The 144,179-nt window shown below is 40.8% G+C and overlaps 1 protein-coding gene across 2 annotated transcripts; it reads right to left on the bottom strand.

Annotated features, from left to right (window-relative positions):
- Positions 1-68,336: 68,336 nt before the first annotated feature.
- On the bottom strand, positions 68,337-134,226 carry LOC146985564 (copine-8-like). Of its 2 annotated transcripts, XM_085778635.1 has the most exons (21): positions 133,900-134,208; positions 118,859-118,899; positions 111,752-111,798; positions 109,029-109,132; positions 102,356-102,395; positions 97,381-97,457; positions 91,951-92,014; positions 90,528-90,631; positions 89,645-89,749; positions 88,513-88,554; positions 87,528-87,603; positions 86,468-86,524; positions 85,071-85,132; positions 84,754-84,800; positions 82,769-82,950; positions 78,992-79,119; positions 77,254-77,356; positions 75,376-75,433; positions 74,586-74,659; positions 74,041-74,247; positions 68,337-68,820 (listed from the first exon to the last, which is right to left on the bottom strand). In XM_085778635.1, the coding sequence occupies exons 1-21, from the start codon at positions 133,980-133,982 to the stop codon at positions 68,767-68,769; spliced, it is 1,755 nt and encodes a 584-aa protein (XP_085634761.1). In that variant the 5' UTR covers positions 133,983-134,208; the 3' UTR covers positions 68,337-68,766. The 2 variants fall into 2 exon arrangements, with proteins under 2 accessions (XP_085634761.1, XP_085634760.1); XM_085778634.1 differs by lacking the exon at positions 68,337-68,820 and having other exon boundaries at positions 70,392-74,247; positions 133,900-134,226.
- Between the last annotated feature and the right edge of the window lie 9,953 nt (positions 134,227-144,179).

Genomic DNA, 144,179 nt, shown 5'->3' with positions numbered 1-144,179 from the left:
ATGCGCCCTCAGAGGGGTTTCTTAATAGCTGTTCCTGGGAGCAGTTAGCGCAGATAGCTGAGCATTATGAGATGGATTTTACAGGGAATGAGTATAAAAGTGAGTTGAAGGAAATTGTTTTGTCCACGTTAGTAGGTAAAGGAATTGTGGGGAAGGAAGAGTCTCTTGCAGACTTGGCTGCGCCAGATGCGCCAAGTTCTGTGCCGGTGTCTGAGTCTGGGCTGACGTTTGAGCAGCGCAGGGAGTTAATGGCTTTGCAGTTAGAGCAGGAAAAAGTGAGATTTGAAGTTGAGAAAATGAGGCTCGAGCAGCAGAGATTGAGTTTGGTCCGAGATGGGAAGTTTCCGGGTTCCGCGTCACCTGAAGAGGGACAGTGTTTTTTTGATCTGGGCGCAAATTTGAGACTGATGCCTAGGTTTACTGAGAAGGATCCCGATACATTTTTTGCTTTGTTCGAGCGTGTTGCGGACGCGAGGCGGTGGCCAGATGCGGATAGAACTTTAATGCTCCAGTGCGTCTTGACTGGGGGGCCCAGGAGGCGTACTCCGCATTAAGTGCCGCTGATTGTTTGTCGTATGCAAAAGTGAAGTCGGCTGTTTTGAAAGCATACGAATTAGTTCCGGAAGCGTATCGCCAAAAATTCAGGAATTGGGTAAAGGGTGAAAAACAAACGCACATGGAGTTTGCGCGTGAGTTGTTGTCCCACTTTAACCGTTGGTGTTCTGCTGCCTGTGTGGGTGATTTTGAGAGCCTTTTTGAGTTAGTTGTACTGGAACAGTTGAAGAATTCGATTCCGCAGCGCATTGCAACGTATTTGAGTGAACAGAAAGCGGCTACTGTGTTGAAAGCGGCAGAGCTTGCCGATGATTTTGTTCTGACGCATCAAAGCAGCCTGGGTGATGCGCAGCGTCGGGCAAGTAGTTATGGTAATTCCCGCTATAGCGCACAGCATTCCACATCTGGCCCGTCACAGGCCTTTAATGCCTCGAGGGGCAGAGATGAGGGGGGCAGGGTGTGTAATTATTGCCAAGGCGCTGGGCATTGGAAGGATCAGTGTCCCGTTTGGAGGTCTAGAAGTAAACACACGTCGTTCTCACCTGCTCTTGCGTGTTCCGTTGTCCCGAGGTTGAAGCCTGGGAGTGTTGATCCGGGTGGTAGTAATGGTTTTGAGCCTTTTATCGCTGATGCAGTTTGTGTCTTTGGTTGGCGGTAAGGAACGTGTGCCAATAAAGATTTTGCGTGACACTGGTGCCAAACACTCGTTTATTGTGGAGTCAGTTTTGCCTTTCTCATCTAAGACGGAGACAGGAGACTTTATTTTGATGCGAGGCTTGGGTTTGGAGCTGACGCGGGTTCCACGCCATAACATGGTGGTGGAGTGTGGTCTGGTGCGTGGCGCTGTGGCTGTCGGGGTGCGTCCTGCGCTGCCGATTGAGGGTGTAGCCATGATAGTGGGCAACGATCTGGCTGGTGGTGTTGTGTGGGCGGATGGCCTGCCGCCTCCGGTGGTTACTTCGAAGCCACTTGCGTCTGGGGAGCTGGATGAAAGTGGTCAGAGGTACCTGGAGGTTTTTCCAGCCTGTGCCGTGACGCGCGCGCAGAGCCGTGTTCTGGCTGCACCTGATTTGTCTAGCCCAGTGCGTAAACCAGAGTCTGTGGTCTCCATTCCCGATTTGCCTCCATCAGTTTCTCGAGATGAGTGGATTAAAGGCCAGGGTACTGATCCATCTTTGTCCGGGTTGGTTGCGAGTGTCATTGCAGGGTCTGAGTTGGAAAATGTTGCGCACAGATACTTTGTACAGAATGAGTTGCTTGTGAGGAAATGGGTGCCGTGTGATGGTGATTTTGTGGGCGAACCAGTGTTCCAGATTGTTGTGCCTGAATTGTTTCGGGACGCAGTGTTGAAAATCGCACATGATGAGTCTGGGCATTTGGGCATAAGGAAAACGTATGACCGGGTACTGCGTTTTTTTTCTGGCCAAGGTTGAAGCGCGATGTTGCCAAGTATGTGAAAACGTGCCACAAATGTCAGTTGAGGAGTAAGCCGAACCATTTGTCATAGACAGCGGCGCCGTTCAGCCCTGGAGATCAAGTTTTGGCGTTGACTCCAGTAGTGCATTCCCCGTGTCAAGCCAAGTTTACAGGTCCTTATGTTGTGGAGCGACAGGTCTTGGAGCAGAATTATTACATTGCGACTCCGATGCGACGAAAATCCTCTCGTCTTTGTCATGTTGATTTATTAAAACCTTATTATAGACGTGACACTGTTGAATCTGTTTCCTGTTGGTCCTGAGTGTGGGTTGAATGCAAGTCCTGTTCTTACGGTTGAGTCTGTGTCGTCAGGTTGGGGGGTCCTGTGATCGGATTGGACAGGGAGACAGATGTCCGCGGCCCAGATGATCCTGTCGTTTGTGGAACACATTTGGTGGAACATGACATTGATGTTGAGTATAGTGTGCCAAGTAAGCAGCGTTGGTATAGGTGTGCACCACACAAGCAGAAAGTGATGGAGTCGGCCAGAGTTTTGAAGTGCATGTAGGTTCTGGTGGGAGTTCTCTGATTGTGTACACGGATCATGCTAATTGCCTAGACATTAGACATATTAAAGGCAAGGATAATGTGTTGGCCGATGCCCTTTCTCGTGCCCCAGTGGGTTAGGGGGGTATTGGGATTTTGGGTATTGTGTGTTATCGTATGTATTATATGGTGTAAATGTATTCAGTTTTCATGTCGCCTGTCGTCCCATGTTTCCTCCCCTACCTTCCTCTGAGTTTGTTTGCAGGTACCGGGTTGCAGAGGTTGGCAGGGTGGAAGGTGTGGGGTCTTCAGGTGTTTTTCAGTGATCCCGTTGGGTCCCTGTCTTGAGGGGGGGGGTGTGGCGTCCCCAGTGGTGGGCTGGTGCCATACCGCTGGTCACGCCCTCCTGATTAAGGCCTGCCGGTGACACCTGGGCCCGGTGTCACCAGGTTATAAAGCCAGGCCTGCTGATTGCTCTCACTCTCTCTCCTTCTCTCTCTCCTGCAGGTACCGGTGACGGCGATGCAGCCTCCTTAGTTTACTTTGTTGCTCCTTTGTGTTATGCACCTTACAACACCCCACACACACATATGTCTCACATTCACACAACATGCTCTACATACCTATGTACTGACACTCACACCCCATGATCTGGTCTTTTGTTGCAGTATCTTATTATTTATTATTAAATAAACATTTGTTAATTGTTGCCACGGTGGTCTCTCCCTCTTTGTCATGGCTGTAAGAGCCAGGCTGTGACAATATCAACTTTATTTTAAGAAAACACGCTTTGTTTCCAATGTCATATCACGGAGAAGCACTACATTACCCATAATCCTCATATTTATCAGCGACGTGTCTGATTGGTTGAGCTTGCTGTTACCAGCAAATGAAAAAATAAAACAAATTGAGCTTATATTATTTTCTTAGTAACTAAAAGGTCTTAACATCTTTTTTGTTTTCAACATTGAATAAAAAAAAGGGTGCTATATTGTTAAAATTCAACAATAAAGTGCATAAAAGTTGGCTTGACTTCTTTCTTTTTTTCTTTTTTTTCATAATTTTCACCAGCATCTTTCTGGTCCACATCACATCATATTTATTGTAATTTTTAATTCAATGAGTGACATTTTATTTTTTATCTGAAAAACATTATTATGAATTCAAGGGTCAGAGGTCACTGATTAGTGTTAAATTTAACCTTTTTGACCCTGTTTCCTTGAATAAATCACTAAGACTTTGATGCGGGAAGCTGAGATTTTGATTTGATTTTGTTCAGAGCACTAGGGACAAAGTTTCTATAGAATTTCAGACCTGTCGGACGTCCAGAAGGGTCACAGCTGACCGTCCAGGCTCGTTTCTCGGCCTTCAAAGCCTAGATTTAGAAGCCTTTTGTCTAATAACGTCTACATCCTTGGGGTTATAAGGCTGAAAGTTTCATGCATTTGTCCGGGGCCTAAGGCCATCCACCATGTGCAATTTTTCAAACCCGTGCGACCTTCACAAGTGTCAAAGGTCACTGATTTGTGACCTTTTTTGACCCCGTTTCCTTGAATAAAACACCAAGACTTTGATGCAGGAAGATGAGCTTTTAAAATGTGGTCCAGAATGTCTAGTAGATTGTGTGTGCAAAAGATTCAGAGCTCTGTGACATTCAGAAGGGTCACAAATAGCCAAAAAGCAATGCTCCTTTCTCTGACCTCATATTAAAGGAGAAATGCAATTCTTTAATAGCTTCCAGATGCTTTGGCCTATCAGGCTGAATTTTTAGTTAAAGGAGCTGGTGTTACGATCAGGAAGTAGGGGAGCTGTGCATAAAGCCAATTGGTAAGTGTCAAAGGTCACAGGGGTCAAACATCAAAGTGAATCCAGCCATTCCTGCTTTTTCTCAACAAAACATACACGCTTTAAGTTATCATCATGAAATATTAATAGGTTGTATATCAGAGAGTCCTCTATCAGAATATTTTGGTCCCGTTGCTCTAGGGGCCCCAGGGGGCCCCGGGGGGCCACTTGGCTTTCCCATGCTCCCACAGAGTTGGGTCTCGGGGTGATGGATAAGGGCCTCACCATGAGTCCACAGGCCAAGTTTCAAGTGATTTGGTCGGTTTCTATGGAAACGGCGGCCTCAAGGATACAGAGGAATGCGACTGTTTGAAGCCCCGCCTCTCGAAAAGTAATGGCTCAATCAGGACCAAACACACATCTACGCGTTCGTCTTGGGCCCCCGAACCATATATTACGAAATCAGAACTGTACGACTTTTGGAAATGTGTTTTGTCTATTTCGGCTTTTCAGACTCAGAGTCTGTCAGACTTAAAGCTTGAGAGACCAAAGTCCTTCTAGGCAAGTCAGGCCACTCGGCGGCCATATTGGCGACGCTTCGAAAAGCCCAAGAAGACCAGACCCCTATCTAATTGAATGGAGGGGTGGTCAAATCCACCCTTTAACGTGATAGCAGGACGGAAAAAACATACAGACGTGCTAGCCAGTGAAATAAGATACAAATAAAAACCAAAAAAACATAGACTTTACCGCAGAATGACGTTTAAATCGCTATTTTTCCACAGGGAGTACTCAACTGCGCATGCGCGCGGATTTACGACACAGCCGTTACTGTACGGCTGTAACGGCTAAATCCGTGATCTAGCAGCAGCCCGAGCATACCTACACCGGTCTGCCCCTGGTCTGCCCTGCTCTACCTGGAGACATATCGGCTTGAGTCTGGAGATTTTTGCTAAAAAATAAACGCTAGACTTACATGAAATCCGTCTTAATAATCACCTATGGGCTCCTAGTTCTGTGTGTGGTGACTGTGTCTGCTCCCCCTCCCACGATCCCCACAAACGTTAGCTGTCTCGGATGCTATCGAATGCTAGCATGGATGTATTAGTGCTAGCATGTCGTCTCAGCAGCAGCAGCAGTCAGTTAAAAATAAATAAATACAGTCCGAGTGAACCGCTGGAGCCACGGACTGATTACCGACCATCACTAACAACTAAAGCCTCGACCGGTAACAAGTATGAGGGGCGTTCGTTGTGCTGAGCTAGCTCGATGCTAACTTCGACTAGCGGTAGCGTTAGCATCCGCCGCTAGCTTCGGTTAGCATCCGCCGCTAACAGCAGCTTCTCAGCTCACAACAAGCCTCTCGTACTCGGTACAATAAAACGAGAGGCTCTCGTTAATGGTGACGGTGTCTATCGGTCCACGGCTCCAGTGCTTCACCCGGACTGTGTGTGTGTTGTTGTTTTTTTTTGGAGTGGACTGCTGCTGCTGCTATCATGGACAGGAGGCTAACGCCCCCAGGGGAAGGGGCCCAGTTTGAATGTTTAGGTTAAAAAATGAAACGAACAAAACTAAATTACAAAAGTTAAATGAAAGAAAAGGTGGACTGATCGGTTCATTGTAAAACACTTATTGATGTGAATGTGGTGAATTCTGTATACGTAGCGAGGTAGCTCTTTCGTTCAGCAGCACAGACCTGAAGCTTCACTTTTCATTAAGACCAACCAATGTGGCTGCCAAATTAACAAGCCGGCAGTAAACCTCTCTAAAACTCCACGGGTAAATGTAACAGCTTTCCTCCAGGATGAGGAGCCGCTCCCGGTCGCCGGTGGCTTTTCCGAAAACCTTAGAGTAAATGTTCAACCTGACCAGTGACCACATACAGTACACACGGTGCTAAAGCCGTGTTGTTGTTGCCACCAGGTAGGTTTGTCTGTCGTAAATCTACTTGTGCGCATGCGCTGGTGCAACAACATGATTGGCCTAGTTCAGCTCTGGCAAAGCAGGTGATTGGCTGCTGGTGAAAAGGGGCGGGACATGCGCCATCTTTGGCGTCGCAGCTTTCCCCATTCAAAACGGGCAGAGTGGTCTGTCTCCTCATATTAGAACGTCTCTGGAGAGACCCTCTTAGTCAGAAAAGCCGAAATAGACAAAACACATTTCCAAAAGTCGTACAGTTCTGATTTCGTAATATATGGTTCGGGGGCCCAAGACGAACGCGTAGATGTGTGTTTGGTCCTGATCGAGCCATTACTTTTCGAGAGGCGGGGCTTCAAACAGTCGCATTCCTCTGTATCCTTGAGGCCGCCGTTTCCATAGAAACCGACCAAATCACTTGAAACTTGGCCTGTGGACTCATGGTGAGGCCCTTATCCATCCCCCAACACTGTGGGAGCATGGAAAGCCAAGTGGCCCCCCGGGGCCCCCTGGGGCCCCTAGAGCAACGGGACCAAAATATTCTGATAGAGGACTCTCTGATATACAACCTATTAATATTTCATGATGATAACTTAAAGGTAATGTTTTGTTGAGAAAAAGCAGGAATGGCTGGATTCACTTTGATGTTTGACCCCTGTGACCTTTGACACTTACCAATTGGCTTTATGCACAGCTCCCCTACTTCCTGATCGTACACCAGCTCCTTTAGCTAAAAATTCAGCCTGATAGGCCAAAGCACCTGTAAGCTATTAAAGAATTGCATTTCTCCTTTAATATGAGGTCAGAGAAATGAGCATTGCTTTTTGGCTATTTGTGACCCTTCTGAATGTCACAGAGCTCTGAATCTTTTGCACACACAATCTACTAGACATTCTGGACAACCTATCAAAATCTCAGCTTCCCGCATCAAAGTCTTGGTGTTTTATTCAAGGAAACGGGGTCAAAAAGGTCACAAATCAGTGACCTTTGACACTTGTGAAGGTCGCACGGGTTTGAAAAATTGCACATGGTGGATGGCCTTAGCCCCCGGACAAATGCATGAAACTTTCAGCCTTATAACCCCAAGAGGTAGACGTTATTAGACAAAAGGCTTCTAAATCTAGCTTTTAAGGCCGAGAAACGAGCTGGTGACCCCTTCTGTCCGACAGGTCTGAAATTCTACAGAAACTTTGTCCCTAGTGCTCTGAACAAAATCAAATCAAAATCTCAGCTTCCCGCATCAAGTTTAGTGATTTATTCAAGGAAACAGGGTCAAAAAGGTTAAATTTAACACTAATCAGTGACCTCTGACCCTTGAATTCATAATAATGTTTTTCAGATAAAAAATAAAATGTCACTCATTGAATTAAAAATTACAATAAATATGATGTGATGTGGACCAGAAAGATGCTGGTGAAAATTATGAAAAAAAAGAAAAAAAGAAAGAAGTCAAGCCAACTTTTATGCACTTTATTGTTGAATTTTAACAATATAGCACCCTTTTTTTATTCAATGTTGAAAACAAAAAAGATGTTAAGACCTTTTAGTTACTAAGAAAATAATATAAGCTCAATTTGTTTTATTTTTTCATTTGCTGGTAACAGCAAGCTCAACCAATCAGTCACGTCGCTGATAAATATGAGGATTATGGGTAATGTAGTGCTTCTCCGTGATATGACATTGGAAACAAAGCGTGTTTTCTTAAAATAAAGTTGATATTACAAAGGGCTTTTGGACTCAGCAGAAGCACATAATATTGTTACACAGTCTTCCTTGGATGGTTACAGCGTTATGGCTAATAATCAGATCTTTCTTTCTTCAGAATATTGATTTAAACAGAGCAGCTTTTTGAACGCGGAAGTGGTCTTCACCTGTAGAATCCACCAGTCCCTCCAGGAATTCGCGATGTTGCGATCGCAACAATTAACGCAAATTCAGCCAATCCCCGCGAATTTTTGCGATCTTGCAATTTTGTACAATCACCGCAACTTTTTCCGCAAATTGGACCAATTGTCGGTGCTTTCCGCGAGTTACACAGCAGAGAGTGCGAGTCTGGACGGAGCGGTGGTTGAAAGTGAGTCCACGGAGGAAGGCCGTGGCTGGGCTGACAGCAAGAAACTTGATACAATGTGCACAAAGTGATAAGTAAAGGAACACAAGCTGAGTTGAACGTATTGAGTGTGTGAGTTGTCCTGGTTGACCACCCGAGGCTGTGTCAACCCCGCAGCACTCGCCGAGGGGGAATCCAGTGAGTGCGCCACTGCAGGGCCGGAGCGGAGCAGCCGGCGGCCAGGTGCCCCTTCCCCCATCCTAAAGCCCTGGCCCTGGACTTGAGTAGCCACCCTCCCCTTTTTATTCAAAAACTGGACTGTTTTAATAAAACAGTTCTTTTACCACGATTTTTAAACAAACATTTTAATTAAAAGTAAAACAACTTTCAACTCTATATAATTTTCCTGTGCCTTTCTTAACAAGTGGAAAATTGCTGGTATAACATGACATCACATTTATTTGTGACATTTCAAAATTTTCAATTTTCCTTTGATTTTTAATTATTCAGAACAAAACTGCAACTTTTTTTTGCAACTTTCGCTGTCTCCCGCAATTTAATCGCAACAAAAGGGCTTAAAACATCGCAACATGCACCGCAATTTTTTCAAAATGTGGCCGCAAATTCAGGCATTTTAGGCCGCAACAATCACAAAAAAAGCCCGCGAAATCCTGGAGGGACTGATCCACAACCCCCCCCTCCTGGTCTGACGCAGCTTCCGACAAGGACGTAATTTATTTATTTATTTCTTTATTGATTATTCTGCACCAAACACCATGATCACTAAATAAATAAATAAATAAATAAATAACCGAAAGGACGTCCTTGCCGAAAGCTACGTCAGACACAGCAGCATCAGGTTCAATAAAGCTTTAAGGAAAAGTTAAAAAAAAAAAAAAAAAAAAAAGTTATTCTCTCCTCACAGCGTCTGTCAGTGCCGCAGCCGGGTCGGCTGGATCACTTGCTCTGAGCGTCACATATCGCCGCGAAGGGAACTGCATTGGAATCAACTGAAAGCCGAGCGCGTCAAAACCTGACGAAAAACGGGCACCTAATGAGTCAGGCATGTGACGATGAGGGACAGTGACCGTTCGTCAGGCTGTTGACGCACTGGGAGTGAGGGAGAAACGGTCCCGCCCCCCTTCGTCAAAATCCGACGATGAGGGATTTGCATTCAAGTCTATGAGTGGCCCTATTCGTCGAGAAACGACCTCGAGGGTACCCCCTCCACGTCAGTATATTGACGTAAGGGGCCTTGACCAAGCGTCAACCGTTTGACGCAAAGGGGTGAGACTGTGTTGCTTGGCGAAGAGGTTAGCATTGTCGCCTCCGGTGCGGGAGGTCGTGGGATCGAACCCCACCTAGGGCAGGCCGTGAGAAACACAACGCAGAGGGCCAGATATGACATCGGCTACAGTGGTGCCGTGACCCGGATGCCCTGGGTGGAGTGGGTTAAGCGGGGGTGAGTGTAACGGATGTGCACTCACTCCACCCATAAAAGACGTGCTAACCAACTCGCCAAGTGGTTGTCAACCTCTTGGCGAAGAGGTTAGCATTGTCGCCTCCGGTGCGGGAGGTTGTGGGATCGAACCCCACCTAGGGCAGGCCGTGAGAAACACAACGCAGAGGGCCAGATATGACATCGGCTACAGTGGTGCCGTGACCCGGATGCCCTGGGTGGAGTGAATTCAGCGGGGGTGAGTGTAACGGATGTGCACTCACTCCACCCATAAAAGACGTGCTAACCAACCCGCCAAGTGGTTGTCAACCTCTTGGCGAAGAGGTTAGCATTGTCGCCTCCGGTGCGGGAGGTCGTGGGATCGAACCCCACCTAGGGCAGGCCGTGAGAAACACAACGCAGAGGGCCAGATATGACATCGGCTACACCTACATTATAGTTTCATGTTGTTACAAATTGGTAACCCCCTTTTTATTTACAATTACTATTCTGGTTTCACAGGTAAATTACGAGCCAGTTGCTGAGCGCCAGTCCCAGGAGGGGAAAGGGAAAAAGGGACCTGGAAGACCTCGGGGACCTGGAAAATCTTGACCCTGAGGGGTAAAACTGCACGGCAGGGGCACGAGGATGACCAGCGGATAGAGGCTCTCCGTCAAACCCAGAGAGATGAGACAGAGGTTTGTTCTAATAAACTGTTGTTAATTGATAAATTATTTTGTATGTTTTACATACAAAAGTGAGTGCACATCTCACATTTCAGCAACCATTTTATTACGTCTTCTCATGGGACAATACTATATAAAGTAAAACTTCAATATAACTTATAGTCAGTATACATCTTGGATAGCAGTATAGCTTTACTATCCACTGAAAATAATAAAAATGGACTACATAAATGAATATCATTAACTAAACTCCCTTTTTCTTTTGAGTAACTCTGTAAAATCAACAGATAAAAAATGCATACAGAGTTAAAGTCATTACAGTACTTTAAAGCAGTATAAAAATCTTTATTCTATATTTTAACATCAACAAAGTATTTGGTTTGACTAATGTCATTTACTGTATGTTTCGGTGCATGGCGTTCATGGACTGCAGTGCCTGGCTTCAGGGCCTGAGGCTCTTTTAGACCTGAAACGCAGAATGGAAATCAAAATGTAGACACCAACTTTTGACAAGGCAGTAAAATGCTTGCAATAAAAAAGATGAGCTCCGATGATCTCTGGTTGTGCACCATCGACTTTGCCCCCCCCCCCCCCCCCCCATGAACGATCCATTGTTAGTCTGACAGTGTCATAGAAGAGCAGTGTCAATGGAGCACTCTGTAAATGCTCACATCTGATAAGTAGCCACGCTTTTTGATTTCACAGTTGTCTGGCCTCGACCACGGTTCACAACCGCGGTGACTTGTTTTGAGTCGACATTTCCACTGCTGTTGAAAAGTGAAATTTTACACATTGCATTGTCATGTGGAAGCCTGAACTGAAACATAAAAACTGTATAGGTTAGAAAGAAACTTGTCAGATACAGTAGTGGTGAGTTAAATATAAGACGGTTTACCGTCCTTGTGAAGTGCGCTGCTGGTTGATGGATTTCATAGTGTGTTCTTGTCCTTGTACACCGAATCCTCCTATTTCTAAATTCCCCTGCGTCAGCAATTAGCTGTCAGTTGTGCAGTGGCTAATGGCCTTCTAATTGAGTCTCCACAGGTAGCGTACCTGTTGGTGGAGGTTAAGCGGAAACGATGTGTGCAGGAGTCACAGATCGTCCACCATGCTGTTTTTTTTTTTTTTTTTCGTTATCTCGCAGTGAGCAGCAGGAAGCTTTGTCCTCAGTCTGTCTCATCCTTTGTCTCTCTCTGGTTCTCACCCCACTACCCCTCATCCAACATGCTGTTGTGTCACGCTGTTCAGCTCTGACATCTGACATCATTGCTCCAAATCTCCCCCTATATTTGTATAATTGTACATATTAGGCTTGGGCGATAGGTTAAAAATTTCCAATCGGCCACCGTACCCCTTTAAATCGGCGATTGACGATATATTCGGCAGTTATGACACGTGTGCGGAGCGCAGGTGTGTATGTAGATAAATAATTTCAACAGAATAATTATATTTTATTGCATAAAACATTTTATTTGAACGGAATGTGCACATATCAAATCGAAAATTATGAAAGTATGAAATTAAAAGGCATGGTAAAGTTATGTATGGACTGTGCACATATGCTGACCACTGAGCCAACTGCGCAGAGGGCAGAGGCCTGTACCACGAAGCAAGCTCAACCTACCCGGTTTACTCCAAGCCTATATCCACAACACTGTCACTCCGGATCAGCGGTAGGCTACCACGACGCTGGTTATCAACTCGGTAACTCAACCCCGGCTTGTCTTATTGTGAATCGGTGAACGCGCACGTATAAAGGGCAGATTCAAGGCAGCAGATCAATCACAACCAGAGCACCGACGCATCAGAGAGAAGCGAGGTGAGAGCAGCGTACACCTTATTTCTCCTGTGAGGAAGAAAAGAAAAAAGAAGCCTCTGGTCCGACCTGACCCGAGTTATTAAATGTTTACGTTTATTATAAGTTTAATTGGTGCTGATTAAACTTGTAAATGAATGCTGCTCTGGATCCAAACAACAGAACCATTTTATTATATTAGACTATATATTTTCCATCTTTGCTGAGCATAAGGTTTGTTCTAAATTAAATAAAAGCCTGTCCCATAGACGCGTGTCCGCTCGGCACACACACACACACACACCCTCAAAAAAAAAAAAAAAAAACTATTGGCAGAAGTCCGGGCCGTGAGAACCGGCAGCCTACCTTTCGTATGGATAATCAGCTTGATAATCTAACGGATGAATCCATTGTTGTGATAGACACATGTGTTTTCATAACGCAACTCTGTCTGGAGCTTCGCAACTTTTATTTCCGTATCCTTGGTAACAGTAACCCCCGGTACAAGGATTTCAAAATAAGGGCACACTGAATATCATAAAACATAACACTCTTCTAAAAATAATTCAGACTCGTCGGAAATCAGTGTGAACCACATACATATTACATAACTATAGCTGCCAGATCCAATTTACGCACGCTTTGAATTGTGCTCCATGTAAATTAGAGTTGAATTCTGTGGAGGCAGACCATTAATTTGGCGAAATAAAATGCAAAAAAAATCGCCCAGACAATCGCCAAAAATTAAATCGACCGTGACGGACTCAGCCGGTGGTCGATTGGCGATACATTCGTCCTATCACCCAAGCCTAGTACATATGTTTGGCTTCCAACAGCACACAGCTTTTATGGAGCTCGTATTGTTGAAACTTTACATTAAACCCTGAATTCTTCACTTACGAATTCTGACACTTTTTGAAAAACTCCACATTAAGCAAAAAGAAAATGAAAAGGAGAGTATCATTGTATTTCTGAGGTGTATGGGTACATTTCATGTTGCAGAACTGCATTGGCGCATCAGAACTCTTTTTGCTATTGCACCACCACACCCCCTCCTCTCATTTTTCTTAAAGCCTCTCATTCCACCCCAGCACACATTTCTCTACACCCTGCATTTTGCCCAGCCTCTTACCCAAGCCTCAATCTTCTTTCCATTATCCGTCTTCTAAGGTCCATTTTCCACTTTCCATTATCATTCCCTGGCAGTGCTCTCTTTTTAGAGTCCATCTCAACATGCTCTTTAAAAAGCCTTTCTTTTTTTATGGCCACACTGGAGGAGAGCAGCAAAATCACTAATATCATTTATTGAATGATTCTAATATTTCTGTTGTATAGTATTTGTGTAAAAATAACTGGCTGTGTGATTCTGACCGTGTTCGCTTGAGGTGAAATGGTATTGCTACAAAAATAGAGATATCACATCATCCTCTCAAATTTATCCAAATCAGCAGCTCTCTGTATTGATCCGAGCAAGGGAGTACATTAGTGCCTAAACATGGACTCTCGCTCTCAGACAGCCAGAGCAATAAAGTTCTATTGATCATGCTGCTCATCCGACAGCTGCCTTTTTTCCTTTTTTGTATGTGTATGTGTTCCTGTGTGAGGTGACGTGTTGTTTCAATAATACTTTAATGACTGGTGCAGCTGCAGCACGTTGCTTATTGTGTTAAAATTGAATCATGAATTAATAACTGTTTTCTTTCACCGAGGAATTCCACTGGGCGACAGGGTGATGTAGCACTATTACAAGCCAGCATGACAAACAGCACAGCACTGCAGAAGTGTCCCTGTTGTGCACCTGATCTTAACCTTTGACCCGTTTGAGAAGATGAAGAGCTAAAAGAAACAGGATTGATCGAACTCTGCCCCATGTTGTACATTTGGCAGCACCAGCTTTTAGAGAGCACGCAAACCTGATGACGTTTAATTTTAGCATACGGTACTGTAGGTTACTGACAGACAGTGTTAGTATAGGTACTTTGGAAAGTAACCTATTACATTACAACGTTATTGTCAATTAAAAGTAATTTGTCATGTTACTGCGTCACCTATGAATAAAAACACGTTAGAATACTCATCCGCTACCAAAACTGTAAAGCCCTGTGCAACGCCTTCAGATTAATTGACCACAAGACACACACCCTCCTTTAGATGTACTGAGAACAGTCCCAACATTGAATGATGATAATGCTCTACGAACAGGAATGACGGACAGCATATTACAGAGCGGTGTTAAGCTTGGAGCTGCTTCTTTGAATTTGAAGTTGAGCTCTTTGCAGCTGACAGAAACGAATCACCCATAGTTTGCATTTCACTGTGATTTCCTTGTCCTTTTCACCATCAAATTCAAAATAATGCGAGTAGCTACTTCCACCATGTAAACGCTGTTAAAGAGGAACAGTATGCAAGATTTTTACCTTAATCAAACAGCTTCGGAGAAATTGTGATGGTTAAATGACTTGTTACAGGGAGAATGGAGGCTCTGCCTTCTACGTAGCGTCTCTTGGCCCAAAACCAGCCTTGCAAGATCAGCGCCTCCGACCTGGTGTCCCAGCTTTCGTATTGGTGGCACCACAACACAAACATGCCCCGTAATCTGTAATGTCTTGTTAATCACAGAAAAAAATGCAAAAATATTTTATACAGTATCAGCTGCACATAACTGCTCATTTGATATAAGTCAAGATCAGCTTACGATTAGGAATAATTCTGTACAAATTTTCAGGGAGAGGACAAAGTATTATTCAGCCTCATTTACATTCCTGTCTTGAGTCTATGTTTCCATGTTGTTCATGTTATCCTCATGTCATGGCTTCACGCCAGGGTTAACACAGCTAATTGTGTGACACAGAGTTATTTATCTCTTGCTGTAACATCTATTAATTATGAATAAAATCTGATCTCATACTGTCGCTGCTCTGATTGTGTGTCCTTTTCACACAAGTCTATCCTTTGGTCTGCTGGCACCTTTGTGTGTGAAACTAATGAACCTGAACCTCTCTGGAACATGGAGCATTTACTGCACAGGTCTTTGACCATTATGTGTGTTTTGTTTCTCTTCAAGTGGTTTTTCAAATGGAATTCGCAGATCTAACTCTGTGCTACTACTGTGTCTCTTTCCCACTCATTTTGCTCAGAGCAGTGGAGCAGAAAATGGGAGTGCACTGCATTGTAGTGTGTGTGTGTGTGTGTGTGTGTGTGTGTGTGTGTGTGTGTGTGTCGCTGTGCGTGGGAGTGTCGCTGTGCGTGGGAGTGTGTGTGGGCGTATGTACTTGTGCATGTTAGAAGTGGGTGTGTAAGAGATATGTGCGATTACGTGCATGTGAATTATGCAGTATTTTCTGGTATGGCGCAGAGGCATCTACTTTGTCTATTAGTATCGCACAGCTTAATTACATTCATTTGAAAATCTCAGGCTTTTCAAGTTGAGTGACGTCTAAATTTTACAGTTGGTGTTAATGATGTTGCACATGATGGCGAAGAGGCTGTGTTTTTGTGTGTGTGTGTGTGTGTGTGTTTGGAGGGAGGTGAGAGTGAAGGAGGAGGGATGTGAATCCATGATTAATGCAGCATTGCCCTTGTATGTTTCAGAGAGGAGAGAGGACGGAGGTGAGTCTAACAGCATTAGCATTCAGGCTGTGCTCCAGGAGGAGTCTGCTTTGCCCCCGTACAGATGCTCCACTGCCTTTCAGATTACTGAGTAGACACTTCACAGACAATTCGTCTGGATGCACACCAACCAGCTGTTGTCCAAAAACCAGTGCTAAGTCCATTGCGTCCTTGTGGATCCACTTCTTGCTCATCTGGTCTCAGCTGTGTCGTCTTGTCCCAGCTCCATCAGTGAATTTGTAAACAATTGTGTTTTGCGAGGGTTTGATTTTTGAGCCGACTTCAAAAGTCATCACGTATTTAAATCCTTTACGCTGTGCTGCCAAAACACTTTGGGGTGTTATTTTGGAGCAGTGACAGCAGGCACTGTGGGGTTAGTAGTATGCATGCAGAGCAAGGCGCTTCAGCACGTAGAAGAGCTACTAGCCTGACAATGCAACTTTTGACATTTCTGGTACTGTGCTGCATTATAATTTAAAATATGAGCTCAGCTATCCCAACAGCACACTCCATCACGAATTAAACTTTTGTTCTGTGCAGCTCTGAGCTGGCCCAGCTGTACATTCAGATAAAGGTGTCCCAATTTTCATTAGTTTCCCCTCACTCGTGTGACATAGATCTAAGTTTGAGCAGCGAAAACCTGAGAGCAGCATTTTTCAGTTTAATTTGGGACAAGTTTTGTGAGAACTTCAACAGGAGATTCATCTACTTCAGCTTGTTATTTAGGCTAGACCCAGATTTGAAACCATTATTCAGCAAACGTCAGTTTATATGAATATTTAAAGTTAATATTTGTTCTGTCTGTGTTTATATGACATTATTCTTTTGCTTAGATCCCTCAGACAGAAATTATATTGTCATTCCAGACACTACCATTCTGGGGTTTTTAATCTGTCCATTACTAAAATGTTGGATCTTGAGCAACTTAGTTTTTACTTTATGAAAATGAAAAGAGTCAAATATCACAGTGAATCTTGATATTTAGTAATGCTATACCTGACAACTGTGCACCTATTAGTGACTTCTGTTTAAAGCTGCATCTCAGATCTCAGAAAAGACAATTGGCTGCTGATAGGCATCACATTCGCGGACATGGACATTATGACTTTGACAACTCCTTGTCCTGAATCAATATGGACTGAATCAGTATCTCTGAATGAATCAGACTTTTGATAAACAACGGCAGGAGGTGAATCATCCTGAAAGATAAAAGAAATCATCAGCAGTAGCGATTGACATTCACTAATGAGAAGCTAAACAGGACGGTGGATGTAAAAATGGATTTTATGTTTTATGGTGGCTCAGGGTGTGAACATCTCCCAGAAGTAAGATTTGTGTCAAAAGAAGTGATTGTTGTGTGCACTGGTGGTAGCGCAGCTCTTTAAGAATCCCTTTTTGATGTGTAGTGCTGAGATGATCACAGCTGCTACTGTACCGATCGATTGAGGCATTTGTCCCCCGGTGCTAGTCGTCTTCCTCCCGTGACTCCTCCACCGGGCTGAGGAAATGTTTGAGTAGTTATTCCTGCTACTGCCTCAGGTCACATATCGAGCTGAACCAGGCAGTAATAACTTTCTCTAGTGTGTCTGACACAGGTGCTGCTGATTGTCTCCGGCTTAGTTTTTGTGCTGCTGGGGGTTTTGGGCATATTCTGCCATTCATAACTTATAATAAAGGCATTTTAAGGATATTTTTTGTTATATAGCTTGAATTGGTTACCCAAGATCACCTGAGTTTCTATCATTGGTGACAATGCAGTTCTTTAATAACCAGATTGAACAGATCATTATGTAAAATGATCATGTTTAATTTCTGTCATATATGGAAATTGGTATTAGCCTCAAAATCGTATCTGTTAGCTCTATTATCAAAGGATCAATCTATGTGTTTTCATCATGAGAATCACATGTATCGTATAACATAGTTTAAATAAAGGACTATCTATGTAATCCAACACATTTAACGTATTGGCTATTGTGATGTGTTTACATTGCAGTGATGCAGCACAAACTTTGCATGTGCTGTTACCTCTAAAACTTAGGGTTAGGGGTTAGGGTTAGTTTTGTTTTGTGTGTTTTATGTGCATTGTCAAATAGATGTTTTATGGATTTGCTTGTACTTGCTCGTATTCCCTGAAGTCACAGTGCATTGAGCTACCGGGGCTTTTATAGAAATCAGTAAAAGTAAAAAAAGAAAAGAAAAAACCTTTGAAAACAAAAGCCACATTCAGGACAGCTCCTGACAATTTAAAAGCTCCAACAATAAACACATCCTGCTGTGCCTCCTGCAGACCTTAGGTATCATGCACTCTTTGTATAGTGATTCATTTGGTTAGTTATGCAGGAATCTTGTGTTCGGCGACATGTAAATCAGAGTCTGCATTCGGTCATCAAACCTCATTCATCTGTTTGCATCTCATATCTTTGATACCATCATCCATATTTATCTAGCATATTTTAAATCTGCATAATACCATGGAGAGCTTTGCCTTATGAACAATGTCAGCCAAAACAGTGCGTCAGCTTGCTCAAGACATGACCATATGTTAAGCAAGGTAATTTCCATAAGTTATTTTTATCTTGCCGCACTATAGTAATTCGATTTCATTTGGAGCGATATTCAGACCTTGACACATCATTTGGTGTTTTTGTCTTTGACAATTACCAAACCTAGAAGTTGTTCATTAAAAGAAGGGATTTAATTTATCAACACATTGTTCAGTCTACAAGTTGAATAAAACATGTGTGGAGAAATGCCTTCAAAAGTGCAAAAACAGCCTTCAGCCTCTGCTTGTGTCAGACTGTCGGTCTGAGTTTTCTATCGACCTTTTTTGCACACAGACCAAGTATTTTTCGCTTTCCTCTGCTTCATTGCACAGTGGAAATGGATGACAGTATCTTTATCAACACTGTGAAGTTATGCACCACAGACTCAAGAAAAGTTCTTTTTTCTTCTTTGCTCAGCTTTGATTTGTGCTTTAAATATCTTTTTTTGCAGTGTGGAGGCTATTTGAGTACAATGGCCACTGGCTTTGCTTTACTGTTTGAACTTCTAGAAGAGAAATTGTTGAGATTTAAATTATTTTTTTAATGGCTCAATGTGCTATTTTTGTCAGATAAAAATGCCTCTCAAATAAATATTTCATGCATCACAGTTATGGGGGAAAGCAGGTCTCCTCTGGACGCTGCATGTAACATGACATGAACACAAGTGTTTCTTGGCAGTGAAGACAAGGGCATCTTTGTGATGAAAGAAAAAAAGATAAAAGCAAGTAGAAATGTCGCTGGGGTCAGCCATTAGCGGATGAGATTCTTTGGGGGTGTGACATGTTATTGGTCCTCCCATGACTCCCAGCGTTTCCCAGCACCTCGACCCTACATGGAGTAGATGTGTGATGCAGGAATTTGATGCAGCTTTAATTACGTTTCCTGTGGTGTAGACGTCCAGTCCTCCATACGTCTTTGGTGCACGTCATGTTGCTCTTGATGTGTCACAACATTTCCATTTCATTCTCTCCCCACCAGGCTCATAGTTTGGTGTTTGTTAAATGACTTCCTTCCCCTCACCTTCACACACACACACACACACACACACACACACACACACACACACACAGGACCGTTGCTTTCTCTGCACACCTGTGCTCCTTTATATATCCAGCTGTGTTTTGCTGCAATGAAAGGTGAAATTCTTTTCTAGCTTGAATTTGTGTTTTGTGGTAAATTTGATGCAATTAAAGCTGCGTAAAACTGTAATTAATCCTTAAAAGGGACATAATTTAAACGATGAGCAATGATCTCAATCCTCCTGACTCTCCAAAATTTTGCCATTTCATCTCATCACACTCGATTACACCCAGATAGATACTGGAATTTTGTGACTGATATGAGATTTGTGAAAATTATATATCAGCATATTTCTTTAATAGAGGCATATCATAAACATAAACAACATAAGGCCCTCAATTTGCTTAGTAACTCCTTTTAGCTACTTGGAGCTGATGACATTTGTTGAATGTGGTAAGAAAAAGAAACATGAGGAACACTGGCAGAGTCAGACACAGAATGGTTGTATATAATATACATCTGTACAGAACTATATCTTGCCCTCCTCTATTTCCACTCAAGGGCTCCACTGTGGAGTCTCTGAAGCTTACCCTGAGAAAACCAAGATAGACATCATTTAGTGGTGTCATGGTTTGGTGAATCATTTTGTGCTAAAGTTGATATATGACCAGTTGTCTCCTGATCTAACATTTTGTCTGCAGTTTCAAATTTGCTGAATTCCCATTGGGTAAATTTAAGGCTCATAAGCTATTGATGTAAGTAAGAATCTTTTCAGTGCCATCTGTCTTGTTCATCGTACATTATCATGTTACCCATTCGTGTGACATGATGGATACTTAAGGCTTTGGTGCCATCTGACTTTTCTTTTGTGCCAGTTTTATTTTAAACCTTCCCTTAATCCAAATTGATTACAGCTTCACATGGTGATATACACATTAGTTTTACTGCAAAAACAATGCAGTCTGCAGACTCTTTTCATTTTCCTTATTTTAACATTTGTTTCATCATGTAAAAAATGTAAAATCCCATTGTCCACAGATGCAACCGCACTGTGTTTACTGGTTGTTGGCCACAGCCACAGCCAAGCTTGGGCCACTCTTTCATTCCTCTCCTCCTGCATCTTGGACTCTAAATGATTTTCTCTCCTGTCAAAGTGTTAAATGATCGTATGTTGCAAAAGATTCATTTTCTCTGTGGGTAAGGACAGAACACATAAAATGATGTTGTTAGTGCTCCATCCATCACGTGTGAATGTGTGCACAGATGTGCTAAACTGCAAGTGCACTGCAGATATAAATAGCCCATAAGCTGTGTTTAGGTTTTCTGCTGGGATGTTTATGCTGAGCTCAATAATGTACTTTTTCTTCTGTTGACAATTAGTAGTGTCCCCACTTCAGGGTGTGACATGGCACTTCCTGGTTATCTGATTAACGCCGGCCATTTCTGCATTTCTGTGAACGCTGTTTGAACTCTGTTCCCCTAATCACGTCTATGGGGGTACTTAATGATATCTATATTTCTCAGGGCTCACGGCTATAAAACTGCCATCTATAGTAATGTAAATACATTACAGTCCCGGTCTTCTCAATGGGATTTCATTTCTCCTGGATGCACATTGTGTTAGTCCTGTTGGACCCAGATCTACTCGGAGGCAGGTTCTCCACGCCATATTTTTCATGGAGCAAACAGTGCATTATGTTCGTCTTACTGTGCCCGAGGTTTGAGCTTGCTGTCATCATTAATTCTGGCCTCGGTGTAGTGTTGCTACGACCTATTCCAAACCCACACCTCCATCTCAGCTTTATGGTGATGCATTGCTCCACGGCTCTCATTAATAACTCCTGCTGCATACAGCTAGGTGAGCTTGGTAGAGTAAGTGACAGGGGAAAGTGTGCCACAGCGGTTGCTGGTTCACTCAGGCACAGGGATGCCACAGCATTGGAGGGAGTGTTTGTTAGACCACCTGCATAGGCATAGATCCCTGTGATAACCCAACCGTTGACATAAATCGACATCCATCTTCCAGCAGCTATTTCCCTCGATGCTTCTGGGAAGTGGTTTGCTAGTTTTTAGCAACCGTAAGAGGTTCTGAGCTGTGGCTGTACATTAAACTTTTAGGAGATAGCACTGGCACAAGTTGAAAGTCTGTGGTATAAATAAAAAAGAGCATCAGGGTCTCATTGTTTTTCACAGACTACACTGCTCTCTTCTCCTTGTTACTTTTGTGTGGGAGTTTCTCCAAGTATTAAAAAACAAAAATAGTAAACTTTATAGAACCAAAGTACCCTTGTTAAAAACTTATTTTGTTTAGTGATACAGTAAGTGACACTGCAGAGACAGTCAACATTTTATTTCTTAAATTAGTGACCCACGGGTTTCTACAAGACTTTAGCAAAATTACATCAACAATCAATGATGGTTCTGACTTATTAGAGAGGATAAAAACGTTTATTGCTATAATGATTGTTTTATTCGGCTGTGTTTTATTTGTTTTAGTCAGTAAAGACATTGATGCCTTGACATTTTGTGGCACTGCCCTTAAAATCTTCGGCTGGCCTTTTCATCCAGCCTCTCTCACACAGCGGTAGCTCATCAGGACATCAACAGCTGCCAGTATGTCTGCTCTTAACATTTATGCTCAGTTAAAAAAAACGGAGAGCAATGATGTGTCCATGAATCATTCATCCCACCAGATCTCAGCGCTTTGAAAAATCCCAGTTCAATATCATAGGTTTCTGTAACATGTCACTTGAATTTTTTTAACAAGCTGTTAAAAAGTGTCTGGTGTTTTTCAAGAGGCTGTGTACTGTAATACACCAAAATGTCCTCTGTGGATAGTTGCTGAGTGGAACATTTTTTACCGCATCAAAATATTTTATTTTATGTTCATTTCTCCTTGATTTTTTGGGATAAATCAATATTTGGATTACTGCAGGGCTTTTGCATCATATATTAGTGTAGTTTGTATAAATTGTGGATTATAGCTTATATTTAAATGTGTACATCTAACAGTTGAATGCATAAAATCCTCAATCTTATTATGTATCTTTACTAGCCTAAATGGCATTAACTGTAATTGAAGCCTCTATAACGCAACTGCTCCTGCAGTTATGTTTGAATGTTCCCAGTGTTTGTCATCAGCACAGACCTGTAGTCAAGTGTCTCCTGCCTGTGAACTTGTCGTTGTTTCAGGTTTCTCCCTCTGCAAGCCTGTGTGCAGCTATTTGTATTGTGATTAATCTCATGAAAAGGCTGAGTTAATTGTTCTTTTGTGTTGTGTTGTTGGCACACAGGCTGCCATGCTTTACGCTGTTGGTATAATTAGTATATTCTTCATATCATAATTAGATCTAAACAGCTGAGGTGGGTCATTGCCTAGATGTAGGCGCCAAAATGTGAAACCTCTGTTCTGTTAATACATAATGCATAAATCCAGTGCATGTTCCTCTCACTGCAGTCAGAGGACATCGCTATACCCCAGCATATAGGAGGGAATGTGTTGGATATAATGCAAAATCTTTCTATATTTGACAGTTGGCATTTGAGATTTGGCTCTCATAAATAGTAAATCCCTCTGACCCATTGCTGACTGCTTTGTTGTTTTTGTTCAAGATGCTAAACAGAAAAGTGCTATTTAAATTGTCCTCTCTTTTTTTTTGGTTCATAATTACAAACCCAAAATACAACATCAGGATTGGATTCATTTTAGACAGCTAGAAGAGGTAAATTGCCTCAGTATTTTTGAATATTGAATTCTGTTTGGTCATTTACTGTTCAAGCTAAAAGGGTAAAACGAGCTGCAGTCCAAACCTGTGTCTGCAGCAACGTGGTTCTGCCCATATCACAGTTTTTGTCCTTGGCACTGATTTTCAGTACTGTTTAAACTTGCAGTGAATATGGCAGCACTGTGTTCATGCCATAAAGAGTTAGATTCACATGTGCCATGAAGCATAAACCTGTATCTGTCTTGTCTGTGAAGACAGAGACGAAGGAAGAGACATGATATTATCCCGTCGTCTTCAGTGAAATGCATGAATCACTTAGGAGGGCCTGACCTGTTTCAGCCTTTTCTGTATTTGTTCAAATGCAGCCTTGTCAGTTATTCTGAATGTAGCTTAGTTTTCTTTGTGCTAATCAAGACCATGTGTCGTGTGACTCCAGGGTGACAGGGAACCACAGCTCCTCGAATTAACGGTGTGTTGAGTAGCACTGCCGCAGCTGGTGACTTCATCACGCACACACACAGGGTCCCTCATTAATTCAGTTTCTTTCGACAAGTCCAGCTATATGACTTTTCTCTTGGTGTTCGGCTCTCAGCAACACGTAAGAACCGCTGCTCATTATCACCTCCTCTTACATCTCCTAGTAATTTTCGAAACAGTGGCTTTCTGATTTCACACTGAGACAAATGCTGGTGTCTTTGTTTCTAGCTGATGACAGTTTTGACGACTGAAATAACATCGGCTGCTGATTGAATTTATCTATCTGCTTCATCTAGCTAATACAAACAGGATGAAAATTGCGTTTGCAAATGACACTTGAAAAATCAGTTCAAAAACTGGAAACATTAAAGTGATACACCAACATTTTTTTTCGTGTCTTGCCTCACTCCCGAGTCGATTACAAGCAGATAGACATCATCCTTTCGACTGTGCGTGCAGTAACAAGGGAGATAGAGCCGTATCGGCCGTAATTAGCTTAGCTCAAATGCTGGAAGTGTATAGGTAGTGTTAGCCTGCCTCCTACCCAAGCCGAAATCAGCATGCAGTCAGAAGCTGATTTCATTTTAGCTCTAAACTCTGTAAATATATCACTTTATCAACATTTCAAACATTTTTAGGCGAGAAAGTAGCTGTTTAGATCAGCAGTGTGTCGTTAATTTGTCTAAATAGCAGCTGTTTATAATTTTGTTCGGACAAATTCGGTGCTACTCAAGCTAGCCGTTGTGACCAACGCACTTCCAGTTACTTTCACAAAATAAAACACCCGTTGCCCTTTACATACAGAAGTGCTTTTACTTTGAAATAGGAAGCTAACCTACCCTCGATGTAGCTAGCTTGAACCAAAATAAACTTGCTTTGCTTGAACCCTCCGTTTTGACCGATCTCGTCCGGTTACCGGCATTTGACCACTCAAGATGCCTTACCGGAGAGTTTTCTCAGCTCTGAGACGAAGATCGGTCCGTTTAGAGTTACTGAAGACTTTCTCTGATGACATGTCGGAGGCAGGCTACCATTACCGATATAGCCTACTTCCAACGTTTGAGCTAAGCTAATTATGGGCGATATGGGCTCTCCCTCGTTACTGCACGCACAGTCGACAGGATGGTGTCTATCTGCTTGTCATGGACTCGGGAGTGAGGCAAGACGCGTTAAAAAAAATGTTGGTGTATCCCTTTAAAGGGAGTCTCGAGGCTAAAGCTGCATGCCCCAGGCAAAAACATGTCGTCTAGTAGTTGGCTTGTGATCCATGTAAAAGACGTCAGCTGTTTTTGTACAGTACAGAGTGTGGATCTGAATTTCAGACTCCCAGAGATAGAATTATAATTAATTTCCTCCTTTTACCGGGTAGCATTAAACTATGAACCACCAGGAGGACACTCCATCAGCTGTCTGTAATGATTACCTTCTGAAGTGCAGACATCTGGGGAGACTTCCTCAGCAATTCTGATGAGAGCTGGTTGCTTTTTGACCACACATTGCAAACACTTGTCGGTCTTAAACTAGAGAGTTTTTGAAGTGCCACTTATTATGCTGATCACCACCTATTGTAAGTGTGAAAGTCCAGACATGTCGCTCCATCTGTTGGGAGGGAGCGACGATTATTATTTAGCGCCGCTTAAAGCTGTGTGAGGTGAAAGCAGAGGACTGAGGACTATTTGTGCCTTTCAGAAACAGCAGTCATATCATAATCCCCCCCAAAAAAGCATCACACACCTGTTGTTCGGCAAATAAAAATGGCATATTTGTTTGGTAGTGATAATGGTACCGGTAAGAATCAGATAACAAGCAGGAGGCGCCAATACACCCTCCTCTGTCTGTCTCCTTCTAACTTTTCCCGTCATGTTCATCCCCAGGGTGAAACCCTTGTGTTGCACAGACTCAGTTTTCTTGGCTTTGAAGATCTTCTTTCCCCAAGCGCAGCCTGTGCTGTTGTTTCATCTTTCACTCACCTCCTGCACAGAACTGGAGAAAAAAAACTCTAAGAGGAACAGTGGTTTGATTTGACCTGTCCCTGCTTGGTAAGCAGACACAGTCACGTGTGGTTTACTCTATGGACCTCCATGAGTAATAACGGTATTCTACTTCCCTCTTTTTCTCTTATGTTATGCTTAGTTGCCTGGAAAATCCTCAGGGAGCATTACACTCATTCTTAGCAGGTGGTAATGAGCATAAGAAGAGACATTTGCTTACTGACAGCTCTTACTGGTTCTGTTTGGCCTCAGTCCTCAAGGTTGAACCCAAAATTGTCCGCCTTTTGAACAGCATTTATTTTTACCATTTCCCTTTCTGCATGGAAATATTTCAGATTGTGCCTATTGTGTCCACGGCTGAAGGAGGACAGACCAGTCCAACAGATCCTGGCATAACATCCCTCCCTCATTTACATAATGAAATACACCAGAGAGGAAAAAGGAATGGAGCACATTGAGTCATTTGCAACCCTGGATGATGTTAATGTTGAGACCATTTCGTGCTGCAGAGCGTTTCTTGACCTTGAATGACCTTGTTCAGCTGCATGTGGATATACCTCCTTTTTGTGAAATGTACTGTATCTAATTCTGACACCATTAGATAGGGTAATATTATATTAGGGAAATAATATGGTATATAGTAACAGCTATCATGCATCGGCTTGGCAGAATGAGGGAAGAGCTGTGTGGGCCACAGCTTTACATCAAATGAGTGAATGACAGTAAAATGAATATATAAATGCCAGAATCAGTTTTCCTCAGCAGTGTTTGTGTCACAGAGTTCATTCTGCTCTCTGAGAGCTCAAAGTGAGCCCTTATACCTCTTTAAGTTCACAGCTCCTCCTCTTAAAACAATGAACACACCCAGGATGTCTTGTTCTTAATGATCACTTTGTGTACAGTCACTTAATGTTTTTTCCAGTCACACTTTTGAACATTTTGAAGCACACGACGACAGCACACAGTCTTCTAGAGAAGTCCTGTGAATGTCAGTAAAGGTTAATGACTGCGGTAACGATTTTACTTTCAGCAGGTGGCGGAGGTACTTCAGTTTTACGTCATCATTAGATTAAAAAAAAGTACATAAAATAGTTTCCAAATCCTATGGCCATTCAGGCTGGTAGCTTTGTGTAGAGCCTGGACTGAGATTTTATCGGGAGCCGTCACAGTGCAAAGTAAAACCTGATCCCCATGCTGGTTTTTTTTTTTCTTTTTTGTCAATGCAGCCGGGAGTTGCTTTGTCTGCATTTTTAGGTCACTTCAAGGAGGCAGGTCAATTCCTCTTTTATCCTGCCGGCCGCTTGTCATGATAGCAGAGCTCCCAGCCACCTTTGGTGAACTTGCACTTTGTCTGTATAGAGTGACAGATCTGTGTCTGAAGACATGCTGCTGATGGGCAACAGTGATAAATAGGCCAATTTAAATCGCTAAGCAGCTCAGTAAGTGGATCACGGCACATCTGGTTTGTAATAATATAGTAACAATGGCGCCGCAGAGTGATAATGGCATGCAGTACATGCTGTGGTAAACAGTGCTATAATTTCATGGTATTATTAAATTAACAGGGATGCCATCTTTATTAGGCTGCAAGTGTCTTCGGGGAGCGTTGAAACCTGCTCCACCAAGAACAAAACCACCCTGGAAGTGTTGATAGTACAAGCAGCATCTCTAAATGGTCTCTGGCAGAAACCTGCAGAGGCCGCATGTCAAGCCGTATCTCTGACACTAAGAGCAACAGATCTCTTGGTATTCCCTTCTCACTTTCACATTTTCCTTATGTGCTGAATCTGTTAAGAGAAAAAAAAAACTAGGCTAGTCTCCCAGTGCACGGTGCTCCAGAAATATCTGCAGGTGATAACTAGCTGAGGTTTTATAGCAGGTGTCCTGTCACCGTCCCTATTATCTATCATCATACCTGTGGGTGGAGGTGGTAATTAACTGTTGCTCTGCCATTTTTAGAACTTTGCCATGACAGCTTTCTCACTATCTCTTTTCTCACCTTTATTTTCACAATTACTGTCACCTACTTCCATGTGTCTTTCCGCTCCTTTGTCCCTAGAGCTATGTGTTACTGCATGTTTTCTCCTTCTGTTGCCTTTATATTTAGTGTTTTGTGTACTTTCCATGACATATCACAGGAATGCAGTCAACATAGCTTCCTCTCACCTCACATTCTGGTGTGTTTGTGTGTGTGTGTGTGTTCATGAGTTCGGGGTGGTCCTGACCAGTTGTCACTGCCATCCATCATGCTCAGATCAGGTCACAGGCTCTGCCCAGTGGGCTGCTGCCTGCAGGTAGCAGCAGCTACAGTGCAGCATCGCAGCTGTCATCCATCTACAAGACATCAATATAACAGTTGTCGTCTTTTCAGTCTTCTGAAGTTTACATCGAGTTTTGGCCATTTTCAGCAAAATTATTGTGATTTTCTACTCTATTGTATCATAACTACAATGTAATTAGCACCTGTAGCTACCTCACAACAAGATGCAATTAGATACAACCACACCACCTCAGACATTAACCTGCAGCGTATCTCCCTGACACGGTCTGTATTAATTTTAGTGCAATAATATGAGATGGGATCACAGTGTACAGGGTGCAGAGCTTCGTGTCCATCCCCTCGCATGTAGCGAGTATAATTTGTCACATTAAAATGATGAGTCCCCTCCCTGCACCACTGCCACCGTCGCCTGACAAATTAAGTAATAAAATGAAATATCTGCTCGTGTTGAAATATTTAATAACTGGGATAGCAAATATTAATGTTTGACAGCAGAAGCGCGATATTATCAAAAGGTTAGCGCTAGTTTAAGAGAGAGATGACGTTTGAGTGATGATATCTGAGGTCTGCGAAAGCTCTTCTCTGTGTCTGTTTCAACTACAGAGATAGAGAACAGAGGGGATGAAGACCAGGCATGCCAACACTAGCATGCTCAGGGCCATTCAATTATGGGCCATTTTGGGATTTTCAGCTTATTAAAATAAAATAATTAAAATACCAGATTGTACCTTACCATTCTTGCTTATACAGATTACTATGTTGTGATCAAGTACACATCCATGTGGTTTCCATTGCTACTGTACAGTAACCTCTGTGATTCCAAGAAGTTGATAATCCATCAACTCCTCAGTTTGAAGCAGACTAGTATGTTAGCTAAATGTAAACTCAAGTTATGTGAGAAATATTGCATGTCATAATTTATTTTCTTACTGAAACATTGATTCGACAAACATTGTGGAAAGTGCACACTTCACTTTTCAATACAATTGCCCTCAACATCACAGTGTTTTTTTTTTGTGATCAACTTTTTATTTATTTATTTGTTAAAGGGATAGTTCAACATTTTGGCAAATTGGCCCATTGCCATAATCGCTATAGTCATAGCAGTAGGTTTGTTACCTTTAATTGTCGGTGTAAGCTATTTCTAGAACGGTGGAGCAGAGCAGCAGGCTGCTCAGGGCTACGCTATGGAGGCTAAGGGAATTTCTTGGTTTTCCTCATCAAACTCATCAAATACACAACCCAACAACTCCAACAGGCTGTCGTGGACAAGTTGTGAGCTGCACAATCACCACGCTATGAGATAATAACGGAACGTTACGAGACGGAGCTGTTTTAGAGGTAAATTCATGCAAAACCGCTGATGCGCGTTGCGTTCAGGGACAGTTTTTCAGCAAGCAGACTCTGTATTTACCTCGAAAACGGCTCAGTTTCGTAACGTTCCATTATTATCTCATAGCGTGGTGATTGTGCAGGTCACAACTTGTCCACGAAAGCGTTTTGGAGTTTGGGGATTTTGTATTTGATGAGTTTGATGAGGGAAACCAAGAAATTCCTTTAGCCTCCATAGCACAGCCCTGAGCAGCCTGCCGCCCCGCTCCTCCGTTCTAAAAATTGCTTACACCGACAATTAATGGTAACGAACCTACTGCTATGACTATAGCGATTATGGCAATGGGCCAATTTGCCAAAATGTTGAACTATCCCTTTAACATCACAGTGGGGAAAAAAAAGCTCTTGCAAGAGAAACATCACAGTGTTTCTCTTGCAAGAGCTTTTTTTGTTTTGCAGTGTTAAATTGCAAATGGAAAAAAAAACCTAGCTATTTAAATGAGAAGAGACAGTACTTGGACTCGGACTGTACTTAGTGTAACATACACACATGATAGGGAGGCCAGATAGTGGGGATTTGTCCATACCAGAGGCAGGCTTAGAGCAGCAGCCCATTAGGTTTTCATTGATGTCTCTGAGAATTCAATGAAAGATAAGGCACCCACATCCGAAGCAGTGGTTGCTTCCCTTCCTTTGTCCTTGGCACAGGACAGACCTCAGTCATGGTGGCATATTTACAGTATGAAGCACAAATTGACTGCCAGGTTACCATGTTCACCTTTGGCTTTTGGGACTGTGCATGTGTTTGAGGTTGACACAAAGCAAAATTCATACAAGACATACAAGAGGATATTTTGCAAAGCAAGACTGCAACTGTTCAGACCCTGGCAGCTATCTTTCCATGGATTAGGTCATCGTGGGCAATGTTACAAATCAATAATGATAATATTGGGTTATGAGCCCTGCCGGTGATATGGATCAGTAGCTCCACCACTTCCCCTTCGACTGTGTTCTTCTCTCGGCTGGATTAACTATATGGGTAAGGGACAGTTGCCAAGGGGCCCAGCACCTGTACAGGGCCCTCAATACCCCACCTGGTGGTCAAAACCCAAAACTGGCAAAATGGCTCCAACAGTTGAGTGTTTTCAAAAAAGGCATTTCAATCCACGTTGGATTGTAATGCTGGTTACTGATCTACAAGGGCTTTTTAATGTGACTTGACTATGCAACTGTCACATGAATTGCAAGTTCATGTTCATTTCTACTCACCAAGGATTTCTGTTCTGCGTTTCAGGTCTAAAAGAACCTCAGGCACTGCAGTCCATCAACGCCATGCACCGAAACATGAATGACATTAGTCAGTGAAACCAAATACTTTGTTGATGTTAAAATATAGAATAAAGATTTTTATACTGCTATACACAAAGCTTGTTTTTTAACTCTGTAGGCATGTTATTTTTTTTGTCTGTTGATTTTACAGTTACTCAAATGAAAAAGGGAGTTTATTTATGGTGCGTTCCAGGCAGGCTTTTGAACTCGTAAGTCACAACTTCAAGTCAACACTTACGACTTTGTGACTTACAAGTTACAGCTGAACTGTCTGAATGCAAGGAATTCTGTGTGTCAGATACTACAACCGGCAAAGGTGCTTGCTGAACGTTCATTTGAGCAAATCGGCTAACAGCAAACACTATTTGTTTCTGGTTGGCCACATATTTGGGCACCGCTTCAAACACATAACAGGTTGTAGTACAAAATCATATGTTGAATATTATGATTGTAACGTGAATTGTCCTAAAGTCTATTTCTCACCGTGTGTCACACGAAGAAACACCTCCTCCACAGGGCTTGCCATTTTGTTGCGTGACGTCACTTGTTGTAAGTGGGAGTACATCGATCTAGTACGAGTTCACAGGTGGGAGGCTACGAGTTTAACTGACGTTCCAACGGGTAACCATGGGAACAAGTCGGAGAAACACAAGTTGCGGGTTGCCTGGAACGCACCATTACAGTATGTAGTCCATTTTGATAAATGTCCCTGATTGAAATGGGATTGAAATGGAGGCAGATTAGATGGAGTGGGTGACTAGTGACTGAGCCCTACCTGACAGTTTTTCAAATGCAACGTTTTAATTATAGAAATACATCAGACAACTCCATAGAACTGAATAAAATTTTAATTGAACATAGACACAGTTAAATGTTTTGGAAATTAAAATGCAACATTAAAGGAGAATCTAAATCGTTGTCCAGATGGTCACCCAGTGTTGGGGGGAGCAAAAAACGTGACTAAAATGCGAATGCAATGCCTCCGCTGGTGATTTTCAAGTGCGTCAAAGACCAGGCCACGTTGCCGTATGAAAAGCTCCCTGCCCAGATCCCTCCACTCCTCCAGGGTGAACTCTTGAAGAAGCCTCTAAAAGTTGAATAGCAAACAAAGGACAGATCAGTACCTTTTCATAACCATGTAGATTTGCACATAAAAGCTCACGTGACGCTAGCCTACTAAAACCCTACTCCGGATTCATGAAAGCTGGGTTATGAAAGGAAAGAGGGTTACCAAATTATAACAACATGAAACTACAATGTAGGCATGACTTTGTTTATTACAATAAATACCTAAGCCTAAAATATATTTGCTGTTGTAATGCAAACTTGTGGCTTTTTAGAAGTGTCCCAGTCCATGATCTCACTATATCACTGCTGGCTTCAGAGATTACTAGGAATTGCTTTGGTAGAGGAGAATAAAAGTACAAAGACACAAGTAATGTTTCTTATACTGAGGACCACATAATAGCCTTTGTGTACTGTAGGCCAGTGGTTCCCAACCTGGGGGGCCCGACCCCCCAAGGGGGGCGCCAAAGATCCAGGGGGGGTTGCGAAGCCCTCTTGATTTTAAGGCCTATATCAATAGATGATTGAATATCAACAGTTTTAAAACATTAAATACATAATATACAGCAGGGCAATATCAGTCACAACAAATACTACTGATAATAGTATTTTTGGTTACAGAAGTTAATACATTTATAATTGATCAAAAAGCTAAGTTAGCAGCAAAAAAAAAAGAATAAAACTGCTGATCATCCTATAAAGTTATGCAGGGAATGTCATCATCTGTAGCGAGTATGAGCTGAGTGATCGAATTAATAAAAAATACAAACACAATATTTCAGTTTAGCATTGGCTGATACATCAACTTGTTTAATCAAATACTGGCTAGCATGCTACAGTATGTTCAGCATGCTTCTTTACAAGTTACCAAAACCAGCATCTCACTCATCACCCCATCACTGTCACGCTTTTTACTGCCATGTGATATCGAGGAAACATGACCATAGCCGATTATCGAAATCGATCATCCCGAGATCGTTTTATCGCCCAGCCCTGCTTTGTAATGAACATTGTTTTGCAACTAGCCTAACTAGCACCAAAACCAGGCCGGAACTCTGCTCACAGTACACAGTAGGGGGAAAGTCACTGTTGAAGCTGTATGACATTAAATTAGCAGTGTCGTGCATCATGTCAAAAGATCCTAAATATCCCTTTAAATCAAAACATATTTGCAACCGCTGCCTTTTTTGAAAAGAATGACAAGATAGCTGAAGATAATTAGTGTGTGTGCGCTGCAGACAGTTGATAATTGATAAGCTCCAAGGCCAATGATGTTGATGTTCCATCCCGAGCAGCGAAGCAAGCAGGGCAGATGAGTAGTGGCCATCCCTCCTCCTGCAGCCTAGGTAATGTCAGACTATAAGACAAAACAGAGAAGGAGGGAGAGAGGGGAGATAGGTTACAATATGTTTTTATGTTTCCTCATATAAGATTTTTTTACTCATTTAATTACAGACGAGCCCGCTACCTGGCCTACAGGCAGTTTGTGAGCTGGTGCTGGGGCTATCTAGGAAGAAGGAATAGGGTGGTTATACCTTCCTGTGTGGTGCTCAGAATCCAACGCGAGTACCCAGATGAAGAGGGTGACTATGTTGGCTTTAGGCCACCCCTTGCCGAACCGGGACACATAGTTCTCTATAACTTCTGCCTTCTCCGGTCTCTCGTACTGGCTGCACAGGGGTTCTGGGACTGACACTGCCTTCAGTTGTTCCACGAAGGGAGCAGGGTCATGGAGGACGTCATTGAACAGGAGGTTCAGGAGTTCATCAACGTAGCCTAAATAAAATAATGTTTGTAACATAATGTTCATGGTTGTTATTTGTAAACTTTAATTGTATCTTGTTATATTACCTTTAACAATGTAATGAAAGAGATACTAATATTTTCTACTCACGACAAGTTGGTGGTGTTTTGACTTGCTCAACGGAAGGTGCACCCTTCTTGGCCTTGGGAAAGCTCACTCTGTATTTCAACTCCCCATCAGCAGTCCTCAGCTGGCAGCGGCCAGCGTTTTCGTTGAAATGCAGTGCAGTCAGGTACAGTCTGAAATTAAGGCATTTTATTGAGAGTAGCTCACACAGCAGTGCAGTGACTCCCAACTCTTATCCTTTTTGGACCCACTGTCCCGCACGTTTTACAGTAAATGTGTACGGACGGGTTGATTGCTGTAATTTCGCTGTACTTCTGTATAGTGACAATAAAAGGCTGATTCTGAATTCTTTCTCTTCCAACACACCTGATTCATCCTTCTGCCTTTTAGCTGCAGCTGCTGCTGCTGCAGCTCAAACAAACTCTACAGTACATGCTCACGACAGTAGATGGAGTATCAGACGGCAGAGTGACAAGCTGCTGTCACGCTTTTTACTACCATGTGATATCGAGGAAACATGACCATAGCCGATTATCGAAATCGATCATCCCGAGATCATTTTATCGCCCAGCCCTGCTTTGTAACGAACATTGTTTTGATAAGCTAACACTTCATTTTTGTGACCCCAGCCAACTAGCCGAACTAGCACCAAAACCAGGCCGGAACTCCGCTCACAGTACACAGTAGGGGGAAAGTCACTGTTGATCCACGAAAGTGCTAATAGGAATGTCATACAGCTTCATGTCAAAAGATCCAAAATATCCCTTTAATGACTAAATAATTACATTAGCAAGATGAACATGAAGTATATTAGACTAACATTAGCTGAGCAGGGCAGTGAACTCCAGCAGTAACAAACGATATGAGACCGACTGACGAATACATACTGCAGCACTGAAACCAACTCCTAGGTGAAGCAAGAAGTACTCAGTGGTCAATCTGTTTCACCTCAGAAACCCTGAGCCTGTTCAGCATCTAGTACAGTACAACAATGTAGCAATGAGGTTGTTCTCCACTACTATATAACATTGATATCACAGCGGAGCTACTCCTCCTCCCCCTCAGTTTGGTAATGTCATGCAGACAGAAGACTATAAGATTTCAAATCTATTAATAAACGCAGTCACCTTTTGGCTGCGGACCATTTATCTTATTTATCACTTATGTTTAGTATTTTCATCGGCATGCAAGGCCGTTGATTAATAGTGGAGATAATGAAACAGTTGACTTGACACTCAAAACCTGTGTACGGTAGGTCTACTTTTTTTCCACACAGGAAATTGATCAGGAATTGTTTAGGGAATCGATAAATAATCAGACTGGCAAGCAGAATTAATAATAGCATTGATATCAATGACATATCAATTCCCATCCATATTTTCTGCTTAGTTGACATAGATGTATTTATTATCATTTTGCCAGATGGCAGCAGGATGAAGGAGTTGTTGTCCCTCCAGCAATACAAACATTCAAATACTGCCATCTTCTGGGCAAATTGATTAAGCTGTAAACTGTAGAGCAATTTCAGATCGCACAGAACACAGCGGCCAGACTTTTAACCAGAATAAACATCATACTGGTTTTAGGTTCTTTACACTGACGTCTATCTGTTGCGGACTCTCTTACACTGTTTATAACATATTATGGAAACTTTATGAAAAAGTTTTGAAAACTCATTGGTAAAAATGTATGGGAACCCTGTTAATGCTGTGTGTGTTTGGGCACGCAAGATAAAAGCAGTATTTGCATTACTCAAAGTTTTTAAAAGAGTTACTGTATGAACAAGGTGAATGGAGTATTGATTCTTGTATTATATAATGCCAGACATTGAATTATCTATTACTTACGCTGCTCTCTCTCTAGCGGGTGGGGGTCCATAATCTGCCCTATACTGTACTGTATATTCAGGGCATTTTGTAGGGCGTAGGGATTGAGGCACACAGGTTCGAGCCCTGGATGAAGGGTCATGCACCTTGGGGGCTCTGGAAGCTCCTCACACCTGTTCCTGACCTTTATTTGTTTTGGTATGAACGACAGGCAGAACTACATGCTTAAATTTAAAAACATTTTAAGAAACATTTCAGTCAAAGAAAAGCAGTGTTGGGGAAATTTTGTAGGAAGCTACCAATTACTTCACACTGGAAGAACACTGTATAAATGTTTTGTCCCTCTGCCCAAGTTATAGTTAGTCATAACAGAAAAGTGAGTATGAGATTTGACAAAGAATGAATTAAATAAGAATTGGTTAATGTTTTTATTGTATTATTATGCTACACACCGCTGTAACCACCTGGCAGCAAATGTTTTCAGCCATTGTTGGCATTGTCTGGCACTCTCCACAGGAACACCTGTAAGTACAAAGTATGGTTAAATTAGGCAGTATTGACTTAACAATATTCACCAAAACACAGGAAGTTAGTATATTGTATATTTTTTCATACAGATCCCCATTAGTCTCCACCATAATGAAGACTATTCTTCCTGGCGTCTGCTGTCCTCCATTCTCTATACCGTATAGAGAATGAGACAGAAATAAGTGCTCTGAACTGCGCGTGTCCATGTGTGAGTGATATGAGGGCTGATAAAGAAAAACAGATAAACTGCGGAGCAGGAAAAACGGGAACGTTCAAACAAATCCTCATCGAGGATAAAACATCCAATTGAGGTCTAATAATAGGCTACTCCAGACGGGGTTCAGATAAAGAGGAGAAACTCAGGGTCAGCTGAAGAAAACCTGCTCCTGACCAGGTGAGGTTCACAGAGTATGCCATGGTGACTGACTCAGAGTCGAGCTGAACCGGCTTTGTGAAACCGAAAACCCAGAGTCTCCTCTAACTCTTGTTTTCACGGGGCCATGGACTGGCCGTTCTGTGACTCTCAACAACACAGAGACGGCCAGTCAAGCCGGGAAAATGTTTCTAAAGATCGGAGCATAATCATCTTTTCGATGACAAATATCTCAATGAATAAAGGCAAAGCGCTAACGTTAGCCTCCCGTTGTCATTCGTCTCAGCTAGCATTGCATGTAAAGGTTATGCTAAATATTCTACTAAGTAATATGCTACTAATATGAATCACAAATATTTTAAAACTTACCATTCAGTGACCACATCACATGAATTGTCTTGAACGGGCAGGGCTTCTGCTTCTTCCTCCGAGTCAGAGGGCTCAAACATATGTGGCTTGATTTTGTTTATAGTCGCCATTACTGTGTTGTTGCTATGAGACTGTTTGACATGGGCGGAGCCAGGGAGATATCAATCAAAACGAAGGAGCTGTTCTTTCAAACCAGGTTTTTTAATAGTTATGAACAGTTATTTTCACTCAGACTTTTGTGGATGCTTAATGAGACACTCAACTTTGATATAATATAAGCATTTTTGATATTACAAGCCCGGTTTCCACAGGCTTTAAGTTATGTTATATGAATATAACCCCAGATCTGACTTCACTGTGAGGTCAAAGTGAAGAATGTCCTGAAAGCTCATCAACTCTGATAAGCCTATATCAATAGATGATTGAATATCAACAGTTTTAAAACATTAAATACATAATATACAGCAGGGCAATATCAGCACCAAAGTTTACAATGGTAAAAATATGGGTCCTTTAAGAAAAAGGTTGGGAACCACTGCTGTAGGCTACATCTTGCATGCCTATGGTAGCCACTTAGTATACATCAGTTGAAATGGCACACAAGGTGTCCCAGGCAGGCCCCCCCTCTCTCTCTCACCAACAAGCCTGTATACACCACAGTATACACTTTCTTTGCTTCATTACACAGTCTATGAAAAGATGCAATTACGTAATTTCGGCCAAAAGTAGTCTGCAAGTGTTTCTTTGCTTCGGTGTAACAGGTCTGAGTTTCCTGTGACAGCAGGTTATCCCACACTGTGACCAGATTTCCGAAATGAAAATCGGGGACATTTTCAGCGTGTGGTCAAAATTCAAATGTTATCATTATGAAATGAATAACAGGGGCAATTACATGTTAATGTATTTTGACAAAGCAAATGAGTAGCCAATAAGAAGTTACCCTTAACCCTTCCAACCTCGCAGTCACTTCTGGCTACCAGTTCAACAGCATCAGCAATAAACAACATCATCAAATGCTACTGTATTATAATTAGAGAATAGCCACCTCTGTTCGGGCCGCAGGAGCTGTTTATTCTATCGTATGTCTCCAGCATTTAACATTAGAGCTGTAACAATCAAAACCAGAAAAACAACCAGGACAAAAACAACAACAACAAAACAGAATTTATTCTGACTCAGTAATGGTCATTGCTAAGGCCAGGTCATTGTACAGGCCACACCCATTGACATAAAAGAGTCCCATTTTATTAGCCAACTCTGCCAGACAGTCAGGCTATTGCAGACACAGATGCTTAACTCATTGAGTGCCAGACCTTTTATAAAATGGTCAGTGCCAGGTGCCAGCGTTTTGGGACATTTTGAGTAATATGTCAAGACCCAGAGAGTATTTTGTACTATGACTCTGAAAACACCAAACAACTCAAAGGAAAGAGGAGACTCTCTATATAACTAGGGAAAAAAACATTTGTTTGTACCTTGTTCCTTGATTTATCTTAAAGCAGAAGTAAGTGATATATTTGTGTTAATATAAGTCTTAAATAGTTATATCTTCCGACAGCAATCACTTACATAGAGTGTTTGAACTGAAACACGGGTCTCTCAGTCACTCTGCTCTGCTCTGAGCCGAAGAGAAAACATTTATCGTATCCTACAGTTTTTATCCAATGAGGAGAGAGAACGGCATGCAGGGCTGTGTGTGCAGCCAAGGAACGCCGTGAATGTGGCGACGTAGGGACGAGGACTGTTATGGTGCGTTCAAGGAAACTCGTATTTTTCCGACCGTGAAGTGGTACCAGTTCGATCTGGTACGAGTTCACCGGTCGGAAGTTACGAGTGGCCGTTATAGTGACTTTCACCGGTAAAACAGGTCGGAAAAACACGAGTGGGTTGCCTGAAACGCTACAAAGTCGTAAGTTGTGACTTGAAGCTGTAATTTACGATTTCAAAAGCCTACCTGGAACGCAGCATTAGCGAAAACGACCGGACCACTTACTTCTGCTTTAAGTTGAATAGACCCTGGTTGCACCAAAAAGACCACTTTTTTTCTAGAAAGCTGAGAAAAATGCATTTTTGTGAAAGAGAGTCTCTCAAGAAAAATAGTGATTTATCCGTTTTAATTTTGGCTTCAAAAACATGTAAGACATCTGAAAATTTCATTTTACATGTTTTTTTCACCCCCCCCCCCCCAAAAAAAAAAAAAGACTAAACAAAAAACAAAACAACAACAACAACAACAACAACAACTAAAATACAACAAGTACGAGCAGTTGCTGCCTCTCCTACGCCCCCCTCCCCCTCCACTCCCTCTCCTCTCCTCCTTCTCCTCCTGCTGCATCCCCTCGTCTCTGCAGTAGGGAGGGAGACGTCGTGGCGTCTTCAGCCTCTCTGCTGGACGCGGCCGCGCGGCAGCGACGCACCGCGCTGATCTCTCGGTTCGTCGTCACGTCGGTTAGACAACAACTGGTGAAACTAGGCTCGTTCGAGATGAACTGCGCCTCGCCTGGACGGTCGGCGAGAGCAGGCGGCAGCAGCAGGGGGTGGTGACAGAAAGCTGCAGTCAAGTCGGACAGTTTCCAGCCGCCGTCAATACAAACAGGAAGTCACCAAAGTATATATTTCTTATGCTGTACTGCAATTGTCCAATAAATAACCAATATATTTCTCAGGATATAAGTTTGATTCAGTGTGAATATTTTTTTAAGCAGTATAGGCCTACAACATGAAATTCATATAATCTAGCATTATACAACAACACGTAGTGTTTGCAGTCCTAACTAAGAGCCAATCAGCTCGTGATCCGGTGCGTTTCCCATCATGCCCTGAGGCTTGCAGGCGGTTGCAGTCGGTGGAGAGCAACTGCGGCGCCTGGCTCTAAAAACTGCGGCCGCCTTGATCTCGTGAGGTTATCGTTGCAGGCGCGTGCATGACGTCAGAGCAAGTCGGGATCAAGTCGGACACAAATCTAACCGGCATGCATTGTGCGCTGGTCACCGGCGATCGATTCTGCGCACGCCTGGCTCATCTCGAACGCACCTACTGACTCCGCGATCCGCCTCCGCTTCGGCATTTCGGTGCTGATCATCTAGATCAGTTTACCTTTCCTGCCTCCTCCGATCACTTCATGCTGGAGCTATGCTAATAGCACCGTAGCTAAGCTTTCCTCCAGCTCCACGTTACACTTGTTCCAGGCTCTGTCCGTCGTTTTTCTCCAGAAATAGAAACTTTTTCCAACGTTGTTATCTCTGTACCGATCGCGCTCGTCTTCTCCTCCTTCTTCACTTCTTGCTCTGATCTACAGTCTCCTTCGTTCTACACATCCCAGAAGCCCCAAAATTGCTCACAGTGCGCGAGAGCGCCCCCATTTACCAGCCGCAGAAAACTGCATTTGACGTCTATGGACGTCAATGGCACTCAAGCGTTGGATTTTGATTGACGTCCATAGACGTCAATGGCACTCAATGAGTTAACAAAGCCAAATTATTTTTTGGAGCTAAATAATATTTGTTTGGATACAAACTGTTAAAGGGATAGTTCAACATTTTGGCAAATTGGCCCATTGCCATAATCCCTATAGTCATAGCAGTAGGTTCATTACCTTTAATTGTAGGTGTAAGCTATTTTCAGTACGGCGGAGCGCAGCTGGCTGCTCAGAGCTACGCTATGGAGGCTAACGGAATTTCTTGGTTTCCCTCATTAAACTCATCAAATTCAACATCCCAAAACTCCACAGCGCTTTTGTAGACAAGTTGTGACCTGCACAACCACCACGCTATGAGATAATGACGGAACGATACGAAACGGAGCCGTTTTCGAGGTAAATACAGGGTAAATACGGAGACTGCTTGCTGAAAAACTGTCCCTGAACGCAACGCGCATCAGCGGTTTTGTATGAATTTACCTCGAAAACGGCTCCGTTTCGTATCGTTCCGTCATTATCTCATAGCGTGGTGGTTGTGCAGCTCACAACTTGTCTACAAAAGCGCTGTGGAGTTTTGGGATGTTGAATTTGATGAGTTTAATGAGGGAAACCAAGAAATTCCGTTAGCCTCCATAGCGTAGCTCTGAGCAGCCAGCTGCTGCGCTCCGCCGTACTGAAAATAGCTTACACCTACAATTAAAGGTAATGAACCTACTGCTATGACTATAGCGATTATGGCAATGGGCCAATTTGCCAAAATGTTGAACTATCCCTTTAACTGATATGAAGAACTTGGATTCTGATTGGACTCTGATTCTTCTTATTATGTTTTTTTTTCTTCTGTCAATCAACTCATGGGAGTTCGTCAACACTTGCACACTTCCACTCGTGACTTCAGCCATATTTCACAGCAAAGCGTTACATGAGGAGATTTACAATGCTGTGCATAGAAAGTCAGAAGAGTTAACCTGCAACGCGTGCTTCACCCTGTAAGGATGGTGCCTCTAAAATAAAAAAAAAGGAGGGGCTCTCCTCTCCAGCCAGCTCCCCCGTCACTCACCTGCAGCTGCACACAGTGCACAGACAAGCAGACAAGCAGAGTAGCGCTCAGCTGTTCTGGCGTGGATGTGCCGCAGCACAGCGGGAGCAGCGCGCGTGTGTTATTTAAAAAAAAAAGCAAACAAAAAGAGACCAGCCGGTCGACACAAGCCATTTACCGCGCACGTAACGTGAGCACGTTAGTTAAACCGGTTTAACCCTATGGTTTAACCATAATAACCGCGGTAAAGTGAGCCGCTGTTTGCGAGATAGTGGTAAAGTGAGCCGCTGTTTGATTTTCGTTGGGCGCGTGCTACAGTAAATACGGTAGGCACGGTTCTCGAGCAAAGTGAAGGTCCTGAAAGATACATAAAGCCAGATGTGCTTTTACTGGAGAAATGTGGAGGAAAATCACTTACAAGATTAATCAACTTTTTAGTTATATTTCACTGCAGTAAAGGGGAGAAAAATCACCTTTCATCGACATTTTACTGTAGAAATGTGGAGAAAAATTAATTTAAAACGACCCCTATAATAAAAGCCATTTACAGTATGCTGACCTTTGACCTTACCTCACATCAATTCCTTCATAGGTGTGTTCCTCATTTCTTTTGCATACTGTTCCTGGGGTCTTATTCTACTTCTGATATCATTTTGGTGGCATTCTACTGTAGAAATGTGGAGAAAAATAACCTTAAAGTCACCCCTATAATAAAACCCATTTACAGTATGCTGACCTTTGACCTTACCTCACACCATTTCCTTCATAGGTGTGTTCCTCATTTCTTTTGCATACTGTTCCTGGGGTCTTATTCTACTTCTGATATCATTTTGGTGGCATTCTACTGTAGAAATGTGGAGAAAAATCATTTTAAAAATCCCACCCATAATGACTTAACCCCATTTACTGTATGCTGACCTTTGACCTTACGTCAGATCAATTCCTTCATATGTGTGTTCCTCATTTCTTTTGAATATTGTTCCTGACATCTCACTCTACTTCTGGTATCATTTTGGTGGCATTTTACTGTAGAAATTTGGAGAAAAATCATTTTAAAAATCCCACCCATAATGACTTAACCCCATTTACAGTATGCTGACCTTTGACCTTACCTCACACCAATTCCTTCATAGGTGTCTTCCTCATCTCTTTTGCATACTGTTCCTGGGGTCTTATTCTACTTCTGATATCATTTTGGTGGCATTCTACTGTAGAAATGTGGAGAAAAATAACCTTAAAGTCACCCCTATAATAAAACCCATTTACAGTATGCTGACCTTTGACCTTACCTCACACCAATTCCTTCATAGGTGTCTTCCTCATCTCTTTTGCATACTGTTCCTGGGGTCTTATTCTACTTCTGATATCATTTTGGTGGCATTCTACAGTAGAAATGTGGAGAAAAATAACCTTAAAGTCACCCCTATAATAAAACCCATTTACAGTATGCTGACCTTTGACCTTACCTCACACCAATTCCTTCATAGGTGTCTTCCTCATCTCTTTTGCATACTGTTCCTGGGGTCTTATTCTACTTCTGATATCATTTTGGTGGCATTCTACTGTAGAAATGTGGAGAAAAATAACCTTAAAGTCACACCTATAATAAAACCCATTTACTGTATGCTGACCTTTGACCTTACCTCACACCAATTCCTTCATAGGTGTGTTCCTCATTTCTTTTGAATATTGTTCCTGACATCTGACTCTACTTCTGGTATCATTTTGGTGGCATTCTACTGCAGAAATGTGGAGAAAAATAACCTTAAAGTCACCCCTATAATAAAAGCCATTTACTGTATGCTGACCTTTGACCTTACGTCACATCAATTCCTTCATAGGTGTGTTCCTCATTTCTTTTGAATATTGTTCCTGACATCTCACTCTACTTCTGGTATCATTTTGGTGGCATTCTACTGTAGAAATGTGGAGAAAAATAACCTTAAAGTCACCCCTATAATAAAACCCATTTACTGTATGCTGACCTTTGACCTTACCTCACACCGATTCCTTCATAGATGTCTTCCTCATTTCTTTTGCATACTGTTCCTGGGGTCTTATTCTACTTCTGATATCATTTTGGTGGCATTCTACTGTAGAAATGTGGAGAAAAATAACCTTAAAGTCACCCCTATAATAAAACCCATTTACTGTATGCTGACCTTTGACCTTACCTCACACCAATTCCTTCATAGATGTCTTCCTCATTTCTTTTGCATACTGTTCCTGGGGTCTTATTCTACTTCTGATATCATTTTGGTGGCATTCTACTGTAGAAATGTGGAGAAAAATAACCTAAAGTCACCCCTATAATAAAACCCATTTACTGTATGCTGACCTTTGACCTTACCTCACACCAATTCCTTCATAGGTGTCTTCCTCATTTCTTTTGCATACTGTTGCTGGGGTCTTATTCTACTTCTGATATCATTTTGGTGGCATTCTACAGTAGAAATGTGGAGAAAAATAACCATAAGGCACCCCTATAATAAAACCCATTTACAGTATGCTGACCTTTGACCTTACGTCACATCAATTCCTTCATAGGTGTGTTCCTCATTTCTTTTGAATATTGTTCCTGACATCTAACTCTACTTCTGATTTCATTTTGGTGGCATTCTACTGTAGAAATGTGGAGAAAAATAACCTTAAATTCACCCCTATAATAAAACCCAGTTACAGTATGCTGACCTTTGACCTTACCTCACACCAATTCCTTCATAGGTGTGTTCCTCATCTCTTTTGCATACTGTTCCTGGGGTATTATTCTACTTCTGATATCATTTTGGTGGCATTCTACTGTAGAAATGTGGAGAAAAATAACCTTAAAGTCACCCCTATAATAAAACCCATTTACAGTATGCTGACCTTTGACCTTACGTCAGATAAATTCCTTCATAGGTGTGCTCCTCATTTCTTTTGCATACTGTTCCTGGGGTCTTATTCTACTTCTGATATCATTTTGGTGGTATTCTACTGTAGAAATGTGGAGAAAAATAACCTTAAAGTCACCCCTATAATAAAACCCAGTTACAGTATGCTGACCTTTGACCTTACGTCAGATCAATTCCTTCATATGTGTGTTCCTCATTTCTTTTGAATATTGTTCCTGACATCTCACTCTACTTCTGGTATCATTTTGGTGGCATTCTACTGTAGAAATGTGGAGAAAAATCATTTTAAAAATCCCACCCATAATGATTTATTATTATAGGGGTGACTTTAAGGTTATTTTTCTCCACATTTCTACAGTAGAATGCCACCAAAATGATATCAGAAGTAGAATAAGACCCCAGGAACAGTATGCAAAAGAGATGAGGAAGACACCTATGAAGGAATTGATGTGACGTAAGGTCAAAGGTCAGCAAACAGTAAATGGCTTTTATTATAGGGGTGACTTTAAGGTTATTTTTCTCCACATTTCTACAGTAGAATGCCACCAAAATGATATCAGAAGTAGAATAATACCCCAGGAACAGTATGCAAAAGAGATGAGGAAGACACCTATGAAGGAATTGGTGTGAGGTAAGGTCAAAGGTCAGCATACTGTAAATGGGTTTTATTATAGGGGTGACTTTAAGGTTATTTTTCTCCACATTTCTACAGTAGAATGCCACCAAAATGATATCAGAAGTAGAATAAGACCCCAGGAAAAGTATGCAAAAGAGATGAGGAAGACACCTATGAAGGAATTGGTGTGAGGTAAGGTCAAAGGTCAGCATACAGTAAATGGGTTTTATTATAGGGGTGACTTTAAGGTTATTTTTCTCCAAATTTCTACAGTAGAATGCCACCAAAATGATATCAGAAGTAGAATAAGACCCCAGGAACAGTATGCAAAAGAGATGAGGAAGACACCTATGAAGAAATTGGTGTGAGGTAAGGTCAAAGGTCAGCATACTGTAAATGGGGTTAAGTCATTATGGGTGGGATTTTTAAAATGATTTTTCTCCAAATTTCTACAGTAGAATGCCACCAAAAGTATACCAGAAGTAGAGTGAGATGTCAGGAACAATATTCAAAAGAAATTAGGAAGACACCTATGAAGGAATTGATGTGACGTAAGGTCAAAGGTCAGCATACTGTAAATGGGGTTAAGTCATTATGGGTGGGATTTTTAAAATGATTTTTCTCCAAATTTCTACAGTAGAATGCCACCAAAATGATACCAGAAGTAGAGTGAGATGTCAGGAACAATATGCAAAAGAAATGAGGAAGACACCTATGAAGGAATTGATCTGACGTAAGGTCAAAGGTCAGCATACTGTAACTGGGTTTTATTATAGGGGTGACTTTAAGGTTATTTTTCTCCACATTTCTACAGTAGAATGCCACCAAAATGATACCAGAAGTAGAGTGAGATGTCAGGAACAATATTCAAAAGAAATGAGGAACACACCTATGAAGGAATTGATCTGACGTAAGGTCAAATGTCAGCATACTGTAACTGGGTTTTATTATAGGGGTGACTTTAAGGTTATTTTTCCCCAAATTTCTACAGTAGAATGCCACCAAAATGATATCAGAAGTAGAATAAGACCCCGGGAACAGTATGCAAAAGAAATGAGGAGCACACCTATGAAGGAATTGATGTGACGTAAGGTCAAAGGTCAGCATAAGGTAACTGGGTTTTATTATAGGGGTGACTTTAAGGTTATTTTTCTCCACATTTCTACAGTAGAATGCCACCAAAATGATATCAGAAGTAGAATAAGACCCCAGGAACAGTATGCAAAAGAGATGAGGAAGACACCTATGAAGGAATTGGTGTGAGGTAAGGTCAAAGGTCAGCATACAGTAAATGGCTTTTATTATAGGGGTGACTTTAAGGTTATTTTTCTCCACATTTCTACAGTAGAATGCCACCAAAATGATACCAGAAGTAGAGTGAGATGTCAGGAATAATATTCAAAAGAAATGAGGAACACACCTATGAATGAATTGATGTGACGTAAGGTCAAAGGTCAGCATACAGTAAATGGGTTTTATTATAGGGGTGACTTTAAGGTTATTTTTCTCCACATTTCTACAGTAGAATGCCACCAAAATGATACTAGAAGTAGAATAAGACCCCAGGAACAGTATGCAAAAGAGATGAGGAAGACACCTATGAAGGAATTGGTGTGAGGTAAGGTCAAAGGTCAGCATACTGTAAATGGGGTTAAGTCATTATGGGTGGGATTTTTAAAATGATTTTTCTCCAAATTTCTACAGTAGAATGCCACCAAAATGATACCAGAAGTAGAGTGAGATGTCAGGAACAATATTCAAAAGAAATGAGGAAGACACCTATGAAGGAATTGATGTGACGTAAGGTCAAAGGTCAGCATACTGTAACTGGGTTTTATTATAGGGGTGACTTTAAGGTTATTTTTCTCCACATTTCTACAGTAGAATGCCACCAAAATGATATCAGAAGTAGAATAAGACCCCAGGAACAGTATGCAAAAGAGATGAGGAACACACCTATGAAGGAATTGGTGTGAGGTAAGGTCAAAGGTCAGCATACAGTAAATGGGTTTTATTATAGGGGTGACTTTAAGGTTATTTTTCTCCACATTTCTACAGTAGAATGCCACCAAAATGATATCAGAAGTAGAATAAGACCCCAGGAACAGTATGCAAAAGAGATAAGGAAGACACCTATGAAGGAATTGGTGTGAGGTAAGGTCAAAGGTCAGCATACAGTAAATGGCTTTTATTATAGGGGTGACTTTAAGGTTATTTTTCTCCACATTTCTACAGTAGAATGCCACCAAAATGATACCAGAAGTAGAATAAGACCCCAGGAACAGTATTCAAAAGAAATGAGGAACACACCTATGAATGAATTGATGTGACGTAAGGTCAAAGGTCAGCATACTGTAAATGGGTTTTATTATAGGGGTGACTTTAAGGTTATTTTTCTCCACATTTCTACAGTAGAATGCCACCAAAATGATACCAGAAGTAGAGTGAGATGTCAGGAACAATATTCAAAAGAAATGAGGAACACACCTATGAAGGAATTGGTGTGAGGTAAGGTCAAAGGTCAGCATACAGTAAATGGCTTTTATTATAGGGGTGACTTTAAGGTTATTTTTCTCCACATTTCTACAGTAGAATGCCACCAAAATGATATCAGAAGTAGAATAAGACCCCAGGAACAGTATGCAAAAGAGATGAGGAAGACACCTATGAAGGAATTGGTGTGAGGTAAGGTCAAAGGTCAGCATACAGTAAATGGCTTTTATTATAGGGGTCGTTTTAAATTAATTTTTCTCCACATTTCTACAGTAAAATGTCGATGAAAGGTGATTTTTCTCCCCTTTACGGCAGTGAAATATAACTAAAAAGTTGATTAATCTTGAAAGTGATTTTCCTCCACATTTCTCCAGTAAAAGCACATAGGCTTTATGTATCTTTCAGGACCTTCACTTTGCTCGAGAACCGTGTTTACCGTATTTACTGTAGCGCGCGCCCAACGAAAATCAAACAGCGGCTCACTTTACCACTATCTCGCAAACAGCGGCTCACTTTACCGCGGTGCTATTCAAACCCACACCACTGTTCTTGCTTGAATTACCTCATGGCGGCGAACAGTTGAAAAGACTCACGGTCACCGTTGTCAAAAGGTGGCGGCAAAGGACTTATGGTGCGTTCCATGCCGTAACTCGCGTTTTTCCGACCTGTTCCTATGGTTACCCGTTAGAACGTACAGTCAAACTCGTAACTGGGTGATTCTGAGACTACGGGCACTTTTATGTTCTTGGGTCATATTTAAAAAAATACACATCATATTGTATAAATTCCACTTTCTTTGTCAAACTAACAATAAAACCACCTTAGAAAAAATGTACCACCTTTCTATTATATTTTTTTCATACTTTTAAACATTCTTACAAGTGTCAAAATCACTGTTTTACCCTTGTCGCACACCCAGACTTTTAAACTTCAACAATGAAAATAATGTTTAAAAATGTGATTTATTTGAAAACTACTAATGTGCCTGAATTAAGTATCAGTAAAATAACTAAAACACATTATAGTGTTTAATGTAAGACAGCCATCAATATTATTTTTTATCCAAAATATAGCTGTCGCACAGTATCACGGTCATTTCCACCACAGCACTGTAATGTCCCCTTAAAAAAATTATCTGAGAGATTGTATGGATGGTTTCTATGGCAATGTACACTGACATCAGAGCACATGTTGGACATGGAGGGAATTTTCAATTTCATCAACAACTATTGAAGAAAAATTAAGATAAATGTTGCTCGATCAGTATATATATTTATTGCACGTCATTTCCAAACATGTTATACCTTCATAGGTGTTTTTTTAAAGTTGTTTTTTTTTTGTTGAATAAGTGTATTTTGCATACATGAAATCCTAAGTATCAATTCAAAGCTAATCAGTTGAGCTAGTCTGCATTTTTTCACAAAATACTGTAGAAATGTCATTTCCACCACCATCATTTCCACCACATTATCCTCTGTGGTGGAAATGACATTTATGCTTAAAGTCCAAGTGATATGGATTGTGAGAGTAGTTATTTTTTAATATTACATATTAAATTAACATTAATCAACATTAATAATATAATTATATGTTATATTCCATTTATTTATATTTTTTTAAGATGCCACGTAAGACAGCAGCAGAAAGGTCACAGGCCTATAGGGACTAAATACATTTTTGTCATCTATTATTTGATGGAACTTAGATATTGGCTTTTAGACTACACTACAACCAGGGATGGTTTTGTTTAATGACAGTTTAAGAAATGTTCAAATAAATGTCTACTGTTTCTATACATTCACGTTAATTTGTTGTCATTTCCACAACACCCTGTCATTTCCACCACCAAAGACATTTTAAAAAATTATTGTAAAAGTTCTCAACACACAAAAAAAATCTCCACAATTTAAAAGGTCATGATCCACTTTACATAATAATTCAAGTTATTTATTTTCTAAAAAGCCCCTACCCAAGCAATATTAAATTCCAGATGTAGCAGGTGTACAATTCAGCAGTTGGTCCTTAAGAGATTGAATTTATTTAATTCATAAATGTATGATTATTGTGTATTATGGAAAAAACATGGTAAAACATAGTTACAAAAAGGGTCTCAGATAGTTTTAGAGTGGTATAAGTTATTTATAATTGAATAACAGTTGTATATTGAGATGTGGTGGAAATGACATTTGTTCATCGCAGATCAGAAAAAATGTACAAAATTAACAATTTGCCTTGTAATCTAAGTTTGTCCTCTTACAGATCTTAAAACTAGACAAACTATTTTAACTTATGAGACTGTGTTAGGTCAGTTTTGAATAACTTTTTTTTTTCCAAGTTCACATGGCTAAAAGTGCACCTAGTTGAAGAATTGCCCAACTTCCCACCTGTGAACTAGATCGATCTACTCCCAGTTCGTAACTCGTAACTTGCCTGGAACGCTACAAACTCGTAACTGGTGACTTGAAGTCGTGACTTACGGGTTAAAAAGCCTGCCTGGAACGCACCATTATACCAATATACCCCGCAGCCTCACTGTGCACCGCTGGACGGAGCCACAAGCTGCATCTGGAGCGCCAGTGTTGCTCTGCTGGTTTTATGCTCTCCAGGTGAGATCGGCTCCTGGTTACACATGGTGAATTCAATTGTCTTCCCCTCTTGTGGTGTTTTCTACACAACACAATTACAAGGGCGAAACACGGTTTCTAAACGTATTGGAAACAAACAAAACAAAGTAGCAGGGATGGTAATGGATAACTCACTGTGCTTCAAGCTATGCTATGCTAGCGGTTAGCGTGGCTAACGTTAGCCTGTAGCTTCACAATAACATTCCAAAGACACCGTTCTATCTCCCGGCATGCCATAGACCAGAGCGGCTTTTTTATGCAAATGAGAATGACTGATGCATCCTGGACCCCTCCCACCCTTTCCCCTGCTGCTAGACAGGTGTCGTGCCAAGGTGCTTATCCCCGATAGGAAGTGTTTCCCCTGCCGCGGGAGCGCGCATGCATGCAGCGAAGGTGAAACTAAGATACTGCGCTGGATTTCATCTAAATAAAAGGAAACTACGTACATTTGAGTTGTTTGATTCATCGTTTTAGTGTTCTAGTTTTATCAGCGAGGTTTTGCAAAGTGGCTCGGCTGTCAAAATAAATGATTTAATCTGTAGGATACGTGTGAATCAACGCACTATTCACTACGCTGAATTGAGAACGTAGCCTATAAAACCGAGGCAATATAGGCTACTATAACGTGACATATAATGCGCTATGATGCACAATTTGTTAAATAAAATAAACTCCCCTTTTCAAAATCAAGATCGCTGTAATTATTTGCTGGCCTCAATTGGACTTGTTTCCTCTTTTCCATTCAAAGATACAGGGTTCTGACCATCAAATCATTTATTCTGTGTAGGCTATTACTCAGACCATTTTAATGAGCAAGTTTCCTCAATTCAGTGTAGTGAATAGGCCTAATGTGTTGAATAACAGATACAGATTTACTTAAAATGGTCTGAGTAATACAGAGAATAAATGATTTGGTGGTCAGACTACAGCAGTTCAACACAGGGGGGGGGGGGGGGGGGGGGGGATACTTTTCATGGCAGGCAGAAAAGACAGTCTGATATAATTTGTTTCCCCCTGTAACTTTGGCTGTGAAAGAGGAAACTGGTTCATATTCACCAAGGTTACTTATTATGGTCTGAGTAATACACAGAATAAATGATTTGGTGGTCAGACTACAGCAGTCCAACACAGGGGGGGGATACTTTTCATGGCAGGCAGAAAAGACAGTCTGATATAATTTGTTTCCCCCTGTAACTTTGGCTGTGAAAGAGGAAACTGGTTCATATTCACCAAGGTTACTTATTATGGTCTGAGTAATACACAGAATAAATGATTTGGTGGTCAGACTACAGCAGTTCAACACAGGGGGGGGATACTTTTCATGGCAGGCAGAAAAGACAGTCTGATATAATTTGTTTCCCCCTGTAACTTTGGCTGTGAAAGAGGAAAAATGCTCATATTCACCAAGGTTACTTATTATGGTCTGAGTAATACACAGAATAAATGATTTGGTGGTCAGACTACAGCAGTCCAACACAGGGGGGGGGATACTTTTCATGGCAGGCGAAAAGACAGTCTTATAATTTGTTTCCCCTTGTAACTTTGGCTGTGAAAGAGGAAACATGCTCATACTCACCAAGGTTACTTATTATGGTCTGAGTAATACAGAGAATAAATGATTTGGTGGTCAGACTACAGCAGTTCAACACAGGGGGGGGATACTTTTCATGGCAGGCAGAAAAGACAGTCTGATATAATTTGTTTCCCCTTGTAACTTTGGCTGTGAAAGAGGAAACTGGTTCATATTCACCAAGGTTACTTATTATGGTCTGAGTAATACACAGAATAAATGATTTGGTGGTCAGACTACAGCAGTCCAACACAGGGGGGGGATACTTTTCATGGCAGGCAGAAAAGACAGTCTTATAATTTGTTTCCCCTTGTAACTTTGGCTGTGAAAGAGGAAACATGCTCATACTCACCAAGGTTACTTATTATGGTCTGAGTAATACAGAGAATAAATGATTTGGTGGTCAGACTACAGCAGTTCAACACAGGGGGGGGATACTTTTCATGGCAGGCAGAAAAGACAGTCTGATATAATTTGTTTCCCCTTGTAACTTTGGCTGTGAAAGAGGAAACTGGTTCATATTCACCAAGGTTACTTATTATGGTCTGAGTAATACACAGAATAAATGATTTGGTGGTCAGACTACAGCAGTCCAACACAGCCAAAGTCTGACCACCAAATCATTTATTCTGTGTATTACTCAGACCATAATAAGTAACCTTGGTGAATATGAACAGTTTCCTCTTTCACAGCCAAAGTTACAGGGGGAAACAAATTATATCAGACTGTCTTTTCTGCCTGCCATGAAAAGTATCCCCCCCCTGTGTTGGACTGCTGTAGTCTGACCACCAAATCATTTATTCTGTGTATTACTCAGACCATAATAAGTAACCTTGGTGAATATGAACCAGTTTCCTCTTTCACAGCCAAAGTTACAGGGGGAAACAAATTATATCAGACTGTCTTTTCTGCCTGCCATGAAAAGTATCCCCCCCCCCCCCCTGTGTTGGACTGCTGTAGTCTGACCACCAAATCATTTATTCTCTGTATTACTCAGACCATTTTAAGTAAATCTGTATCTGTTATTCAACACATTAGGCCTATTCACTACACTGAATTGAGGAAACTTGCTCATTAAAATGGTCTGAGTAATAGCCTACACAGAATAAATGATTTGATGGTCAGAACCCTGTATCTTTGAATGGAAAAGAGGAAACAAGTCCAATTGAGGCCAGCAAATAATTACAGCGATCTTGATTTTGAAAAGGGGAGTTTATTTTATTTAACAAATTGTGCATCATAGCGCATTATATGTCACGTTATAGTAGCCTATATTGCCTCGGTTTTATAGGCTACGTTCTCAATTCAGCGTAGTGAATAGTGCGTTGATTCACACGTATCCTACAGATTAAATCATTTATTTTGACAGCCGAGCCACTTTGCAAAACCTCGCTGATAAAACTAGAACACTAAAACGATGAATCAAACAACTCAAATGTACGTAGTTTCCTTTTATTTAGATGAAATCCAGCGCAGTATCTTAGTTTCACCTTCGCTGCATGCATGCGCGCTCCCGCGGCAGGGGAAACACTTCCTATCGGGGATAAGCACCTTGGCACGACACCGGCTCTCCCTGCCCCCCCCCCCCCTCCCCTCCCCAGAGACTGCCTTCATCAACTCCTGCTAACATTTCCATATTTCGCACATTCTGTGACAAACTGTAAACTGTTTTCTTGTCTGTAACAACATCTATTGCACGTCTGTCCGTCCTGGGTGAGGGATCCCTCCTCTGTTGCTCACCCTGAGCACACAGCTCCAGGACCACAGTGTAACCTCCACCCATGTTTGTTTGTTTTTTTTTTAACACAGTAGTAGACAATGAAACTCAGAGCTGGTTTTTTGTTGAAATTTACTGATGAGGCCTATTTTTTTATGGCAAGAAAGTAACATATTTTGCTTTATGAAAGGCTGAGCATGCTTCCTCCTAGTGCTAGTAGTGGTAACTTAGTTTATTTAGTATTAATAGTGTTTGTGAAACAAAGATGAGCAGCATATAAGATTATAGCTGCTAAACATCAGCATGTTAGCATTTTCATTGCAATGGTCACATTTAGCGTATTCCCCTTTTTTTCTTTTACTCTATTTTTTTGTTCAGTCAGGACTGGAGACTCCTACATAGAGATGGCCAGTGGGGTGTTATTTAGCTCCCTTTACGTTGTCAACTTGTCTAAAAAATTTCACAACATGTCCAGTAGATGGAGACAAAGCAGCAGAGCACTGCTTACTGGTACATGAGCTTTTATAATTCAGGTAAGACCCATCTGAGGAAAATACCTCGTAAACCCCCTTTTCCCCTTGTTTTTTTTATTGTACAGTGTTTAAGCATAACCTCTTATTGTTTACTTATTTTCGATTGATTTGTGTGAACAAAACAAATTTTCTTTCCTATTCCTTGTAGGGCTTAGTTGACAGTAAGTTGTTGATCAGATGGTTTTGCTTTAATTCATCAGATTTTATTAAACAAATAAGTCTGATTTTCTCTGTACTAATTTAGCAGCCATCTTTGACATTTTTATCAGTATTGTAAATTTTGCAACCCCTGTTATTTAATCCCATTCTCGAGTTAATTGGCTGATTCTCACACCAGATAAGATGACTTACCTATGGCCCCTCCCCTCCACTGAGTGGCAGGCCGACAGAGCAGAGCATGATCCCTCCATCTACTCAGCAGCAGTCAGGTCATATAACTTTGGGTATTCTCTCACTTTTCTTTGATTGCATTGTAAACATTTTTTATTAATATACTGTCTTAGCTTACAACACATGGTACTTTGTTTTTAGTGCTTGTTAAAATGTGAGCGCACTAAACTAATATGAAGAACATGGAAAACATTTTAGCTGCTAAACAGCATTTTTATTGCAATGATCACATTTACTGTAGCTTTGCAAAGTCCCCTTGTTGTAGGATTTAAATGATGCTGTACCTGGATAACCTTATGGGTCTTATAGATCTGATAAATGAATTGGCTGTCAACATACTCAGCTCTTCCTTTTGAGTCTAAGTGGAGAGTTGTTTTTAAGCTTCACAACAAACAATTGGAGCTCCAGTTGAGCCTGTATGAAGATCTTCTTCAACAAAGTGTTTTTTTTTTAAAGCTTATTTTCTTTCATTTTATTAGGTCAATTATTTGGGGGCAAAACTTGTTGTATTTTGTCTGTTACTGCAGATTCATTGAATACCACCCCTTTTATGGACAATTAAGTTTTACATCTTGCCCAGCAGATGGAGCCAATGCATTATTGATCGCTGCTTACATTACATCAGGTTTTATTAAAGATAAGACCCGACTTTAGAGGAAATTACCTACTAAACCCTGTCTCTCATCCCTCCCCGTTTTTTGTCACCTTGTGTTAAGGTGACATTTTTAGACACACAGGTCTTCTTAATCCTAATTATGGGAAGCACTGAGAAGGCTATCACCACTAATAGTCTACTTTAAGGAGACCTATAGGCACATGCTATTCAAAAGCTGCTACAACCCTACTTCCAATTAATTCATCTGGTTCTCCATCTCAGCTTTCTCCACATCAAGGCCTTCCTGCATGTCACATGCAATATATCTCACATTTAGCATTTTAATCACTTCATTCTCAGCATCAAATTAAACAACCAGATAACTGCCTTAAGAGCACTTAGGAATCCCCTAAACTAGTCTGACAGACATGTATCAGCAAGTGTTACAGTGCTTATAGTGCTTTCAGGGAATTACAAACCTGAAGGTTGTCAATCATGATGGTGAACAGGATGTGAGCATCAAGGTACTCTTTTACAGAACTCAAACTGGAGCAAAACACGGATGTGGGCGGCGAGTTTAACGGAGAATGGGCGGAGCCAAAGGTCAGCTCGGATTGGATTAAAAACACCATGAAATCTACTGAGTGAGCGGATTATTTTTTAAAATAATTTTATAAACTTTGTACACTTACATAAACATGGATGTCCATGTTTATTGCTGCAGCGTTTCCAAATTTGCACATTGTTGCTGGATTCAGAGACACTGGGTATAAACGTGACTGGACCATGTGTTTAGTTAACTAGACCTGGAACTAACTAACTAACTAGACATAAAGATCGGTCTCTAAAAGTCTATGAAGGTCTGGAGTTCGGCTGAATAAATACCTAATGTTGTTGTCCATCCAGATGGAGACTGTGTTAGACAAAACAAGAAAGATGCTACATCTCCTGTAATTATCTACAAGTGAGAATTTTAAATACTAAAAAACCTTTAACTGATGTGTTTTGGTGATTTTTTTGCAGTAATAAAATGGTCGGGCCATATGCTCGATTTTGATCTTGAAGTCTGAGTCAAAACCTCTCTAGAAAATTACAGTCGATGGATGGACGGATGAGGAAAGGTTAGTCCCTGGGTTGTCTCCATTGAATGGTGAAATGCAAAATAGCAGACAGGCATCTGAGAGCACCTGACTTTTGACATGTGGATGACTCTGTTGACCTTCATCCCACTTGAGCTAGTGCTTGATGATATGAAGCAGGATTAGGTTTTACTCCGTGCACTTCTCCAAGGTTTATGAGAAACTGTTTGGCACAAGCAGCTGAGAAAACTCAAGCGTAGGTCTTGGCAATGTGTGTGCATGTGTGTATGTGTGTGTGTGTGTACCTCCCATTCCTCTTGGGTCAACTCTTGGGTCTCTTCCTCAGACTGCACACTGACCCTGATAACCTGATCTCTGGAAGAAATTAGTTTCAGTCTGAACATTATTCCATGAAGAATTTTTCTATTACTTGTTTATACTGTATGGTTTTGCTTGGTGCTTTTAGAGTTCAGCACAAGTGTTTTTCATTATTTACTAATAGAAGAATTAATTAATTGTACGGAACAAATGACATGACTCCCTCACTCTGCCTGCAATAAGGCAATAATCAATAGGTAGGCAATAGGTAGATCATGACTAGATTTTATCTTTAGAGAAAGATTAAATCCCATCTTTCTCTAAAGATAAAATCTAGTCATGATCTACCTATTAAAACCAATGTACTTGTTCAACTTCAGTAATTATTTAACATGCAAAACATAAAGCATCTAATGGAGTAAAACCCACGTAAAAATACCCGCATCTTCGGATTAAATGGCATTGTTAATAGAGTCTGAAAGTTCAATTAATGCAAAATTGAATCTGAAATGAAACTTTTATTCATCAAAAATAAATTATACTTTATAATTTAAGAACACTCATGTTTTACTTTGGATGCATTTTAATGAAGCAGCTGCAAAGTTTAAGATGTTTTGTGATTGTTGGAGATCTCAGGGTGTCAGGTGTTGATTGCATCCTTGATCATCAAATATATTATTTAAAAAGAGACATTTAATCATTAATCACAAAAACAGTCTGAGAGGAACATGGACCCCTGCTGAGCTTTAAATGTCATAGTCCACATTACGTAAGAATTTTGATGACTTGGAATTTCAAAGTCAAACTACAAAAAATCCTAACTAAATCAGTTTTAACAGTCTCCTGCTACCAAGAGTAAACAGATCTAAGAGTGGACTGTTCCTGTGCAGGAGAGTCACCTCACTCTAGTCATATAACTCTCTTGTTGGAAAGAAATGTTATTGTTGTTGTGGTGGCACTTTGCCCAGATGCTGCACTGAATTTACTGAACTCTGACATGATGTAGCCTACATGTTTCAACTTTGACTTTTATAGTAGAAATTTCACAGAGTAAAAGTCACACACAAGTACTGCATTATTCATCTGTGTCTTATGAAAATGTGACATAGATAACCTGCGTTTTTCTTTTGTTTGTTTTTTTATGAAAAAAGATTAACAAGATTACTTGATTACTTGCTGGATGTTTTGGTAAGTTTTATAGACAGTTTGATCAAAAAGACTCATGTATAGATTAATTTAATTCTTTTCAGGCACCTGAGGTAAAATATCCTCTCTAAAACATGTTACACTGCATTAGTTACTGCAGTCAGAGGGATGAAGCAGCAGTAGCTACATTACATCTGTTATCATAGTAATTATATCTCTTATGTGTTCGCGTTTCTGTAGGTTGAACAGGTTGTTGATGAATATTTAGCTTTTTACTCTGTTGTATTGCTCTGACTCACAGTAACTACGAACGGAGTTCACGTCAACTCAGATTGTTTCACTTCTCCGCTCTCACTGCTGCAGCTCAAACAATGCTCACGAGTCACGACAGTGTATCAGACGGAGACAGGCCGCTTATTTCTCCCGTGTGATATCAAGGAAATATGACCATAACCGATAATCGAAATCAATCAGTTTTAAAAAAAAAAATCCTGGTCTCCATTGGAAATCGCTTTATCCCCCAGCCGTAGCTGCAGCTCAGTGGAAGCTTAACTGGCAACCCGGAGGCCGAAATGCCACTGACGCTGTGATTGGGCGAGAGCAGTGGGTGGCGCAACAGGCCAAAACATAAAATCAAAACATAAACATGATTTGCAGGTTGCAAATAAAATTTTTAAATGCGATTATTCTGGCTGTACTGTTGTTGCCAGTTAAATCAGTATTTCAAATTAACATGATTAGTCTCTGGTGACATATTGAGTGATTTTATGGTTACTTGTTGTACATAGGCCTATAGTTCATTTAAGAATTCGAACCCCAAGGAGCCAGTAGTTACGTTAGACATTACACAACCTATCTACCAGAACCTTTAAAGGAAAATTCACTCAGCCTAGATCTTTTATCAAATTTACTTTACACAGTATAATTTCACATCCCCTAAAAAATATTTTTTTCAAGTCGTCCAGTGGTTTAACTATACTCACCCTACAGTTATAGCTGTGATTACAGGTGTAACAGGGCACTGTAGCTGAAACACACCTGAAACTCTGAGAGAGAAACAAAACACGGGACTGTGATCTGGCATTAAGTAACTCTAGTAAACCCATCCATCTGACAGATTTTCTCTATAACTGACCGAGCTGGATGGATATAACAAACAGGAATTAATACATTTAGCAACTTTTATTTGCAATTACTCAAACTAGATGCACACTGCAAAGTATGTTGACACCCAAGAACTGGCATAGTGACGGCGAGCAGCAGGATCTATAATCTGAAGGAGAGCCTTAAACTGAAAGAGTGGAGGCTGATAGAGCAGCAGATGGTGAGATGAAATGAGAGTTATAAACAGGGGACAGCTTTAAAGGAAGCACCTGAAATAATGAGCAGAGAGAATATTACTGTACACAATGTACAAGAAGTCAAAGAATGGTTTGAATATGAAGCTCTCATGACCTTCATACTGTATAACCAGATCTCAACCCAAATAAATGGTATTCATCGTCCACTCCAAGTTTTCCTTCCTTCATTTTCCCCCACTGTACTATGAGTCCACATTTAAGATTTAACAAATGGTTGCTAGTGACACAGAAACCACTTGGTGGCAGTGCATGTCCACTCCAGGATACCATACGGGGCTAACAACCGTCCTTTTGTGGCTACAGTGAGTGACATCAGATTAAAGAGGCTGGAATTACTCTGAATGTTAAATTATTAATCACCCACTGAGAGTTTTTTGTCTTGATCAGTGACAATATTAGAGTGAGTGTATGAGTGAATGGGACGTACTTATGAAATCACACAGCAGTAGATGTCTGGAGCTGAAGTTACAGTAGTCAACTTGTAGATCAACAGGACATTAATTTGTAACTATTTTGATCATCAATCACCAAAGATTTCCAGGAACCAGCATCTTAACTGTTTTGTTTGCTTAAATCGAGTGTAAATAGCATAGTTCTGAAGTTTGACAGGTTGTTTGGACCAAAGAGGAGGCTAAAACTTCTGTTCCTTTTAGTAGATTTGAGAAGAATAACTGCAGGTCAGTCGTTAAAGTTTCAAACGGCATACTATATATATTAAACACCCACTCATACAGAATACTGTGCTGTATATACTGTAGGTGTTAAATGTAGATTAGAAACTACAGTATAATGTCTACTATCAGCATCTGGGAGCACACAGTTGCTGTGATATGTATTTACCATGCAGCAAACAATGACCATTGAACCAGCTCTCAGCACTTAGTGATAATGTAATAAAAGAGACGGTGATGAGGAGTCAGTCTTCTCTCTGCCGTCTCGCAGGAAACACAATCATATTTTATTACTGTGAGGTTTGTGTTAAGTTATTCATCCCCATATCTACTGCTTGATATCAGCGCGCATCTCACAGCCTCCCTGTTCCCGTCAGCTGTGACACTCCGCCAAACCCTCCCCTCTCTCTCTCTCTGTCTCCTCAGAATTAATAAAAAGAGGTTTTAACATGTCACTTCCCTTCCTTTTCACTCCAAAACAATCCCATGAGACAAAGTGGGAGAAGGGGGTTTAATAGGCGTGGGAGGCTGCCGGGGACATGGGAGTTGAGCTGGGGCTTTCCATCTTCCTCGATGTGGAAATTATTTATTGCTATTCCTGCTGTGTGTGTCTAAAAGTTTAATGTCCCCATGAAAAGTGGCTTTACATGCAAATGTGGGTGTAGTGTGTGTGTGTGTGTTTTTTTTTTTCCTCCCTCTTTTCTCCCCTGTCATTTGCCTCTAAAAGCTATATGAACAAGGCACCACCGTCGAGCTTGTTCCACATAACTTCCGCTGCTACACTATAAATAGATCCATTTACATTGCATTTCATGGCTGAGCTCTCTCTCAATATTTCAGAGGCCCACCAGTAAATTGACCATTAATCATTTATTACTCACTTGTTCATCTAATTTTGCACATAGCATATGTGTAGGTATTACACAGCATTTAGCAAATGTTTCAGTATTCTTTTTAATATACTCAGTCGACAAAACCTAAAACCATGAGAGGGAAAAGATGACTTTCTACCTGTTTTTACTTCTGTGTTTCTGATGGGACTCTCTGAGCTCGTATGTCACCAGATCACATCTCACTCATGTGATTCGTGTCTAGTCTGGTGGTCAGATGACAGCGGCAAGGAGAAGTCAGTCACCTGTGACTTCCTTTTGTGAGCAAATGTCTTTTCTCTCATTCGATTACACTGTTAGATATCGCTCTGTGCCGTCCAACATGCTGCTCTGATGCTGCCACTGACTTCCGTTGTTGGACCAACTTTCCCTCATCCCGCTTCATCTACAATAGAATAATGCTTGACAGCAGGAGTGAGCAAGACGTAATGAGAACAAATTGAGAGTGAGAAAGTGACAGTTTCTCTATAGACAGTGTCAGGTCTCTAGAAAGATGCTCTGATTGATTCTGTGAGACTGACGACTTCAATATTATACATTACCATATAGGTAAAACACAAGTTCAGCCTCTTACAAATAGAATACACCACCAAATAATCATAGGAATAAACTACCAGTGAAAGTTTTTAAGCAGGGTTGGACGTTGGAGTACAGAAAGGATCCAAAACTACTCTAAGAAAATATCTTTTGAGCATCGCCTATGTTTGGTCACCTGACAGATGGATGCTGATATTCCCTCTCTGTTGAGCTCTGATAATGTCCACATTCCCCTGAGAACAATATCTGCCCCTGTAGCTGCTAGATTCTTGTTTGTGTTGTGTCTCTACAATTTGATCGTGAGCAGGCATAAAACATGTTTGAGTTTGAGTTGTGAAAACAGCTGTCTGAGCTTTGATATGTGCGATGGGTGATGGGTGAACATCAGTTTGTGTAGAGGACCAACCACTGAGCTGAGATACATGCAGGTTTGTAAAAAGCTGATCAACCAGTGTTGTTTTAGCACTTATGTCCTAAATAGTCTTTTTAATCCACTTTGTGGTGTTAATCTAATATTCAGTCTTTTTCAGCTTCTGAAAAAACTTTTCCAGCTTGTTGCCAACATCTGTCTGTCTGCTGCTTAGTGTTCAGTAGCACAGCCACAGGTTTATCAGACCTTGTTTACTGGACATGGGGATTGCTGATAGCAGACTGTGTAGATCAGCCAAATCAATGAGATAAAAGAGGCTTCAATCCCTGCAGCAGTTACAGCTAAACATGTTTATCGCTCAAAGTGACTTTTCACCTCACACAGTTCATTGATTTGTTGTCCATGAAGAACTAGTAGTAAGAGAAGCTGTTGTCAGAACCCCTCACTGTGACTGTTTACAGTTATGATACTTTTACAACCAACAAGTCAGAGTAAGTAAAAGAGAAACCGAACCAAACTCACAGAGGAATAACATGGCTGAGGGGAATATAAGGGGAGTGTAAGCCCTGTGAACCAATTCTGCTGCAGTAATTAGTGAATCATAACAAACAGTGTTGCACAAACAGGATCAGGACACTTGAGTTTTCCAATAAACTATAATTTATCAAACTTAAGAAGGTTGAGTCCTGTATAGACCTACTGAAAGAAGGACTTCCAGAGCCAAGACAGCCCATTGGCCAGGGTAGGGAAAAAAATCTCAGGGGAGGATGATGTCTTTTAAAAGGTTGAAAGTATTTAATTTTAGAAAACATTATTCAGTTGGAGACTAAAACATAAATAGTACAACGCAAGGCGTGTATTGGCTCTGTCAAGTGTGTAAAACATCAATATAAAACATCCCACTTGTCATTGCGCCGCTTTGGCAGTGTTTCCCATTCACATCGACTTTGTTAAAAACATGCATTCAGGCGTTTACACTGATGTGTATAAAGGTTATATAAGCTAAAGCTCTGCAACAGAACCACGTCTGGAGAAAATCCTCCATGGCGCTGTCACATTCTCCACTTTTACCAATTGAGTCTTGATGGAGTCGTACATCTGTGCGACATCACAGATACAGAGAGAGGACAGGATCTGCTGGCTTGTTTCCTCCCTACACGATCATGAGCAGTGAACGTTAACTGTCCCAAGGCATGATGGTTAACGCTGAAAATCAGCATTTTTGCTTCTTTAATGTCGTTACCCCTGCATATACTCAAGATGACATGTCTCCCCAAAGACAAACTCATTACCTTTTGCTCCCTGTCGAGCATCCGTGCTAACAACAAGCTGACAAACTGTCCTCTGGGCTGTTTAACCCTGTCCAGATTGCAGCACCTGACAGAATTATTTTTCACAACAGCTTCACAGAAATCCTTACAACACGCTCTGCATCAAAACCTTTCAAATGCGCCTCTTATTCCTTTTCATCATGGCACAGATTTCTGGGTCTTGATTGGATGATGGACTACTTCATTCCGTGTCTGCATCATTGCATCTTAAGATTTGTGTATTACATAATAGTCTAAAAAAAGACCACAGCAGCCCAGGAAGGCCTCGGCTTGTGTAAAAATAGAATGGCAGGCACAAAACGATCTGGTTATATATAGAAACATCCCCTCCTCCACTTCTAAGAATAGCATGAGCGATGCTTCATATTCTTAGGACTCTTCCTTGCACTTGCCTGGATGTTTCTATCCTTGTACTTTCTGAGTCGAGTGGACAGCCGCTGCTTTCTGCAGGGCTGGTATAAGTTTGTGTGCTGGCTGCAGGGTTTTCAAGGTGTGTGTCATCAAAATTTTACACACTCTTCCTTATCTCATTACTCATTGCCACCTATTTCAGCATGCAGGTGCTTCTCAATTGATAAGCTTATAACAGGGTTCAAGGGAAATAAAACTAGCAGAAACGGCAGCTCAGAGACTCAGATAGGCCCCCACATTGACTCAAGTGATATTAGATTCATGCTGAGCTTGTTCACGTCTGCCTTATTGCCTCAGAGTCCCAGCGCTCAATGTAGGTGGTCCCTGTAGTGAGAAAAGATAGGAGCTGCAATTCCCTCAGGTGCATATTAAAAAGTACATTTTTGTCAGGCAAAAACTTCCACAAAGAAAACAAATTGATCTGTTTTATGACAACGCTTTTGAAGAATATTTTCAGCCTTTATTTGTCTTCATGCATGGAGTAATGAAATGAATCAACCACTAACAGAATCAGTATTGCATTTGCAATCCTCTAAGGTCCTAAAGTGCAGCATCTAATGATGGGTTTTATTATTGGTTGGCATACATGTATTATTTATTATGTTGATTTTACCCGATGTCAGTAAAAATGCCCATCAGGGGTTTCCAGACGCCAAGTTGGCATATTCAAAACAATAACATTGAACTAGTATTGAGTATTAGAACAGAAGACTATGAAAGATGACTATTTATGTTTAGGATCAGTATTTGAAAAAAAAAAAAAGTTCTCATCTGAATTGTTTTTGGCCACTTGGGGGTAGCAGGGATGAGTTGTGAAGTCACAGTAGCCTACTAATACATTACTAACAGTGTCAACTAGCTATAGTTAGCAACAGTTATTTAGTCATATTTGCTGGAACACTCACTATATTCTGATAGTAGTACAGGAAATTGGTAATTTAGGAAAAAATCCAACTCCTTTGGCTTTACCTATGGAAGCGTATATACGCACCTTTATTCAAATGGCAATGCATTTTGCAAAATGGCAATTCAATGTGCAATTTTGTCATGCAATTTGAAAATATTTGGCAATTTACAATTTAGCATTTGGCAATTGAAAATTCAATGTGCAATTGACAATTCAATGTGCACGTTGTATTTGTTAGATTAAAAAGTACTACAGCGCCCCCCCTTATCGCATTGCGTTTTGCCACACATATTTAAAATCCAACGGTCCTGCACCTGTTCCACTAGTTAGGTACTGTAGAGGGGAAGGCGTAGCTGCCTCTCAATGACCAATCACAACTAGAGGAATATTTTGAAGATAGTTTGTGGCCACTTTGAAAATATATGGACATTATTTACTCTGATAGCTCTGTTTTTGGTCTCCACCAACTACTATGGGAAACAAGTGTCTCTTCAGCCGCTAAATATTCCACAGTGTTCACCAACTGGCTGTTAAATGTGCCTCTCTGCTGGTCAGGTAGTGTATAGTCAGTTTTTAGAGCTGAACAAGGCTGATGAGAGAGAGAGAGAGAGAGAGAGAGAGATTTCCTATATAAAAAAAGAGTCTGTGAAGGTCTATTTCGAGCATCACCTGCAGAGAAATACTACAGTAAGAAATACTACAGTTTCTGCATTCAGTTGTTATTATGCCATATAACCTACCTCACTTTTGTTGTGTGCGTGTAGGGCTTACAGCGCCAATTAAAGGTTCTTATAATAGCTCTGAAGTGGGAGGTGACCATAACAACATAATAACTCAACATGAAGTTAAAAGTCATATGCAGATAAACATGCAGAGCAGATAGCAATGAGCGCTCATTAAAATCTTGGACAGGACTGCAACGAGGAAAAGATAAAAGTCTACTGGCTGTAATTAGCACACTGTCACTTGCTACAAAGCAGCCCACGCTCTTAGCATGTCAGATCACTTCTCGACAGCATCAACCGATTGTTTTGCTGCTATTCTGAAGAGCAGGAGGCAAACAATTCATATCCGTCAAGGCCGGGGGTCTCTAACCATCGGACATTTTCAGTGGAACTGTCACGGGACATTTGAGTGAAAGCGTGTAACAACTGTGCCGGATAATAAAGCAGAAAAGCCTCACATTTAATAGAGAAACATTGGGCTGTGTATTTATAAAGACAGGCGGCTTTGACACACACGCAACATTGACTCTGCATCTCTCACTGTGTTGTCGGATCACTGGAAATAAAGTGTTTCACACAACACAGAGGCTTCATGTGATGCTTTTCTGTGCAAACCCTGGTTTTTTAACATGGCTGATGAATCCGGTCTGATTTGCTGCACCAAGAAGCAGATGGTATCATGATGTTCTGTCATTTTTGTGCTCAAAAAGCCATGTACTTGCTTTTTTTCCCCCCTCGTTTCTCCACTTGGTGCTAAATAATAAAGCAGGGATTCCATAAAGTGTGATCATACAAAGAGCGCTGGTGTCATATAAAGTAAAAAGTAAAAGGGCTTTGTGGAATCCTTCAACCGTGAACTCCAGATGGCTCGGTGTGAGGGAGAGAAACACTGGAGACAGTGTCTGAATACAGCCATGTTTTTATTACAGTAGGTCCTAAAACACTCAGACACAGAGTTCTCAGTCAATTAATAGTGAAGTGAATGTACCTCTTTTTATTATTTCACTCAAGTCAGCTAATATACACTAACCAATGAAAATGTTAAGACTCAAGATTTGAGTTCAGATTCCTTCGAAGGACACAGTTTTTTCTTCAGAATACCTGTAGATCATATTCGGATCATTTTGGAAAACAGCTCTTGTGCTTGCCTCTTGCAGTACTCTGTTTTGGGGATATTGCAGCAGTCTGCTGTGCACAGCTTGACTACGTCCAGAGTTCAAATTTACTCCCAATAATTCACCCAGACCTTTAGAGTAATAGTGTTTTTGTATAGAACTGTAAAATAACAATGGTCATATTTACACTGATCTTAAAGTATCAGACAAATGGTCTGAATCTGTGTAGTGATCATAGTAGAACATTCATACTGTAACCCTAAGGACACCAAAAACATAATTGGATCTGGTTAAAGAACATTTTTTAGGAGATTGTAAAAGAAGTTAAACCCTTACATTATAGAAACTGATATTTACCCATAAGTCAGTTCCACTTGAGTCCTGTGCAGAGCAAAGCAGGATGTGTGTGTGGCCAATCTGCATGTTTCATTTGTCATTTTTATCCTGCACACGGCCCCCCCCCCCTTTTTTTTTTACTGAGGTAAATAATGATGATGATGATGATGATGATGCATGAGTGCACTGCTCAGCATGAAGAACAACTAGTTAACAATGCACTCTAATTTCCATCATGTTGACTCCCGGGGCCCTAGTTTGGTGGCGCAGCGCAGGTGGCGCAAGGTAGCGCAGCCGGTGTAATGCAAGTTTCGACCAGCGCAGCCTAGCGCAAAGTCAGATTGGCAGATTTGTAGATCGCGCTGCGCTGAGATAGGCGTGGCCGCGCAGCAGGGGGAGGCGTCACAGATTCAGCTTGGTGCAGTGGAAGTTTCGTGCGAAAATGTCCCGCCGAGGTTGCGCTGAAAGCTCACCACCTCAAACCAGGTCTACTCTCAGCGCAGGGCGAAGCGCAGCAGGTGCAGTGGAAGTTTGGCTGACTGACCTGCAGTGCACACACGTCACCAAGACCTCACAGGCAGGTTTCCACAGTTCCAGGCACATTTCAATGCAATAAATATCCACAATAACCACTATTTAATGCAACTAATGGAATCAACACGTGAATTTATATCTATAGGCTATAGATTGTCCCGTCACATCTGACGTCAGATCAAAGCAGAGATCAAAGGCTGTCGGCACGCGTAATGGAAACTCCACCTAAATTAACACAGCAGGGACGAACTGGCACTGAAAAGCAGCTGCGGATGTCCCAAGAGCAGATCAGCACAAATCATCTCTCTTAGCCCACCACAACAGCCTCGGTATCAGATAGTCAGTATATAGCCTATACTCAGCATCTCTATCACATAAAAAAAAGAGACGGACAGACAGAGAGAGAGAGAGAGAGAGAGTCCTTTACGCTGATTTCATCCGTTACGCATGGTGTTTGTTTATGTTGTGATTAGTGTACACCTCTCATCGTCTTACACAGGGTTTAAATACTAAATGTGAGTTTCTTTATTAGTTGTTGTTTTTTACACTGGGCAGCGGTTCTCAGTGTATCAGATCAAACCTGATTAAGGATATTAGTAACTCATTATTGGTCACTCTGAGCTCGGACCTCCGGACCAAAACAGCTGTTTCCTCCTGGGAGAGGTTCGGCCACTGGCGTCGCTGTCTCCTCCGTCCATGTCAAAGTATGAAAAATGACAAACTTGCAGCGCGCATCGCCCGCGGCGCAGTTAAAGGTGAGGAGAGGAGCTCATTTGATTGGTGAAGATCCGAATTGGCCTTTCTCTCCTCCTCCTGTCTCCCTCCCGCCCTCTCTCCTCCCTCTTTGCCGTTTGCGCCGGTAGGAGGGACAAGGGGAGGGCTTGCGCTGGCCTAAGTCGGACTGCGCTGCCCACCAAACTTGCGAAATGGACCTGGACACGCCTCGTTGGCGTGGCGAAGCTGCGCTGAGCTTATGGGTCGTTCACACTCTGATTGGTTGCCGCTGCTCCGCATCATCGCTCATTAGCATAAAGTTCAGGAGATTTCAACTTTCTCCTGACGCTCTCGCCGCCAAAACGCGACGCCAACGCCTTTGACGCTCTTCAACGCTCCTCGACGCTGGTTCTCATTGAAAATGAATGACTTCCGGCCACCGCGACGCTCTCGACGCTTTCGGTCTGAACGTACAGTTAGACTTCGCTCGGTCTAGGAAACTAGGGCCCCTGGTGATGAACCACATATCCAGAACAGACAATGACGTCTGTGGCTCGTTCCATTATTTTTAACCTGCGGTGTCTTTTCCACAGATCTAGATCATTGTGTTTGAACAGTGACTGATGGCCACCTGGCCATTTATTGAGCTTTTACGTTAATGAAAACCAGACTGGTCGTGATATTCAAAGCCTACATATAAGATATGATGTATCTGTGCCAGAGCTTCACTGTTGTCCAAAAACTATTAAAAAATGTTGCTTGATTACCGAGAGCGGTGCACCACAGCCCAAAATGTTTGTAAATTATCTGCTGAAAATAGTCCTCACTGATGATTTACTACTGTTTGAGAAAGTTCCCTAAAACTGGAGCTGTTTCAGAACATTACTGAGCAGTAAACTTTAGATTGGTGACGTGTTTTTCAGTAGGAACATTGAGAACAAATAGGCTGGTGGGTGAGTGCCACAGTCAGGGTTAGGGAGGAGTAATGAGAGACATTTATTTTCTTCATGGCATTTCTTTGCAGTAAGAGTAACGCAGAACGATGTCTGCCTTATTTTCTAGACAATTGACTGCTTTGTGAGAGTAGAGCACAGAGGCTGAAAAGGACACATGATTTTGATTTGGGCAAAAAAGAGGCTGCGTCTCCGAGCCAGCCTTTGGAACGGGACAGCCTGTCACCCCGTTATAACTCCACAGATCTTGAGACGCTCACTCTAAAGGTGTAATGGTGTGAAGCACGGCTATTCCGGTGCGCTGGCTGTTTTAAGATATTTTACTGGCATCATCAACCAGGACAGATGCCTGTCAACGGGCAGAGCTTCTTCAACCTAGAGAAAAAAAATGCAGTTTTATGAAGCTTTAATAATACTCACTTGTGTACTGTACCCATTGAATCCCCCAGAAAGACCAAATAAGTTAATGCAGTCACTCTCTGAACACAGGATAAAGAACAGGAACAGTTTGATATGAATATTTATTTAAAGACTTCAGTTCTTACAGAAATAGTCATTTGAAATCGAGCTTTTGTGACTTCCATGTTTCCAAATAGAACAGTAAAACCTGTGCTGTCTTGTAATATCACTAACCTCGAGATCTGATCTGAAGTAAATAGCATGTATCAATGGACAACTTTCATTTTGATTGGTCTTTTAGTGTAATTACAAGTATCATGCAAAAGCCATGAATTGCTCTTTTGAGATTCAAAATGAGGGCTGATGATAAAACAATTCATGAATATGGGGTTTTGATTAAAACAAACGAACAAAAAACAATCCAACATGATTGTAAACATGGCTGTAAGAGGAGGGATCATGTTATTTCCAGCTGAATGATTGTGTTTCTTTGCTGAGAGCAAGACAGCCCATCTTTTTTTTGTTTCTGTCTGGATCATCCTCCCTCTTATTCACATCACTTCAACGACTGGGTCTGAGAGAACAATGCTGAGATGACTCTGACAGTGGATGTACCAAAATAAATACATGAACCAAGAATCAGTCTTCAAAAGAAAAACATCTGAAGGCATTGCACAATTCCAAGATTGATCAGTGAGATTTTTAAGGCAAAAAAGTTCTCTAAAATACTCTGAAATAACTTGCAAAGATGTCATACTACAATTTTTTTTTTAAACCCACTGGTGCATCTCTGCTAGGAAAGACCTACACATGCACACTCAATGCATGCTATAAAAAAACAAAAACAAAAAAAAACATCAGGATAAAACAGGAGATTCATCACAAGCATTCAATTGAACCACTTTGCTAATATAAGGTACAGTAAACAACTTCCATGTTATATGTGTGAAGATTACATGGGCGTTCATATGGCCTGGCATGCTGACATAGTGCCGCCTTGGCAGAGTGACATGGATGCAACGATGAGCGGTGGGAGGCGGCGAGGTGTAAGCCTACCTCATTAAAGCCACCGTTTGCGCAGGATTTTTTTTTGTGTGTATGTGTTGTTTTTCTCTTCGCCTTGTACTCTCCTACACAATAAATGCTTATGATTGTTACTCCTTCACTGACTCAGCCTCAGAGGAACAGTGATTTCACACATTGCTGCCACATGTGACAAACCCAATGCTATACGTGAAGAGTTCCACCTCCACTGGGTTCCTATGCAACGGCTTCTTCTTCTTCCTGAGGGCATCACACCAAAGACAAGATGCCTTCAGACCCACACACAGTACGTCAGAGAGAGTAATGTGGTAGTCATTTTGTGGTAAGACTTAGCTTTGCAATCATCTGGAAAGAGTATCTCAAACCCTTAGGTAGGGTTGCAGACTGAAATATTTCTGTTGCCAAATGCCAAAAACTAGCAAGTGTCCTCGTATGAAGAAACTGTGTGCATGTGGCTGTTGTAACAGTGATACTTGGTATTCAAAGATTTTGGATGGTGGTGTTGTTTTTCTCACCCTTTCAAAAAACAAAAACAAGTGTAAGAAGGCTGTACATTGTGTTTATCAGGGCTGCAAACATTAGCCAGTCTGGCTAACTAAAATGCCTTTCAGTAATAATATTTCCTTGTGGCTATCAGTGGTTTCTTTTTGAGAGTGGTTGTTTTTGATTGGCGAGAGCTTCAGCCATTGTTGTGTTTGAAATACAAGACATTATAAAACATCCTCTGAGCAGCGCTATGTCCTCAAGGCAGATCAGAAGCTGCAGTGAGTCGCTGTCATAAAGTTGCAAGATTTCAGTAGAAGAAAAGATTTGAGCCAAGCGTTAGCGCTGGAGTTGCATTCCACCTCTAGAGACAGATGGTGAGTTAATGAATTCATTAGGTGCTGAACTCACAATGCTTGGACTTATAGGTAAATACCTTTTAATGCTAATGTTGGCTATACATAGCCAGCTCCTTCCCTACTTACAGTAAGTGGTGAATGAGTGCTTTATTATTTTAAAAAAAAGAAAGAAAAAAGGGATAATTGAATGATTGTTACTATTTACATTAAATAAACATCCATATCCAAATCAGATTTAAATTCAATGTGGTCAGATTTACAGATTTAGCAGATTTAAATTTTTATTTTTTTTGCTTGACTCTGTATAATTAAAATCCAGGGTCCAAGTGCCTCCACACAATTCAACATCTGGAACTTAAAATATAGTCTAAGGACAGAAAAGGTTGAGAAACCTAGATTTTTCCTGATGTGAATGTAGATACCAAGTCAATGTATGTCGGAAACCACTGTTTCTCTGAGGAAACAAGCAAGAAAACCCCTTATCTTCACTCAACCCTCGTCTTGTTATGTAAGTGTCATGCATGTTTCATACACAAATACATGCACTGGATGTACAGTATATACGAGAGTGTGGGTGTGAGATGAAGTTGACATCTTGTCGTGATAAATAAATGAAAGGCCCTGCCTTGTGTTTCAGGGGGAGAGTCACAGAGTCCTGGCAGTTGGCTGCAAGTCAACTCTCCAGAAAACATATTACATTTTATACACAATATATATTTACACAGACATATAAAAAGACTGTTCCTGCCTGATCTGCTCTGATTTGGTTCAGTCTGGTGTTGCTCCAGTCTGACACCAGACTTGAGACCAGTGCTACATTGTGCAATTCGACATCCCCGCTGCCGTACGGGGTCCCCGCCATGAAACGACAATACAGAAGAGTACAAATCTATCAGACCACCTCTGCCCACGCTGAGGGACCCTATTCAGTCAAATTGAATAACTAGCTTTTCTGAGATGAGTCTCAGCCAACAAAGACATGCTACACTTAACAATGATGTCGGATTTGGCAGACAAATGTTGCTACTGACTCTACTTGATCACCAGGTCTACTTTTAAACGTCTTGCACACATGAAACATACATTGTTATTTGACCACTCACTCATTAAAAAAATACAGGCCTGTCGTTCATGATTTAAATATGAATAACTTATATATAAATATGAATAAGGCCTGTTAGTCATGATTTAAATATGATTACAGGCCTCAGTATAAAATGTAATACTATCAGCAGTAAAGAAGCAGCATTACACAGACAGTATATTGACTGATACACAAAAAAGGCAAACATTTGTACAGCATAGAAATGTCTAAGAAAATGTTTCACAAGCAGTTTATAAGTAGACATTTGAGTTAAGCAAGTATACGATGAATCTGAGGCGTGAGTTTAGAAAAATGTTGTAAACTGTCTTTTACATTGATTCCTTGACTGAATAGGGCCCGAAAAAAGTACATATAAGAGCTACAGTTTGTTTTACACAGATACAGAGTAAAATGTACAAACACTGTTCTTCACACATTTACATGAGTTGAAATGGGGCCTCTGGATACGGTGGATGTAGCCTGTTAGGAGATTGTGCTTTGCTTGAAGTCACGCGAAAGTTCTCATGTACACATTGCTGAGCTAAACAGCAGGGTTGCGTTTGAGTTTCACCCTGAAACATGGCTAAAAGTGACAGTGCAATTACCTGTTTGGATTTGAGTGCTTCCCCCATTTCTAAAGGAAAACTCCACTGAAAACTGAGGCTTTAACCATCAAACACACTGAACAGAGATTCTGAAGACGGCACAGCTTACTCCACTGCAGAGGGCAGCAGCTGTGCTCAGCTCGGATTCACAGCAGTTGCAATTATAGCTCAGATGTAAAAGTTTTGCTTTTTGAAGATACAGAAGTGTGTTCACCCAGGACCTTATTGTAGTGAGAAGTTGTGTGAGAAAATAAGGTTCCTTCAGAGCCTCACAAGCCAAATTAACAACAACCTGTGCAGCTGTCGGATGACACCACGCATGTCACCCATCATATGATCATTTTTCTGTTGACATTTTGGGACGTCAACATTTTTTATCCCATTAAGGTACAAAGTTTCAATTATCACTTGTAAGCAATGTCTTTTGCCACTTGAATGATCTTTCTGCTGCCGTCACAGTAAAACTCAGCAGAAACAGCTGAGACACACACTCTCTACCTCTCCAAGCACTTGTTTTAATAAAGCTTGTGCATCAATGAACTTGTCCATTTTAATATTCCATGATTAATAACTGCTTCATTGCTCACTTACAGGACTGTCTGTCAATAAGACCCATTTGAATGGCTGCAAAGGGGACGGAGCCAGTGTAACTGTTGTGAACCAAGGTGAGGAACAGCTGTTCTCATACTTAAGTACTAAACCACACAGAGTTCAGAGCCTGAGGCGCTGTATGTTTGATGCTGACAGCACTGGTTCTCTGTGGAGTTTCCTTTAAGGAGATGATTAGCTACATGCTACGAAACTTCACTGATTTTCTTACTGGCCTCAACTTTTAGTTGTTTGACAGCATTGCACTGAAACTGTGCTCACAGTCATTAATTTGATCCATATGGGTGGCTGTTAGAAGAAAAACACCAGGCCATTTTGCTGTGTTGGTTGACTGATCTCTGTGCACGTATTAACAGTGTGTTGCCACCACAAAGATGCGAGTCCCCTGATCTGACAGCTGTAATTCTCAGCGTTCAGTTTGGCAAATATGTTGTGAAACTTGAGTGAGAAAGGTAAAACTGTGAACCCCAAGACTTATCAAAAATCACTGACAAACCAACACTTTGTTATTTTATCAACATTTTTTTTTTGGCAATACTGAACAAAGTGAGAGGTAGAGACGTAAAACAAAACAAAAACGCTTCTAAAGCACAATGTTATTCCATGAAAAGAGACTTTAAAATGTAACACACAGTCAGGTTCGGTAGTGAGATGTGTGTTTTTGACTTCTGGGCTTGGAGATCCACATTTCCAGAACCCACGGAGGACGCTGTACCTGTTAATGCTATCTGACAAAAGAGTAAGGCTGGTTCAAGTCCCTGCTGCATTTGATTCAACCAGACTCCGAGGAAGCACAGCTTCCTTTGGAGTCAAGGCAGGTGGACGGAGCAGAAGGTAGGAGCGTGGGAAGATTTCAGGCGGGTGATGGGTTTGTTCTTAATGGAACATGGCAGTGGTGGCGGCGTGAGGTGATGGTGGGGGGGGGGTTTGTGTGGGAGGGACAAAGCCCTGAGTGCAGGACAACAGTGCATGCTTCTTAAACTAGCACATGCTCCATTTATTTAAAAAAAACACACACTCTGTAATGAAGAATGTGGCACCAAGGCCTAAATGTTTTTGTACAAATCCACAACCTCCAGTTTCTGCAGCTGAAAAATAGGAATCTGAAAGGTTTTCACATTAATCAGTATAAATCCCCTCCTGAAAATATTTTTTTTCCACTCCAGTCCTCAATATTGTAAACATGTATATATCAGAGAAAGACATGATATTGTGAACAACAGAGGAAGTGGAAATAGAAATCGCAAACGGATGAACAGTGTTTTGAAAAAAGGGTCTCCACAGTTTGGACCCTTCAGTCCGACAGCTGCAGCTGAGTGGTCAGATTCTGTCCTGTTCACTCTTTCTGGTGCAGTTACTGTAGGTGATCTCAGACCCCCACCCCATCACAACCCCCACCTCTGTCCAGTAAGGGAAAGAAATCCCTTCTTCTGAAAAGCGGAGGTTCACCTCTCGGGGTTATCTGCATCACCGATCACGGCCAAATGTTCCCAAAAGTGCAACATGAGAGAGCGGGCGAGGTTCGCCGTGTGCTCAAAAAGCTTCCAGTGAAGAGCAGGAAGAAGAGGCAGAGAAGAAGAGAGTAGAGGCCCAGCAGAGTCGGCTGACCTGGCGTCAAGAGTGAGGCCTCTGCCTTTAAATTCGGCTTACCCGTCTGGTGAGGAGGGGGTGGATGGCCGGTGGTGGGCAGGGGGTGTAGGGAGGTGGCAAGGGTCCAGGTTTGATGCCTCTGGTCCTCATGTAGGACAGGAACTGATCGGGGATTTCGGCAAGCACTTCTTTTGCCAGACGGGCCATGCTGAGGATGTGGTTTCCTCGCCGGTCGATGTAGTCTCTGAAAGGAACGAACTGAGGAGAGGAAAGGAAACGAAGAGAGGAGAGGGCAGATGATGGAAGAAATCAAGATAGAAGAAGCAACAAGAAGAGGAAATAAGGAGACAAAAGGAGGGGTAGAGAAGAAGTCGTTGAATAAAAGATCAGGTTAAGAGAAAGTGAAAGAGAAGAACAGAATGAAAAGGACAGATAAGAAGGTGGGCATAGTTCAGAGCAGGAACGAGACAGAAGAATGGCAGAGTGAGAACAAGAGCACAGCAAAGGGTCAAACACTGTGACCTTTTCCCATTAATCCTAAACCCTACATTCCTCTGGAGACGTTCAGCCTCACAGCCACTCAGCCATGTCTGTACCTGAACAATGTCCCTCTCTGCGTATCGTCCTTGGGATGAGATCCTCTCCTCGTCCCCGTCCAGCTCGATCATCTCTGAGGAGAAGGAAGAACATCAGTCACACCACATCAGGAGCCCGTCGCACCGCCACGGCAAAGCTATCGCGAGCAGACACGAAACGCGGTTTTGCAAGCTTTAATCTGCCATGGCCATTAGCATGCCACTGGGTTACAGCGCCTCGACGATGCCAGGCGTGGCATGAGTACACAGAATTTGCGTCGCTGAATTGTGAAGCCATCGGGCTCTAAGTTGCACACGGGGGAAAACAGGGGGAACATGCTGGAATGTGTGAACGGAGCCAGTGATGTGCACCATAGGGACATCATGCAACCATGCACACTGACTTCACAGCCGTGATAATTGTTTAATCCTGTTGACTTTGCAGGCAAATGGCTCATCATGAGGGAGCTTGGTTTTTTCCTTTTTGTTTTTGTTTTCCACAGAGGTCAGTTCTGTGAACGGTAAACATGAAGGTCTTTTACCAACGCAGCAGAGAGGTGAGGATAGTGGTCGTCCATTTATAAAAAAATAAAAAAATAAATAAAATCCACTTAGCCTTAGATTGACGGGAGATGGGGAGGAGAAATTAAATGGAGGTTGAATGGAGGAGGGAAGAAAAAGAGATCTGCACAAGCAACGGATGAACCAGGTCTGAGAGGCGAGATAGCAAGTGAAATGAAGGCGAAGGATTACTGTATGCAAATAAACTTAACACAAACACGGACATGCACACATGCTTCACCCAGCTTACCATCAAATTCAGCTGGTCCAACCCCAACTATTATAATTGACATGGGCAGAGATGCAGCCTGTAAAGGGTGGAAAGAGACACAACAGGCGCATCAAAGGCGAGTAAGAAGCAGTGCTCGTTCTTTTCACCATTTGCTATCTTAAACGCTGCAGGCTGCGAGTGGAATACCCCCGCAAATTACTTACTGTAAGTTATCAGTCCATAGAGAGCAAGCTCAATAGAAAAATTCACTGCCATTGTTAAGACAGACGGGCTTGTCCACGTCCATCGGCCCTCATAAAGGCCTCGCCGTCCAGACGGTTCTGGAGGTTCTAATTTCATGCATCCGCAATCTTGTCTAAATCTCCGAAAGCTTGACAGTTTAAAAATGAGTCCCATTTACATCTCCCTCTGCCCTGAGCTGCAGCTGAACTGCGCCCTGCATTGCAATATTGTTTATTAAATCTTAGCCGAGTGGGACAGCAAAGTACAGTTCGAGTGGAATGATGAATGAAGGTTTTTCAGAGTTTCATAACTTCCTGTGGTTATTAGACGGACGACCAAATTGCCTAGAATATGAGGGGCACGGATCCTCTGCGGGCTAGTAAATAATTACTCTCAAATCTTATTTTACAATAATATTACATCACATGGGGGCGCAGGGAGGAAGAGGGAGGGTGGATGGATGGTGAGGCAAAGTGGAGCCCACCCCACAATCCTCACACACATGATCACTCTAATTACAAAGCAGAGTTATTACTGTAGAGCTGAACATAGCAGGATTTGGGGGATGCATGACGACCAGGCTGCACCCTCTCTTCCCTTCTTCTCCTCATTAGTGGAGATGAAAAGAAAGAGAATGACAGCAGATGGACTGCTTTTCATATCCCCCCTTTCATATTGTTTGTTTGTAAGTTATTAGGATCTCCATTAGAGGCTTAATCATTGCTGGGGCCCACAGGGGTCCTCACACGTTTTACAGTCAATTAACTGAATGAATACAAGCATATAATCCATGGACTGCTCCTAGGCATGATACTGTAAATTACACTGTATGTGTATTGGTTAAAGGGATAGGTCAGTTTTTTTAAGTGAGGTTGTATGAAGTACAAATGGCCGTTAAGTATAATATCTGCAGTAGAAAGGTCTCTCCTCCCCCCCACTGAGAAATACCGGCGCATCGTGTTGCACCGAGACACAGGCAGTAAACTGTTGTAAATGGGAGATGATTAATCAGCGTATTTACGCCGCCTACGAAAAGTCCCGTCTCAAAATAATACACCAGTTCAAGAGTACGATATAAAGTACGAATTTACAATACATCAGCTAGTCAGAAAAAAGTTAGTTTATCTGGAACTAACCAACTCACTCAGTATTCCTCCGCGTAGGTAGGTCGCAATGCACTGGATCAATTCGTCTATCAGCTGTTTGGTGTCATAACTGCGGTTGATATCCTGGAGTGTAGTTCAACTTTTCTAAATATTTAAAGGATGGTCGATGTGTGTTGTTTTCTAGGATGCACGTACAGAAATGTATAATAGTCCCCTTACAGCTTTCACCGTATTCCTCTTCATGATATTCCTCTTCGGCATCTACAGTATGGCTATTTGCATTGACATAAACACGATACCCCGTGTTGGCAGTTTTCATTTTTCGTAATCTTAATCACTCATTTAAAAAAAATCTCTTATACTCTCCTCACTGTTGAGACCCAAACAGCTGATAGGCGAATTGATCCAGCGCATTGCGAAGCATACCTGCGTGGAGGAATACTAAGTTGAGTTGGTTAGATTAAAAAACTGAACTATCCCTTTAAGATATTTTCCAAAAGGCCTCAACAATAAACTCAAACTGTAAAATGTCCACAGACAACAGTGAAAATGTGGTGAAGTACTGTACATTGACTATAGACTCCTTGGTCTGTGCCATGTCTGTGATCACGCCGTCAGAGATGATGAGTAGGATGAAGTACTGCGATCCGTCTGTCACTGCTGACGCATACCTGCAACGGAAAGAGACGGGAGGTCAGAGGGCAAATGAGGTGTAAAGACTGTGCCTTCTCTAACAAGCATACACATTTCACAGCTGCTGGAATTCATAGGTGTTTATGGGCAACCTTCAGTGACCATCTTCCTTGTCAACTCTTCAAGTCTTCTTGTTTCATCAGTGGGCCTGGGTTAAACTATGAATCTCTCCACTTCTACTGCAACAGCGTTGGCCTTTTGTTGCCCATCTATCCACCAACTTTATGAAAGTACAATATTAACTAGCTGGAGTAGCGGACTTTAATTTACCTCCTGTCTCAAATCCCATTCATCGCCTGAACAATTTCCCTATTAAACAATATCACATAATAGGCTATTAACCTCCAGAGATCAATACAGTTCTTATTTTACTGAGGACAAATGCTCCAGTGTTATATTATGTGGGTCCATTTACTGTATAAAGCACATAAAATGTAAACAAACCAATTGCATTTTTCTATTTCTTGAAATTATTTTAAAAGATGTGAACTGATTGAAGAGATATTGTCTCTTCTTATTCAATGAAAGAGGTTTCTTTTTTGTTTTTTTTCCTGAGGTACAAGAAAGACCAGCCTATTGTACAAACTTACCATGGAAACAACAAACAATTCAACATCATACCAAGTATAAAAAGCACAATACCATGTCATGCAGGATATCCATCTGTGGACACATTGGACATATGTGTAGCTTTTAACTAACACTTAGAGCAGTTCTATGTGCCATAAACCAATGATAGGACAGGACAATATTTCAAGAGCAAAGGTTAAACAATAACTCTTATGCACCCACAGTCTCACAATTAGAAATTTGACGCGACATGCTATTTTTTTTTTTTTTTTTTTTTAGCAACGTCTTCCTGGGTTTTAGTCAGATGCTCCACAGACAGAAGTGAGTGCTGTACAATGCAGCTATTCTCAGGCTGAGTGGGCGGACGGCACTAGCAGGGAGAGATGGGATTTGAAAGCCGATGATGAAAGGTGGGAAAAGTGCTTGTTACAGTCAGTCTTTAGGATCATGAGAGGAGATCTGGCAATAGGGGAAGTCAGAACACACAGCACTACCAAACAGCACATGAACTTTTATCAGTGGTTTATACCTTGTAAATTGGGTAAAGTGCTGCTGACAGTTTCTGGAAGTAGCTACTGGGAAGTCTATATTATTTGTCCTAAATATTTAACACGGTGGGAGAGCAGCTTCTTGCATTTATAATGTGTTGCTCTCATAAAAAATTAACTGCACTTGAGGACCCATATGTCTCATGTTAATCAGGTTTAGCTCTTTTTTAATACCAGAGCAGTGATTCTCTACTTCTCTCATTTAGAAGAGGAATGGTGTAAGGTGTGACATTCACTGTTATGTTGTTTATTGCCTCCTAACGCACCTCTGTCTGTCAATCATGAAGCAGACTTTATCTTCCATCAGTAAGCGTTAATATATTTAGAGATTTTAGCACATAGACTCTTGTCTTTACCTCACAGATTACTGGTCTGTAACCCCCCCCCCCAACCACACACACGCAAACATTATAAGAGTTACAAGCTATAATTTCCACAAAAGGCTTTTTCCAGCAGAACTGTGAAGACAGTTGTGCGTGATTATAGTGGACCTACCTGGCCACATGGTTAATAACAGGGGAGAAGTGGGTGGGTCCGTAGAGACGCACAGATTTGAGACTCTGGTAATAGGCCTCCATCACCCCCTCAATGCCGTTGCAGTAGGGATTCTGTGGATTACCGTTCTGCACAAAAGAAAAACAACCCTGTTAAAATGGACAGAATAACATTTGACTGATAAATCTGTAATATTTTTTGTTTCTTGGGTTAGGGGTTAGTATACAGTAACTTTGTGTCACTATCTTTTTTTATGTACAATCATTATTGGAAGTTTTTTGTATCCCTTGATGCAAATTTTGTGATGGTCATCATTTTACAACTGTATTTAAGAAGATACATATTTAATGGAGGACGTATGATCTTCATTTTAAGAGTAAACTCCAAGCGACGACTTTTGCCTCTATTGACCTCACTTTGTATTATCCTGAGCTGAAGACACAGATAGTGAGTTTGTCTAAGACATGTTCAAAGACAACAGTGTTTTAATTGTGTTTGAGGTTGATGAACTCTTGAAAATCCTCATTTATAATGCAGTGTCTCCAGCTACTTTCTTGTTTCAAGTGGGTAATAGTTCATTTACATACAGTGTCACCTTCATTGATTTAATGTCAGCTAGCTAATATTTTGAAAAATGTCTTTAATATATTCAAGGACAATTACAATAACTTGCTAGCATTGCATGTCTGCGGTACACCTGAGACCTACACATACTCTTAGTATAATCTATCAAAGTTAAAATGGAACTGGTTTGTTTTGATATTCAGTTATACCACTGCTAAAAAGGAATAATAAAAACATAGGAGAATATTTGTAGGTTTTATATCCTGTTATGGGAAAAACAGTCATGTTTTGGCTGCAAATTGCAGAATAACAGGATTTATTGCACATTTTCAGACATCAAAAATGGCCTCCCAAGGGCCAAAACATCAATAATACTCCAATATTACCAAAAATATTACCTAGTGTGAGAAGCACTAGAGGGCTGAAGCCATTAAGGATGCACAATCCAATCGTATGTTGGAAATATTACACATATTTTAGGGAAATGTCGCCAATTTAATTCGTATGTTGCAGCATTTCAGTAAAGTATGTCCTGAGGCACGCCATTAAAAATGTTAACTATGCATGAGGAATGCATAGCAGGGGAAGCTTTTTGGTAAAAATCGACTGGTTAGATGTGATTTGTTTGTACTGTAGGAGTGTTGATAAGAGGACAAAACATGATGCTGCTTTGTCTTAGCTCAGCTCAGCTAATTCAAGTTTGAAAAACTAAAGTTGTTGAGGTGTTTTTGTCTCTCTGCAGCCTCCACTTCTTAAACAATATTAAAATCCATGTCTGGTTGACTGGATTTATGCTACCAAAAAGATGCATTACTCTATCCAACTACCCATATGCTTAGGTCTTTCTAATTATCTCAGTAAAAAAAAAACATCTTGACTGATTCTGCTTGGTTGTCCATAAGTATGAACAACACACATGAGACTCCTTTGCTTTGTAAATGAAGCTTGCATAATTATGTGGGATCCAGTGGTGGCCTTCTCCCACTGCAGCCACACAGCTGTAGCCTTCATATTCAGGAGCTGACTAAGTGAATCCTTAATGGTTACATTAATGCATATGTGCCTCCTCTCAACGTTTGGCGCCTTCAGGGAAGCTGTTACCCAACGCTGAGCAGCTGTAATGGCTGTAAACGCCTCTGGAGCAACATCTGGAAGCAACAGTAGAGCAGGGAGAGGATTATGGGTGGCTGAGGAATGATCAGGAATGTCCAGAGTCTTTAGGTGGATGGATGGATGGATGGATGGATGGATGGATGGATGGATGGATGGATGGATGGATGGATGATGGATGGATGGATGGATGGATGGATGGATGGATGGATGGATGGATGGATGGTGCTGAATGAAAAGTGACAGCTTGGGTTATATTATGTGTGGTTGTCTGGTGCTCATCCATGCGTTGTCAGAGTAATACCTGCAGTAGGTTTGGGTCAGTATGTTCTCAATACAGAGGGGACAGCGGCAAAATGAAATCAATTTCAGTTGATGCGGACACTATATTTTGAATATTTTCACAGTTTGAGTCATGAACAGCCCTTTATGACTGTAACAGCTGATCTGCAGCATTAATACAGCGTATGGTGTACAGTAAGTGTATGCAAAGAAATATAGCAGTTGAACAGCTGAGAAAGTGTGGTGTAGTGTAAAGAGAGGGCTGTTTGATGACTGGTGAAAATATTCAAAATTACACGAACACTTGGCTGATATTTTCTTTCTCTGTCTGCATTTTTTCCAAGTGGCTAAAATGCTTTTTTTTCTGCTGTCCCCATCCACAGCAGCTCGTCACTCAGCTGCTCCAGTCTGCTCCTCCAAACTGGGAACAACAACTGAAGACTATTGAAGCTATTACACTGACTGTAGATAAGCACCTCACGCATCCCTTCATCAAATAAACCAACCTTAGCCTTTCAGCACTGCGCAATTGCATGATTTCCATTTGTCAGAGTTATCAAACAATTGTCATATTGTTTTATAATGCTGACAAGAAATGAATTTCAAGTTTTTATCGTCTTTGTCACACCAGCAAGTCTTTGATTGGTAGTGTCTGGCAATAGATGAATAAATAAAATGGCTTGTTTACAGCCAGAAACTAAGGGATCGTTTGGCTTTCATCACCACAGTGTGCTCAGACTGTGTTGGCTTGATTTCTTCATGTTTTTGGAAAGCAGTGTTCACCACCACCCACCAATAGACTGTTGCCTGTAATTGGTCCTATCTGTGTGAAAGTGCCTGGTCTCAGGCTGAGTGTTCTTCATTTCACTTTTACAGAGTTTTTACATAGTTCTTGCACTTGGTGTTTACAGCTTGGTTTGAGGAACATGCCTGATGTCTGGGCTCTCGCTGTGACAGACATGCTCCTCCACCTGGGATGGAAGCCATTAAAAGGTTTATTCTCAGTGCTACACTCAACAGAAGTTAGAGAACAAGCCAAAGCTGAATTTGGTTTATGCTGCCAGTTTTAATCTACAGTATATGTTCAACATGAGCACATTTCAATTTAAACTCTTTTGCTTCAAAGATTTTGTTGCTGATTTTATTCAAGACAATAAATATCTTAAAGCTTAGCATCCATGTGTCCCTGTGGATGAATCCAAAATTTCTTGATCTCCTGAATTTTCTTCCAGTGCAAGCAGAACATCAAAGTTTTTAATTTCCACCATCAAGTGATTCCACTTCTGCTTAATGAACTTTTGAATGTAATTCAGATATTCACAGTTCCCACGTGATCCATATCGTTATGGCCCTTTTTCCAACACCAGGACTAAGTTTGAATGTGAGTACTTTGGTTAATGACCAACTAATGAAACTAATGACACCAGTATAACATGTAGCTGAGCTGTTAACATGGTAACACCCAACTAAGACAGTGACCATAGTAAACATTAACCCTGCTAAACATTAGCAAGTCTGCAATGTCATTTTGTTCAATTTGGAACTTCCATTATTTACTGCTTTGTATGTAAATAATAAATAATGTGTGTAAATAATAAATATCCAGATGTTTCCATGTTTTGTGTGAGATTATATAGAGAGATGGATGCACAGGTGTGTTAAAATGTATTTTCACCAGTGTTCATGTGGTATTTACATAATGATAACAAAAAGATGTGGTATTTACAAATGTTAATAAAAAGATCAAAGTATAAATGGAAGAAAGACTGAGAGTCTGGAAGTTTGGATGATACAAATAATGCGATAAAGCCTTTTTCTCACCAGGGCGAACTCATGTGAGACCCGTCCATCAGGGGGAAGCTTGGCACCAAAGCCCAGTGCAGGAAACATCTTGTCGCTGTCGTAGTCCTGGATGATTTCTCCGACAGCTCGCAGCGCCATGGCGTAGTCGTTGAGCTGGTACGGGCTCATGTAATGGAGTGAAGTGGGCTGGGATGGGTTGCCTGGGACCCGAATGGTTCAACACAATAAAACACGCATCAGCATCAAACTGTAATTATGCCTGCTTCCCCTGGGCTCTGAGTCATATTAAAATAAAAAGGAGGGGAGTGGGTGGAAGGGGGTTAAAACAGGCTGGAGTTTTAGTTACACAAACATTTCCCCAAAGCACAGCTGCACTGGTGGCAAAAATAATCTCACTGGCTGCCTGGAACCTCAGCGGGTTGTGTGAGGAACCACAACGTTTCACTATGACAATTTAACTACTGCACTAATAGGACGGTGCCAAAAGAGTGACCTGCTGACCCTCTACGGTTGTCTCTGCAATGCTGATGAGTAGAATCAGCAAACGTACAATGACTCAGAAATGATGCAGGGCTGTCTCATGCAAGAATATGCTTGTGACAAATGACAATTTTCAAGTCTTCAGCCTCATCTGTCGTGTCTTTGTTTTCGGCACAATCAGAAAAAAATGAGAAAATGAAAAAAGAAGAACATGAAAATGAATTTTTTTTTTAAAATGGTGACAAGATAAAAGCTTGTGATTGTCATGGTCATCAAACAGCGTTTTGGATCATCTTTAAAGACACCTGTCTGTGGCACTCAGCTCTTTTTGTCAGACATGAATAGACCTAGACCTAAAATTATATATTATAGTTACATTCTCAAGTATTTCCTTAAGAGTACAGTGCATTAGTTGGGGACTATTTTATGACATATTTTGTGTGCTAAATTACCACTGACAACAGTGGGCAGCCTCGATTGCCACTCATGTGCAAACCCCCTCTGAAATGACACCGTTGTTATATTCTAACACAACTTATGTTAAAGCAGAAGTAAGCGGAATATTTGTGTTAATATAAGTCTTAAATAGTTATATCTTCCGACAGCAATCACTTATATAGAGTGTTTGGTCCGAAACACGGGTCTGTCAGTCACTCTGCTCTGCTGTAAGCCGAGGAGAAAACTTTCCTTGTATCCTACAACCTTTATCCAATGAGGAGAGAGAACGGCATAAAGGGGCGGTCCTCTCTGTGTGTGCAGCCAAGGGATGCGCGTGAATGTGGTGACGTAGGGACGAGGGCGGGGACTGCTAACTCCATCTGCTGACAGGAAGTTAGCCAAAACGACCGGATCGCTTACTTCTGCTTTAATGCTTTGAATAAAATATGGAGCTCAAAGAAAAACTTCATCCAACACTAGAACATAAAACTGAGATAATATTATTTTACTATGTTCTGCTATTTCCACAGAAGAGACTGTGAGAAAATGGTTTGATTGCAGTGCATAAATCCATATCTTTCCTGTTATGTCTCTAAAATTATATTATGGTACATATATTAACTTTCTACATCATCGCTCTCTAAAATGAGAGCATCACTCATCTGTCACACAGTCCTCTGCCCATGTGTTTATTTGTTGTTAAATTGTCTTCAGTGACAAATCTAAAGGAGATTACCTGTGGGGCTTCATAAACATTCCCTACATGGTGACAACAGTTTGAATCACAAATATAATTTGAAATCCTGGGTGTAATGGCTTTCTGAGGCACAAAGCCTGCTTAATAACAACAACAAACTGAGGTCAGACATTTAAAGCAACAGATAATGTTCAAATAATTGCCAAAGATTGTACTGCCTTGTCTCTTGCCGAGTAAAAAATGGTGAAGTGTCACTAGAAAAAGTCTGTTAAAATCAACCGATAAGGAATCACTTAAGAGTTCACATCAAATACAGATCGACAACATTTGATGTTTACAAAACACTTCAGGGATTTTACTGATAAGAGCGAAGCTTTAACACACTTACCATTTGATGCTGTGAAATCAATTGCCACTGTGAAATTAATCTGAGTCCTACAAGAGAAAGTAAATCATGTGAGGAGTTACATGGAATCATCAATCATGCCAGATTATACCACAGCATGTTTCAAAGCATGCAGTATAGTGAGCAATTAGGCAGCAGGTTATCAGCAGCAGTCTGTGCTAACGTCGGAGATAAACATGGTGCAGTAATCCCCTCCGTCTATTCACAGTCTACACTGCAGCGTAAACTACAACTGCTTTTTGATGATAGAGGGTAAATGTGGCAGCAGAATCGTGTGCTGCCAGTTAGAGTGAACTTACCCGCCTCTAATGTAGTCCAGGAAGGAGAGCTCGGTGTCCACCAGGCAGGACAGAAGGGTGACCTGTCAGCCAGACAGTGTGGGCATTAGAAAACACCTTAAACAGCCCAGACTGAAACCACCTTAAAGGGGAACTATGCATGTCCGGTCACTTTTTCTGCTGTTGTTTTCAACGAAGCAGGCAATGCGTGGAGTGATGTCTACCGAGGTGGGTAATGTTTTATATCATATTATGTATAGATCGATTACAAATTACAATGCGTGTTTGTGTCATAGCAGTCCATGTAATCCAGAGAGCCTCCATCCTCCCTGGAACAAGTCATTTAACCATAACAATTAACCCAAAGCTGTTTAATATAGGAAAAAATCTTGCATACAGTAGGTCCCCACCTTAGTCCACCTTAAACATCCTCAGCTAGAACCACCTTAAACAGCCCAGGCAGCCTGTTAATGCAACACCTGATTTCTCAGATTAAACCAATGATCATGTTTGTATTGTTGTTATCTTGTGGTGGTACAAACAGCAGCTGCTTAGATGAACCTGTCTCACTGCTTTGCTTTTAATTATTTCTCATGTATTATTACATTGTTTTACTTCGGTGACTGTTCATTACTCTTATTAAAAAAGGCCTCCCCTCATGATTTGGTTTATAATGGGCAACATGAATAAATGAACTTGTTATTCAATTAAATCAAGTTCATTAGAGCCAGTTCCTCTAACTGCTGAGCTTTAATTAAAAAGGTTGTAAATTACATTTACTACACAAACTCATTTAATACACAAACATATGAGGCTTGTAAGTTTATTTAGTTACACCAATCTAAAATGTTTCTACAGCACAGCCCCATCCGACTCTGTTGAAAACATGATTAATAAATTCCAAAATAAAACCAGAGTCTCTCAAATAGACGCCAGTTCAAGATACTGGCCGGGTCTGGCTACAGGTTTGAGCAAATAAAAGCCGGTCTCAGTTCGAAGCCTGGTCTATTTTCTGTGTAAGTTCTTGTGAACATACAAAACTTCTCAAAGCCCAGGATCGACTGTTTAAGCAGTTTCTAGGCTGCTTAATTCATGATAGATTTCTCAAATCCCATTTCTAAACCCAACCCGATCCGACCTGCAGGTGTTGAAGCCCGGACCCGACACAGCCGGGCTCATGAGCATTAATTCCTGGCCCAAAAGCTCTTTGCTGAGCATAAGGTTTGTTTGAAATGAAATAAAAGCCTGTCCCATATAGACGCCTGTTTCAAATATAACCCAGATCAGTTCGACAGTTGAAGCAAATAAAACCTGCTATTTGAGAATTTAGGTTAAATTGGGCTTCAAGTTCATGTGAAGAGTTAGTGACACAATGGAAAAACACTGAGGAGTGAAAGCTGCACAAACTGCTGACTCACCGTTCCTGAGTTTTGGTACTTTTTCTTCTTCTTTCCTTTTTTCTTTGGATTGAGCACCTGTGGCGAAAACACACACTTTAATGCACTTTATTGTTTTTCATTGGGTTAGGGTGACTAATCAAATCACATGATCATAGTGTGTGCAGAGGAAATGCAATGTTTTTTATTGAATTCATAACAGTAAAAAACTAATAATGAGAATAAGACCATGGAGCGTCCAATTGGGGAATACCAGCAGTCAAGTTGAATTTGTAAAGTAATATGTAAAGTAAATAGCACATTTTGTTGAACATGACAATTTCTACAAGACGCTCCGATGTACAGTAAGTATTCATCCTGTTTTGCTCTACTCAGGCAACATGGTAACATGCCCGTCTAGAGAGACACAAACACAGAACAAACACGTTGCACTGCAGCCTGGAGCAGAAAGAGAAGTGATATTGCCAGCTCCATTATTTATGTATTTTGTTGCCTGTGTGTGTGTGTGTGTGTGTGTGTATGCACTGTTGGACTGCATTTTGTAAAAACATCAAACTTGTTCAACTCTGCCAACAACCTGCACTGAGTGATTAGTGAGTGCAGCCAGCTATGAAAGGACTCAAGCTGCGATTAAAGATGGAAGAGAATTTGATAACGTGAAATATTCATTTTTTTTTAATCTTCCAGAACTGCACAAGAACTAATTAATATGTATCAATAACAGAACATTCTGCCTTCCTCTGTTTGTGACCAAGATTCTGGAAAACAAATTGTTTGTCTTAAGTTTGACAAACACCTTTGTGGCTACTTCATGCAGGTAAATGGGTTACCTGGTGTGTCTCCTCTTTAATCTATTTTGAAAATTTTTGAAATGAAAAAGCTCTCACATCACATATCTGCCCTGCACAAAGCAACAGAGCAGACCACAATGTTTGCGAGGCTGTTTTGTCTTCAAAGGTTTGTCTGTTGGTTATGATTTGAATTAGGGTCATATTAGAGTTAGAGGATAATGAATCCTTACAAGTATAGAAGCCAAAGTGTGTGTGTGTGTGTGAGAGTGAGAGAGAGAGAAGAAAAGCACCTCGTAGACGTGGAACTGCGACTGGCTTCTGGACATTTCTCTGTAGCTGGTGCTGAACTCGCCGATGAAGTCGTGGCTGCAACAGCGAACACACAGTCACATTTCTCCTCATCTGAAAAACCCCTGTGTTCTGTGTTATTGTTCTGTCGTGAAGCACTGCTAGAAAAAGATAAGAACCCTCTAACAAGAGTAAAAAAACTCTTGAGAATTACAGATTATTTTCATTCCTTTGTCCTGCATTCACGTTGTCTGTAAAGCCTTCACTAACAAGCTCCTTGGTTTCCGGAGGCGTGAAGTCTGGTAGCAACCACTTTCATAATTTCATGGAGATAATCAGCGCAGTTGGAATCAGGGTCAAGAATTAATGGGAGCTTAGGGCAAAGTGCCCTTGAAATGTCAAAATGCCTGTGAAATTAACAATGAAGGGGACAAACTGTGCCCCTCAATACTGTGAATTCACTTGCTTCAAAAGATAAACACTCTTTTTTTCCCCCCGTTGGACTGTATGAAGTTATCTGCGAAGAGACCATTCAAGTAGTATTAATAGTTAATGTATATTTAAAGCAGTGGGAAGTGCTGTCATAATGCACAGCTCTGCAGCCATAGTTAATCTGCAGTATCTGCTCCACCAGGGGACAAAAAGGAGGCGGCTTAAGGACAAACATTTTGGAGTGTGATCTGTGGCTCTAATCCCTGATGCCCTTCCTCATGCTGCACAAATGCGCCCACATTATCGGGGCAGTTTTTGTTTTTCAAGCCGCATGAAATGGCAGTGTTATCAGGCGAAAATGTTTTCCTTAAGTTTACATGTGGCAAATAAAGAGCTACAACGCTGCATAGCTCATATTAAATGAATGCATTTATTCTGCCCCGGGGCCTTGTTGCAAATACAGTATACATGGGATGTCTCGCACAGCAGGATGTCAGTACAGATACAGATGGATGGAGCATTACTGTATGTGATACAATGGAGTTGTTTCCTCACCCGCCATCTCTGTCCCAGTCGTACACCTCCACCTTGATGCTCCTGCAGGAAAAGAGGGAGGAGAGAGGAACGTCCTATTAAAAATCCAATTAGCACAACCGATTTACGGCCTTTCTGCTTAAAGAGCTGGTGAGTGTTCTGTGAAGTGGACGAGCCAAGATAACACATTTTTATGTCATAAATAATCAGTAAACTTCGGTGTAGCCCAGGTGAGTGACAAAAGAATTACATCTCTTTCTTTGTGGTGTTTTGACAGTTTTTTCTTCAGCTGATGAAAATCTGTCAGTTTTGATTTGTTCTTGTTAACGATGTCCATCATTGTCTAGTAGAAATTGAGTGGTGAGGCTACACTTTGTGAAGGGCAGCCTCAGGTCTTATCTTTTCAGGTGAGTATTGGTATTTACCAACAAAACTTCCAGCAGGTCAGCATGCCCCAAACTTTTCTACAGTAACACAGGGCCTGTGTGAAAATCTCCAATATGTTAGTGGCCCACATCTGACCCTAGAATAATACACATTAGAATATTGACTGAACTGAAAACAGAACGTAATTTTTTAAATATTTAAAAAGTTTCATGTTTACAGAAATAATAACATTTTTTCACAAAAATCATAATGTTTTAGAATATACAATGCAGCCTGCTCTGCACCAGATATGACTGAAACTGAAAATCATAAAAAAAGATTGTAAAGGTTTTCTTTCCTGTGTCTGCTTTCATTGTGTCTGCTGTCTCTATGTATACATGTCAAATATGTATATGTCAAGTATACTAAAATCCATCTCTTGTTTCTTTCTGTGAAACAGAATCAAACCAATGTTATGGTCTGACTGGCACTGACACTAACAGGCAGACTGTGGACATACAACCTATAAATGATTGAGAATTGTTACATTTTGATGGCTCATTTCTATTTTAACATCTACAACATAGGTCATGTGATGCCACTCAGCCAATCACCACAACTCGGTCGGCCTGTGAGAAACCTACACAAAGTGTGGTAGACGAATGGTCTTTGACTGAGTAGGTTTTGTGCAAATGAACCTCAGCACTTCTTCAGATCTGCTATAAAAAAAAACAATGTTCATTCTATGAGATGATTTTATAAATTTCACTGTAAACATTGTTAGTACCTGTCGTAGTCTCCGTTACACAGGGCCCTGACAGGAATCTTAAAAGCCTGCCACACTGGGTCCAGAGTATTCTTCACCACCTCTGTTTTGTGGCAGATGGTAAACCTGCGAGACACACAACACTGTTAACACATGGCACATCTACCTTAGAGGTAAAAGCATAATCCTGTGCGCGCATCCTATCCGCTATTAAACGGGAGTGTTATGTTAAAAGTATTTCACAAACGCTTGATCCTCGGCTCAAACAACCGCTTCCTGTTCTTTTTCATATGGTAACTAGTCTGGCTCTTTGTAGCCATGACGTGCTGCTGTTATGCCCTGTAGCTGAACATTTAGGCTGCATCAGTAAATACCCAGCTGCACAAAAAGAGAATGTGTTACGAGTGATACGCTGAAGTCGACTTGAATAAAAGCATCTGCGGGGCAAAGAAACTGTGACCTCCACACACAGTTTTCACTTAAGTCCATCTTATCCATTATTTCTCCCTTTATTTCCTCTTGTCAACTCCGTCCTATTATCTCTGCTCATCTCTCCATCTGCTGCCTTCTCCTGTTGACGGCTGGATGGCATAAGCCACATATACAGTACCAAGCATTATGTAACATCACATAGGCAGTTTAGACTTTATATCCTGCGTATGGGAGCTTTTTGGAGCATGAAAAATTACATAAAGACTTTACATGCATTTCAGGCATCATAACATCCCTGTATGTACAGTATGTGTCTATGTCTTTGTTTGGCTCCCATGTCTGTTTGTGTGTGTGTGTGTGTGTGTGTGTGTGTGTGTGTGTGTGTGTGTGTGTCACACAGAAAAAGCCACTTTTGTTAATTCAGAAAATTGATGTCCACAAACACCACGGGGGAAACTGCCTGTCAACTTACGATCCGTCTTCATTACTGCGGTAAAAGACGAGGAAAGGATCTGATTTTCCGAAGAAATCTTTCTTATCCAGCTTGTTGCCGCAAAACTGCAGCATCACCGACTCCTGAGGAGAAGAAGATAGATACTGTACATTACACACAACCTCGGGTCCTAAACTCTGACACACAATACGACCCACTGCCTTCAGTACTAACAATACCGGACAAAAGGTTTTGGCTTTCTGAAATTGTATTATTTCTAGACAATTCCTATACAACACACTATATTTGTGTGATTCTGGGTATTTTCACAGCTGAGTTCTGGGGGTTAACATTGATATTTGATCTTCACCTTTCACACACTTAATCCCACCATAGAACACCCTTACCATATCATCTTTAATCTAAAATTTTGTAAATAACATTTTTGCTACAGTAAATCATACTGTTCTCTAGTTCATAATTAAGCCGTTTCTTCTTCTTTTTTTTTACCCCGTATGTCTTCTGAACAGCAGCCAGAAAAATGGATGTGTTTCATTAAGCAGGATTGTGTAGTTGGAACAAAGAGAACTGAGAGATGAAGAAACAAAAACCAGAAAAGGTCAACTTCCCTAATAGCTGCAACACATCCAGGCATATTGTCTACTGCCAGAAGAGAGACTAATGTTTTTCTCTCTTTTACAGTCTTCTTCTCCTTCTTCTTCTTCTTCTTCTTTGGTGCAAATGAAAAGCCGGGGAAAAACTCGGGGCCTTTGTCCTTTGATTTGTGAAGGTATTCCAAAATGTGACATTTACTGTTTGATGTTTTGACCTCAGACAAAACACTGAGCGATCACACTCCTCTGTAGCTTCAATAGAAGCATCTTGCTGTGAAGTGATGTACCTACAGGTGGCCGAAACACCACCAAACAAAAGGTTTCTTTTTTCCAGAGAAAGCCTTTTTGAACAGTGTCCAAAATGGACAGTCTCAGTTTGGCTCAACAAGGAGTTCATCTAAAGATACAGTACAACAACAGTGCCAAATAATTTTCAACTGAAATCTAGTCTCTTTAACTGGTCCACAATTTGCATAACACAAGTTTTTTGGGTTTCTTTGCACACAGTGTCTGAACTAAAAACTCTGGTAGCCTACTGCACATGTTTAGATGGTCATGTATTAGTGTATATATGTGTAACCATGTGCCACATACAGTTTGCAATTCATTAAAGTCAAACTAATGCAGTCTTGAGAGTGATGACGGGGGCGTTTGTAGAAAACTATACAACAAACTATTACAACACAATTACTGTCTCATTATTGAGAGTTCTTGGTTTACACTGTGTGTAGACAGCAGATGGGTCGGACTTGTCGCTTCAAAAGAGTTGAGCTAATTAGAGGAAATCGTGCTAACATCTGAAAGTTGGATTTTAAATTAATCAACAAGGGAGCCAAACAAAGACATACCCTGCAGTTGCTCAGCTCTTCTGCTCTCACTATGATGGTGCCACATTTCTTCCCTGGGATCCCACTAAAAATAAAAAGAGAGAAGAACACAATATTTCCATTAAATTCAAGCGGCCACATACTTCACGCTGTGGGTTTATGACAGGTGGACGATGCAGTAGTTTCACAGAGTTACAAGGAGAATCTGAGTGGTTTAAAGCAGGTACGTTCAAACACAGCTAGTTCAAGAGAAACCACTGAAACTGTAAGTTATTATAGATATTTTTTAAATCTTTTTTAATCATTTTTTTTGTTGGTTTGTTTTCTTAAACACAGCTATTTGCATGAGCCCTGTTCACTGATACATTGTGCTTCATGCAAACTTCAACCATTAGTGCTAACCCTAACCCTTGGAAATATAACCAGTATTTAACATCATGTGTGTCTATAATGTTTTTCTTTCACATTGCACAATAGAAGTTTATTATACTGGTTTACATTAATTACCATAAGAGTACAGATTCTACTGTACATAATCCATATTGGTTTGTTGTTTATTCTACTCACATCATTGTATCATTCACTCATAAACAATATGTCTGTAAACACTTTACTACACTTTGATTTCCGCTTTGATGCGAAAGTGCACTGATTGAGTGCATGATTCTATTCTATTCTAATCTAATTTAATCTATATGATACTGTATAGCACATGTGCCTCTTGTTTCCTCGTGTAGCATTTATTCATCTCACTGTAGCTTCAGGAGAGATAAAGCATTGATGTCTGTAATAATCAAGCGGTTAAGTATAATCTAAAATGCTCAAACTGAGCAAACACAAAATGTAAAATCCTATCAACTGAGACCCCCCGCAGACCCGGAATCAAATTTCTCTTCATCTCAGTCTCTCACATCCATTGCCTGATTGTCTAAATAAATATTAATGAATGCTGCATAAAAAAAGAACATCAAAATAACGTTACCACAACCGGTGACATTTCAGCTGCAGTGTTTGTTTACATCCTGAGCTGGCAAAGCGTAATATTCAGCCAATAAAGCCAAGGGAGACTAACCACTAAAAATAGACCAAATGAATGCCACAGACCCCAGGCCTGATTCAGAGCGAGGAAGGACAGAGATAATTTCATTTGGCTAAGTACTGTCCAGTAACGGCAGAGAGAGAGAGGCAACGATACCACATGTGGAGAAACTGATGGCAAAAGGAAGCAAGGCTTTGAAAGCCCCCCCCCCCCCCCCCCGTCACCTGAGACACACTGCCGCACTTTGATGCACAAGGAAGCATTCAGTGAAATTAATTCACTGTATGAGCAGCACAGAGATTGCTAAGAGGACAGATGGACAAATGACAGAGGGAGAGGGACGGACAGTCACAGGGGCAAAGAGAGGATGAGCAGAGTCGTTACATGGACAGAGAAGTGGATGAGAGACTGCAGAGTGAAAGCCTGAAAACATCATGGTTACATAAACATACATGGTTGTTTCCACTAAAATGGCTTGGTAGATGGCCGTTATCAATATTTCATATATGTGTAATAAAGATGGTATCTGACATTCTGATAAGGTGGCATGTTAAAAATAGAAAACACTCAGTGGAGGCACAGTTCCTCCAACACCCAAATACACTATAAACTGCATGCAACAAAATTCTATTTTTAATCTGCCTCCGGATTTGCATTTGCACAATACCTAGTGATTTCTTCATTTTTCTTTATTGTCCAGTTCCCAGCTGTGGCGGTTGTGTGTGTGTGCGTGTGCGTGAGCAAATGCTGTCCTGGAGACACCTACTGTGATGGGAACTACCACAAAGGTGTTAGTACATCTCTGTCTGTGGACAGATCAGACAGATGTGGACTAATGCAGACAGACCCCTATCATTGCAATAGTGTCACAACAGTGCAACATAAACTCATTAATGGTTTACAAGTGCAGTTGAGATCAATATAAGGGAGAGATCAAAGATGTGTGTGGTCCAACCCACCAATACTGAACACATATCTACGAATGTCTCCATGACGATAGGCTGGTGTTTATCCATTACATATGCTGTCCAGTTATGTATGCATACTAGATTTATTAGCCTGTCTGGCTTTATGTGTTTTAACTATTAACTATCCATAATGTACTTTTATAGGGCCATTACTTTTGTTATTTTGTAATATAAACAGACAGATTACAGTAGTAACAGAATTGACATTGCCTGTTTTCTCACACATTATGCATATGAATGTTTATTAATTTACACAACAGATGGATAAGCATTACTTCTCATCATTAACCGTGTTTAATGTATAATGAAGTTAACTCTGTGTTTGGGCTCCAGGCTACTACAAACAAAACACACCTGACAGTGACAGATAAACTAAAGGCACACATACAACATCTAGCACTCTCTCTCACTAAAAGTGTGTGTGCGTGTTGGATGGTGCTTCAGTGTGTGACACAGAGATGTCCCCGCCCCTCACATATGTTCTTTGAAAGAAAAAGAGACAAGTGAGCTACTTTCTAGACTTCTCTATATAGAGAAGAACCGATAACATTAGTGTTTATGATACTTTAGTCATTACACATTTAACTCTGTGTTGGTACCCTTTCCTACCTGTGTTTGTCGTTATAATTAAGTCAAGTGCAATAATCATAAAAGAAAAAAAGGAAAAATATTTCCTGTTTCACAACGGAAAGAAAGAAAGTTATTTAAAAAGTCAAATCAGCTACACCAAAGCATGAAAGCAAACATCTCGCCATGACACTTTGTCTAAGAAAGTTTTAAGACAGTCGCCCAGAGACAAAACAAGGTTCTTGATAGACTTTGGTGACTTATTGTGATGTAAATTGGTTTTATTATTCTCTGATGAATATACATTATAAGAAACACGATCCCACATTATCATAACGTCACTGTGTTGTGTGTGTTTAGAGCATATTGTCATCTGAGTTGTCTATTTTGCTCTTTTTTTGTGGGTTCAACCTCCACCTGACTGAGCAGTGTGATACATTTGACTTAAGATGCTTTTTGTTTTTTGTGCTTAGAGGCAGTGGAGTGAGTACACAACTACACACAGACATTACTCCCCCACCCCACCCCACCCCATACACACACACACACACACGCAGATAGTCATGCAAACTCAAGCAAGCATTACAGAAAAAATACAGAATATCTAAAAATATTTTCATATATCTAAAAAAAAGCAGGATAAAAATGATGCAGCACGCAGGTATGCAGGGACAGACACACACACACACACACACACACACACACACACACACACACATATATTGTCAGTGAGTAGACAGTGAAGAGAGGTGATTACATAACTCGGCGACAGAAACACATTCTTACATCATATTTCTTGTGTGTCATTCTTCAGCAGACCCATTCAGCTCATTGAGTCTGCAGCCCCCCCATCCATCCAAACACACACACACACACACAAAGGGACAGACAGACATTTATGGATGTAGAGGCCAGTACAGTAACTCCATCTCAGACAAACACACACACACACACACACACACACACACACACACTGCAGGACAGGGGATGGGGGTCAGACTACTGCTGGCTCGCTGCCTCAGGAGGAAAACTAAAGCAACAACAAATTGTTGTCTTCTGTGAGAGAAGAGGAAAACGCTGCAGCTCAGTTTGCTCAGTGAGTTAGAGGACAGTTACAGTGCAGCTGAGATCAAATGAGACGCTCCGACCCAGTTCACCAACATGGTAAAATAAACAAAAAACGAATCTATTCTTTCCTTTTGAGAGCTTAGCCCATCCCGGTCTTATGAGGAGCCTTTGATGGGTTTAAGAGAAGCCGTCTGAGTGTGTGTGTGTGTGTGTTTTCTTGTCCTATATTTTAGTTTTATTATTAAGGTTTTGTGTGTGCGTGTGTATCTTTTTACAGTACTTGATGGCAATACTTAAAAACACACAAATATTTAATACTTTATAATGCACATACTAGTATGCGACATTGAGTTACTAAATCTAAATCTTTAAATCCTAATTTGGCTGAATATAAACACATCTGGACCACAACAGCAGGGCCTCCTTTATAATGGTCAATGTCACTCACTGACTGATCATATTTCCTCCATTGGTCGGCCAAATGTCATGTGACTGAGTGGAAGTTTCCTCATGGCCATTGCTCTTTAGGAATGAATTGGTGCAAACAGTTTACGTATATCAGGGGGCATTTACAGCCTGTAGTGTTTTCTCCTTTGAATCCATGTCACAGTTTGCTCCACCTGTGCATTGTGAACATAACAAGTGCTCCAGGTTTGTTTTGCCTTTTGCAACTGAATCTTAGTGCTGCCACAGACAGATCACAGAGGAGGAGAGAGGAGAGAGGAGAGAGAGGAAGAAGGAAGCAAACAGGTAAAGAGCTGGAATCACACTAGAGAGAATACGTTTTTATTTTGACCTAATCTTGTTTGAGAAAAGCCCTCACTTTTTAATCCTGTCTGAACACCAACAGCTGTACAACAGCTTTGCTTGAATACAATATAGTTGAAGGAACAAGAATCAAGCAACAGAGAGTCAGTACCTCTGTGGTGCTTTGCTTTTGATATTTGGTGTTAGTGACAGTTCAGTCAATATTAAGAGTGCATTGACATTTGATTCTTACTCCCTCTAAATATAGAAGTGCCACTTTTACATCAAACCCTTTGTTCATAACATTTGCATTTCTCTTGGTAAAACCCTTCTTTGCCTCTGCAGCCATGTGGGTGATCATAATAATGCTCAGTTCTTCCTCTGTTCATGCAAAGCAAGCTGTTGTTTTCACATCATTTGTCTGGCATGTTTGACGTTAGAGACATTTGACATTAGAGAGGGATTCTGAACATTGAAACAACGAGAGGGGAGAGACTTCTTGTCCACCAGAGGGGGTTTCCATGTTTAGACCGACCACACACAGCAGCAAACATGAAACCTTTCATGCGCTGGCTATAGGTTTAATCAGTATGTTGTTATAGTAATCAGCAATAAAGAAGAAAATCAGACATGTATTCACAGGAAGATGTGCCTGATTATTTCTTTAGGCTTCAGTTGAGTCAAGGCCACTCCAGAAAACGAGCTCGTGGCTCACCACTGACAACATCCCTTTGGGTGAGCTGTCAGTTTCCACTGCTTGCTGTTTACCATCTCAACATGTTTACACTCTGTCATTAGTCCTGTTGCTGTTTAACGATTCATCTCATTTAGCTGATGGAGACAGTGTACGCTTTCATCAACATCTCAATCACCATCTCAGATGGAGGAGAATCTAACATCTAAATGTGAGCCCAAACAGCTTTTTCTATAGCACCTGATATGGAGACTCCCCGCGGCTGTACCTTGCCCCTTTGCATTCAGCTATGAATATCTAATTAAAATAGCAGTTGGTGCTGCTGTGCGCGCAATGGTAATGTGTGTGTGTGCACAATGGTAACTTACATCAAAGGTTTTTCCAAGCGGCTTCCCAGAGAACCGACTATTTCACCCAGTGTGCAGAAAGCCTGGCCCAGGAAGTCCTGCATGTGTGAAAATACAGAGGTGAGGACTGTGCACGGCAGAGAGAAACATTCACCTGGTCATTTGTCATTTGCACATCACAATATTTGCTGAGAATCAAGAACAACAACAACAACCCTTTATTCTGCTTCCATGTCAGTAGTGTGTTGCAAATTTATGATAATGGAAACATCCCATTTTGATTACAATTGATATTTACCAATAGCTATGAATTCTCTGTACAACACGTCAGTTTCATGATTTGCACTGGAAATTCATCATTTCTATTAAATAAATACACATGTTACTTATTTGGCATATATGTTCCTCTGCTCTAGAGACACTGTGCTTCCCCACGTAGAGTGTTTCCCAATATGGAAATGCCTGTGCTCCAAAGGCTCTTGTATTTCACACCATACTCTCAAAAGAAGGAAAGCTGTTCAATTTTTATTCAGATACATGTATGCAAAATGTATTTACAGTGTGCTTATAATATGAACTCTGCAGAGGCAAACACATCACAAAAAAGGTTGTTGTTCCGGTTGTTAAGTATTACAAGTTGTTCCTCGGGCGTTCGCTTTACGTGTTGTAATACTAAATGTCGAATCTTTGGCACTGAACAGCTTCCCTTCTGTTTTCCATGTATATTTTTCACACTGACATGGAAGCACAGCGTGCAGACAGACCCATGTCCTTGTTGATCACTGTAGGGTGACCACAAGAGAGGAGCCAGTTTGGAGAGGAGGAGCCTTTGGCCACAAAGCAGAGATAGGGGAAAGGGTAAGAGAATGCCTGGACTGATTGTTCATGCACTGATACTGAGGTCCCCCCTACCAGATTGTGTATGGATGTGCATGAGTAAACGCGCATGTGCGTGTCTGTGTGTGTGTGCAAAAATGCTTGACAGATGAGCCATGTTGAGTCCGGCGGGCAGAAAGCTGCTCCAAAGATCTTTGCCGGTGCTGACCAAATTTCTCCTCCAGCCAAGGTCTCAGAAGAAAAAGAGATGACAAAAACGCTCTGGCCTTTCCATAAGAATTGTGCTGCTAGCTGCCCCAGCCCAATGCCTGCTACGCCTATCTACAGCTAAATCTACAGCTAGAGGCTCAAGGGCCTTAAATTACCAGGCTCAGTGGTGGCAGTAGGAAAAAGGTTAGGAGGGTATCTTCGAGTACAAATATCACAGCTGATTCCACAAGTACAACACTCCCTCTTAAAGTTCCTCTGTTCGTCAGGCCACTAATATCAAACATCCAGAGACCCACTGTCCAGTCCTATTGTCACATACATAAGAGCAGCAGGGCTCGCGATTCTGCATTCTCAGTTATGTCCAATGTTTCACCCTACAATGTACTTATCGAAGTATTGATGAGGAATAGGCCACTATGTATAATTTCTTTTTAATTTTTTTTATTTAACCTTTATTTACCCAGGCAAGCAAATTAAGAACACAAATCTTATTTTCAAGTGCAGCCTGAAAGAGCTAGAAGCTCTATAACACTGTTCAAGGGTTAGGAAAAGACTGTGGTTATGAAAAAGGTGACCATTACAGTAAGGTGGCCATGACAGTCTCATGTGCTACTGTACGTGCCTGATCAACATCTTGACCTTCACAGCACATTATTTTCAGCATTGGCACTGCACATTGACAATGAATGTAAATCAGGAGGTACAGACCTGTCCACTATGAATGTAATTCTCAGGAAACTGGACCCTCTAGTTCTACAGTAAACTAAAAGACACTGTCCTCCAGTGAAAAACCAAAAAAAAAAGTTGTATACATAATATGAAGTGTGCAAAAGCCTAATTTAGGTTGAAGTTGGGGTGGTCGAATGGGTCAACAGGACCTAGGAGTCTCATGCAGAAAAATGAGGAGTTATATACAGGCAGGAAGGTTAAGCAAAATAATTTTCCAACTTCCAACCCTAACCAAGTGCCTCTACTGCCTAAACCTCACTAAGTAGTTTTTGTACCTAAACCTAATGAAGCTATGACTGTTATTGTAGTAACCATGGCAAAGATCAGTCTGGTATGCCAGTACAGTCAAGGGGGGTTGTATGAGAGAGTGACAAAACGACATACATGTATGTGGCTATAAAAAAAAAACCTCTTTGTTGTTGGGGTTGAAGGATCTCTAAAGATGAATTATAGCAGGAATTGTGTCTTTTCATTCCTATGAAGGGGCAGATTTCACCATAGTGTTGATCAACAAAAGGCAGTGGTTCCACCGGTGAGGAGTTCTTGTTTCTTTTGAAAAATGAGTACAAGAACGTTGACAGATTAGAGAAACGCCTGACAAAGGTGAGTCTCACAACCCCAAAGATTTATGTTCAGATCCCTTGGGGTCGAACCCTCGGTTGGAAATCTCTGTTTTAAGTCCACGTCCAGAAATACTCTACATTCAAGACTCCGCACAACTTTAAAGAGTCTAATGAACTTAACAACACAAGATATGTATGTGTGCTTCTTTATGTTTCGCTACGTTTCATGTGGGGTTTAAAAGTTTGCAGTGAAATCTCACTGCTCTCAAACAGATGTGAGGGAAAGGGAACACACAGCGAGTTAACTTAATTACTGCCTGCAAACAAAGAAGCTATTTTCCTGCCTGGATTCATTTGCTAATCATCAAGTTTAAAATAATGAATAAAGTCTCCAAGAGTAGATTACTGTTTGTAGGAATTATACTGGTGTATTTTACCACAAAAATAAACACTAGTAAAAAAGAAAAAAGAAAAAAAAGAATTGGGCACTGGCACTGGGCCGTGACAAGTGTACGCTAGCATGAAACAGCATTATCAACTTAATCTAAAAGGAAAGAGGACACTTAGCCCTTAATTAGGTTTTACTGTATGCTGCACATCTTCCCCTGCAGCCATATGTGCACAAGGTATACAAACCATATGGCACAGAAAAACATCTGCTGTGATGGGAGGGAGGAGGCATCTTCAAACGCTGGCATCCAAGCTGCCAAGATAGATACTGTACTTGTGAGCACTGTTAAACATTTCCTGTTATTTATAGCCATGTGACTGGGGATGGACTGTGCCTGAACAATGGAGCCATCACTGTGTGCCAGACCTCCAATCCCACACATCTACAGCAACGACAGGACGCATCCAAGCGTCCTCAACCTTCATGCTGAGACTGAGTCGCTGTGCTCACATTGCTGGGCGCTCTTAGTAGAAGCCCGGGGGCACGCTGGGGCTGAAGCTGAGGAAAATAACTCTGCCTGCCCTGCAGTTGGCCATGAGTATGAGCCTGGTAATGGGAAAGGGGCCGGGGCTGTATGTGTGTGGACATGGAGCCCAGGTTGTGGACAGAAGTGGAGCAGGCCACTGGTGGAGAAGGGTGAAGGACGGGGCTGTAGGGCTGTGCAATCTGACGTTGTAATTGAGAGGTTGGAAGAGTGTAACCAAGAAAGGCAGACTGAAGAGTGGGGAATAATTTTAAACTGCAGTCCATCATCAGATATGACACAGGGACACTGAAGATGCTTAGAACTTGCAAAACATTCCCATGGGAAGAGAGCATAAGCAGCATCAACAGACATCTGATAGACATGACAAAGCTGATATAACCTCTTTATTAAAGCCTGTCTGCTGACAGTTATCTCTAATGACTTGAAGCCATCTCTTTCTCTCTCCCTAGTAGTGATTTCTGAATGCCCAAAGACACTAAATGCTTTGATTCCAACGGCATCTTTTATTAGAAATCAGCTTTTTTATGTTGGTAATTTTTTTATTATGATCAGCAAGTGCTGATAACAGACTCATTAATCCATGATGAGTCAGGTTTGAAAATTGTAAAAGTCTTGAAGAACAAAACAAGGTTCCAAAAGAAATACAAATTGACACCTGCCTTTGTTGAGTTACTTTGTAGATGACTCAGTCTGCGTAGTGTTTGGATTAGAGCTACGCTACGCTCTGAGCAGCTCACGGCTCTGCTCCGCCATTCTAAAAATAGCTTGCACCTACTCCTAAAACTATAGGGATTATCGCAATGGGCCAATTTGCCACTAATGTTGAACTATCCCTTTAAGTTTGAGTTGGCTGAGTATTGGCTGTTGCTGAGATTAGTGAAACCAGGTATGCAGAGGTGGCAGCTGGGCAAGTGAGTGATTGTCAAACTTGGCAGTTGTCAACCATTGTAGCTCTGGGTGATGTCCCAAGGAATCGACTCTTTGCTCTGGTGAGGACGCGATTCAAGAACACTTGAAAGATGCACTAGTGGAAAAGAGAGGTAACAGTTTTCTGATAGAACTAAATTGAGGAGGTTAGGTTGCAGGTGGACCACTGAGTGGGCCATGACTTTATGGTTGGTCAGCCTGTCAAGCCAGTGGGCTTGGCCCTGTCACCGGCAGCTGAGCCTAAGCAAATACAATGTAGATTTCAGGCTGGATCAGGGGGTATCTGCAGAGAGTAGGAGTTAAAAGCAGCTTAAATGCTGAATGGAACAGTGTCACTTGTCATGGGGTCCAGCAGATTCATTAAGGCTTAGCCTGATATTCCCTGCAGCATAGATAAGTGGTCAAAATATTATTTAACATGAATCCTGGGTTTCCATAGGAATGCACATCCAACGTGTGTCCTGATATCAAAGAGACTGTATGGGATTATGAGTATGAAGCCTCTTGCTCTTCCACTGCTAGCAAACAAAGGCAGGTAGGTCAGAAATATTTCCTCACAGTGGTGTAAAACTCTTCCAAATATCTGGCACGGGTCAGAAAAATCCTAAATCTTTTCTTTGAGAGAGTTTAAATGCCATCACAGTTGCTTTGTTCCTGTTAGGTCACTCTTACCTCTGACATTCAGATTCAAATCAGGTTGCTATTGTACTGGAAGAGTAAACATTTGGCTGTATAATATTTCCATGAATGCATGACTGATTGCTGAACAGTTGAGGTGAAGGAGACACTCACGTGTTTAGAGAGGTTGTCACTCTTGCAGTCTAAATCGTACCTGTGGAGAAGAGAGGAGAGATGACACATCAGAATGGAGGCCACGATAGGTTGCAAGGTTTGAGCAGGAAGTCTGACTGAATAGCTGTCAAAACACAAATTAGTAGTCCATGACACAAGCTTCTCTCCCTCATCACCTTCCATTAATGCAAGGCACTTCTCCACTAATCACAGCAAAGAAGCTGTTCAGGTTTAAAGTAGGCCTGTGATTATGGCAGCAAAAGCTTTACTGATCTGATTTCATGCATGAGAGTACAACAGTATCATTGGACTTGGTATCATTAATGACTGTCAAATCTTAACACTTAACAGCATATTTTCCACTCTCCAAGTACTGACGTGTTAGCAGCGGTAGTTCATACTCAACTGCAATTTCATAATATGTATTAATTACACAAAGACATAATGGAGATCTGTCATCTAAAAAAAAATTAAAATATTGTTATGGTACGTGGTATAATGCTTGAAAATAATGCAACACAATAAATCTGTTGCAGGAAAAGAATCACTATTTTTTCTTGTCATAAGTTGGCTCCTGCAGCAGCATTACCCATATTGCAACTTGATCACTGACTCTTGCTACTGGCAGCTACAGTAGCCCAGCAGCATAGGTAGCACAGACAGTGAAACTGTATAGGGGTGTAGAGTGGGCCCAGCTAGATGGAAAATGGACATGAGCTGTATGTTGTGTTGAAGTAATAGTAGCTTTTCTTTTCTTTCTTATTTACTGTTTCACTTTGTGTTGAAGAGGAATTTGTCGCAATGGTTTTTCATTGATATGATTCATTAGGTGATCATTGTCAGTTTTGACTGTCACAGCACTATCCATAACTTTCTCTTTAACTTTTGTACTTGGCAGATACAGTAATCTAGGTAACATATTCCCACTGCAAAATTCAACACATAGTTGGTACTTTATAATACACACAATTTTGTGTGCATATCTATGTGTGTGTGTGTGCCTCCGAACTGAGGAGACCAAAGGCCTGTCATAATAGTGTCACTGGGGCCCAATGTTACTAGCTTATGTTATAGCAGTAGCCTTGAGCTACAGTAAGATAGGAAGTGAGCTACATACAGTAATGTGGGTCTGGTAAACTCAATTCTTTCCTACTCAACACCCCCAGATTTTTCCGGTCTTCTGACTCAATCGATGCCAATTTATTAAATTTCACACGGATCCCTCTGGAGCCAGAAGGATTTGCATAGCTATATTCACATAGCAGTAGCACTTCATGTGTAAAACGGAGTTTCCCTTTAGAGCATGTAATTTTCTCTCTTGTTCTCCTCAAAGTGAACAGTACTCAATTTGGAAAGAAAAATATGTCTTTGTTAGAAGAAATAATGGATTTTTGTATGTACTGTACATGTAGGAACAGAGAGAGCAATTTATAAAGCTGTATTTACTTTCTGTAACCTGTCACCTTCTTAGGTGTCTCTGGTGTATGTCAACGTGCGTGTGTGTGTTTGTGGTACGTGTGCAGCAGTGCGTGGTGGAGTGTGTAAATGGGAGAGCCTGGGTGTTTCTTTCTACAGACAGCATGCCATGTACGATAAGGCGCCTGCTGACAAAACTCAGAGACGTAGTGTGTCACTACAGGAGGGGGCGGAAGCTCCAATAGGCCGCTGTTACTAATGTAATTCCATAAGAGCAATGAAACATGGTGCTGTTACGCAAACGCAACGTGCCGCCGGCAAAATGCACAGGTGCGCTTCATGTTCTATTCGCCCCGTGCCTCTGTCACTCCCAAATGTTCATAAATGATTCATTTAATCTCATTTAATAATGAGAGAGAGAGAGAGAAAAAAACACACTACTGATGTACAGTATATGCAATGGATGATTTGGTTCCACACATTCACACACACACACACACACACACACACACAAGAAGGTTTGCAGGAGTAAATGTCCCATGGCGCCTCGTGAGTGCACATTTGTTGTGTGTGTGAGTTTATGTGGATGACATCACTGCATCGGCACTGGGCCAGACAGGATTTCTCTTGGTCCTGTGCTGTCTGTCTTGCGGGAGGGGGTGGGGGGGCTGGGGGGCTGCTCAGAGCTCCATTTGAACTGAGCAATGATGACTAATGATGGCACACAAACAAACAGGGCCGGAGAGGAAGGCAAACAGCAGACGACAGTGCACTGACACTTGAGCTCCATTTCCTAATAGTTTAATGAAACCTTCACAAGGCCTTTATACCTTCATACAAGATGTTCAACACATTTCTTATGAGCACATATTGGATTCTTTGCTTGGTCATGACAGATTTTCCTCAGCATTGTATTCTACCAAAAAATACTGTGATAAAGGAGAGGGAATGACGGCAATTTTTATCAGAGTTTCCCTGCCACATTGAGATTAAAATGCAATGAATAGCTCCATGGGGAATACTTTATATTGATGCACAAGGATGCATTGTTGAATGGCAAAATCATTTTCAAATTTTCAACAATTCGTTACAATTTGTTACAAAACATACATTTTAAATTCATATTGCTGGTGTCTGCCATATGTTATTACAGAAACGACAGGTAACCATGGCAGGCTAGACCTTGTTATTTGATATTGTTGTTTCTGACTCTGTGTATTAGCCTACCTCTGCCAATCAGGTTCTGTTTTCATTTGTGTCTGTTTATTTGTTTTTCAGCTGGATTCCTACACCAAAAGCACAGAGCCAATTCTTTGCAAACATGGTGGAACAATGGGCTGGGGTCAACCCCATTCAAAATGTTATCTGATTTTATTTATCGTATTATATTGTTACTGTTGTTTTGTCATTTGTCTTGTATTAGCTACTGTAATTTAGAGCAAACTGGCACAAGAAAATTTTGTCAGGATAAGAAAAGTTCTATCATATCATCTCTTACTATTTTCTTATTTATACATTTTGAGATTTTCACACTTGTTTTTCATTTTCTCAAAATAATATTTGAATCTAGGCCTAAAAAAACACATTGTTTTTTACTCTGTAGAATTTGAGATAACAATCCACACAATAATCTGCATTCTAGGCATTTAAAAAAAAAAAAAAAACATTATTTTATTTTTCGCCAAATATTGGTGGCATTAGAGGTGGCTGAAATAAAACATAATATTGTGATTTTAATTTATTCTGGTTCATACACAAAGCCAAAAAATATTTGTTCTCATGTCATGCAGATATTGCTTTTTTTTTACACTTGTTTTCACTTTATGTATTGGCTCTTCTATTGTATTGCTTAAAATCACAGTCCACAGTATAGACACTGCAATCTACATGTGAATGAAGGTAAAATACATTATGTTGGGTATAAGAAAACAAAAATCCTGCTTCAACCAGAAATTCCAAGTGTAGATTAAATATCTCCAATACAGTGAAATAAACAAAGTAAATACAGCTAGATTCCTCTTTCTCACACTTGCCACACTTGATTAGACAACTAACCACCCGATGTGTTTCTGTGTGTATGTGTGTGGGAGGAGGGTCTCCTGGCTTCAGTGAGCATCTCAAATTTCAGTTCTACGCAAAAAAAAAAAAAGAAAAAGGAAAAAGCTAAGAGGAGCCCTGAACATGGCCAACAGTAAGATGAGGGTTAACAGGATTTCTAGGCATGGATAGTAGCAGAGGAAGTGAAGTGTGTCGTGGCTTTGGGGTCTACGGGTAAAGAGAGCGTGGGATGGTTCAGCAGCAGCAGCAGCAGCAGCAGCAGCAGCTATACTGGTGGTTTGCGGGCAGCTCAGCATTGTCTGTCTATTGATGTTGTGAAGGGATGTGAAGCACTGAGTGGAAGTGGAGGGAGGTGGAGGTAATGAAGGGTTGCAGGAGCTACAGTGTAAAGACTTCCAGACCTCAGGACAGAGACTGGGGAGAGCACGAGTAACCAGTGGTTACAAGTGCGTAGTGAATGTGGATGGGCGTGCATGCATGTGTGCGCGCATCTGTGTGTGTCTACACATGCAGGCATATTACAGCTCAACATGGGAGCAAAGGAAAGCCTGAGAAGCAAAGTATAAATGTGTGTTCTGGAGGCGTGCAAGTGTGTGTGTGTGTGTGTGTGTGTGTGTGTGTGTGTGTGTGTGTGTGTGTGTGTGTGTGTGTGTGTGTGTGTGTGTGTGTAGCCATGTCCTCGCTGCGAGTGATAGTAGGCCCATCAGCCCATAAGACACTAACGGAGCCTGATGCTCACCCACAAGCCATGTGGAGAGTTGGACTAGCTGAGTGCACAGACACACATAAACACACACACACACGCTCTAAATCTACACTACATTTCTCTAGCACATGGGAGTGGAAATGTACACACATATGGTACAACAAAAACCAATAAAAACCCATGCACACACACACACAAACAAGCTCACACAAACACACCCCTTAACCACCCCACACACAGCAGCACACCAGTTACTCATACAAGCCTTGCCCAGCTAACAAAGAGCTTCAGCCATGCTCACGTAGACAGAAATGAAAACACACACACACACACACACACACACACACACACACTTCTAAAGAAGAAATCTCCAAACACACATATACTCAGATTCATACACCCACACTTTACATCATGTACACACAAACAGCATTATGTTTTCATCACACATCCTTATGCACCTAAATGTATATTTTGAGTCTTTTTATCTGACACAGTTTGCACATAAACCTGAACACACACGCACAGTCAAACAGCCAGCATCTCTCCTTGACCTTCACTGCAACCTCCCACAGTTTGTAAGCAGCATGTGCCCCTGCTGACAGGCCAACAAGTAAACAAACAAAAGAGCCGTTCCATATTTCATGAGCTATCATGAGAAAGTACAGTGAATATGCGTGAGGCTGGAACACAATAGAGGAAAAATCCTGATTATCATAATGACTTGGACAGGTCGATGTTTAGGGCCACACGAGGACATGACTTTTGTTTTATATTCAACATTTACCGGCAACATGACTCTAAATACAGGTGTGTGGATGAGACCAGATGTAAAAAAAAGTATTCTTCGCTACGATAAATACTCAGTCTGTCAGTCTTAGTACACCTGAACCTAATGAGCCAATCAGAACAAGCTTCTAATTATATCAGTCACATTAGCTGCCAGTTCACTCACTGATAAGCTAAAGAAGCATTGCTGCCAATTCAGCCACTAGCTGGATTACACAGCTTCAGTGAGTTGAGAGCTTAATCAAACTGACATTAATATGACATTTACACAGACTCTATAGTGTTAATGCTGCAGAATATTATTTTCATGTCATCTAATATTTAACAAATATAAATAATAAATCAACCATTACATGGTTTGTTTGTTTAGTTGTTGACCTATTTTCAATCCTTCCCCTTGTCACATTACATATTTATGCTTCTATTTAAACTGAGAGCAAACAGCAAAAATTAAATCACCGGTCAGTTCCGTATACATCTCTCAGGCTTATAATTTTGCCTCAAGATGGTGAAACTTTCTTCTGACAGTCTGCTTCTGTTGACGTGACTGCATCAAGTCATTGCTGCAGATTTTTCTGCAGCACATTCAAGCCGCCAATCTCCTGTTCTGAAGCCTCGTCGTGTTTCATGAAACCACCACATTTTGAGACATGGAGCATCAACAACCCTCTTAAACAAGGCATTTAAAGTTTAATTGTTTAATATTAAATAGAACAAAAAAGATATGTAGCCTGCCTGAGCCTGTTTCTCACACCACTGAGTAAAAAACACAAGAGACTGTGGAAATCCAGGGGATGAGCTAATTCAGAAACACTCAAACCAAGCCACTAGTCAAAGTCACAGAGATGAGTTTTTCTTTATACTGATGTTATGATTGCTGACACATGATTGGCTGATTAAATAACTGGATGAATAAGAAGATGGAAAGGCGTTCCTGATAATGTTTGCAAATGATATGACTAGTGAATATGATGGGGACTTGAAATGAGCTCTGAGGAATCCCTGTGGTGTTTGTCGTTCACAAGCAGCTGAAGAATCTCTTCTTCAGGATAGAGCAGCTTCTTTTTTTTTTTTAAAGGTAAGGTCTGAGAAAACTCTTCGCTGACCCAGAGATACCCAGTGCTTAAGGCAGTTAATTAAAGTTGCATGATCAACTGTGTCAAAAGCAGCACTTAGGTCTAAAAGGATTAAGACAAAGCAGTCTCCTGCATCTGCTGTTCAAAAGAGGTCATTTGTTTCATGAAGGATTTTTCTGCACTGCATAGCAACCAAAACTATTAATCAATTTCTTTTTTTAAACGAATGAAATTTAATTAGAAAAAAAAAACTGAATTTCAAAAATGTAGAAAAAAAAATGGGCAGAGGAAGAAGTTGAAATAGTTCAATCATTCCATTAAAACTGAAGAAATACTCATCTTTTTATTGCTGAAATGTAATGATTATGATCTATTTTTGGAATTGCTGGGTTTATTATCCACTGTTGAAATCTGGGCCTGGTGAATGAGATGAATTCAAATGGAAATGCTGGTGAAAAAGTGGCACAAAAACTTGTCTTTTATTTAAAGGGGAGAAGACTTACATCTCCCTCTGCACAGACCATGAATATTTCAGATTTAACTTTGCTCCACACAGAGCTTCACTCTCACCCACGCCTGCACAACACACACACGCACCAACACACGCACAAGTCAATTGTTGACTTACAGGTCAAAGCGTAGGTTCTGCCGCTCCTCAAAGAAGTAGTCCAGGATGAATTTGCGAACAAAGTCAGGGTTGAGGGTGTTGTCTATGACTTCTGTCCTGCCAAACTAGAAAAGACATGAAACAAGGAACACATGATTAATGATATGATATGCTATCAATATTCATTCAGCTAACTAAAGACTAAGACCAGTAATACTAACACAAATCCAAATACTGTGAAGAATCTACCTGTCAATTTTTAGGGTCTCTTACAGAAACAAAATCTATTGATATTGACTTAAAGGAATCTTGTGACAAACCACTAACACTACAGGAAGTTTTATTGGCCATTGAACACTTCAAACTTAATAAATCTCCAGGCACAGATGGTATTACTTCTAAATTTTATAAAGCCTTTTCTAAACAGCTTGCACCTTTCCTCTTAGGTCTTTTCTCAGAATGTATAAGAAATGAATCGCTTCCTCCTACCTTAACCCAAGGCCTTATATCTCTAATACCAAAACCAAAGAAAGACAAACTTTTTATTGACAATTGGCGTCCAATTTGTTTACTAAATAATGACTATAAATTATTTGCGTTGATTTTTGCTAAAAGAATTAAATTTGTTTTAGACTATATAATTGATGAAACTCAATCCGGCTTCATGAGAAATAGACATATTTCTAACAATGTCAGATTAGTGCTTGATTTAATTGATTATTCAGACTTATGCCTTGATGAAAGTTTCATTCTTTTTTTAGATTTCTACAAGGCTTTCGATACAATCGAACATAAATTTATATTTCATGCCCTAAAAAAATTTGGTTTTGGTTCGTATTTTAGCAGTGCCATTAAAACAATGTATACAAATGGAAACTGCTCAATCAAATTGCATGCTGGTACTTCTCCCCGTTTCTTCCTCAAACGCGGGGTCAGGCAGGGATGCCCTATATCTCCTTACCTTTTTCTCCTATGTACGCAGTTACTCACCGACTCCATAAAGCTTAGTCCATTAAAAGGTATCTCTATGGCGGGCAACGAAGTTATCATCAGCCAACTGGCTGATGATACAACCTTATTCTTAAAAGATAGCTCTCAGATACCTTTAGCCATTGATTTGATAAGTACTTTCTCTATTGCGTCCGGACTTTGCTTGAATGTAAAGAAATGTGAATTGCTTGCTCTTAAATCCTGTAATATCCCTTCCATAAGTAATATACCTGTAAAAGACTCTATTACTTACTTGGGTACTGTCATTACTAAGGATAAGGAAGCCAGATGCGATCAAAATTTTAATTTAATTATTGATAAAACCCAGAAAATATTAAATCAATGGCTGCAGAGAGATTTGTCATTGAGAGGCAGAATTTTGCTGACCAAAGCTGAGGGATTATCCCGTCTTACATATGCTGCTTTATCTCTTGATGTTAATAAAAAGATCTCAAAAAACATTGACAAGATGTTATTTAACTTTGTATGGCGAAACAAAAACCATTACATAAAAAAATCAGTAATAATGAATTCATATGATAAGGGCGGTCTTAACGTCTTAGATTTTCACACTTTGAATAATACATTTAAAATTAATTGGCTAAAACAATTCCTCAAGAAACCCTCTTCAATTTGGAACTTCATACCAAACTTTATTTTCTCTAAATTAGGAGGCTTAAATTTCCTTTTATTTTGTAATTACAATATTGTAAAAATCCCCTTAAAACTATCCAACTTCCACAAACAGATGCTTCTCTCCTGGTCATTAATCTATAAACATAATTTTTCCCCACATAGATACTACATATGGAATAATAGAGACATTATATATAGAAACAAATCCTTATTTTACCCCCATTCTTTATTTCAGAAAGAAGTCGTATCAACTCCATATGTAATAGCTTATTGGAATAACTTTGTTAATAACCTTAATTGGAAAAAAATCTGGAATTTACCTGCTAGATATATAGTTAATAATAAGGTAAAAGAAGTATCTTTTAAAATAATCCACAGAGTTTACCCATCAAAAGTTTTTTTACAACGATTTAAAAAAGATATAGATTTAAACTGCTCTTTCTGTGTAGGACACCCTGAAGATGTTTTTCATTTATTTTGGTCTTGCCCTTTCTCAACTAAATTATGGGAAGATATTTGTAACCTGATTTGTTTTTCGATTGAACCTCTTTTTTCCCTGTGCTTTGAACATGTATTGTTTGGCTTCACTGACAATCCATCTTCTAAAGAAAAACAATACTATATCATCAATCTTATTATACAATTAGCCAAATGGCACATTCATAAATGTCGTTACACTAATCAAAATCCACTTTTTCTTATTTTTGAAAATGAAGCCAAACAATACATTAAGTCTATTAAAAAATCCATCAACATGAAAGCTATAAAGACTTTGAATTTATGTACACTATATAATGTTTTTGTGAAAGCTTGTCTCTGCATTGTCTGTATTGAAACCCCCTGGCGATGTTCTGTTGGTGTATTGAATTGTATTGCACCATGATGTCTTAATAAAGTTTCTAAAAAATAAAAAAAAATACTAACACAAAAAAATAAAATAATCACATTTATCAAAGTGTTAGCATGATAACATGCACATTTACTAAATCATGACCGTCTCCTTCCTAATATAAACAGCTTAGCTTGGCACAAAACTTAATAATGAGCTATAACAAGGTGGTAAGGTGAAAATTGCTCACACCACCACCTCTCTCCACTCCCCCCACCCCTGTACTCACCTCTCTCCATTCCCTGTTGGCTATTCCTTGAGTGTACAGCACACAAACTGTTGAATTAGAAAACAAGGGAAGGAAGAGAAATAGGAGAGAGTTTAGACAGATTGATTTACTAACAGTGAACACAATGCAAAAATGTCAGCTGATAGCATGTTCTTTCCATGGACTCAACATGAGAGGAAAGCTCTCTAATTAAATGGCACTAGAACTTTGCCTGGCAGCATAATGATATTTCAGAAAGGGGAAGAGGAGGGAGGGACAGCGAGGATGGGATGGGGTTAGTGGAGGAAAGTCCTTTTTATTGACATTCCAGCATATCCGTCTTGGAGTGTTTTTTGATGACGGATCACTTGCGACAAGAAAGCGAGGCAATCAGCCGGCACTAAAATGACATTTCATATGCATCAGAGCAGCCGTTACTGTATTCACACACGCCTGTCACATGGCAGCGACTCACAGCGACTCGCAGCTCGGGAACCCCTGGGGACTGGACATTTGTAAATCTGCTGTAATTGGTAAAATGTTTGTATAATAAAACAGTGTGTGTAGTTTATGGGATATGTTTTGTCATTATGAAAATATGTCATTATGTTTCATTCTGCTGACTTATTCTTATAGGCTCAAAAGTGACCTCAATCCCAACGAGTTCACCTAATTAAATAAAAGTTGTACGGTGTATGTCTGTTTAATAGGCACACGTTAATACAAAGAAAATTAACTAGGATTATTAAGGGGAAAAAATACAAATAAATGAGATAACGATTATATAACAATAAAATAAAGATCCATTAGTGCAAAATGTAGAAGATTACAAACAGATTTACATTCTAATGAAGGACAGGAGAGGCTGGGATTAAAAACCCACAGTTCTGTGGTTACTGTTTAGAAAACTGGGTTTTGTGGTAATGTAAGAGCTACTTTGGTTTCAGTAAAGATTAATACTTAAAGGACAATTCCAGGCGAATTCAACTCAGGGGTGTATTTTCATATCATTTTAGGTCTAAAAGAATGAATCTGAAGATTTTCAGTTTAATCGCTCCTGTTTTGCGGTAGCTGCGTCTGTCCCTGCATCGCCACGGCAGCAATGAATGGGAGTGGATGTAAGTTCCGCTGTTTAGGCTGTTTACAGCCCTCAAAGCCGCAATTTTTTTCCACAGACAGCATCAGATGGCTACTCAAACATGCACCGAGAAGTTTATTTACTTCAAGCAAGCCGACATGTTTGTAAAACTAGATCTAATTCAAAGTCTCCCGGAGTCTCGCACGAGACCCAGTTGCCGTGCTCGGTGTGTTCACATGCAGTGGGAAAAGCTACCGTTTGTGTCATAAACACAGGAATATCAACTCTTTACTTGCTTCAAGTAAAAAAAACTTATCGGCGCATCTTTGAGTAGCCATCTGACGCTGTCTGTGGAAAAAAATGTACACTTCAAGCAAGTAAAGAGTTGATATTCCTGTGTTTATGACACAAGCGGTAGCTCCTACTGCGCCTGAATACACCAGCACTGCAACTTCGGGCTCGCGCGAGACTCCGGGAGACTTTGAATTAGATCGACTTTTACAAACATGTCAGCTTGCTTGAAGTAAATAAACTTCTCGGTGCATGTTTGAGTAGCCATCTGATGCTGTCTGTGGAAAAAAATTGCGGCTTTGAGGGCTGTAAACAGCCTAAACAGCGGAACTTACATCCACTCCCATTCATTGCTGCCGTGGCGATGCGCGGAAAGACGCAACTACCGCAAAACAGGAGCAATTAAACTGAAAATCTTCAGATTCATTCTTTTAGACCTAAAATGATATGAAAATACACCCCTGAGTTGAATTCGCCTGGAATTGTCCTTTAAGTCATGTTATAAAATGGAATAAGTTATAATTAACTCATTACTAAATAGTGATTTTTTTTTCATAGATAAGTGTCAGAATGTGTACCATCTCACTGCAATTATCTGATTAACCAAAAAATATCTACATGAACAGACACAGTAGTTATGGTACAGTATAAACAGATATTGACTTATATTACAGTTTAAAATACTGTATGTATGTTTAAATATCATGACTGCTTTTGTTTGTGTAGCACTAATGAATACTAAATGGGTGCACTTGAAGGCATAAGATACTGCAAAAGACTACCAACATAAGATTGGTATCAGTATTCTCTTCCACTAAACTCCAGTAAAACAAAAGTACTGGAGTACGACAAGTACAACTTTGACATGTAGCTGCTAAGCGGGTAAGGCTTGTTAATTGCTTGGCTGTGTGAAACAACTTATATCTACAGTAATGTCTGTGTTGTAATATTAACTTCCCTGCCTGAAAATTCCTCCATTTCTCCCCTTCTGTCGAATTTGTCTGATGAGGCACTAGAGTGTATTTAATGTCAGGACAGTGGTGAAATGATGAAGCAGCCAGTTGGCACTAAGAAGACATTTGAATTCTCGCAGCCTCTTCAAACACATCTGTCACACAGCAGGAAATTATACGTACTACAAAGCAAAGGTGCATATGCTGAGTCGTGCATGATAAGCTGGTCATTGTTTTTCATTATTCTTTAAGAGAGTGGTGAATGATCAAACTCATCAAGCAAAAAAGAACAAACAAGTTCAATCCTGAAAGCTGGAAAAGCTGAATACTAACCCTTAGAGGATTTGAAAGCTAGTACAAGTAGTAGAGAAAAAGTAGAAAAGGTGAAACTACAGTAAGATTAAGGTCCTATAAACAGAAACACTCTCGTAAAAACAGAACCTGACTTCTGATCTTGTGACATTTGATTATGAAGGCAACAACTTCCACTGCACTGACATATATTATCATTAATTATACTGCTAAGTAATTGTAAATTTATGCCTGAGTTAATGTATGAGCTACCACCAACTGATGAAATGACTTCTGTGTTTTTACTTTAATCACAGACTCATTAACGGTTGCAACTGTGAGCGAAACCATCTTTGGTTTCAGAATCACCAGGCCTCTCTGATGAAGTGTTTCTCCCTGTGAACTGACATTTCATGTTTTTGAACGTAGGTTGAGCACAGAAAGACAATATGATTATTGTGTCAAGAACTGATGTTTGAGTTCCAACAAAGCCAAGTTTTTTGTTTTTTTTTCAATGCGGACAAAGAAAACACAAACATCCTACAGTGACATTCCCCTGTGTCTGGCCTGGTGGCTCAAACTTGCCATGTTTTGGGACACTATCAGTCTGGATGGTGTATGCTGCATCATGGATGGTGTGCAGTGGGCATGGGGCTCAGCTGTGGGAACATACAGTCGTCCTTTAATCTTACCACAAAGCACCAGATGACACGTGGTCTCTGCATTATTGTGCGGGGGGAAAAAGCTATACATCAATCACGCGCCCATAAATAGCGATGTGCTCCTGGCTGCCGTGCAGGTGCCCTTTCAACTCTTCCTATTTATCAGGCTGATGATGAGGGCAGGAACTTGACAATAGCACCGCTAACATCATCTCTGCTCTGAATGTAGGAGATACTGACAGTGCATACTTTGATAATGGCCCTGCCTGATTAATGCCCTTTTCCAATCTGCTGAAGCACACTGATCAAAGCAGATCCACATTCACGCACCGCAGGAACAAATGCACACACGTATAATAAACACACGGCAACATGCACAAAAAAACAGAAAACACTGGATTGTTGTCGAGCTTTATAAGCTAATATGAATATGGTACGTGAACCTGCCCGGGGCCTTGGATGTGTGCACTTTTTGCATGTGTGTGTGGCTCTGCTGAGGCGATCTAATGCTGTGTGACTGGGGCCAGTGCTGTCAGCAGTGCAGAGACATGGACGCAGCACAAGTGCCTCCTTGCATAAACGTTGGGGCGGGAAGGGATGCTCATCCTCCCTCTCCCACCGTCTGACACTTAAAGGTCCAATCCACCATTCGTGGAGCTCATCAATTATGGGTTCACACACACACACACACCAACCAATGCTAAAAACGCTGCTGTGTTGGCTGTGTGCAGCAGCACCCAGGTGGCAAAGTGCTGAATATTTAGGAAATGCAGCAAGGTGATTCTGCAAAAACTGCATGTTAACCGAACCCTGGATAGGAGGGTAGAAATAGAATATGAATAAATTTTGAATTCATTGTTTCAGCAGCATAGGAGCATAAAGGGTATATCTTCCTCCCATCATGTGTATTTTTAAAGGGCTTTTAACCGACAAGGCTGTCACTGTCTGTTACAGAAAACAAAGCATGAATAACAACTGAAGACAGCAAGGAACTACTTTACAGTCTTCAAGCTTGTCTTTGCACGTGTGCCTGAGTCCGTACGAAAGCACCTGTTCTAAGCATCTTGGGAGACTGGTTTTATTTATCATTTTGAACAAGAGAGCTGATAGGACAATATTCACAATATATTCATGTTGTGACCTGGTAATCACATCAATTGCAGTTTGTGTACCTAATTTGAGTGATGTACAGTACATACTGCACGTGGAGGAAAGGTACAGACTGATGATTGATTTGGTATGCTTCTGACCTGACGGTGTTAATTAAGTAAAAGTTCTGTAATCAAATACAATTAATTAAACATAATTTCTCCTTTTTCCTGGTGACATGAGCAAATAACATAAATATGCCATACAATTTGTTGAACTTGCACAAAAGGGCAAAAAAATGAAAGATTGGACACTTTAGTAGTTTGTCAATACAGAGAATGCGCATGATTAGTCGGCTAAACTATTAAACACTTGTACCCTTGCTTGCCAGTCAGCATCTGAAACACTAGTTGGTTGAACTGATAATTGATATCTTATTAATGCATAACACTGTTAAACTGTTTGGTTTAAGGACCTCGGCACACAGCCATCATCGCACCATGCTCACGCTTGAGTGTTGCAATCTGGCACAATGAAAAATGGGACAAATGAAAAGAAGGTTGTATGTAGTCTGTCAGGATAAACTGACAAATAGACTCAACAGACTTGAGAGTCTCCATACCAACTATCATGATATCTGGTATTATTTGAACATAATTATATCACTGAATTTACATCTAATTACCTAATTTGTTTAGTGTTTCAGCTAAAAGTCATGCTCCTGTTAACCAGCAGTTCAAAGTTTTATTTGTCACATGCTGAGGTTCAATATACAGTAGGCAGAGCTGAAATTGAACTATGGAGCAGAACAGACTGAAAAAAAATTCTTCCATGTTATAAAAATAGTTCATAAGGGGGAAGATAGCACGCAAACAGGCTGTTTTTCTACAATATCATTATTGTTATCTATTTATTTAGTAGAATGTAAAAAAAAAAAGGACAAAAATGTAGCACTTGCTGCAACATGTATTTGTCTATGGTAAACATTGCTCAATAAAAATAAGTGGCAAAAAAATATATTGCATACGGTGAAAAATGTATGATACGATATGTGATATTTCATATTATCAAGGCAAGGATCCTGATGGTAACACAGCTAAAGTTAGTCACACCTACTGTTTATAACATAGATTACCCTCAGACTCAGTCTGAAGAGATGACACAGCTCAGTTTTGTCTATTGACTAGTCAAATGGTCCAAATTTAAATTTCCAATTTAATCAGGAAAGCAGAGATTAGTCATCAGGAACAACCATGGTGGATGGATTGAGAGGTTTCACAGGCCTGGCTTTAGATGTCTCCCGCCATGATAAACAAGATAAAACAAGCAGCTGTTGTGTCCGATGCTAATCCTTAATCTACCTGATATTGTGTGGTCTGATCCTGGCATATGTAAACAAGATTATGAATCTGTTCAGTGTGTGCCAGTTTTCCTCCAGTTTTATACCTGACCTAGTATTGCCTTCTTTGAAATGAGAAACCAGCTTCTACAAGGAAAAATGCCCTCAGTCCAACATTTTACATTCCTCTCTCAGGACAAATTACTGTCGGATTGCACACTGGGCCTTTAAAAACCACTGGACCAGTTGCCAAATTGAACTCCTGCTGTCAAGGGAGTGGGGATTGTGTATGTGAGGATGTGTGAGTTTGTGTGTCCTTTAATCTGTGGGAGGGAAGTGGCTGGTTTGTGTGTGAGGATGATCTGGCTCCCCTCACTCACGTTGTAAGCAGAAAACAGTGACGAATACGACCCCTGACATATGCAAATGTCTACTAATTCACATTAGCTAGGCAGAGCATGTGTATGTGTGTGTGACAGTGAGTGTATGTGTGTGTGTCTGCATGTGAGTCCAGTTAAAACCTGAGAAAAAAAAAATCTCAAAATGTTGACTTAACATAAAATGAAATGAAAGAAATGCATAATGGATTTTAATAGATCATTAAAAGCATGTGTCATGTAAGAAAAAAAAGAGAAAATGGTCATAGTTGCCATGATGACATTGATTTACCGCACAAGAAAACATTCCCCCTTAAAAGTAACCTAGCTGCGGGTTGCACAGTTGTTAACTGGTAAAAAGACAAAAATAATTATTTCATCCATTCTCCACCTTTCTGGCAGTTTCTTACTGTGATGATGATTTACACAGGATACATGACAGTCTGTTACATCTGGAGCTTGTGCTGTTTGTTTCGTAACCTTTCAAACAAGTCGCAACACAATGGTGTGTACGCAGCACAGGAGCTCTACACCTCCAAAATGCGTTATTAGAGAGACACAACATGGTAATAATGAAGTCATACCTAAAAGTACGGTACACATTTTAAATTTAAAAATTACAGTGAACTGTGGAGAGCTCAAATTCAGGCAGCAAATCTATATGTAAGATAAGCAAGAAGTTGTGAGTAGGCTATGTGTTGTGAGTAAAGCGCAGCTGCTGCTCAACCGTTACATCTGTTACTTTCTAAGATGCATGTCTGAACTGTTTGTCTTGTTAATTAGAAAGTGCGATAATGCAACTGCTATGGTCCGTGCAAAATGTAAACATTACGTATTAACTAATGCACCAAGTTAAAGGAACTATTTACAGCATTTAGTTCTCTCCAAGCAAAGAGATTCTGTAAGTGAATCAAATCCAATCAAATCAGGAATTGAATCAAATTGAATTAAGCCTTTGTGAATGGAAATTGAATCAACTCTCAAATCTGTGCAAAAACCCACGCCATAGGGTGTGCGTGTGTGTGTGCATGATGGGAGGCGAACTTACTTGGATCAGACTTGGAGAACGTGTCTCTGTCCAGGAGGTTTCTGAAAAACAAGAAAACAAAGAGACACGTTGACATAAAAATTAATTGCACAGCTGTCCCACTTCAACAAAGAAAGTGAGAACTAGAAAGTTATTACATCATTAAACCTTGCCTAATTAGCTCTCTCACTACCCTGACAACTTGTTTACCCATAATCCTCTCCTGACATGATTAACAAAAGCTATTCCATCCAGTCTCTGCAGCAACATTAAACAGACTGTAAAATTGAGCTTAAAGTGGGGCCCATTTATATTTCAAACATACAGGGAAAACAGCAGAAGAGACGACCTATTTTCCACTTTTTTGCGCTCCCTGGGTGCCAGCAACAACAGAGGAAGTTGCCATCAAATTTACATGACACTCTGGTCTTCGCTCTTTGCATGGGGAGGGATAAATGCGCCGAAGATTCCCACTGCAGAGCAGATGCTCGGCGCCAGTGAGGTGCTCCACGCTTAAACAGCTCTGAAGGAATTAAATATGCACACAAAGACGACAAGCCACAGCTGCCTGAGACGAAAAAGAGAGGAGCAGCGCAGGCTCTGGAAAGGGAGACCCGGCCGGTTACGTCAGTGCTGGTGGGCCTTTGTGGTTTTAACTCTGTGTCATTTGTGTACAGTGTCCAGGTCTCAGGAGGAGGGAGCCAGAAGGACAGGGACAAGCCCAACAACACCCAAAGGGACAGAAGTGAACCTCTCACTCACTCAGCTTGTACTCCTGCCAAACCCTACATTAAAACCACATAAAGCTTTCATAGAGCTATAACCCAGAAAGACTAAATAATATGAGTGACAGGGCCGTCAGCAGCAAGACGAGCAGGATTCATTACCCATCCTAAAATCTGGCCCTGTAGAACTGAAATTATTTCACAGGACATCTTAACGTAACAAATGTAAAATCTGAAGCTGTACTCAAATATCTAATATAACAACCATAAACCATGAGATTGATGTTGATTTAATACAATTCACTGCAACAACACTCTGACCTACAGCTTCAACAACAACACAGAGCTCAATGATCACACAACGTCTCTGAAACTGTGTTTACCAGAGCTGTTGTCTTGAATTGTGCTGCTGTGTGTCCTCTGCGTCCAACTCAGTATGTTTTTGTTTACTTTACTTCATTCTCATTCAGCCTCCAATTCACAAACAAGACTGGACCAAAACCTAGTTTATAACCAGACTGCCTTATCCATATATATAATTCTGACATAATCTGACAAAGTTACCAAACACTGAGCTGTGATTTCAGAACTCAGACAGAAAGTTAGAAGACTGGAGTCACTTTGTTTCTTCTTTAAAGTTATTTTTTAGACTTCTGTCTATTGTGAGAGATAGAGAAGGAAAAATTTGAGCGACAGAGAAAAAAAGACACCACATAGCAAAGGTCATAGGCTGAACTTAAACCCATGCTGCCAGGTCAAAGCTAAACAACATGCACTCCACCAGGGCACACGTTCACAGTGTGTCCTTTCATGTCTTTCACAAAGAGCGGTCTTCATCTGGGACTGAAACCCACTTTGATTTACGCTCAGCTTCAAAACATAACTTTTATTAGATGCAGGTCTAACTTCCTCCCTTTGATATGTAGAGTTGATCAGGGACCTCCGTAATTAGAGAAATGCCACTGCTGATGGGTCCAGACAAAAACGGTCAAACTCCAGCTACTACCCATGATGCATAGCAGCTTTGTGACAAGAAGTCATACAGTATACGAAGGACAATTTCAGTTGATCATGCAAATATCAGTAGGACTGACTTAAAAGCCATGAGGGACACATGTTTTAGGACTGCTACCACAACCCAAAGACCTGTGTGAATATTTTATATCTACTGTCTGTATTGATGGTGTGATTTCATTGCAATACTATAACATACATGACAGTACAAGCTCTGTTTCCACTAAAAGGTAAAAAAAAAAAAAAAGGTCAAAATTGTATTTACATTTCATTGACTAAAACTGCATTACAACACATTCAACTACTAGCGTATCAGTGCATTAAACCTGTTGAAGCTCCGCTTTCATAGACTTCAATGGGGCAGAGTGGAATTGTGTTTTTGAATTTACCATATTTTGGTTTGCATCACACTGAGCGTGTTGATGGAACAGGAAGAAATGAGTCTGAAGTTTATGCCATAAATTTGAGTTTACTTCAGCCATTATGCTCCATGGAGAAGAAATAAGAGCGACTTATCCCTACACGAGCGACTTTGTGTTCAGTATTACTTGAAGCTGTAATAATCACAGCAGCATGACTTTGTCCATATTGTTGTATTGCTGCTGACAAAGAGAGAGCGAGAGAGGGACGGTGTGGGAGAGTGGGGAGGGAAGCTCCTGCTATCATGCTAGCTGCAGGGTGAGCGCTCTGTCGCCCGTCCTGTCCTGCATGACAAGCAGTGAGTGTCTAGGAGCCGTTGATGGTTAGTGATGTATCTAGATCAGGCACTTGTGTTGTGCTGATCCCTGTGTGGCCCAGATGGTAAAACACCACGCTCTGCTGCCTCGCTGTCAGGGCACGCCCATCGGCCATCCCCAGCTCTGAAACCTTAAATAAATGATAATAAGCGATGGAATTGGGGCTAGACATATCAGGGCCTGTGCTTTATGACTGGCGGAAAGTCTGAGTGATTGTGTAGGAGTGAGAAGTGGGCGACTTTACCTGCCAAATGGGATAAATGTCCAATAAAAGCAATACTGTACTCTGTTGGCTCACTGAGGAGTATGAGTGGAGCCAGGGAACAAGATGTAGCGAAGGAGGGATGAAGAAAAAAAGGGAGTTTAAGGAATGTATGAGAGACAGCACGCAACTGAACATGTGTGTGTGCAGTTATGATGTGCACACTCCTATACAGTATGGATATGGTAACCTCCTCTCTGATTCATGTGCACCCGAGGGCTTCCACCTGGCCCTGATAGAGACAGGCAACTCTTTGAAAAGCCCTTTCCATCCACGGGCAGCCCTGAGAATGTCTGGGCGGCTGGAGCAGAGTGCCTCATCGTTCATCAAACATTTATGAGAGCAGTCCCTCCTCGACACCAGAATTACATTTGAAATCCCACCAGTTACATCACAGCCGCCTAAACATGGCAGCAGAGGCTTTAAATACCTGTATTTGAGGGAGCGCAGGGGAGGAGAGGGATGCCCTTCTGTGAGAGAAATTGAGATGAAGTTTTCCAAGATGCGAATCACTTCCTCTTTTCATATACACTTATTCTATATTCCCATAACAAATTCCTCACAGTTTTATATTTAGCATTTTCTTGAATTCATTAATAAATTATTTTTGTTAAAAACTCCAAGCCATGTGTAGTCTCCACCTTTTGTCCAGTTCCTGGAACACGGGACATGACACCACCAAGACCACCAATATTTGTGTACTGTATAATTTTTCAGCAGATGTCAAATTTAAGGAGCTGAGACAGTGAGGTGCAGTACACAGAGAAGAAAATACTTTACAGTAAAGACTCAAAAAGTGTCCTTGTCATATCACAAATTTTAGCCTTAAGGAATCCTCGAAGGTGAAGCATGTCTTTGTTTAGATCATATTTTTGATTGTCTTGTAACACATTTGTGTTGTTCTGTTATGTTCACATAAACCACCAAGTCTTTGTCTCTGTACAACTTAATCTAGTTTGTGATCTCAGAGAAGCTGTTAATGCATTTTTCTTGTGTTCAAGTGATCAATTAATTGATCTATGGCTAATCATTTCCAATCTGATGTTAAGTTGTTTCCGGCTCCAACTCAGACAGCGATGCAAAAACCTCTTAACGGGGAACCCCACAATCAATCCAGCAACACATGACTGACATTTTTAACACTGAATTAACTTCACTATATCAGTCATCAACACTTGCTTTAACCAGTGACCACCGTTCAGCTTCCCCCGAATAAATTCACACATGCTACAAGATGGATTTAGAGTGCATACATTTTTTGCCTGGGTGGCTCCGATGGGATTGGTAGCTTTGACCCTGGTCGGGTTAGTGCCGGCTCACTGAACTTGACTGGAGCACGAGTAGCAAGAAAACGTTCTCAGCAAGAAAACCTCCTCACCATCTTGTTTCTTAAAAGTCAGAAAGCTCAGTCACTCCCACGGTGTAACCTCGCGTAAGAACACAAGCTTGACATTCAGCCCTCCGAGCCATTGTGCAGGTTTGTTTACTGTTAGTTCAGTGGCGGTTGTCTGTGGAGCTATAACCCAGCTAATCAAGAGGCCCCCACTGTGAATGAAGGCGCAGTAATGAACAGCACAATGGCTTCCTACTGGGGGGGGGATAACACCAGATCAATAAGGTCAATTGAGTCTGAAGACAACTCTGGGCTTTTCTGATCAATCCACCTTTGAAGTACCTTAGACACACTCCTAACTCTCAACGATTTTCCCAGATTCTCTGTGTTTGTACGCATCCTTAGGGGGAAGTGATGTGCATCCAATAATGAACAAAGGGAATCCACCTTTCCTGGGGGAAAGTCAACACCATCAGCAGTCCACGAGCATTTCACGACAGAGAAAAGGCATTTTAAGTTATTTTGATTGCAGGAGCAGTCAACAGTCTCTCCACACTGATGAATTGACACACCTGTACCGCTTCATCCATTCCTGTCTTAGACATTGTGGATCAGGCCTCCACTGAAAGTGTGTAGGGCTTCACTGTCAACTGAAAGTGTGTAGGGCTACAGAGTCCCATTTTAAACTTCTTTGGAGTCTTCACGATATAGATTTCTGGATATTCAAAACATCATCAAGATTGATTATTCTCATCACTTAATCTCTTCAACGCTGCTAAAGTTCTACTTCTTTTTTAAGCGGGAGTTGTTGAGTTTACTTCCATCAGAATTTCAGTGTACGAAAACAGCCAGTGTCGATATTAGACGAATGTGACATAATTACTACTACTACTACTTAACTCGGGTGAAAGAATAACAACAGTGGCAGTACAGATTAGTGGCCGGTGTGCTTTTAAAATGAGCAGTTTGATTCTTGTGTCGGATGTTGCGCTCGCGACTCTTTTAGTGATGATGCTCTGGCCATTCAAACACTCAAATCTCAATCGCCAATACACAATCAGATCGCCGATCGGCACAAGCCTAGCATATATGCATCCTGTGTCATGTAATTGTATTATTTCGTTCATTAACGCTAACCTAATAGCCAACATAGTAATTACGTCACATTCGTCTAATATCGATACTCAATGTTTTCGTTCACTTCCGTTATGGCTTTTGTCGTTGTGTTTTGGCTTTTGTTGTTGTATTGCGGCTTTTGTCATTGTGTTGCAGCTTATGTCGTTGTATTGTGGCTTTTGCCGTTGTGTTATGGCTTATGTCGTTGAGTTGTGGCTTATGCCGTTGTGTTGTGGCTTTTGCCGTTGTGTTGTGGCTTTTGCCGTTGTGTTGTGGCTTATGTCGTTGAGTTGTGGCTTTTGCCGTTGTGTTGTGGCTTATGTCGTTGAGGTGTGGCTTATGTCGTATTGTGGTTTTTGTCGTGTTGTGGCTTATGTTGTTCTGTTGCTGCTTTTGTCGTTGTGTTGCGGCTTATGTTGTTGTGTTGTGGCTTTTGTCGTTGTGTTGTGGCTTATGTCGTTCTGTTGCTGCTTTTGTCATTGTGTTGTGACATATGTCATTGTACTGCGGCTTTAGTTGTTGTCTGAGACGTCTCGACAACCGTAGACCATTGCTGAGCAATTGCAAATCGTGTTTACATGAATTTATACAGAACAGTGTTTGCAGTGTGCAGACGATCTGCAGTTAGTCACTGTGTTAGATGTCCTAAACTGATAAAGAGAAGACTACTCTTTCTTTACCTTCTTTAATTTTGTCTGCACACTCAACAAACTCCACAGTCATAGGAAACATGTAGGTGACCTCCATCAAGGACGGTGTATCGTTAAAAAATTTGTAATGACTATCTGTAACAAATAACTTGACTTTGATACTTCCGTTTGCCTCACGAGCATCACAATGAACAACAGAGTACCTGTCACTGTGATAGCCTGTAAAATCTGTTTGTATTTTAAAACCACTGTGCAGTGCCAAATGCATGAATCTGCATTTTGAATGTGAATGTATTGTACCTGCATTTTGATGTAGGTTTTGAAAAAAGCCTGGAGATACTGCAGACTTCAGCACCTGCCTTGGCTCAAACTTCATATCATGCAGCTGTTCACATATCTGAGGCTGTATTCCAGGTTTTCTTCTCTGTCAGGATGTTTTCATTTAACAGAACATCTGGAAATGTAGTGAACAATCATTAGTTTCTCATTTCAAGGATATATTATCATTCCCTACTGATTATGTATTTCAGGCGGTACCATTTCATCTATATACTGTAATTTTGTGAATTAAACCAAAAAGTAAATCAAATCCAATATTTTTACATAATGTCTCTGTCAAATGCTCTGTGAGGTTGTTGAGACTGACGTTGGCCTTGCACTACTAGAAGCTACATTTTGTATCCTACAGTGTAGTCTAGACAGAGACAGAGCATCTATTGTCCAGTCATCAAATCTGGTAATAGTCTCTCAACATCTAAGATCACAGACCAACCACAGCCACTATAAATGCACTACAAAAATACATACCCAATATTAACTGAAAAGCTTTATGGACTTTGACTTTAAATACTGTATCTTATAATCTTAAGTATTTGCTGCTTCCTCTTAAAGTTACATAGTCATGGATTTGTCTCCAAAATATCCCCCTCAAAAATCACAGATTTAGCTCAGTGTAAAGGCATCAAACACTAAATCAGTATGATGTTTTCAAATCTGTCCACGGCAATCACAGAGATGGAGGAGAGCGGCTGTGCAAAAAGATGAAAGCAGAGGAACAGAGTGGGCAGGAGGTAAGGTGGTTAGTAATGTGATGGAGCCATGTCGGTGGTAACCAAGTGAAGCTACTGTGGCTGGCTGGTGCCTTAATTAGGCTAAATGACTCCCTTAAAAACTCATTAATGCAGCCACTCACCATGACCCCTACTGGGCCTCCTGCGATTTGGACCTGCCACCTGAGACCAACTTGATCTGTTGGTTTAATGCTCTTCGCTCTGTTTCACCTAAATGGCGCTGAATTTGTACGACCAAGAACCCAGCAGGGAGCGAAGCTGCAAGGCGAAGCAGCACTGAGAGGATGAAGTGGAGGGCCAACAGGAAAAGCCAGTCTAGTCAAGTTTTATTCTATGTACATAGTTTCATTAAAGTTGATGGAACCTTAGGTTGCACTTTAGTTATTAGCAAACTAATGAGATCATTTAAGTTGAATCTTCTAACTCGTGAAGAGGAGGAAAGAGAACGTGTTGCCTGTGCAGACGGTTTCGTAATTACACAGGGGGTACACGCTATATTTAGACTGGAAACATATCATAGTTATATATGATCACTTATCCAGCGACTATACACAAACAGCAGATTCAGGACAACCATGTCTGACAAGTGACAACACACAATAAATGAGTATACTGCGTACCCAGTGCACTACATTTAAGTCTACTGATTGAAATATCCCATATGAGACAGCAAGTGTAATCCTGTGTCCAACAACTAATAGAAACAAGCAACAGACCAGGAAAAAACAACCTTAATTAAAATGTTTGTGATAACATTTTAATAACAGCTCTAACACTTTTGTTCAAGACCATCACAGAACACATTTCGTGCATTCAACCATCATAGGAACGGGAGCTGACTGTCAATGTGACTTGTTGTGAACGCATACTCTGTGTTCATGCATCCTCCTTTTATTCTTCACATCAGAAAAGTAATAGTGGTTCTTAGATATGAGGATGAGCTCATTAGCAATCATACATGGTAATTACTAATTAAGAAAGACTTAAAATTGTTGGCAGCAGCAGCAAGAGACAACCAGCTGTCTGATCTCTGCAACTACAGCATATGGTCAACTGCTATTTAACGTCTTTAAGATACAGTGGGGACCAGCTGGATCATAACCTTCATAAACATAGAAAGCATCTGATGATCCCGGGAAATTAAGAAAATGGATGGATGGATTTTAGATTTTGAGTAAAATAAACCTATAAACTGTGTAAGTGTAAGAATGAAATTCAGTCAAAGACCCACTGCAGGCTTTGATTCTGGCATATTTCCTATCAGGTATTTCAGGTAAGTTTCTGGGTGAGCAGCGCTTGGCAAAGCTGTGATCCCAGCAGGCACGCAGCTTCAGTAGACCTTGATAGCTGCGTATCTGTAGGTTGTGAAGTCAGGTGACTAAAACTGTAAATTCACACCTAATTTGGTGCAGAATATGGAGAACAGCTGATGTTGATATTAAGTGAAATCATGTCCCCACCATTTTCATTTACATTAAATACCAACATTCTAATCAAGACGGGAGCACAATAATCATTTCCTACCAAAATTTTAAGTCTGTGTCCTACTCTAGAGACATCACAGTCCAGTTTTAAGGAAGCGCAACATCTCTGACAGAGAAACTTAAGTTGACACCTTCCACTTACTGTATAGGCTCAATCAGAGTAAAACACAGACAGACATGATCCCAATGGCTGTATAGGGAGACATCTTAATAATGTTTTTTGTCAAACATGAACCAGAAGTAAAATCCTCTGTAGCAACGACAAGTAAATTGAAATAATAATCAACAGACCAACTGAGAGACGAAAATTACTAGTTGCACCCACTAGTACTGAGGATGACTCCACTGTGACCCTGTCAGGCAGAAATGTATGTGTCCGTGAGTCCGTGACCGTGTTATTGAAGTAACACTGCAGCAACACGTTTGTGTACTCAACTGAAACAGAAGAAACATGGGCAGAGGATTCCTTCTCTCTCTTCTCTGTCTCTTTCTTCACCTTCCTGGCGTAAAGTGCAACATCGGCTGTGACACATCGACCGGCCTCTCAGCAGGTCAGCGTCCAGCTTCAATACAGCCACATCGCAACACGTCAATTCTTCAACAGGATACACTTCCTACCTTTGTAACCCAAAGGTCACGGCTATCTTTCACTGTGGACCATTTAGACGAGAGGACAAACACACAGCAACATGAACGCTATATAACGTCTTTTTACACAACCATCCTCTGATAATGCAGCTTGAGGCCTGCTCAGATCATATCCGTGTGCAAAACTAGTGATGGAGAGTGATAGGCATTCATACGGCTGCATACTGCTGCAGCAGACTGCAGGATTTACTTCTCACTGATGGACAATATCGGACTTGAGTTAATCAATCTGTCACTTCTTCTGCTTGGCTACACATGCGATGAGTCCGGCGATGGTTTAGATTTATTGAGTGAACAGGGGCTTTTACTAGACGATGGGATCTATCCAGACCAAAAGCTTCAATAGCTCTGTCGACACGCAGACACACCAAAGTGGGAAATTCACACCACCCACCAGCTCGGGGCCTCTAAGTTTTGTGTTGGTGAAGCTGTTGAAGCTACCAAGTCTGAGGTGGCTAAAAAAAAACAACACTTTTTATGATTATTTCTGTTTAAAAACATAATAAAATGCAATGATTCAGCAATAGATGTGTCTGTCAGGGAGAGTATAGCTGTGATTTGATGACACGATGGATGAAAACTTGTGAGCAGTGATATCCAGGATAAATTATAGGAGTATCAGACCTTTACACCGAACACAACATGTGAAACTTCATCAAAGCTTTGTACCTTTTGACGGACTAATTGATCTACTGACTGACAGATAATTGACACAAACTTATTTTGTTCAGTTTCAGTCATCTTTAAAGCAAATCTGTCCGACATCTGATCATTTCCCCTCCTCACTTGCAATTACTATGCAATTCATATATCAATATGACAATTGGAAGATTGGAGATTTCACAGCCAGAAGGCTTCAGGATGCAATGGGGGGTTCATGTTCTATAGACAGCATGATGAAACCATTAAGGAGAAAGTAATCATTACTTGCATAATTGCAGCTCTTATGCAGACAGTTTAAGATAATAATAATAAGATACAACTTATTAATTTAAGAGAAACAGGCAGAAAAGCAGTGCCCACACTTATTCAATCTGTAAATGACTGATTCAAGTTCAAGATCTAAGTTGAAACAATAAGAAGTACTGAACAAGGTCGTGACAACAATCAGAGTGACAACAGCAAGTGTTTTGAGCTGTACTCTGTAGATCGCAAAATTACCAACAAAGGTAAGATCACAATGTACAAACACAGTTGGATTATAACGTCTGAACACATGGTACAGTTGTATAACACCACACGGGAAAATACAGATGGCCACACGGGCACTAAGACTGACAGCTCACTGTCTCTCATGCTCAAGTTGGAGGCACTTTCAGTGTGTTACGTGTTAGTTTCAATTTGGTCAAACTTGAATTTTTGAAACGTGACAGCTCTAGTGTACCGACACTCCCTGGAGTGGGCTACACCTCCACAGTCCTGCTGGAGCAGAGCACAGAGATGATTCTCAGCTTTCAGGATGCTCCAATGATTTAGTATTGTAACAGTGAGGAGAGCACAAAGAGAAAAAGAGATGGGTCGGAGTAAAAAGGTAAAGGACACAGAAATATCCTGATTCTTGTTCTCTTGGATTTTCTCATTACGGTCCCTTTCATGAGTCGGTTCACAATACGTACATCCGTCTCTATTCTATAAATATATAGTGTGGCAGTCATTTTTTGTGTTGATTGGGGAATGGATAGAAAAGTTGGTGGTGAAAAGTGGTGCGAGCATGCAAATGAATTAATTTAATTAACCACAAAAAGCAGGTGAATTGTTGTGAATTTCTCGCAGTGCCAGCAGAGGGCACTAAAACAAAATGCAAATGTACCTTAAAGGGATAGTTCAACATTTTGGCAAATTGTCCAATTGCCATAATCCCTGTAGTTTTAGGAGTAGGTTTGTTACCTCGAATTGTCGGTGTAAGCTATTCTTAGAAACGGCGGAGCAGAGCCACGAACTGCTCAGAGCTACGCTACGGAGGCTAATAGGATTTCTTAGTTTCCCTCATCAACTCATCAAATACACAATCCAACAACTCCAAAATACTCTGGTGGACAAGTTGTGACCTGCACATTCACCACGCTATGAGATAATAACGGAACGTTACGAGTCAGCGTTGTTTTCGAGGTAAATTCATGCAAAACTGCTGATGTGCATTCCCGTCTGCGGCAGTTTTTCGGCAAGCAGTCTCTGCATTTACCTCGAAAACAATAATGTTGTTATTGTTGTTAATGTTCCGTTATTATCTCATAGTGTGGTGAATGTGCGGGTCACAACTTGTCCACAAGAGCGTTTTGGAGTTGTTGGATTGTGTATTTGATGAGTTTGATGAGGGAAACCAAGAAATTCAATGAGCCTCTGTAGCATAGTAGCTCTGAGCAGCTTGTGGCTCTGCTCCGCCGTTCTAAAAATAGCAATGAGCCAATTTGCCAAAATGTTGATTAACAGGAAAATAAGAACAATATAATTTTGTGAGATTGCAGTTAAATATGTATGAACTAACAATGTATGGAAAACATTCTCTAACTCTAATGAGGTATACTCTTCAAATCAATCAAATGCATCAAGTGACATTGCTTGTCACTGGGCCTTGCGTCTTTGCCTTGGACAGACAACGTCTCATAGATGTTTAGAAATTGAACTGTGCTGTTACATTCAAGACTGGACTTTCCAGCACCACTTAAGCCAACATTGTGAAGGAAATTTTCTCCCAGGGAGAAATCAAAGACCCTCTTAACATAAGATTTCCAAATCCCGCAGGTACTCGCTTCAAAAGGGGGAAATCCCACAGCTTGCACTTGTTCTGCACTCACAGCATCTGCACTCATCGGTGACCCACAGTGGTCACAGATGCACTCCAAGGCCTTCAGCTGCTCTTCAACACACTGTCAGCACCTGCGTAGTGAGACACTTGCTCCAAGGGGAATTACCCCCGCTGTGTAGCATGAGCGCAAAATGAAAAAGGTCTAGAGTCTAGACCTCTGTGTGCTTGATGCAAAATAACCTGTTGTCATTCTGAATACTAGAATTACTATGACATATCACCTTACATTTAGACTTGTACTATCTGGTACACACTGACTTTTCCCAACAGCCCAGTTTGTAATGCATGCTCTCTGGTGCAAATAGTTGTCCTATCACATAATGAAACTCATCCAGAATGTCACTCTTTATCACACCTGAAATATCTGAAAAACTTGAATCAAAAAAACATCTGTCGTCTCTCTACACAGTTTCTTATCCATGTACCTAAAGCTGTTGCAGTGTAATACAACTATCCTGCCAATCTTACCAAAGGCAGATGAAATATTAGCACCCTAACACCTCCCGGTGTGGGGTCAACATCACTATAATTGCTGTAAATGCTCCATGTTGTAAGTTTAAGCTGTTGCTTGTAAACTTTGGTCCCTCAGGCGACCAGCATTCCCTGTTAGGACATTTCTGGGAAGGTAAATTTCACTTCCATACACACTAATCCTCAGGTTGAAATAGCAAATAACAGATCAGAAGTTGTACACTCACCCCTAACCCTTGCAACAATACATGGCATTAACTCCTCAGTGGATGTGTCTATTGAAACTGCTCTTTGTAGTTTACTGGTCCTTTGTAATTTTGTCCATCACAGGCTATTTAAAGGCACTAACAGAAACAGTGCATTACTTAGCCCCTCACAACTCCATTACAACCATTAAACATACACATTTGCCACTTCACTGCCCATCCATCAGTTTTCCATAACTACATATTCCCTCTCACAGCCATGTGCACGTGATCGTACATAATGCCTGCATGTATGAGAAGAGCATTTTGTGAGAAAGCACGGATGACTCACGACTCCTGAGAGCTTTTCTTGAAAACAGCATTTTGTTTTCTTCATGGTGGCCTCCTCAATTTGGATGAAACATCTTTACTGGCACTGATCTCAAAATTGCCGTCATCATCATCATTAGACCTTAAGCAGCTTGGTCTCCTGTAGCTGATTCCAGGTCAGAGGAAACATGGACTTATGTAGTTTTCAGTTAATAACAGAAAGAGAAAACTCACCCTAACCCAACAGAGCTAAATAACTGAGGTAATATGACGAATCTTAGCAATACTTTGACATTTATATTTTGATATAAATTATATTGTTTCCTCACATTATATCAGATGGTATTTGAGGATGATTCTAAGAGCTTGTCTTGTTGATTAGAAACTAAGCAGCAACTATTATAATCGATTAATAGCTTGACTTTTACTGTTCCAAACACTCTGATTCCAGCCAATCAAATGTGAAGCCCACTTAAGTATGACTGCAACTAATGAATGATGATGAAATTTTATTATTTGAATTAATATCATATGAGTTATGGGTTGACATAATAGCATTTAAATTGTGAATATTGACTGCCACCGTTTCACAATGTGTAAGTATTCAAATTGATTATTGTATCCAACAAACAGTTAAAAACAGAAATATATTTATTCTATAAGGAATTAAATATCAGGCTTGACTTTTTGGTGCTGGCAACAATTCCATGGCAACCAGGTTAACCATGCAGTGGTGAAACCCATGTGATGCAGTCTTATCAGCTCATATCCCGTGGTTGTTTTTTGTTAAGATTTACAATCAAAGAAATATCTGAACATTTTGGGGAATTTTTGTTTGAAAATTACTTGAAAGACTGATCGAAGGCGTTGCTGTGAAATGTTCTGCAATATACGTACATTTTCGGGTTTAATGAACACTGTGGAATTTTATTGCATTCACTCTCACTGGATCTCATCTTATATTTAGACTTCTGGGAGATTATGGCAAAAAGATGTTGGAAATGAAACCAAATGAGGGAATATATTTTGGGAGAACAATGTTCATCCCTCCAGATAACTGTAGTATTTATGTCAGCAACAGTCAAGTACAGATAAGTTCATCAAATAATCAGCAGTAACAATTTAGCAAAAACATTCAGTTGCCTCTGCTTCCTTATCAGGATGTTCTGCTTTTCTTCAACCAGGGGTCCAAGACACAACTGCAATGTTTTACACTAGGATGTCATTTATGGGTAAAATTCTCAGCTCTCACAGACAAGAATAGATATCATTGATGGAAAATTGTAAAAGTTATGAAAAAAAAAAAAATCTGATAAACACTTTAATACTGGAAAATATCTTCTTCCTCACACTGGAGAAGCTGCAACCAGAGAAGAGAACTGACTAAATTCATAAAAATATCATATTCAGCTCCTACATTCTCTCTTGACTAACTAATCAAGCTGCTACAGATAGATAGATAGATAGATAGATAGATAGATAGATAGATAGATAGATAGATAGATAGATAGATAGATAGATAGATAGATAGATAGATAGATAGATAGATAGATAGTCATATGACAAAAAAAGAGTAAAGTTTGCAATTTAACAAATAAGCTGTGTAGGAAAGTCCCTCTGTCACACCCCCTTACTCTCTCCGCCAACAGTCCCTCTACTATCAGTGGACAGGAGCAGGGAAGCTGTTGCAGTTGTAAAATTGCTGTGAACAGACTGCTCGTGCGTGCTTCATCCACTCTCTGTGAGGAAAACATCCTCAGAAAAAAACAAAAAAAAAAAAAACATTAATTTCACAATATTACATCAAATGTTTACATAAACTGCTACATCCCTGCGTGTGGCAGCTGTGTATGTCAAAGCGACCATACCGTGGAAACATGTCAACTCTGATCTCCATCCACCGGCAAACTATTGCCCACAGACGCAAACATTCAGCCGTGTTTCCCTTCACCTCTCCAGATAATGTGATTCCTGATCCACAGCGGTGACACTAAGACAACACTGACCTTGTCAAAGAGACGCATTCAGGGCTAAAATACAATCAATGACGGTCAACAACTGTGTCTCACAATAAAAGTGCGTTTGCGATCCGCTCTCCATCCAGCGCAGTAACCGACAGTTTACGCTCCCTGCCATGTGTCCAATGTCAAAATAATGTGGATAATTTCACTCTGATAAACATCTCCTCAGTGTCTTGAAGTGCAGCAGACAGTTTGGCAGTTTTTACTCACCTACAAGAAACCGTGAGTTCAACTTTGGTGGCAGGTATCGCAGCGGTGAAAGGGTCTGCGTCCCCAATACACGCCATATTCATCGAGCTGCTTGCTTGGTCGATCACAAATCGCCCCGTATCCAGCGCCTTGACGGCGGCATGAGAGGAACCGAGAGAGGAGGTGGAGGGGCTGGATGGATGGATGAACGAGAAGCCCCTGCGACGAAGAGACAAAGAGCCGTTTGATCTCTGGAGGCGAGAAGCGCCGGAGAGGGGAAACACGGACGCGGAGCTGCAGCGCGTCGGAGTCGCGTCTCTGTGCGCCTCGGTGCTCCGGAGGAGAGGGGACGGTTGTGAAGGGGCGGGAACACACACACACACACACACACACACACACACACACACACACACACACTTGTAAGGACCAAATGTCTTGACAAAGATAATGCACTCTCTCTAGCTTCAGCTTAGGGCTTTGGGCTCTGGTTTGATTCTGGATCATTTGGGGGCATAAAGTGACGGGGGCAGCCTCTGTGCTGTGTAATAATATGTCAAATTTGGCTGAAAGCAGCAGTTGCCCACAATGTTAGCCACGTTAGCCGCTCTAAGAGGCTGTTGGCATAAATTCCAGTCACAAAAATAACAATATATTGTTTTTTGTCATGAGTATGGTCAATTAAAACCACTTGCTAGCTATTCATCTGATGGGTAAAACACAAAAATATTTTAAAAATATTATATCCTAAAATAAATCTGAGAAAGTAAAGAAAAAATATTTTTTACCTTTATCTCAGACCAGATCTTCTCCAGAAGAGCTAATTGTGGCCATTTTGGTTTTGGACAGTCGCCGAACGTCTCTGCAGTCGCACAACTTGGCTAAGCTAGGCTAGGCTATAGTTGAAAACTTCTTATTTGTAACATTTTAAATATTTTTTCATTGAGACAGAAGAGTCTTAAGAAAAGGAAGTTCAATTCTTTGGGATTTCAAACAGGCTATTGTAGGTTAATAGATTTTTAGAGAAGTCAACTTAGCATAGCTACAACTCATGAAAGCTAGGGCTATAGGGACTTAATATGGAAACCCTCAGCTCTTACAATGGTTTCAAGTTAACATTTAGATTTAGAGGTGTGAGAAGTTTTGATTTCTAGTTGTGGGTCAGGTTAAATTAAGGTAAATAGGCTAGGCTTTTGAGCATACTGTAGCTGTAGCTAAAATCTGGTTAATGCTTCTGCACTTGGTGCAGATGCATAAGGTTCCAGGTTGTGGTAAACCTCCAGGAAATTAATGGAAGCCAATACAGACTCTTTACAAGTGTAAAACCAGTCATTGTTTACTTTGCAGGTTCAATATTGAACCTGCAATTGAGTAGAGGATTTGCAGAAGAGGATGGACTTCTGACAGCTGATGAATCAAGAAGTAGTCATACTCAGACTTCATTAATTACTTTGCTGCAGCTTAAAAGGATAGTTCACCCAAAATCCAAATTGCACTCATTATCTCCTCACCCTCATGTCGACTTAGGGCTGGGAGAAGTTTCAGAGTTATCCGTGGCTTCTCTGAGTTACAGGGGGTCTCGGTGTAGCAGTGCATGTCCATATAACGGTTGCAAATGGATACCACTTTTCTTCGTAACAAAAAGACACACCAAAAAACATCCAAATACCATAGTGCTTGTTTTTTGTTTTTTGGTGTGTCTTTTGGTGTGCCCCGCCGTAACTCAGAGAAGCCACGGATAACTCTGAAACTTCTCCCAGCCCTTAGTCGACATGAGGGTGAGTAGATAATGAGTGAAATTTAAATTTTGAGTGAACTATCCCTTTAAATTCATGCATTTTAACACTTTTTTTATAATAAGTTCACTCAAAATTGAAATTTCACTCATTATCTACTCACCCTCATGTCGACTAAGGGCTCCGGTCGTTGGCTAATGCTGCGTTCCAGGCAGGCTTTTGAAATCATAAGTTACGGCTTCAAGTCACGACTTACGACTTTGTAGCGTTCCAGGCAACCCGCAACTCGCGTTTCTCCGACCTGTTGCCTGTGAAAGTGCACTGTAACGGCCACTCGTGACTTCCGACCCGTGAACTTGCACCAGATCGAACTGGTACGACTTCACAGGTCGGAAAACACGAGTTACGGGCTGCCCTGAACGCACCATAATTCTTGTCAGCCGACAGGGTTAGCAGTCCCCGCCCTCGTCATGGATCTATTGGTCCTCGTCCCTAGGTCACCACATTCACGCGCCTCCCTTGGCTGTACACACAGCCCTTCATGCCGTTCTCTCTCCTCATTGGATAAAAATTGTAGGATACAAGAAAAGTTTTCTCCTCGGCTCAGAGCAGAGCAGAGGGACTGAGAGACCCATGCATGCGCAAATTTTCTTAATCAGATTAAAAATTTGAGGGATCGGAAAATCCGAATCCACTGTTTACATGGGCGCAAAATCAAATAATCCGATCATGACGTGCGTACACATGCACCGAGCTTTATTCAGAATAACAGCATTTTGACATGAGCAGAGCTGTCTTTTTCCCTAAAACAACAGCAGAAGAAGAGTTGTACTTCCTGTACTACTGTAAATAAACCAATAAACGCGGAAGTGGCTCAATTTATCCCATTCAGTAGCCTACTCAAAATGGGCCTGCGCCAGATTTTAAGAGCTGTTGCTGTACTCCTATATCGTTATTAAGCAGACTCAGCAACGTGTACTACTGTTCCTGCCATTGATAAATCTCACCGGACCCATGAAAAGTGCGGATGTGAACACGCCATATCCCGCCCTCTATACACCCAAACACAACCATATGGTCAATGCAAAACAGCGCGTGCATATTAATTAGCCATGTGCGCTCTGGACATTTGTGGAGTTACGTCAGTGGAAGACGGTGAAGACAACGGAGAGAGAGCGGGGAAAGAAGCGGGATTACTCTGAAAGCGAGATACACGGCGATATCGGGTCGGTAGGCTACTACTCGCTCTCTTTTTTCTCTCCTCTCATCAGCTCCAAACTCACTTGTCCACCTCGTTAACTCAGGTGACAGAATAACAAGTCTCAGTAGATCCGTGTGCGCTGCTGCCAGGGTGTTTTTAAACTTAGCGGGTTTGATTCCTGTCGGACGTCACACTGGAGTGTGTAAAAGCAAAAATGAATAGGCTAAATAAATAAGAACCGAGTAGAACTGTGTAGACAGCCGTGTCGTGCTAGTGGGAAAGGATGTAATGATCGGAATAAGTGTTTACATGGACCTCGTTCGGAATAACGATCGGTATAAACCACCCCTCTCGATCCGAACAGAATTTCTTTCGGATCGAGCCGAATCCGATCAGAATCTTCCAATTGACGTGTTTACATGACGCATTTTTGTTCGGATCAGCCCTTTATTCCGAATATTTGTGTCCATGTAAACGCACCTTATGTAAGTGATTGCTGTCGGAAGATATAACTATTTAAGTATCGCTTACTTCTGCTTTAACTTCATTGATTTTCTAATTTCAATGAAAATATATTTTTGTCTGATAATTTACCAGGGTGAAGCCCATTTCCCTACAATTAATATCCCTTTTCCTAGCAGTGTTTTGACAAGAACTCGAAGAAATTTGCTATTTTGTTGTATAACCGTTAAGTTATGAGTTTCTCTAAGTTTCACATTTAATTATTCAAACACTAATTTCCACCACAGCCGTTCTTTGAAATATTAAGGTAATAAATCCTTAAAAGCAAAAAAAGAAAGTTGATGTTCCCTAAAAAAAATAGTTAGATTTCCCAGAGAGGTTCCAGCTGAGTCATCCTTGTGGGTGGGAGAAAATGCCACTTGAAGTGTTTGGAGTATAACTGGAAAACAATAAAAACTAACTGTCTTTCTCAAATATATAATTCTTCAATTTCAAATTGAGGGACAATGTAAACGATGATTGTAAACGATTTGAGATGTGGTGAGAGATAATCAACCAAACACAAGAGAAAAAGCAATTCTGGATACATTAGGATAGACATGGATGATTATTATCATTATGCAGTTGTCCACCCTTTGAGCTGTTCCCTTTAACAAGTGTCCAGTAACAGACGGTGTCACGTGAGCTGAGGCCAGTGTCAGGGATGAACGGGTTTGACTCGATGACACAGGGATTGGACAGCAGTGAAAAGCATCACCTGGGCAAACACCTGAGCAAAACAAACACAATTAATCAGCCTAGCATGAACCAGAGAGCTAAAACTGGAAATTTGCGTCAGCTCCAATTAGTCTGAAGAGGTAGACATAAAGGTCATTCTGCAGGTCAAACACCTGCGAGGAGAGCTGTGTGTTTTCTATCGGTTGATTTGTCTCTCACTAACTTATACGCCTCAACCTGTAAATAGGGTGTTAAGATAGATGGCTTCATACTCTCAAGTCCATGGATGTCTGCACAACATTTCATGGTAATTTATCCAATAGCTGTTGAGATATTTCAGTCTGTACCAAAGTGGTAGACCTTTATGACCCCCTAAAAGTAAGCAGCTGCAGCCTGTTTCTCCTCATCACATGCTGAGTGATTCTCCCTTCTCAGCCCTGTTTGAATAATTTTTATTTAAGAGGGAAACTGCTTAGTATTTTCCACTGAAAGTAAGACGAAGAGCCTTAATCACAAACAAGGCTGATGGGAATGCCTTGTGTACTAAGTATTGGACGATAATGGTGCAGTAAAAATAAATCATTAAATCATCAAAGTTCTCCAAATAAATTCACCCTGAGGGACGTTTATATCTGTATGAAAAAGCGTTTCTCAATCTTTTGGAACTAGACTGCAACAATTAGCATTGCAACATTGAGTGATAGTGCCAAGCAACATCCTCCACACACAAAACTGGGGAAACCATTTCTTTAGACCCAGGCATCCAGATCTTTCCCAAAACATCACCACAAAATTGGAAGCAAAAACAGGTATGGTTTTGCATTTAAAATAGGGCAGACTCAGACTCGGGCCACTGAGATAAAGATTGAGCCTTATTGGTATTTGTGCAGGTTTATCATCAAGGTGCCCCCCTGAGACCAAACTACTACTGTATAGGCCTATACCATTGATCTTTTTTGTTGTTTTTGGGCACAGAGCTAAAATCATAATCTTCTCCATATCAGTATTTCATCCATGCAGTCACTTTTTGGGCAGGGAAGGTCAATGTGACTTCTTCAAATTTTTATGTAATTTTCTGGCTATATTATTGCAGCAGATAAATCTTTTTTGAAAACTTAACCAAGTGCAAAAACAGTGAATAAGCTTCATCTTAACATTAAATTACTGTAGCCACTGACAAGTACAGTATACACAGTGCACAAGGTGAGACAGTCTGTCATTTCGGTTTTTTACAAGAATAAAGGAAAGAATCATCTGAATATGAACACCTTTTAATTGTGATTCTGGAAAAAAAAAAAACCAACAACCCTTAACTTTTTTTCTACCATCATCCGGCCATATCAATTTAACTTGTTAAACATGGTGAACAAGAACAGCAAACCTACTTAACATCAACCCACTGGCTTTGTCATACTGTAGATAACATTATTTACCCAAGAGAGAGCCTCACAGACCTGGCAGAGTTTCTGTTACAATCTACCTCAGTTCTGCTGGGACCGATGATCGGTCTGATTCATCTCAGCTCTTCTTCATTTCAAATGTAATATTAGTTTTACACAGCTGCTGTGGGGGCGATCAGATGAAGTGGTGCTTTTGATCATTTGTAATAAGAGAGGTAGATCAAGATTTAGAGACAGCTTTGTCAAACTCTTCTGAGAATTTGGCTGATAAATGAACTTTATTACTGTAGAGCTGTTTTAGCACTGCCAGGCTTCCTCCCAGGGTCATTTATAATCATTGCTCTGCTTTCATACAAAGTCTTTGCAGATTCATATTGGTCATACAAGTTATTCATGACTTCACTATTACATTTGTTATTAATTTTATTTGAAAGGCAAATATATCAGTTGTTAAGGTCAATTTTTTAATATTGCATCTGAGGATTGAGTTGACCAAATAGTTAATGCATTACTTGAGTTTGTGTTGAATCCTCCAAACTGTAAAATAGCTTTCTGCTTGAACCTGCCAGTGTTTGTGGACTGACATAATTGTATTACATTCATGCCTCACTGCCACAAATAGATTTCAAATGATCAGAGTGTGAAGCAGCTCTGACTGCTCCTAATTACCGTCTCCTCAATCTCCCCTTCCCTTAATTTGCCATATAGAGACACAGTCCTGCTGTGATAGATGTATAGAGTTCCTGTGATCTGTATTATCCTCCCCACCCCTGCCTGGTTCACTGGTGAATATTACAAACTCATATTGTACAGGCAGGTAGTGTTCAAGCCTTGTTTGAACTGCTTAATCTGATGATTATTTCCTGTATTTTTTTTTCTTTATCCATTCTTTATTTGGGTAATTGCAAAAGACAAATTGTGCCAACTGGGGAAAAAAATTGTCAAAAACCATTGTCACCCTCCCAACCTTCCCAATGGCAAACACTTTCAAACATTGTCATCTAAAGCAAAAATTTTATCAGATACAGGATCCTGGAACAAATTTTTTTTATCAAATGGTGATCCGTTATCTAATTTGTGGCAGTTTAGGGGCGCTTGATGTGAAACCACTGTTCTCAAACATCAAAAAATAGTGGTAAATGTGTTTGGTGAGCCACTCAAGAGTCCAAAACCCAAATATGATCAGTTTGTTGTGATAATAATAATTTTAAGTGATGTATGATGAGAGACAGTTTGACAGATTTGCTATAAAACAATGAAATGATTGTTGATGAATTGAAAATATTGGGCCCAGCTACGTTGTTTGATGATCGGCTTGTCAGTAAATTCATTGTCAGTTACAGCTGATCTTTGCTCCTTATGCTGTGCCCTGCAGTGTTAAGTTTGTTTGAGATACAGTGATGTTATTTTTATTTTTCATTTCTTCGTTTTTTTAATCTGCATATCTAAATGGCCTTTCAGAGCCAAAACAACAATAAAACATTCATGCTGATTAAAAGCAACAAACAGAGCCACATTAGGGAAAGGTCTGTATACTCAGTAAAAAAATGTACCTGACATTACATGGTATAATGTAAAAGGGTCTTTCAAGTATTCTGCTGAGGCAGGTCAGAATCTCTCTCTCTCTAAGGGGCGGAGATCTGCTCAGCAATAAGCAGCAGCAGGGCTGGAGTCAAAATGTGCACATCTCGGCATCTTGAGAAACAGCTGATTTAGCTGTTTTTTAATGAGGATTGATAGACTTACATCAAAGAAAGAGGCCACTGACCAACGAACATGTGATATCTGTGAAAAGGTGTTGCACTCCAGCAGCGTCCACCGAAGGTGGCAGCTTAGCGCAAAAAGACCTAAGTCGGTTAGAGTGTTTTAGAACAGGATCTGTTGTACAGGGTTTGTGTGTCTGGAGCTCTGGGATGGAGAAACCACTGCTGAGTCTTCTCAAGTGTTCTCAGCCAAATTCAACCCAATATAACCCCAGTGACATCCACACACAGTCAACAGTGGAACACTCACATCAGGTGGCCGGTGATTGGCGCTGCCTGTCAGACAGTCCTGCAGATTTCTGATGGCCTCCCAAGTCGTTCATTAGGCTTCTGAACAAAGTCTCTGTATGAGTGTTCCCAATGGATTGAGACAACATCACATCTACTGTAGGTGTCAGACACTGCAGCACAATGCAACTTGTTAGATGATGTAATTTATTTTGCCAAAATCTGAGCTGGAGTCAGTTATCCTGTTTCTTTTCAGTGAAAATATATTGTTCTGTAGGCCTATAAGTTCTCAGATCCTTTACTGAGGTGAATGTAATAACTCCATGCTACAGTATCACGTTATCAGCAAGGTGTGTGATGTTTTATATTACATAACATTATAACAAGATAAATCAGATGGTTTATGAGTGGTGTTATCTGTCCCAGCAATATTATATTGTATTATATACAGTTTTAGGGCTGTATTGAAATATCACATTTTGAGTTGTGGGATGAAGTTTGCGACAGAAATGGATTGACATTGAAATCGTATTCACTAAATCTTGTAAGTATTTTTTAAGTTGTTGGGGTTTTTTTCCGCAGTAAATGATGTTTCGGTCGGGAGTCAAGTCGGCAGGATGTGCTCTCTTAACCATTCTCTCACCCATCAGAGCACCCAAGCATTTTTTTTAATGTAATTAAACTTGCTATAATTACACCAAATTGATTGTAATTTTGTGTTTTTGGCAGTATGTGGCAGGCCTGTCAACGGTGTCTGTGATCTGAGGTGTTCCAGCAGGAAATGGATGAAAATGAATTGCTTTGCTTTGTTACCATCAATGCCAATATACTCACGTTTACTCCATATTCATTTGAAAGGGGTGTCAATTCAGTTGACCAGATTTCTGAGAACAATGTCACTTTATGTGTTATTGTGGCACACATGCACACAAAAGGTTGTTAGAGCACATGTTAGACCAACAGGGCAGGTAAAATTTCTGTCATGCTGTTTTATATTTTGTGTAAAAAATTTAAACTGAAGACTGAAAAAACAATGAATTAGTGAATAATAAATCATTTGGATAATTTCATCGCCATTCATAGCCATTTTCATGAAGCATCCATCTAAGATGTTTAACAGGGAAATGTCTTTGGTAGTGCCAACAGCTCATGAACATCTAGCCCTGACATCCACAACTGCCCTGGTAAAACACCTGCAGAGACTACATTAAATTTGCCCTGAGGCGAGGGGGACATGCTAAAGCAACTTACATTCTACAGTATGCATAAATAATCATATGAATAATAGTGTAATTATTATCTAAATGGTAAGGCAATTACCATCTGCAACAGCCCTCAATAATGTACAATATCTTAATCATACAACAAGTAAAATTGAGTACTGACATGAAACTAACATACTGTACTTCATTAAAGGGGGGCCGTCATGCCAAAACATATGTGGTGCATAAGTGTTTATTCAAATTGATGTGTGGTCAACAGGTGCTCACAACTCATTGTTGCTTTGCTCCTGGCAGGTTAATCTGGGGTTTGTCAGTGAATAGAGGCTTTTCTACTGTTAAAATGTCAGAGTATTTTTGGACACGGGCAGCTCTCAGGATTACTTCCACTGTTGCTGGTCAGTCTTACAGGTGCTGCTACTGCCATCTGGAGGCCAACTGTCACCAGATGGCAGATGAAATGACTGTCAGGGACAACAGCTTTACCTTCAGGAGACAGTGATATAGAAACAGTCAGAGCAGGGAAAGGTCATAAAGGATCTTCTGCTGTGACCTAGATAAAATGGGAAGTGAGTGCATTGCTGTTTCACAATGTATAATGATGATGTTTTCAGAAAGTTAAGTATGACACAGAAAATTGTGGCTGAAATATTTTGGTCCATTCGATCAAAAAAGTGACTGAGGCAGTTGACATGGCTCAGGTTGCTAACTTTGCCCAAAAAACCAGGAAAAGGAAGCAAGGCGGACGATTCCATCACGAGAGGAGTTTGAAAACATAAATGCTTATTTGTGTATCTTTGGTTAATGTACTAGATTCTTGCAGAAATTTGAGATAGCTGAGGAACACAGTGTTTAGAATTAGAAATGTTTTTTCCAAAATCACTTTGGGGAAATCTGTCAGTGTACATGAATTATCTTCACTAAAAACATGGACACTGACATGTTTATTATTAACAAAACTCCCCATGCACAACCAAAATGAGCCACCACACACTGACATTGATTTATTGAAGTTGACATATTTATATCTGGTTTCTCTTGTCCTTTAGTTTCTCTTGTATTAAAAACTAACATTGTTATCAATTAATGGTTTATAACATTATAAAGTACTTGTGAGCAGATCCAAATGTTGATTGAAGCCAATCGCAGGGCAGGGACACACTGAACAGGTCATCAACCTAACACAGGACTGACATACAAACAAACAACCACACAGTCATACAGTACTGTATTCACATTTATGGGCAATTTATAGTTGACAATCCACTTGTTGCACATGTCTTTGGACTGTGGGAGGAAGCTGGAGAACCCAGAGACAACTCACGTAGGCCCCAGGCCCGGGAATCGAACCAGAACCTTTTTGCTGAGAAGCAACAAGAAATACAAACGTGAAACAGCTTTTTTTCTGTGATATTTATGAAAAACATTCAACCAGCAATATTAATAATACTAAGCTCCAGATAATAACAGCAGAAATAAACCTTTAAAAACCACACAGCGGTTTGTTTTTGACAGATGGCATTTATTCTCACCAGGCATCTGACATTAGAATCGCTACATAGTCCGCCACGTGGGAA

The sequence above is a fragment of the Trachurus japonicus genome, chromosome 6, assembly GCF_045865225.1.
Source record: "Trachurus japonicus isolate A0001 chromosome 6, Traja_1.0".
Taxonomy (NCBI): Eukaryota; Metazoa; Chordata; class Actinopteri; order Carangiformes; family Carangidae; genus Trachurus; species Trachurus japonicus.
Note: the sequence above shows the minus strand (reverse complement) of the source record. Positions and strands in the feature narration are given on the sequence as shown.

Coding starts and splice junctions, on each gene's coding strand:
- LOC146985564 (XM_085778635.1), bottom strand. CDS start 133,982: ATGAATATGGCGTGTATTGGGGACGCAGACCCTTTCACCGCTGCGATA. Junction 77,357..78,991: donor GTTATTAACCATGTGGCCAG/GTAGGTCCACTA, acceptor TTTCCGTTGCAG/GTATGCGTCAGCAGTGACAG. Junction 74,248..74,585: donor CAGAGAGGGACATTGTTCAG/GTACAGACATGG, acceptor TCCTCTCCTCAG/TTCGTTCCTTTCAGAGACTA.